Source organism: Lissotriton vulgaris, chromosome 7, assembly GCF_964263255.1.
Source record: "Lissotriton vulgaris chromosome 7, aLisVul1.2, whole genome shotgun sequence".
Classification (NCBI taxonomy): domain Eukaryota; kingdom Metazoa; phylum Chordata; class Amphibia; order Caudata; family Salamandridae; genus Lissotriton; species Lissotriton vulgaris.
The window spans coordinates 1,583,046,535-1,583,190,713 of record NC_141695.1 but is presented as its reverse complement, the minus strand read 5'-3'; positions in this window follow the sequence as shown (position 1 = coordinate 1,583,190,713).

Genomic DNA, 144,179 nt, shown 5'->3' with positions numbered 1-144,179 from the left:
TATAAATACCAGGACTCTCCGTGTACCCCTGGGGAGCGCGACAAAACCAGAAGCTGCGACCAGATAATGAGAAGCCGAAAATATGGCGGCTATCAGGATGTATCCGAATGCTAAAGAAAGCATTCTTTAAATCGATCACAGAGAATTATTTCGCGGTGGGAGGAATCATAGTGAGAATAGTAGAGATGTCACAAACCACAGGGTATTGGGGCACCACTATTTTATTAATCTCACGCAAATCAATCACAAAACAATAAGTATCAACATAATCAGGATCACTTCCAACAGAGGCCTTTTTTAAGATCAGTAAAATGGGGCTGTTGCATATATTAGCAGCTGTTTCTTCCACCACACCCTTTTTGATAAAATCTTGTATGATTGAGATTTTTTGGATGGTTTCCTGTTTCATGTCATGAAACAGGAAACCATCCAATAATATTTATATTAATGAACTACTTATATGATTGAAGACATGCATATGTTAAAATGTTCTAAATCTTTTTATCTTTTGTGTATAATTATGTACCAATTTTACTGAATATCATGTTATTAAATGTGTATCTTTATGTGTACAAGCAATAGTGTATTATCATTTCTTTAATGTGGATTGAGCTACTCTTCATGTGCTAGTTGGTTCCAATAATTTGCCTGGGTATTTTACTCACACATGCTATTTGCCCTGACCCAGGAAATTGATCCGTATCAGGGGGTCCTTGTTTGTTTCGCATATACCGGCAGGCATGGAGTCCTGAAGTCTGGTTTTAAAGGAGGAAAATGGGAAATTGGCATTAGCAAAAAGGAGAAAGAAAGAGGTGCCGTCTAGTGAGGTGCCTCGCTCCTGTGACGGTTCCCTGGTGACACAGGCCCGTCGCAGGATGATTTTAAAAACTGAGGATACCGGTGGAAGATAGACTCAATGTGAATCATTCTTGTTTTTTTTTCTAAAAGTGGAGAAAACTATTTAGTGCAGTTTGGAAACATCTATGATAGATAACTCTGTGGGATTTAATTACAATAAATGCTGTTATTTAGTCACTTGCAGTTGGCATGGTTGAGAGACTACCTATCTGTCATTGTAGAGGGCCGGGTTATACAATATACTAACGTTAGGCCGCTAATAGAAGCCTGTTAATTATAAACACTATGCAGTGTAAAAAAACGTAGGTGGTAAGGCTAAATGTGGACTAAGAGTGTTTTGACATGTTAGGGAGGCTGCATGCTTGTCATTATTCGCTACTAATAAAGTTATATCTCCCTCAAAAAAGCCTTTGAGTGTGTATTAGGGTAAAGGCTGGTTTTTGACTGGGTCAAAGTTAAATCAACGTTATAAATTGACCAGGCATGTGTTCATCAAATAATGCATAGAGTAAGTTGAGGCAGAATGGCATTGTTCTGGCCAATGTCAAAAACAGAAACGTTTAAGAAAGGATTCCTACAAACTAGAGGTATTGTGAACATATCTCTGAAACTAGAGTAAGGGTTGGTTGATGGCCTGAATAGGCACATCAGGTTTTGTTTGTATACTGTATCTCAATCGAAAGGGATGACCAGTAGGCGGAATCACTGTGCGAATGTGTGCCAGAGAATGGCATTGTTCAAGTCTGTTAGATGTGTCTGTAGACGGTGCACCCAGCATTGCTCGTTGTATGTTCTTGGTTGGGCTGGTCAATTTGCACACCGAGCAGGAGCCACAAGGGTACTGGCCTGTCATGGGGGTCATGTTCCAGGCTGAGGTGACTGATTCAATTCTTGGTATTCGCATTTGCATCAGGTATGGAATAGGATATCTTTAATGTTCCTTGTTCTTCTATTCGCAAATCTGGGCTTAGGCAAGTTGTAGGTGCCAGATTTAAGGATTCTCCAACTCTTGTTAACAAGCTTTTTGACTGTATTAGATGCTACCCTATAAGTTGTTATACAAGTGAGGGTGTCAATGGGGGTCTTGGGTGTTGTCTCTAGTAGAGAGTCTCTGGGCTGATTCCTTGCCCTTTTCTGACACTTTTGTGTGGTTCTAGGAGGATAATCTCTCTTTTGAAGTTTTTGACAAAGGTCAGAAGCTTGGTCCTTATAGTCCTCGAGTTTGCTGCAGTTCCTCTTAATATGTAGGAACTGTCTGTAAGGTAGGTTGTCTCTGAGTACCAATTTTACTGAATATCATGTTATTAAATTTGTATCTTTATGTGTACAAGCAATAGTGTATTATCATTTCTTTAATGTGGATTGAGCTACTCTTCATGTGCTAGTTGGTTCCAATAATTTGCCTGGGTATTTTACTCACACATGCTCCATGCCTGCCGGTCACACGAGGAGGCCGGACTTTGCCTTTTTCAAGGTTTGCAACTGTGGCGCTTTGTATGGGGGGGCCATTTTACACCCGGCCCACATCACAGGCGTCATAAAGAACCATCAACAAATATAGATAACAACAGGAGATAATACAACTGCCATACACGGGCCGGCATGGCCCTGCGAGGCACTTTTTAGAAAATATGATGCACCACACACGCTTTTCTTTTACAAGTGCTTTTACAGACTTCACGGTGTGTAACCACAATTGAACTTAAGCACTGCCTACCAGCCAGCACCAAACTACTGCTCTAGCATGCAAGTGATTATGCCATACGGACTTAAGTGACTAAGCAGCCAGCATCACATAATAGCTATTCACCATGCATATTAGTGAACCCTTGCGCGCCATGTCAGTTAAGGAGCCAATTTTTACGAACTAATGGGCATACACTGTTAACCTTGTATCATAATGAATATCTGAGCCATCCTTCCATCAGAACTGAGACTATACTAGTACCACATCTTCTCTTTTGCCTTCCTGTTTCCCATTTGTGTCTAGGACAATTTCCTTTGACCCTTCACCTGGTACTACACTACTTTCCACTTCCTACTGCTTTATTATGCAAAATGCTTTTGAAAGTTTGTATTGAAAATTTGTGTTATGTTTTATTTTCTTTAGTTACAGGTACCACTGACCTGTTACTGAGAAGAGCGACCCTATATGTTTATGTAGGTCCTGAAGAAAGTCCTCTGACCCCCCCTGGGCAAGATACGGGACTGAAACATGTCGGCCTTTTGACCTTCACAAGAATTACACGGTGCTATAGAACAGTAACATTTCTATAGAAGCACCACCTTGTTTTTAACTTTGCCACTTCTCCTCCTGAATAACGTTTCTTTAGGAGGGCTACTGCAGCAATTTCAACCCACTTCAGCCTTTTTGTTCACCTCCCCTTCTCTACTTTATCAATGGTCACTACTGTCAAAACCAGTGGTCCATTCTCCAGTTGGAGAAAAGCATTTTTATTAAAAAAAAACAAAAAAAACTATGATGATGCTTTGAAGTCTTTGAAGCGGAGAACCAAGATATACATCTCTTCGTTCCTCCACGTGATTGTGGGTTGTTAATGTTGGCTACCACACCTGACCCTGGGGTTACAGGTACAAGTGATCCATTCCCCCGATAATTGTTGGTAGTATAGTATGCCTATTTAGGAAGGTTTCTTAATAGAGCCCTGAAGTAGTCCATGAGGATGAAACTGATTGGCTATGGGTTTAAGCCCTTTATCAAGGAAGAAAATGACAAAAGAATTTTCAACAAACAAAGTCTTAAGTAAATTGTGTATTGCAAAGAATATGTATTGCATTTGCTGTTTATTTGTGAGAATCTTGCTGAACTTCTATTCAAATACAAGTGCCATGCTTTGTCTAGATTTAGGATGCTGACCCGCTATAGATTTACTCTAAGGGGAGTTTCCCTTGCTTGGTTGTAACCTGTAGCGAAGCTCCCTGGAAGGGGTACCTTTCCCTGAGTTAGCTGGAAGGCGAAGAGTGTTGCCTGAAATGTTGTGAAGGGTAAATAAAGTTCCCTGAACAATTGAATAAAAAAAAGGATTTGTGTAAAGCTAAAGTAGGCACCTCCAGCACTGATTCTAAGTGCTCCCAGTAATGGAACCGAGGATTCCCTCCTTTTGGGAAAGTTGTGCTTTACATATTGGGGCCTTGTGGTACTTGGCCTGTCTATTGTCCTTTGCACACATTGACAATGAGGAAACATACATACACTTATGTCAGAATTCTGGGATTGTACTGTGATACCGTACATTAGGAACTTTAATTTATGACTTTGCAATCCAAACTCTGATGGGTATTACAAGTTGTGCCCCTGTGGTGATCACAGGCGATGCCACTCCTTTTACAAGGGAGAAGGCTGCTACCTTTTTTTTTCAAATATCTGTCATTGATAAAATGCCTACTTCCCCTTCCTCAAGGAAGTAGTCTCATTTTCACTTTCAGTAGAAAAGGTTAAGGCCAAGAATCTCCATTTTGTGAGACCTTGCTGTGAATTTCCCCATCTGTATCAATGGTTTGTAACTAGCTAATATTCTAAGGTTAAAACACTGCACAGGCTAAAGACTGACACCAAGGGGAGCAAGGTAGGGTATTAAATGAGCAATCAGCAAATACCACAAGTCAGCAAGTCAAGCTGCCATCGCCTCAGCAAAGATGCAGCAAAGATACAGCCTATGAGCACAATAACTGTTATATCTCTTTTGACGGGAGGCAGTGAGAGGGACATTTCACTTGTGTGCAGAGGCATAGCTTCCATTGGTGCAGCAGGAGGTGCAGTAGTAAGGGGGGCCAGAGGCCCGAGGGGCCCACTAAACCCTGATGACTGCTGTATTTCTCACTTCAAACAGCTGTCAGGGGGGTCCATTTCCATTATTGTACTAGGGCCAATGAAACTGTACGCCTCTGATTGTGTGCACCCCTGACCCATCTGTAACTATTGAAGGTGGGAGCTGTTCAGTGATCGTAGAGGGGTTAGAAGGAGCAGAGGAGATTTATGTTACATCCAAAGATGAGAAGGAAAGCATTCATAAAAAGAAGAAGATTTAATCATAGGATAAGTACTACACTCAGATCCAACAGAGTGTTTCTCAGTCCAACTCCAGCCTCCAACTGAAGAGCTGAAGCCCAACATTCTATAAATGTTAAGTAACACAAAGACTTAAAAGATACATTCCTACATAACATACGTTGAATATCTTAAACACATAGAAAAGAAATATATACAAACATAGAATACAACACACCTTTCCTCCCATATTAACAATTCTAAAATTGAATGGAAACTAAGTAATATAATCAAGATATTTAGGTTTACATTTTAACTGGACTGAATAAGATAAATTAGAAGGTGGAGAAGCATCATTAACAAATTCATTACAATCCTCAATGTAATTTTCAGCATTTCTATCTGAAACCACACCATCATCTTGTAAAGTGTCTCCTTGGAAAGCAAAGTCACCATCTTGCAAAGACGGGCCCATTGCAGAACTAATTAAATCATCTTTTACCATAAAAAACATCAGCAGAATTTTGACACTTGTTATGTTTCGTATCTAGATTTCTCACTTTAGCAACATTTCTTTTACTCCAGCATTTTCCTCCTGAAACCTTGATAACATGTTTACTCACTCTAACTATTGTTGTCTCAGGTTAATATTTTGAACCTCTTTCTTTAAATAGTCTTTTAATCCTAACAGTATCCCCAACATTAAACAATTCGTCCTTTACATGTTTGTCTTGATCATATCTGATTTAATTTGAGAATGTTCAACATTCCTTTTAATTTGATCAAAACAGGGAATGCTCCTCTCAGATCTGGCTTTCCTGACAACCCACTCTGGAGATAATTCATTGAAAGACTGCCTCCCTCTCAGCATAGCTAACAAAGTTACTCCTGTCGTTGAGTGAGGAGTAATGTTGATCACATTTTCAGTGTTAGGATCCCTCATAAATTTAAGCGACACCCACTTGGAATAGTAGTCAACAACTGTTAAGATCAACCTATAACCTTGGTTCAATCCACCAATTTTTCCCAAGGATTTTTAGGAAAATTAACAGGACATAATGGGGAATTCACAGTGTGCAGGGATTTTTCAGCATGCGCACACTCAATGTAGTTGTTCAATAATGTGTCCATGCAGATATCCATACTAGGACTCCAGTAATGCAACCTTAACCTTTTCTTGGTACTCTTAATTCCACCATGACCTTTATGAGCTAGAGTAATAATTTTGTTTCTGATGGAGGTTGCAGGAATGAGAAAAGAACCTCTCATAATAAAGTTGCTTTCAACACTTAATTCCTCCTTAATTTTAGAAAAAGGAAGCAATTCACTGTGAATTTGTCCTACTCTGGGCCATCCATTAAAAATAAATTTTTGAAGAATATTTTGGCAATTATCTAATGATGAAGCTTGCAGCCAATTAGATTGTAAAATCGGTCCTTCAGTTAGTGTCAAACCCTCAATCAAGCTGACTACTACCTCTTTATCATCAATGGGAGTTTCAAAATCAGAATCATTTGAAGGGCACCTTGATAAAAAATCAGCTTTGAAGTTTTCGCCGCTCGGGATATGTCTCATTATGAAATTGTAATCATGCAGTTTTGAAAAAAGACGAATTAACCTTGGGCTAGCATTTCTTAAACCTTTATTATTCCAGATAAAAATTAATGGTTTATGGTCTGAAATAAGTACAAATTCTCTTCCCCAAACATAATTAGAAAAGTGTTTAACACCCCACACGCAAGCCAGTGCTTCTTTTTCTATGGTGCTATAATTTTTCTCTGATGAAGAAAGCTTGCGGGATGCAAAAGCAATACAATTTTCAACACCTTCAACCATTTGGCTAAGTACAGCACCTAATCCAGCATTACTGGCATCAACTGTAATATAAGAAGTAAAATTGTCATTGAATGGTTTGAGAGCAGGGGCACTTATTATCAAATTCTTTACTCTTTCAAATGAGTTCTTTTGTTCATTTCCCCATATAAACTTGACTTTGTTTCTTGTCAAGAGTCTAAGAGATTCACTAATAAGTGCAACATTTTGAACAAATCTGGAATAGAACTCGCTCAACCCCAAAAATGACCTCAATTGATCCTTGTTAGAAGGTTGTGCACATTCATGAATAGCCTTCAAGAGGTCTTGTTTAGGGCTAATACCACTTTGCAAAATAACATGACCTAAATATTACACATGATCTAATAGGAATTTACACTTTTATATTTTAACAGTCATACCATGTTTGCTCAAAATCCCTTAGACTTGATCTAACTTGGTGAGATGTCATTGAACAGTATTAGTAGAAATTAATATATCATCTCGGTAGGCTAAAACATCTTTCACATCACCAAAAAGTTGAGACATAAGTTTTTGAAAGACTGAGGCTGCTGAATCCAGACCAAAGGGTAGCCTCAAAAATCTGAAAGGACCAAAAGGGGTATTAAAAGCGGTTAGGTGTTTAGAATCATTATGAAACTCAAATTCATTGTGGAAAAAATCTTAGTACCTTTTAGTTGAGCTAGCATGTCTTGAATTTGTGGCAGAGGAAAACAATCAACATGTATATTCTTATTTAATGATCTTAAATCTATACACAACCGAGTTCATTACAATTTTTTTTAAGTGCGACAACTATGGTAGAAATCCATAATGATGAGTCAATTTGTGCAGTCATCCCATCAACACATAATTGATTGAGATGATCTTTGAGCTGGTCTCTAATACTTAAAGGGATGTGTCTGACCTTGTGAATTACCAGAATGGCATCAGGTTTTAACCTCATCGCTGCTAAGGAGATTTTCCTCCTGTGCTGGATGCTTTGAATTGAGTGTGGTCATGACGGAACGGTTCCGTCATCAGCACAGCTCAGCCGATGCTCATGACGGAACCGTTCCGTCATGAGCATCAAAGGGGTAAAATAATTTTATGTTGAAATCCTTTTAACAGAGCCCAATTTATCTGAAAATACAGCATGGTGTTTGTTAATGATTGTTTCTAATGAAGAGCATACCTATCTAACATACATTGAATATCTTAAACAAATAGCAAAGAAATACATACAAACAGAATACAACAACATGGCTGTCAAAGGGTGCAGTCCATGAATGCTGCTAGCAAAATCATTCTTGCGGGAGTCATGACAGTTGTGGAGTGGTGAGCCAAGATAATTCCTTGCACTTTCTGACACATGAGGCCCGATTCAGTGCAGCACATCCATAGATGGCTTGAGAAAGCACTGTTCAGAGATGGTGGGAAGGAGTGACGGAGTGAGATTACCGTCTTTCTGCAGCAGAGAGGCAGGCCCTTCAAAAGATACACTAGGAGACTGTTTTAGTTCAAAGTGCGCATTATAGAAATAAAAAATGTAACCCATTAAAACCTTCAAAAGACAACAACATACATTGATCCTGGGGCAAGATGATGCTTGCCGGTTTGGGTTACTTTACATACCTTCATGCTGGGGCCAAAAGAAACTGCCCTGGCCATGGTTCTTTACATGTTTGGAAATTTTGGACAATGCCTAGCCTTGGTAGTTTACATTGTGATGACTGCTCTGGCTAAGGTACCAAATGCATTACCACTATATCGAAAACATCGTAGTAGTCTGTTCCGTTTCTCAATGCTCCAGTGTGTAAAGTACCACGACCAAGATATATTTACATCACATGTAGGACATAACTTGTAAAACCAGACAAGTATTGTCCCAGTTTTTACTGGTTCAATAGAGGAATCAATATGTTTTTTTAAGTCTGGCTTGACATTGTAGCAGCCTGCTAGACATACATCCACCAGTTCTTTAAAGTATGCATATAGTGGGCTTTATCTTCACCCAGGACAACATTTCTCTTTCATTACATGCTAGTGACTGCTTAATGTATCTTTCACTTGCAATGAAGTACTTGTTTTTAAAGCCATAAGGACAGTTATACATCTCAACAGAACACTGAATTATCACATAATAAAGTCTTTATCTTGTGGATGCATTCTATGGAGAAATGAAACTATTATCAGCTTTATTTTTTCAGTGAATGTCGATGTATTCATGTTTTATTCAGGGCTGCAGCTGCAAGCCATTCAAACTGGCTTTGCCTCTTCTTGTTTGCATTCTGCAGTAATGTAGTAGACTAATCTGGTCTGATTATATTTACTTACATACTGTGGCATTAAATAAGCCTATTTGGTTAAGCTTCTTTTCATAATGATGCATTATTATGCATGAAGTATTAGTTTGCCAAGCGTAGAAAATGTGCATGCAATTGGCAGCACATTGACAACCTTACCATTAAGTTTGTCAGTGGTGTTTATGCCTTTTAAGATTATGTTAATAGTCACGCTTCAGCTGCCCATTCTGGTGACTAGTTACTGTAGTTTTAAAGGACACTCCCATGTCATTTTTTTGACTAGGTGGCTCCAGAATACAAATCGGAATAATAGGGGCATATTCCTTTTGTATCACACTTAACATAGTTGTAGGTGAATACTTATTCCGCTACTCGGGGTTTGAGGAGCCTTCTCACTGTATCTGTATTAACAAACGTACTCTAGGTATTCTACCAGGGCTGTATCTTCGGAGGAGGGTGTGTTTGGAGTGCTACAAACCCCCTAATACATTTATTTTCTGTTATAATGTTGGGTGCAGGGGCTTTCATTTGAGTATGGTGAGGTGTCTGTCGAACTTTACTAGGAACATTTACATACACATAAACAAAAAAAATTCCTTCCCTCTCTCTGTGTTGAAATTCCTATTTTTTTTAGCCATTTTTTAAAAACTATTATGCTTTCTCTCACTTACGACTCCTACCAATCCACACTCCTCTTTCTTTTCACTTCCCCTTAAGTCCCTCTCATGCACAATGCTTGCCACATAATGTATTTTAAAAAGACATGCAGGCATAATTGTTGAAAATCTGAAGCACACACTCACCCAATCGTATTGACTAACCTACAGGAAAAACACTTACAACATGAAGGGCGTGGAGGGCACAGGAACTTCTAGACCTCAGCTGGAGCAGTGCATGCAGAGTGAATGACTGCCTGCTTGGCCTCCTGAGGCGTGTATAGTAGAGGGCTTACAGAATTATAATATCACAGAGAAGGCTGACCACACTCTGGAATCAGGTGGTCTTTCCACTTCACTATCATCTTCTAGAACTGAGAACAAGCAGTGCACAGTGACCAGGATTCATTTGGCTGTGAACACTGTCCTGCTGTGATATTGGTTGTGCCTACTGGTAGGTATGTTACGTTATGTTATGGTGTTTATAACTATTTCTCATGCTGAGTCTCACCTTGAAGAGTACCCAGGTTCTCAATAAGGAGGGGGCTGTGCTGGTCAATATGGAGGTCCAGATAAGAGCCAATTCTTCAGTTTCTTGTGAAATTCAAGGACTGGTCGGAAAGGCAACAATGTGAACATGGCGTCCAGCTGAGGAGCCTGGTAGGAAGCTCTCAATCTCTCTAGGTTGCATGAGTGAAACTGGATAAAATTGTTTCTTTTCCCCGATCCCCGCTGGTATGACATGAAATGGAAATTAATTATGCACAGCAGCAACTTACCTTGTGGTGAAAAGGGCCAAATGGGGGAACAAGGCTGAGATCAATGTGAGGGGCACTGAATCACTGCAGCCCTACAAGCACTGTGTGGGCAGAAGCGGCTTCTGCCCTCCGCAGTAGATGATAAGCCGTGGCTCGGGTTTCCTTCCTGAGCAAGGTGGAAAGCAGTCTGGATAGCGCTGAGATAGGAGCTTGTACACCGCAGATCAGCAGTAAGATACTAGGGAAGGAGCTCAGACAGGGTAGTTTGTGCATAAATTCGGTAAGTGACATAGGTGGGGGAAATAAAGAAGCACAAGACACCGTTATTACAGAACCGATGGGAGGAGAAAAAAGGAGCAAAGAGTACACACCTGCAAAAGTGAAAGATAAGGACTGCAGGACAATAAGGGAGATATGTTTCTGTGTAAGGAATAGGAGTCAAGCAATTAATACAACTACTGGCACTGCATGAAAAAGTCCTATTTTAGTGCCCATAATTAACAATAAGAAGGGGAAGCAGGGTGTATAAACATAAAGTTTTGCGCCAATGTAAAAATTACCCCTCAATACTCTCCTTTTTCAAAGTTCAAGCCAAACAGCGCTCCCCCAGTCTATCTGTAGGAGAACAGAAAATAAGAGAAAAAGGACCAACTTTGACAGGGGAGAATGATTTAGGGTCGAAAGTCATCAGTAGCAATGCATACCAAGCCTTAGCTGTAGAACAGACAGATACCTCAGACTCATTCCCGGACCAGCAAGCGGGTGCGGAGATACAAGAAGAAATGCAGAAAGAGGGCCAAAGCTCCTAAGGTCAAAGGGAGCACACAAGCACGGGGAAACTGATTGAGTCCCTCATCTTGGAAATGAGGGTGAATTTCGCTACATCAGAAAGAAATCAAGTGAAAATACAAGCAACATGCACCCCTTGAGGGTAAAATCAATACCCTAATGGAGCGAGTATCATTGGTGGAAGCCTCTTTAGATAAGATGGGTATGGAGGTAGGGGCGAAGTCAAAATTTGGAACCCTTGAAAATCAGGCAAGGAGGAATAATCAGAGGATCTTGAATGTTCCAGAGGGGTTGGAATGGGAAAATATCAGGAGTTTTGTTATTGACCTTTTGATAAAAAGTATCCCCCGGGTGGAGCTATGGATCTTGGTGGAGGATATACAGGAGATCCATTTAGGATAGGAAAGCTGAGAAAAAAACCAAGAAGAATCTTAATTAACTTTAAAATCTATGTCTTGAAGGAGAACATTCTAAATGAAGCACTCAAAGTTGGCACTTACACCAAAGGTAAATGGGCTTTTTGAATTTAATCAGATATCTCCAAAGCCAACCAGGATAGGCAGTGGGAGCTATGGCAGCGTATGCAAGAGGTAAGGAACCTAGGAGTGACAGTTCAAATGTCTTTTCCAGCCTCGTTAAAAATAATGTGGAAAAATCAGATGCACAAAATAAGGGATCCTAAGGAGGTGGAGACTCTTATATATCAGATTAAAATGCAGCAAAGAGATTAAAGTGAAATGCCTAGAGAGTATCCAATCCTCGTCGCCAATTACTATGTTGAAATACAAGTCAGAGAACATAGATTTCTATGAGAAGATTTATTCCAGATAGAAAACAGCTTAACAACCACTAGAGGGAGACCAGGCAGGCACAACCAATCTCCATCTCGCCAATCCCCATAACATTCTCCATGACATGTAACAATTCTACAAGTGACCTAATATAGAATACCACAGTAGGGATCTCAAAATGGGCAAATAAGCTTACCCTAAAGAGAAAGGGAGGGTTCTCCTGGGGAGGGAGGGTGATCCAGGTAATTCAGAAGATCTATAAGATATATTTGTTCGGATGTGGGAGCATATGGGCGAACGAAAAAAACAACCTTGTCCAAATTGTGGAAATTTGAGAAATCTAAAACTCTAGGCATACAAGGGATTATCAGGGTCCTCAGGGTTATTTAAAAAGCCGAATGTCAGTTAGCATTTTAACATGGAACATGAATGGCCTTAAAGATAGAAGTCAAAGACAAAAGACCTGGATTATTTAAAACCGTTGAATAGCGAAATCATAATCCTGAAAGAAACACATCTCTTGAAGGTGGAATGGGGAGAGATAATGAAGAAGCAGATATCGGTGGACACCAATGGTGGCTCGCAGAGGTAACATTGTAAAAGGTAAAGGTAAATAAATAAATATCTGCCGTTGTATGTCGGACTCCACTACCCCGCACTCAGCCCGCCCCTGCCCTGCCTCACCTCACCACAGCGTTACCTTTGCAAGCCGTCACTGGTGGATACATATGTCTGTACTGACCAAGCATGTTGTATTAAGGGGGTGACTATTTTGTTCAAGAAGTCAGTCAAAGTGACAGTAGGAGAAAAGACCACTGACCCCAAAAGGAGATAGGTCTTAGAGAAAGTTAAAAGATTTGGCAAAATATATGTCTTGGCAGGGTACCATGGTCAAATCTAGAGCACCCCACCCCTTTGCAGTCTTTGTATAGCCATCCCTTGGACTTTTCAGCCCCTGTAATTCTGGGTGGAGATTTTAATCTGATAATAGATCCAAGGGAAGACAGATTACCCATAAATAAGTTATTTAACCTTCCCATAATGAGGGAATAGTTGAAACATTACATGTTAGAACTGGGATTGGTAGATCGCTAGAAATTGAAAGAGGTTAAGAAGAAATACATTTAAAAATTAAAAATATGGACATTGCTCTAGGATAGACTTTTTGTAGTAGATAAGGGCCTGTGCAAGAATGTCAGAAAGGTGAAACATTTACCGGCACACCTGTCTGACCATTCGGCAGCCAGAAACTAAATACTAATAGTTGAGATCTACCACACCCAAAGATGGACCCTGGATCGAACTCTGCTCTTAGATCAGCAGGTTAGGGAGGTATTGAAAGCAGAGACAAAAGTGTATTTCTCACTAAATAAAAAAAGGCGACTCCTATCCAGGTTACTTGGGATGCACATAAAGCTGTCATCAGAGGGAGACTAATTAGCTTAGTAGCTTTTAAACACAGAAATACTAGGAATAAACTTAACCAACTAGAAAGTGAACTACAACAGTTAGGCTGGCTAGTAGAGAGAACTGAACACTCCCAAGGAATAGATAATTTAGAAAAGGGAAAAAAGAAAACCGCCTAGTGCTTTAGAGCTTATAGTTAGAAACAAATGGGAGGCGAGCACGTTTTCACATTATGAATATGGGGAGGGATGTGGTAAAATGCTAGCCTGGAAACTTAAAACAGAACAAAACTGGAATACAATTTCAGCCATTCAGTTAGAGGATCAGATAAATCTCGGCATAGAAGACCCAGAGAATGAGAAAGCCTTTACTAAGTTCTTTCAGGAACTATATTTAGAAGATACTGTGGTCTCAGAAGATGAAATAGACTGCTACCTTGGAAAGATAGTAGTTCCAACCTTGTCACAAGAACAAGAAGATGAATTTAACTCAGAGGTAACAACCAAAGAGGTGACCAGTGTGATAGCAAAACTAAAAAAAGGGAAAGCAGCTGGCCCAGATGTGCTACCAAATTACATTTATATTTCCTCAAAAGAAGAGATGATGCTTTCCTTGATAGAGGTATTAAATGCTTCCTTTTTGAAAGGGCAATGCTTTCCAAAGTCATAGGAAGAAGCAACTATATATATAATATTGAAACCAGGAAATGACCTAAAACATTGTGAGTCCTAAAGACATATATCATTATTAAACTCTGATTATAAAAAATATATTGAAGCACTGGCTAGAAGGCTGGTAAAGGTTACTGGTCAACTGACACACCAAGACTAGAAAGGTTTTGCCAAGGGGAGACCAATGAAGGAGCAGTTGACACACAAGCTGGTGGGTTCCATAAATGTGGCTACTCAGGAGAGGATCCCACTGTCGTCGCTCACGTTTGATGCAGCAAATACACTCGATAGAGTCAGTTGACCCTTTCTGTTCAAAGTTAGTGTACAGTAATGTCGGAGGGAAGGTCTGAAACAGAAGCAAGGAGCCCTTATGGGTTGAATATTGTAGGGTTTTTATTGGTGGTAGTCAATAATCCCTTAATATTAGAGGGTATAAGTAGCTTAACAGAAAAGAGACAGTCTTGTTGGTATATCACAAAATAGTCCTGGGATGGTCTTCCAGTGTTCTCTTTAAGGGGTGTCAGGTGGTCCGGTACAAGCAGCTCAGGTGGAACATGTGGTTCTTGTCACTTCCGTTTGGTAGAGCTCCCCCAAAGTACCGAAAGCACTCCAATAAAGAAAAGAAATAGGGGTCACTGACCCTGTCTGGCATGTAAATCCTAAATAAATCCGTCACCCCACCACGTGTGAGGTAGGGTAAACAAGTGAAGGGGTTGTAGTTGGGTGCAGAAGAACAGAGATGTGCATCTGGGCATTTTAATAAGAATTCCAGGGAGGTTGTATAGATAAATGCAAAATTGGAGGAACAGGAACATGGCGTGTCAGTAAAAGCTCAGGGCAGGCTACAACAGCGAGGGAGATAATATGCTACCTCCCCATATTATCCCACCCCACTGGCATGTGTTCCCGCGGCACCCGTCACGTCTCTCCTGAGGTGTGGCGGCTCATCCGTATCCTCCAGGCTTCACCACTCCTCGGACCAGGTCTCGGGTTCTCCCGGGTCTTCAGTGGACTTTCCTCGTTGTCTCCTCGTTGCGATGTGGAATCCTCTGTTTCCTCTGCGTCTGCTCCGCTCTCCTTGGTTTCCTCAATGGGCGCGCCAATGATTTGTTCTTCCTGCTTGTTCTGCGTCTCTCGGCCTTGGCTGCTGATGCCCCATTGGTCATGTCGCATAGTCCCGTCACTTCCGGGAGGGGTGACTTCCGGGTCAAGTTCTTCGTGCTGTGGGGCGGGGAAAAGAGTCTTCATTATCTGGCAGTCTGTACCTTCGGCGTCATCTTCATCGTTATACGGACGGTAAGGAGTCCGGCAGGATGTGATGACATCGGGTGGGGCTTTGCCACCCTGATCCTCCTCACAGGTACAAACTTGGGGGAACATTTTCAGGAGCAATAGAACCGTTGTATAGAAAACCCAACAGCTAAAGTTTTGGTCAATGGCAATCTCACAGAAAAGTTATTCATCGAAAGAGGCACTCTGCAGGGATGCCCACTCTCCCCATTGCTTTTTAATCCGTATATTGAATAATTAGCCTAAGTTCTTGGATTTAACCATAATATTACCCCTTGAAGAACAAGGTTGGGAGAAGAAAGATGCTCTTTATACAGAGGACTAAGTGGCATAATAACAAGCGGCATCAAAAATTATCGCTGGCCGCGCCTAGCGCGAGTTTCCCTATCGCCGGCTATCGCTGGAATTCATCGCCAAGCTAGCGCTGCATTTACAATGCTTAGCGCATTGGCAATGAAAATTCCAGCGATAGCAGGAAAATGTCCCAACATGGCTGGAAAACCAGCGATGTTCCCTGCAAAACAGCGATGACCTTGCTGATATGACCCTGTGGTTGTAACCCCACATTCGAGCTCCCATGCAAAGTGTGCCTAACACTGGATTTTAGCAGACAATAAAATACAGCGTTAATTGCCGGTTAGCGGGATTTTGTTAATTGCTATGCCGGCCGATGCATTGTTGTAATTATCGCGAAGCTGCCTTCATGATATTTTCCCATGTAGTCTATTGAAGCACGCCTACTTTGCATCTCATTAACGATGCAATGCAAAGCGGATGCTAAATCACGGAAACATGTGCTAGCGTGTCCTTGCTAATATTGCGATAAAATTATCGCTGCTTTTGGGCTGAAACGGACGCTAAAGCGGCGATAATTTTATCTCCCCCTCTTGTTAATACCCCCTAAATACTTTTTACAAATAGCCTGTTAGTTTCATTCCCAACAATATCAGAAGTCTTGGACCAGTTTGGGAAAAAATCAGATTACCAAGTAAATCAACAAAAAACAGAAATTATGAAGTCGAACTCTCAAAGTAATAACCCCCTAGTAAAAGAAAGGATAAGATATATGGGTATTTTGGTAGTCAAGGACATTGACAAAATAGCTCACCTAAACTTTAACAAACTGGTGTCTGAACCTAGAAAGCTATTAAATGTGTGGGGGTCTTCCTTTCTCATTCATTGGGAGAGCTAATATCTTAAAGATGTCAGTCCTCCAAAACATTGTCTTTACTTTTAATACTATACCATTGGAATTCAGAAGAGAATGATTTTTTAAAAAACGCAAGGTGAACTGAGCAGCTTTATATGGGCCTCAGAGGGGATCAGACTAGTGTGAAAAAACTCAGAAGGAAAAAAGAGCATGGTGGAATTGCTAGTCTGGGCTTTTACCAGTATTGCAAAGCATTCCATTTTAAGAATATAAGATCACTACTTGAGGAACATTAAGTCTACCCCCCATTCCAGCAAGCAATGACACAGCTGGAAGGCAATTTCTTTCTATATAAATTTGGGCATCCAAAGTTCCTTAAAAAAGTGAAACTGAAGGTGCCACTGTCAGCTTGCAAGCTGTGGCATCAAATCAGAGGACTCTAAAAATATCATAGCATTCTGTCCGTCAATTGTTGTTTTTGCATTTGTCACCCCGAGTGGGATGGGTATGCTCAGACGTGAGTCCCATGCTCTCCACACCACTGGAGTCGAGCTATCCTGGCTGAAGACGGCTGATAGCCAGAAACCAGTCCTAGGATGCTTGATTCTGGTCCAGGAAAGACATGGCTTGGCAGTTCGGACTGGACTGTTCCCATGAGGCACAGGGTCAAGGCTGATTTGCATATGGCCATGTCTGAACTGGGGTGGTGTGGAGTGCAAAAAAACGATGGATTGAGTCCCAGATCTCTGTACTGGGGTGAATGTATGACATTGTTCTGCATTCTGTCCATCAATTGTTGTTTTTGCAGGTAGGATCCTTCTGCATAGTTACTCCCACTTTTTGCCTGGTACTATGCTGTTTTTTGACTAGTCTGAGTGGGATCCTGCTTATCAGGACCACAGTCTATCTGCTTTCCCCCTATATTGTTATGTTCAGTACTTAGGTACATCCCAGATTGGATACTGGGGTACCCTTGTCAGTCCCTAGTATGTGGTACCCATGTACCCAGGGCATAGGTACCCCAGAGGTTTCCCATGGTTTGCAGCATTTATTAGGTCACCGATGAGAGACCATTCAAAATGGAACTACAGGCCTGCCATTGCAGCCTGTGTAAGTTGGTGCATGCACCACTTACTAAAGTTATAGGTTTACTATATCTAAGGCTCACAAAACCTAAAACCTATATGCCACACCTGTAGCAGGCCTTCAAAAACTTAAGGTAGGGTGCATAGTTCTAAGTGAGAGGGTGCCCCTGCATGAGCAGGACACCCTTGTAGCCTATGGAGTCCATTCTCCTGGGTTGTCAGTGAAGTAGCCATTTACCATATAGAGGGGCACCGCGTAATCACGCGATGACCATCTCGAAAATGGCTCCAACAATCCTATCATGTTTTGTATCAAACATGTTGAAATCATACCACCACGTCATAAACGGTATGGGAGATATGATTCCAACTACTGAAAAAGTCCTCCATTAGGCTCTTATGCCCAGATGCATCAACGTTTTAATTTGCGATTCCTTATTTGCGAAAAATAAGGAATCGCAAATAAGGAATCGCAAATCGCTATGCATCATTTTATTCGCATTTTTTTTGCGATTCGTTAAAAATCGCAATTTTCACCGAATCGCAACAAATTTGCGATTCCTTAATTGCGAAATCGCATTTTGCGATTTCGCAAATTGCGATTTCACACACATGATGCATCTCATTGACTCAACTGCCTGAAAGCCAGTACAGCAATCAGGCGCAGCTGCTCCCTAGTTTGAAGGTGTGGTCTGGCAGTTTGCTGAGTGAGCCTTGTCTGGAGGTTGCTGCTGCAGTCTGTGGCTTTCTCCTGTGTTTGAAAATGGAAAATGAGAATGCAGTTGAAGAGGGTCCATCTAGAAAAAGAAAAATTAAGTTTTCAGATAAAGAATTGGAAATCCTCATTGAGGAGGTGACTGCAAGACAGGAGCAGCTTTTTGGTAAGCTGTCTCTTAAGGTCCCTGAGGCTGTGAAAAGGAACCTATGGATTGCCATACAATCAAAAGTAAATGCAGTTGGAGTGGCACATCGCGATATTACTAATCTCCAGAAAAGGTGGTATGACCTGCGCAGCGGTGCAAAAGAGAAGCTTGCAAAGAGATTGAAATCTTCTAAGCTTACTGGAGGTGGAACACCCAGCGATACACCCAGCACTCCCCTGGAAGAAATGGTGGAAGCCACACTTTTACCTGAGGCTGTAGTTGGAGTTACAAACATTGATACTTCAGAGATCCCAACTCCCACTGAAGGTAAGTGAATTGTATGTGGTACAAAAAGTGTGAATGGAGACCATTACTTTGAAAGTGCTGATGTGTGTTCAACATGTTTGAATGACTTTGAGAACAAATGTGACAGAGTCACATTCATCCTCCTAGTAATGTTAATGAACTCAAAGCAGTGCATTGTGGTAGTTGTAGTTCTTTAGACATTGTACACAAAGGATAACATTTGTGGTATACCAAAATTTATGTATGAAGCACATAGTAAAAATAAGACGACATTTCTTCAAGTGAAAACAGTTTTTAAACTTTTATTGCAAGGGTAGTGCAAACCATAAGTAATGTTTTATTTCTTTTAAATCATAGAGCAACTTCAAGATTTAATTGAGCAGGACTTAAGGGATTTGCACACCCAAGATGCAACTCAAAATGAAATGGAAAATGGTCCCAGTACTTCTACTGCCAATTCACAGCCAAGTGAAAGACAGAGGGTGCGACAACTGCTCCAGACAGATTCAGAAACAGAGCAGAATGTCAATGTAACTCCAAACCAGCCTCAAAGTACACCAGCAGTCACTAATACACCGATGAGCAGGCGAAGGAGACTGCAGCAGTTTAGTATGCTTCGAAGTGCTGTGCGTGAAAGTGGTCAGGATGGAGAGTGTACCTTCACTGGCAATCATGTAGAGGACAACATTTTAAAGGTCCAGCGTCTGCAAGGGAAAGACATTAGGATTATAAAAGGCAAAATGGGGCACATCAGCAAACAAATGGGTACTTTGGCAAGCAGTATGAATACAATGATAAATGTTATGAAAACTGGCCATGATTCCACTACAATGAAGCTTGACCGTATTGCAAACTCTTTGGAGACAATGTGCACTTTGATGCAGAAACATCAAAAGATCAGTGCTAAAAGGCAGGTCAAATTCCTGGACAACATGCAGGCCCATAACAGGGAGATGACTTCCCTTACAAATTGTACCCGTGCCCTCTGCAAGCAAACCCTGTCAACACAGGTACTCCTGATGAAAACTTTTAAACACATTCAAAAAGGTGTGGGGGCTACCTTAGAGCCATCTGATAAATCACAGCCCAAGGCATCCCCTGAAAAGCTAATGCCAATGGAGGAGCAGTTGAACAACAGTGCAGAAAGTGGCACATCTGAACATTGCTTGACAGGCACACGAAGAAGTATTAGGAAGCAGATTGATGCCACAAATGCCAACATGCACACTGGAAAAAGTCCTGGGAAGGCATTAGGAGTGCGTGGGCACAAAAAATGACATTTCAATCCATCTTGCAGGGTGTTGATGTTTATGATTTGACAGTAATTCACTGCTTTTCATTTGTACATGCCTGATTTTAAAGGCCTCATTTAAGTTGCTGATACTGTATTATTTCCTTAAACGTAGCTATTTCTTCTCATTTTCAATTAAATTTCACATTGCTTGCAATCAAATTACTTTTTCAGAGTATTTCTTACCTCATTTAGAAGTAATGCTGTGTGATGTCTGCTCTTCTCCTTCTGCCCTCTGCTGCCTCTGGTCCATGTGCTCTTGGTTGTGGTTGTGGAGGCTGAATTATATTTGGAGGTAACACATCGTCCTCATCAAGTTCAATTCCTCTTTCAGTTGCAAGATTATGTAGCATTGCACATGCTGCTACAATTTTACAACAAATGTCTGGTTGGTACTGCAATGCTCCTCCAGTTTTATGAAGAATTCTGAAGCGTGATTTCATCACTCCAAAGGTCCGCTCTATGACATTCCTTGTTGATATGTGCGCCTGGTTGTAGTGCTGCTCTTTCCTTGTACTTGGATTTAGGTATGGAGTTAGGATGTAAGACCTCACTGCATAGCCACTATCTCCTGCAATGAAAAGAAATGTAACTGTAATGTAAGCATACATGTGTCCAGTGCACTTATAAGTTTGTTGAGTGGAATGAAACAATTACCTAGTAGGTATCCATCTCCAAATTCACCAGCCAGCAGTCTAGCATGAATGGCACTATGTTTAAATATGAAGGAGTCATGGGCACTTCCTGGGTAACTAGCAACTAGGTCTGTAATTATGGTTTTAGCATTACAGACAGCTTGAATATTTAGAGAATGGAAGCATTTCCTATTGCGATAAATATATTCGTTTTCTGAGGGAGGACAGATGGGGACATGTGTTCCATCTACACAGCCAATTACATGAGGAAATTGTGCCATGTTGTAGAAATCCAGTTTTGTCTTCATTAAATCCTGCTGTGTGCTTGGAAATTTGATATGAAACCTTATTCTATGTAACATGGCATTTAAAAAGGCATTAAAAAATCTAGAAAGAGAACTCTGGGACACACCACCAGCAATGGCCACTACACCCTGAAATGACCCAGATGCAAGGAGGTGCAATGAACACAATACCTGCACATGGGTAGGTATGGCTTGTGTCCTGCGTGTTTGCCTCTGCAGGATTGGGTCCAATTCCTGGATTAAATCTAATATTAAATTGGCATTCAGCCTATATTTCTTATATATCTCAGCCTCAGTCTGCCCCAATAAGGTTATGCGCACTCTGAAGATTCTCTCCTCTATGAGCCTTCTCCTCCAACCTGCAGCTGCTCTCAGCCTCTGCCTGCGTTAAGTATGGGCGGAAAATCCGTTCCGCCCGCGGATTTTCGGTAAATTCGCAATCCGCGAGATTCGCGAATTTCCCGCAAAATCCGCAAATCCGCGAGCAGCGGATTTTATGGCTTGCTCGCACTGTTCGCGTGAGTTCGCGGCTTCCCAGTTCAACTTCGCGCCCCGCGAATAAGCGCTAAATTGCAGAAATACGATCTTAGCAAAACTGAAACTACTTACCAGGTTCAAAAGTTCAAGCTCATCATTAGTAGCCATTTCCTGTAGTGCTTCCTGAGGGGCCCCTCCAGAGTTCAGTTGCCTACTTGCAACTATTATGTGACCCTGCTCTGACCCTCAGGATAGTTACACATATGCCACAAAGGTCCTGAATTACAGCTAAGGGAGACAAGCAGGAGCCAGGCTGGAAGTTCAAATCCAGTGACACATTAATCAGCCCCTAATTCATTATTGTCAGTTGGGGCAGGGCAGGTGTTGTAACTAATTTTGCAACAATGAAAGCACTTAGCAAGTGCAAAAGATCACTAATCAGGAAGCACTAAGGAAGCAGGTGCCAGCTAAAAAAATATTCTGTGACACATTAATCAGCCCAAAATTAATTCAGGTCACTTGAGGCAGGGAAGGTGTGCTTTGCTTTGCCACAATAATGTACACTGGACAACCAGAGGGTGCTGTGATGAAACAGAGGGAGGCATGGGTGGGCCAGAGGGTGGCATGAGTAGTCAGAGAGTGGCAGTGGTGACAGAGGGTGGCAGTGATGAAGAAGAGTGTCCCAAACAGGCTGGACACGTAGAAACAACAAGTTCGCAAAACTTGCGACCCGACAGGTAAGTTCGCGTTTGCGAAATTGTACAAAAACCCTCGCGAACTGGCAGAAACCCGCGCGAACACAAAAAAAAAAATCCGCAAATTCGCGAGAATTCGCGGATTGCGAGTTCACAAATCCGCAAAATTCGCGAACGCGAGATTCGCAAAATTCGCCCATGCTTAGCCTGCGTGCCAAGAAGTAAAGTGCAGCCATCTTGAAAGACTGGGTCAAGGTCTGAGAGGTCCTTATATGCTGTACAAGTGATTGACAGATCCAGTTATACCACTTACTGAAATTAGCACCAGGTTCAACTTCTTCTTATTTTAGGAATTCCAAATTGCGAATTTCAACTTAATCGCTAATTGCTAATTTTGATGCATTGCATTTTTTCGCAATTTTTTAAGGAATCGCTATTTTTGCGAATTTTTTAGAGAATCGCAATAAATATAGCGATTCCAAAATTTGCGAAAAACGGAAAATAAATGATGCATTCCAAACACATGGATTGCATTCGCAAACGGCCGAATTTAGCGATTCGCACCGTTTGCAAATGCAATTTTCATTGATGCATCTGGGCATTAGTGTTCCCAGTACCAGCCTTCTAGTCCTGGACAGCAGACACTGGTTGCTGCTGACCACAGACACATTTCTGCCCTCCTGCTGCTGAGCCAAGTCCGAGCAGGGAAAGGCAGAACATTAGGCATCCTGTCACAAGTAGGTGTGACCACCTCCCAGACAGGATTTAGTGTTTTAGCACTGGGTATGTGCTCTTGCCAGCGTCCGAAATTCTGCATGAGGGGTACATTTGGTGTCCCTGTGCATTGCCCAGTTCAAACCAGTCCAGGGAGCCGTTGGCTCCCGCTCTGGTGTGAAACTGGAAGAAGGACATGGGAGGAACCTCCCCATGTCCAGACCCTCACCTGGGATGGTCCCCTGTATCTTTTTAACCCTTTCCCTGGGGTACTTAAGGGCTTACCTGGGTGTAGGTCCCTAGATTCATCATGGAATAAGATTCAGGAATAAAACCACTGCACTTCTACCATCTGGGCACTATGTACTTCGCTGGACTTCGTTTGAGCCTGACTTTGTCTCCCTTCCAGCCTGCTGCATTGTCTGTGCTTAAGCATCATACAGGAACCTTCCAAGACCTGTGAAGCACCAAGGATCACCAAAGTAATCTCCCATTGAGTGAAGGAGTCACTCCCCTGCATTCACAGGCACTGCATTTAGTTGACCGGTTTGCAGATCCCGAACTCCTCCAAACTCAAGTTTGAGGCCAGTAGTCCTTGAAGGGGTTGCAATAACCAAACCCCTGCGTACTGCGTCCCCTTTGCAGTTGTATAGGCTTGTTGACATCTTTGCAAGATCTTCAGGCTCCCAATAGCCCCAACCTCAAGCACCTCCAGTGACCAGATTCCTCAGCCACACCGCATCAGGTGCATTGTGGCCTGCATCTTTTTTTTTTTTATTATTGAAGTTTTAGATGAGCAAGTACAGTGCACAGGAGTTATAGCGGCGAGCAGATTCATATTGATCGAAAAAAAGAAAAACAAATTACAAACAAAAACTTTTGGCAAAGGCATACATTATAAATGCTAGTTATTTGATTGTATCTGCGATCAACAATAGATTATCATGCTTGGTATTCTAGACAGCATAAAGTTAATGTACAGTGTTATCTGAGGGCTCATCCGTTGACACATTCCGGAGATATTGTAATAATGGTTCCCATATATTTGCAGTTTGAGATGAGGAGGGGATTTCTTCTGCATAAAGAATCAGGCGGTCTCGACAGCTCACTAAGTCTTCAAGCCAGCTCGTAGTTGTTGGTGCTGCTGTGCTCTCCCATGTCATTGCCATTCGTCTTTTGCCCATTAAGAGGGCCACCTTCACCAGTTTGCCCACTACCCCTTAACAGCAGGGGCCAATCCCAGCAAGTACACATGAGGGGAGCATTGCAAGTGTACATTGACAATTGTGGATAATATTTGAATCACCCCCTCCCAAAACTGGGCAAGCTTGGGGTATACCCATGACAAGTGCCAGAAGTCAGCATCCGCTACTCTGCATCTCTTACAGAGGTCGTTATCCTGGAGCCCCTATTTAAATAACTTACTGGGGGTATAGTACACTTGATGTAGGTACTAGTAGTGTATTATACAGAGGTTACTCTTCGAGGTTAGGGCACGCGTAAGCTGGCAACAGTATTCCCAGTCTGGTAGTGTCAGAGGAGGGTCCAGGCGAGCATTCCAAGACTCCAGACTGCGATCTTGAAGTCGCGGTCGTTCTTCCCGAGTAGCACGGTACAGTTTGGTAAGGAGGAGGCGTTGCTAAGAAGCAGGTGTTGCAGGTTCCGCAGGGAAGGTGCGATAGTGAGTTAGTAGCGCTTTCTTTAGTCTGTGGAAGAGGAATGTGAATAGCAGTGTTTTATTCTGTACGTAACTAAAATCGTAGTTTGTTATAAAAAAAACTCCGAAAACAGGTCTTGCATTGTGACTATTCCTACTTGGTGGAAGGTGCGCATGGCTCCTGCCTCATGTGTCACTGACAAATCCGAACGGAACGCAACTGGTAAGAGAGGGGAGTATAATGGCAGCTACCCGGCCATCCGGCCTAGTGCTTGCCAGGCTTTTATAGTGGCATCAATCGTGTTGATTTCCGTGCAGGGGGTCTGTCTTTTGATGTGCGTTAGTATGGACCTTAGAGGGACAGGGTGGGCATCACTGTCCTCTATCACTACATGGGGAATACATTTGTGTGCACCCATCCAGTAGTGTTCATATTGTGCTTGAGCACGGTAATAACCTGGGGAGACCTGTGGAACGGGGCAGGATAGACAGAGACCTGACATGACATGCAGGGACTATATCTGAATGCCAGATTGATCCCAAAGCATGCAACTGAGACATGGGACTAACTATAGGACCATAAGCCCGATATATGTCTTTTTACCGAAACGTGACTCAATAACGAGAATACAGCAGCTCTAGCAGTGGCCTTTCCGGATGACTACGTAGTCACTAGACTGGATAGGCCCGGTAAATGAGGGGGGGTATAGCCATCGCCACTGGACCTCCTTATTACATCAGGTCGGTGGATAGAGTGTCATCTGCCAATATGGAGCTCTTAATATTCAGAGTAGATTGTGGCCAGGCCATAGAATGGACAGGTGCATTGGTATATCACCCGCCGGGGGGCAGTAAAAAGAAGTTCTGCACCGCATTACTAGACAGACTGGCACCTTATGTCCTGAATGCTCCCCGAAAAATGTTGATAGGGGACCTGAACCATCACCTAGAGCTGCCTTCTAATCCGGATTGCGCCAGCCTAATTGCAGCGATGGAATCTTCGGGGCTATCACTGAGAGTAACCAGCCCTACTCATAGTGCAGGCCACATGTTAGATGCCATCTTTTTCAATATATCGGACTTGGCAGTTGAGTCTCCTCAAGTACTTGGCTGGACCGACCATATCTCACAGAGTTTCTCAGTGTCGCCTGTTCATGCAGTACAGCGGGCGCAGGGTCAGAAGAGTCTTCGAAGACCCTTGGTGAAGGTAACCTCCTCTGCCTTTAGCTAGGCTTATCGGGACCCCTCGTTTGATCCGGACATAGACCCTGACTCGGCCAGGGAAAAACTGGAGGGAGAGATTCAGGTAGCCTTAGATACCATAGGCCCCTGAAAAGGGTCACTACTCAGGAGAGGGCAGCTCCTGCCCCATGGTATTCTGACACTCTTAGAAAGGAGAAGCCCAGGTGCAGGGTTCTGGAGAGGAGATGGAGGAAGTCAAGGGGTGAGCTAGACATATTATTATATCGGAAAGCACATAGAGCCTACCTGAGCAGCTGTAATACAGCAAGAAGGACACATCTGGGTGTACGCATTAGAGAGGGCAAAAACTCCTCCAGGGACCTATATAGGATCCTGAGGTAATTTACAAACCCCAGGGCGGATAATGCGGCACCCCCTCAGGAACTATGTGAAGATCTAGCCAGGTATTTTACCTAAAAGATTAACCCGATCTATCAGTCCGTTGATGCAGCGATAGAGGAATCGGCGGAAGGAGACCTATCTAGAGACCCCAGCAGGAAGAGGTTTCTTCCTTTGGGCTGGATTCTTTCGCCGACATAACTAAAGAGCAAGTAAGCGCCCTATAGCGCCCTATAAGGCCGCGTAAAATCGGGCTCGCCATCTGATCCTGTACCACCGGCGGTTATGTCAATACGTAGTCCGGTTTTAGCAGAGGCGCTTTCTAAAATATACAACATCTCGTTGGAGAGGGCTATGTTTACGAATACGTGGAAAAGCGCACAGATTAAGCCACTCCTAAAAAAGGCGTCAGCTGACCCGCTTGAGTTGCAGAACTACAGGCCAATTTCGCTACTCTCCTGTTGTTCGAAGGTTCTGTAGACCCTGGTGAACCAACAGCTTTCCTGCTATCTGGAACAAAATCATCGCCTGGATCCATCGCAGTCCGGATTCCGGGCATCACATAGCACTGAGGCCAAATTGTTAGAAGTGATGGATACCATTAGGATGACATTAGATAGAGGGACGCCAGTGATCCTAGTCCTCCTTGATCTGTCGGCAGCGTTCAATACTATTTCACATCGGACGCTGCTGGACAGACATGGGGGGGTTGGGGTGAAGGGCAGGGCTCTTGAGTGGATTCAAAGCTTTCTTTCGGGTCGTACGCAGAGCATCCAGCTGGGTTCATTTGTATCGCAGACCATGGGGTGGACAGGGGCGTTCCGCAGGGGTCTGTGCTGAGTCCTACCCTGTTTAATGCATACGTGACACCCCTGGTTGATATCATCAGAGGCTATGGCTTTGAGACCATCTCATGTGCGGACGACACTCAGCTAATTGTTCCCATTGGGAAAGACATTATGTCAACTCAGTGGAAATTCAGAAGCTGCATGTCCAGCATCCCCATCTGGATGAGGAGGAATTTTCTACAACTTAATTCCTCAAAAATGGAAATTCTGCTATTCGGGAAGGCAGTGGCAATCTGGTCTCCGTAGTGGTGGCCAGCCGAGCTGGGTGATGCCCCTCCACCCAGGAGTTGGGCTAAGAATTTGGGTATCAGGATAGATGATAAACTATCTATGGAGGAGCAGGTCAAGACAGTGTCAGCCACGTGTTTTGGCACAATGAGGATGCTCAGTAAGATCTTTCCCTGAATCCCTTTGTCAGCAAGGAAAACCCTTGTCTAGTCACTCCTGGTAAGTCGGCAGTATTATGGCAACGCGCTGCTGGTAGGTGCCAGGGAGGATCTACTATCACGGCTACAGGTGGTGCAGAATACTGCCGACTTCCTTGCCTCAAAAAGCCGGCACGGACCCCGTCGGCTCCTCTGTTAAACCTGCTACATTGGCTCCCGGTGAGGAAACAAGCTATCTTCAAGATGCTCTGTGTGGTTTACAAATCACTACAGGGGAAAGGCCCTGTCTATCTCAGTAATAAACTCAGGCGGTATCAACCGGCTCGGAATTTAGGATCTAGCAATGCCAACCTTTTGTGTATTCATAAGATACAGAGGGTAAGGAAGGGCGGCTGCGAGCCATTGAAACAAACTGCCACACAACATCAGGGCCTGCAGTGAGCTAATCAACTTCAAGAAACTTCTAAAGACATGTTTTTTTTAGAGGGGTATGCCCAATACTTACCTTCTCCTATAGCGCCAAGAGATCCCCTCTGGGATTATTCATTGTGCTTTATAAATCCACAAAGTAAAGTAAAGTAAAGTGCACAAATAATACAAATATAGATCAGGTATGCCGAAGCCCCCGTGTTTGCAGTCCATGATGGTCGTGTTTTCTCGGACACCCGAGGTTGTTTACCCCCCAGACCAATTTGAGAGCAGTGTGCGCAGAGTAGTAAAAACATGCTGGGTGAGTTGGATCGGTATGTTGCTAAAAAGATATTGGTATTGTGGCAGGATTACAATTTTAATTAATGCGCTTCGGTCAGCCAGGGATAGCGGGAGCTGCACCCATTTATCTAACTGTCACTCCAGCTTAGCACATGCAGAGCCATAATTTTCATGTATCACCCTGTCAGGGTCCCTATGTACCCATATCCCCAGGTATTTCACAGGGCCCAAATACCATTCCAGGGGATATTCTGGGTCGTGGGGTGTGGTGAACTCCATAAGTGGCACTATCACTGACTTGGACAAATGTATCTGTATCCCAGAGACTAGAGCAAAATGGATAAATTCACACAGTACGACCGACAAGAAAGTGCGGGGCTCACGTATAAATAGCAACATATCGTCTGCATACATATAGATGCTGACTAGGCGGTGGACGAACAGCACCGCTGCAGCCCGATGATGCAGGCTAGAGGCTCAAGAGTCAGTGCCTCCAATGTTCTCATTCAAGCGTAGCCAAAATCTCTGTGACGGTTTAGTACACACCAGACCGCGTATGCCTCCAGCTGAATCTACCAATACCCTATGGAACCTTCCGCCAGTTCAGGGTCACTACCCTTGTGGCTGCTGTTCCGTATGCCTCCAAACTGAAAAAACTCTTACAGTGGACATTGGCACAGCACGTCCCTGGATCTTGAAACATCACACCAATTGCAACAGCGAGAGGGTGATATACATGATTTCCTGCCCATGTTCCTTACGATACATAGGGATGACTACAAGAAAAGTGAGACTTAGGATAATGGAGCATAAGAGCACCATTAGATGCAATCGCCAGGCAACACGTCTCACTAACCATTTTTTTACCATGAGACACAACGTTGACGACTTAAAGTGGATTGTGATTGAGAAACCTTTCATTCTACCACACATCAGTGATGTTTCACACTACCTGTTCGTTAAGGAACAGAAATAGATCTTTAGGCTTAATTGCGCAACAGGAGGGCTGAATGACGAGATCCCATGGATCCAAATCTAATGAGTGGAACAGAATGAGTCAATGGACCTTAAAACTCATGGATTCAAATTTGACGAGAGTAACACACAGTGTAAGAATCCCCTACAGAATATGTTTATAACAATCCTTCTATGGTTTAAAAGCTATTGTTTCATATGCCTAGAGTGCTCTCTATACTGTCTGCACACCACGCTGCATATACTAGCTTCAATTGTCTGTCAGACTACAGTTTTACCAACAATTTTTCTGTCTGTCAAAGATGTGTGTTTCTCCATATGAATGCCGGTTAAGGGCTATAAAAAACACACAATTTCCCTCCGTGTTTTATAGTAAGATGATCTCCCGTACTGAGGAACTTTGGAGAATTAAGGGGCACATGCATCATTGTAGGAATTTGCATTTCCTAAATTGCGAAAATTAAGGAATCGCAATTTAGGAATTGCAAAATCCTATGCATCAAGAAATCCTCATTTTTTTTAGGATTTCTTAATTTTCGGAATTTGCGATTCCTTAATTGCAAATCGCAATTAAGGAATGGCATTACATTGATTCCTATGGGCCTAGAGGCCCATAGGAATCAATGCCGTTTTGCATTTCTATTTTTTGGAATTCGCAATTTGTTGAGGCATTGCAAGGGTGCAGAGGGGGGTCCAAAGGACCCCCCCCTGCACCCCTGAAATGTATTTTAAAGTGCATGTTTCACACACACATGTCCTAAGGACATGTGTGTCTGTAACATGACACTTTCCAAAATGCATTTTTGTGCTTTTTTAAAGAATTTCGCAAATTGACACAAGGGTCAACCTCGTGTTAATTTGCACTTCCTATTTCAAAATTTGCATTTTAATAAAAAATGGATGAATTGCATTTAAGGAATTGCACAAATGCGATTCCTTAAATGCATTTGCATTTTTAGGAAATGCAAAAAAAAGCGAATTTTGAAAAATTGTTTCATGCATCCCAAAAACGTATTTAGGAAGCGCAAACGGCCGAATATACTGATTCGCACCGTTTGCACTTCCTCAATAGGTTGATGCATGTGTCCCATAGCATATTACCGAGGGTACCTTCAGACGGGTTACATGATAAGATAGGCCCTTTTTCTGATCCTTTTTCTGATCCTCCCTACGCTCAGTCCCCGTTGTGGCAGCCGACTAGCCAGCTGTTGTAACCCATGCATTGTCTACATATGTCTCTGTACATGTTCACTTGTGACATAAGTTTTTATGTAAGACGATGCACACGATGTATCAAACGCACTCGAGGTGGTTTCTGAGCCGGCATGCTCACTAGGCTTCGCTCTTTTCTTAGCAGAATCAAATGCACTAACCGCTTATAGGATATACATCACACATAATCAGGTTTTAACTTGGGCTTGTTGTGCTCCCAGCAAATACATTAGAGCCGTCTCCATATTCAGTTTAGCGTACATGTCTAGACCGAGGCTCTCTGACTGGTTGGTGACCGAACTAAGGGTGGGCGTAAAATCCGTTTCGTGGGCGAATTTGCGGATTTTCCATGGTTTCGCGATCTGCGAATCTCGCGAAATCGCGGTAAAATCCGCGAATCAGCGGGGACAAATTTTCAGCCAAGCAAGGGTTACAGCAGCAGGTGCAAAAGTTGAACCTAATTTCTTTGTAACCTTTTACAAAAGGGTTACAAACAAATTAACTTCAACGTGGACACCTGCTGCTAATTGCTTCCTGGCGCCTCGTTATCTACTTGCAACAATTCTCTGACCCTGCTCTGACCCTTGAAGCAGGGTCAGAGAATAGTTACAAGTAGGCAACGAGGCACCTGTACAAGGAATTAAACCTCATCAGGAAGCACTTACAGATATAAAAAACAGGAAGAAGGGAGAGGATGGCAAATACACCCATTTTGAGTTGTCAGGAGGGGTTAAACTAAAAGAGAACTTTACAGCACAATTTTCACATGCATTTTGCTAAAAATAAAAAGCTGTATGTTCTGTAGGGGCAACTCAGGAATCTGGCCCTTCAGAGATCCGGACTCTCTTTCTTTCTCTCGTTCTCCCTCTCCCTCTCTCTTTCCCTCTCTTTCTCTATCTATCTATCTATCTATCTATCTATCTATCTATCTATCTATCTATCTATCTATCTATCTATCTATCTATCTATCTCTCTCTCCCTCTCCCATAAGCGACTGCATGGGTAACTTCGCTATGCAAGCGGTTCGCGAAGATGCAAAAAGCCCCACGAACACGCAAAAAACCCAGCGAACACGCAAAAAACCCCGCGAACATGCAAAAAAACAAAAATCCGCAAATTCGCGAATTTTGCAGATCGCGAATTTGCAAATCCGCAAATTCACGGATCGCGAATTCGCAAAATTCGCCCATGCTTAGACCGAACCAAGCCAGACTGCATTTTCGCGTCCTCGACCAATCAGCGGTCAGGATGCATTTTGTAGCCCCTTTTTGTACACATCCAGCACTATCGAGGTATGGCTCTCTGATTGGTTGGTGATCTAACCAACCCAGATTGCAAGTACGGGCCTTCAACCAATAAGCCGCCTTACAGCCCTTTGTTTACAATTAGCTCCGAAAAAAGTGCGCATCAGCTTCAGTTGCGTGCATATTCTCTTTTATTCTTCACGTTCAACTTGAATAAAGAGCTTTTTATGTTTTTATGCTAAATCTGAGCGGAGCACGCTAACTGCTGATAAATAGATGGCAGGCTGCCGGAGAGAAGGAATGTTTCATAACGTTAGACAGGCTTCTCGATTGGTTCACGATTTAACCAATCCCTACTGTGTATACACGGCCATATCCTGTCAGCAGCCGAGACGTATACTAGGACCCAGAGAGGCGCGTTTGTGGCAAAATCTACACGGTGGAGACACGGCAACTTGGTGTTTCCTATCTGGTCCGCCACAATGATATTTAAACAGTCCTCCCTGTCCGTCGTGTTACCTTCCCCTCGACTCAGAAGGGATTCGAGGTACCGACGGACAGTTGAGTGGTTCATAGCTCTTGGCTCATTGCCCCCTTTTCTTGGCATGCTTGTTCACTTCACTGGCATACCTTTCATTTATCTGTTTACTTTTTATTTATTTTCCTGTTCTTAAGCTTTACAACCTGAACTTTCTTAAGCTTACTGAACTTATTTAGTGGACTTGAGTAGACTTTATATGTAGTCTTCTCTGGCCCTGTCATTCAAGTTCTGGAGAGTCTGCATACAGAACTAAATACTAACTTACCATAAAACTGCTATCAGTAATTACAAATATACAAATTGTTTAAATTGCTTTATTGTCTCAACATCGTTCTGTCTGGCCAGCGAATACTAATGTCCTGTGACATTTACCTTAAAAACACTGAGTGGTAAAAGAAATAGATAGGTCCCCAGCATAATAAGCATTCTGTTGGTGTTTTTTCCTTTTCTCTATCTCTGACTAGAGTGGGGCCTCATTGTCCTGAGCCAGTGCCAGGCGAGGTGAGGCCATCTCCCAGCCCAAGTGCGGGTGAGTGATTAATTAATTAATCAGTTCATAGTAATAGAGTATTGTCTCTGTGGCTCTCTATGTCTCTTTTTCCACACTCGACTCTGTGTTAGTATTTACAGCACATATACTTGTTTTTGTGTATACACTGTTTTATGTTTTAGGAGCAGTTGGTTTCAAGAATACCGTGACTTCATCTCCAACCAACAGTAGGTTAATATCTTTGGCATGGTATGTACTTTGAATCTTACTACCACAGTTGCAGTAGTGTCTTATTAGGTCCTGAAGAAAGCCTCCTGAGGCTGAAACATGTCGACCGATTCATTCATCTATAAATGGTAATATATGCTTACATCCATTTACACTCTGCTTTTAATCTTGGCACCATGGTGACCGTCTGAATAAAGGGTTATTAGGCACCATGCTAGTCAATTTTATTTCACCACTCTTTCTATAGCACATTTGCTTTCAACACTGCAACTTTTCCTCACTTCCCACAGCCCTTCAGACACTACTACCCATTTTTCCCATCACTAGTGTACTATATACTAGTTGCTGTACTCACATTTTCTTCAAGGTGAGACACCTAGTAGACACCAGATTGATGTTTCTTAAACCCAGATGATGAAGTTCCGCCAACGGGTGGGCTGATGGGTTCACGTTTGATTTCCTCTCTCACTTTTACAGTCTATACCTTTACGCTTTAAGTACAAGCTAGACAGCAGAGGCCACCAATGACCTTAGCACCCCTTTTGTGTTTTTCATTAGTCTAATAGAGGTGGGGTGTTATCAGGTCTTTAATCTCACACCCCCTTCAGACCCTGTCCACTTTCTGTTTAATCCCAACAAAAGAGGCGACAGGGGACATCCCTGCCGCGTGCCCCTGGTGATGCGGGTAGGGTCTGATGTGCTGCCCTCTGTATGAACACGCGCCGTAGGGTTGGTATATAGTAATGTTATTGCACAAACATAGGGGGAAAGCCCATACGCCAAAGTATGGAAAACAAATAACTCCATTCAATAGAATCAAAAGCTTGGTGGCGTCAAGCATAACTGCTGCTGCCTGCAAACTCGGATCCAGTATATGAAAAGTAGTGAAAAGAGCACGCAAATTGTGTGATGTGGAGCGAGTGGGAATAAAGCCAGACTGGTTTAGTAGGACCAGACTCTGCATCAACTGCTGGAGCCTGGTGGCTAAGATTAATATTGGCTTCAGTATTTATGAGTGAGAGCGTCTGGTATGAATCGCAGCTATTGGGTGGTTTTTCTTTCTTGAATAATCTAATGGTCAAAGCTTCCCGCAGTGTGGGCGGCAGGAGTCAAAGGCCTCAGCATACATCTCCAACAGATAGGACGTTAGCTCCTCTGCGTACTCTTTGTAGAATTCACAGGGGAATTCATCAGGACCTCGGGCTTTATTGTTTGGGAGAGCATTAATGGCCATGCACACTTCCTCTATCGTAATCGGCTGACCAAAAAACTCCCGCTGGCCCTCCGACATCCAAGCTATGGCAATGTCGGAGAGGTAGGCATCCACATCATCAGGATCCATCACCCCTTATGAGGTGTATAAGGATTTGTATGCAAGTCTAAATTGTTCCAGAATCTCTGTGGTAGTGTAGTAGTCATGGCCTTTAGCGTATGTGATCTTGGAGATGACCTGTTGAGCCATGCAATCTTTGATTGTATGGGCTAGATGTCGTCCAGGTCGCCCACCCTCCCCAAACATGCAGGCAGCATGTCGCTGAGAAATGTATTTGACTTCTCTGTCAGCTAGCTCAGTGTACTCCATTGCAACCTCTTTAATGGTTGCTAAGGTTTGTGCGTAAGGTGAAGTCTCATAGTCATGTAGCGTGCCTTCAAGTTTACCTATCTGTCCCCGCAAATCTTGTAGGATTCCAGCAGAAGTGCTAATACACGTGGTACGAATAGTGGCTTTGAAGGCCTCCCAGAGAGACAACGCACTATCCACCGTACCCTTGTTGTTTGCAAAATATTGTGTAATTGCGTCACGGATGGAAGCCACATATAGAGGGTTAAGGAGAGGTGACCTGGTATACAACGTTTACCACGCATTTTTTTACCACGCACTACACTTACAACGCAGGCATTACCTTCGCATACCATTACAATGCATTGTGCTGGGGGGCGCTCTAGGATAGGGAATAAGTTTAATTTTATATCCAACACCTTCCCTAGTATCCACGGGGACTGGAGTTGGAATATAAAATTATACTTACCACTATCCAGCACCTCAAAGCGCCATGCGTTGTAACGGTATGCATTGTAAATACCGCGTTGTAATGGTATGCGTGGTAATAGTATGCGTGGTAACGTCATACATCCGGTGACCTGCATCATTTTGTGAGTTTCTTGAGGTCCTCTTGCGACTCATGTGCTTCCGACCTGGGGGGTCCATTTGAGGGTAACCTTTGTTTTCCTTGAGCTCCCCTGATTGCTTGGGGCCTTGCTGGACTCCCCTACTTGTGGTGAGTCTCCTGGACCTTGCTGGTCCCAACCATGCACCTTCTTGACTATCTGCATGGATTGCATTTGCCAAGGCTTGTTGTTGTTCCTGCCGGACACCGACCCCACAGCACGCGACATCCTTCGTGAGACACCTCCTATCTGGGTTCTGCTTGTCCTCTGCATCGCCTGGTCCTCGCGGCTGCAGAGTCAAGGTCATCGTCATTCCTGAAGCACCCGACATCGGAGGGCATCCATCTTCCAAGTCTCCTGGTCACTCCCAAGTGACATAGACTCTGTCCCCTCTGCTTTCTGGTATTCCTCTACAAGAATCCATGTTTGGATTCTTTTGGACACTTTCTCCTCTTTCAGCAGCGGCACTTTCCTGAAGTCCTCTATTGGGTTTGACAGCGGTTTCCAACGCCACTTCACACCTATGCACTCCGCTTCCCTGGGAAAGGTAACTTGGGTACCACGGTATCCACGGGTGGGGTAGCTGTCCAACCTACTGTCTTGCACTGGGTTTCTTTAGGATCCACTGGGAAGGGTCCCTAACCTTTAAAACGTCAACCAAAACGTGCACAGAGAATTGTATGAAGCATGCAGTTGTGTTCTCACACTGCACATGTTCACCGTGGGGTCCCTATCCACTTACCTTGGGTGGTTCTGTGGGTACCCAGTAATTCAATATTCTCTCGACATTGTCTTAACTCGAGTCGCAGTTCTCATACCACTTTTTTAGTATATGGTTTGGTCCCCCCTGGGGCCCCTGTGTATAAGTGATATTTACTGTGATTCATTTGCTAAAGTATTGTGTGCTTTGTGCCTATCTCCATGTGGTAGATACTGTCTGGGTTGAAGGGGTCCTGGCGCACTTCAGAGAGTTCATTTGAAGTCATCCGCCTACATCAAAGGCACTTTTGGGTATAAGTAATGAGGCTCAGACCCATGTATTCAAACACTTCGTGGGATTTGTAACTAGACTCTGTTGGCTCTACATCTTCACATTGTGAGAAAGACTGCTGTGCTTCCCAGAGGGACCGCAATTTTGCTAACTGCTTTGCTGTGTTGGCCTGCTACCTGCTGATTGCAGGACATCAGGAAGGACTACTACTTTGCAACCTCCCTTGATGTGCTAGCCTGCTGCTTGCTACATTCTTTTGTACCCCACCACAAATGTTCTCCAAGGCCTTGTTGGTCTACACCCTGTTGTTTGGGATCTCAGGGTAATCAAAGATCACCCTGCTTGCCCCAGCAATGAGGCTCTGCAGTTGGTATGACCAGCATTGGGGCACTGGCCCACTCAGAGAGGGCTGGTCCAATGTTTGCCTCTGAACCCAGTGTCTTCTAAGGATTTCTGTAATCAAGATGGTTTTTGTGGCCTTATTGTCTGTGTGCCAAGAGGAGTGCAGAAGCACTGGTGCTTTTGCCACGACTGAGCAGCCTGAGTTTCTCAACAGATGCCGCAGCGCCAAAGGAAGAATGCCAGCGTGGTCCTGCCTGTTGCCATTACAACCGTACTTTAACTGGGGTAATGCAGCAGCCATCTGCCCACCTGAGGGGGATGTCCATAGTGCATCAACTGCAGCCACTCAAGAGAGTAGTGTTGGATTGCTGGGATCTGGCCGCTATAGTATCCCCCTCGTGAGCCACAGGCCGCTAAGCCTGTCTTGAGGATCGCTGAGGCTGCCTGCTACTCTGGCGATTCCCCTGACATTGGACCTCCAAGGTCCCTCTTGCTGTCCTGCATGCTTGCATGCGGCTGAGCTGTATTTAGTATGTATGTGCCAAAACCTGGTTCCGGACTCTGGAAGCCCTGGGTAATTTCTTTTCTGGCTGAAGTCGTCCAGTGCTCCTTCACAGGCGGCTTCCTTTTGTGAAAAAAAGTTGTGTCCCGGGTGGCCTCACTAGAACTTGGGGGCATTGTTTGTTCTGCATCCTGGTGTGAGAACTCTGTGGAGGATCCTACGGGAGGTGTGGGACCACTTCCAGATACTAAACTTCTTTATGCAACTCCTATGGTAGGGATTTCGTTGAATTACCATGAAGAATCTGATAGGAACGAAGGTGCTTCTGTGCCCTGCTGTTACATGATGCAAAACCTGCATAGCTTGCAAAGTACTTATTTAATTGATGTAGCTTAGGTCTTGTTTTGCTCAGCATATAAAAAGCTATTTTTATAACCTGTGTGGAGTCTATTTTTTTTAATTTATTCATGTGTTACTATGTGTATTGCACAAACTACTCATTGCCTCTGTCTACTCTGTCCCAACCTTCCAGAGGGTGAGCACAGGTTATCTTTGGTGTGTATCTAGCTTACCCTAACTGCAATGGTGGGTGCTGCCTGGCTTGGATGCATACCTTAGCCAGGTAAAAAGAAAAATGTCTAACATTCCTCCGAATGCGTCAGTGCGAAAGTGGAGTGATCGAATTCCGAGGGATATATGGGTTAATGCAATTAACCATACCTCTCTGCTGGGAAACATTTGTGGCCCTTTATTCAATCACAGAATCTCTCCCACATCATTCTCCAGGGTTATTTGTCGTTCCAAAGAATATATCATGGTCTCTGCAAAGGTATGACGCAAATGATGGTGACACCTGCCCACCTTGATGGAGCTTTCTTGGCTGCTCCTCCCACCCCTTAAAGTCTTCTATGCCTTTCAAAGAATGAGCCAGTTCTTAATCCACCAATTAGTGAAAGTGCCTTGGATCCAGCCCATATCTCAGCAACACTTTTTACTCTACAAAGCACCCAAATTGACAACACCAACTTGGGAATGGGTTTGCACTTCACTGGAGAAAAACAAGTGCTTGAGGCTTCATGGTTAGATTGTATATAGTTTACAAACCCGCAATAATGAAACGTTTATTCAAAACACTTGCTTTCTAGGATTGTACTACTGAATCTCGATACCAACATATCGTGGTTCAAGAATATCTAGGAGAGAATATCGAGAGCCAAACTACTGAAAGGGAAGTGCACATAGGGAAGTGTAGATTTACTATTTCTAGCTCCACGTTTACGTATTTTGAAGGTAGATGTACCATGTAGCCCCGTATATGCGGGGTTTAGGTATAGAAAAATCTAGACTTACCCGTCAATATTTTTTATTTTCGATATTGTGTCCTCAATATTGCTTCAATTGATATTTTTGTTTTGCTTTTCAGGGGGCATACCCTTTCAAGCAGGTGGAAAATATAGATCCTACTCCTTTGTTCTTTATAGGTTGGCTAATTTGAATAGACCACCATTCCGTGTTGCGGTGGTTTGTTCTAATGGTTGGTATTGAGCCAGATGTTGTTTTTCCTTTCACATGTCTACTGATTTTGCAGGAGCTAGTCCTTTTCTCTACAGGAATATTAGTTCTGGCAGTGTGGTACCCTTTCTGCGCTCTCTAACACCAGTGGGGAGCCCTGCACAATCCCCCTATACCTCTTCCATTTTCCTGAACTCAGGTTGCCTTTACTTTGCGAAGGCCAGGAAAGCATGGAACGCATGGAAAGCATGGAACAAGCTTCACTGTATGCACACAGGAGGATTACATAGGTGTAGGTGAATGGAAACAGAAATAATGCTATGTCTTGGCTATAATGTGGAATGAATGATTTATGTGGCAAATTAAAAACAACCTATTAAAACAGCATAGATTGTAACCAGTCGTTCCTAAACTGTGGTTCTGGGACTCCTGGGGGGCCGAAAATCCCCCTCAGGTGGTTCGCGACTACTTAATTAGGTACTTAATATTAAAAGATTAATAAAGTGTATATAAATAAAGAAGCTAAATGTGCAATTGAACAATTTAAAACATACAGTAAAGGAAGTTGAAATTGGAGGCTACAAATTAAATTAGTATCTTAAATTGATTTGTGGGAGCATCGCAGGTGCATAAAACAGTATACAGTATGGAGGATGAGTAGCCTCAACTGAAGTTAGAAAAGCTCCAAAATTTCGATGAAAATGTAATTTAGTTTTTCTTATTTATTTGTTGATCAATATTTGTTTCTGTATTTTTTTGTGCGGTTCAAGTCATCGACTGGGATCCCCGGCTTCCAGTAATGGCTTGTGGGAGGGGGGGTGGGGGGGGGGGGGTTCACAGGTTCCTGTAATGATTAAGTGGGGGTCTCCAGAAGTCAAAATTTTGGGAACCGCTGATTTTCACAGTATCCTCCTCCTTGCAATGAGGCGGGTGTTGATAGAAATCTCCTGCAGAGGCCTTGTATCTCCTGCGTAAACACACAAAAAGGTGCATCAGGACTAAATTTATTTTAATGAATTGTATATTTTGCTGTTGTATTGAGATGATGTTTGTGTTTCTTGTACGTTCATTTCTATGCTGCAAGGCATTTATTTCTCTCCTGAGAGGAATAAAGCAAGCACATGGCCTGGGACTTACCACTACTTCTCCTCCCACCTCTGCCCTCTGTCATTGTCCAGTCGGTTTGCACTCTTGTGATGGAGTTTGGAGGGAGTCACACTCTGCAGAGACTTTTCACTGCCATGCCCAACACATAAAACACCAGGCCCACACCTTGGCTAATGCAGATAGCTTGGATAGGTTTCCTTAAATGTCTGGGCACAAATGCATTGCTGATGCTTTGGTATGATGTCTTTGTGAACTTTGGGGTGGGTTTTATTTTGCAAGATACTTCCTCTTATCAAATGTCATCTCATATAATCACACGTATTCTGGAACTTGCCTCTGCTCCTCCCCTATATTTGGGCTTTCCCTCCCATCTTGAGATGGCTGCTCCACCACTTAACACTCCAGAGATTCTTAACATCTACCAGCACTTCCAGCCTGTGTGCCTAAGTGAAGGGCAAAGCGGCTAGGGTGGCTTCCTGCTGCATTTTTGCAGTTAGGATCTTAAAGGGACTTGGGCCAGGACTTCTGCCCTATGTCAGATCCCTTGCGTGGTTCCTTGACCGTCGCACCCTCCTTCTCTCTAATTCAGTAGCTTAATTGAATTCCTTCTAGAAGACCCTTGATTGTGCCCACTCTGTTTGGTTTCCTTAATGCCACACAAGGATTACTTGGACTACCACTTCTCCTATGTGGACCTATCAGGCCATCCAAAATGGCAGATTGTATATTGCCCTGACGCTCCTAATTGGGCTCCACAGTGTTTATAGTAAGGTTGGTTTGTAATGGCGACTCATCGGCTCTTCTTGGAGTACTTAATGTAATATTCGTTGGCTGTATAACAGGCCTTTATGTGGTTCGGGCTTCTGTCACTCCAAGATAAATTCACAATGATATTTTAGGCTGCTTAACCCTACCTATAAATAAGTAAGGAAGACTTTTTTATGATTACTTAAAACCATTACATAAGTTCAAAACGGCAATCTAAAATACACAAATCGAACAAAAAGAAACCAATGTTTAAAAAAAAATGTATTCCTCTGCAGATCAGCTTCAGTTCATACAACCATTGGGTTAAGAGATGTACATAAAATCATCTAGGGGCCTATTATGGATCTAATGTGCAAAAAAAACAACATTGGCCATTAGTTTACCAGATGAGTGTGGCACTAGGGCCCCATGCTCGTGCAAAACTAGTGTAAGATTACATTGAACTAGTATAAGATTACATTAGCCCTGCCTATAGGGCTTGGATTTCTGCCACTCCTGGGTGGATTCCTTATGATATTACGTAATGCATTTATGTGCCTCCAGGGATTGTGTTAATGCTGGTTTTGAGGAACACCATATTGTATTTAAAGGTTGCTTGGCAACGCCTTTCTTGCTTTGAGTTGTTTTTTTTCATGGACACGCTCCATTTAGTATTCTCGTGATGCTTAACTCTGCCTTCAGGGCTTGAGCTCCTGTTGCTTCTAGGTGGTACCCATACATTTCCCCCGATGAATTAGAGTTTCGCACGGGTGGGGCTCTGTCACTCATGCGTGATTTGATACAGTTTATGACTTGAGGATGCTCCGAGCTACATCTGCATGTACTGTATGATAAAGACCACAATGGTGATGGTTTGTATACACTTGTATGAATGTGTCTCTTCTCGCTCTCTCTGCAACACTACCTGTCCCAAACATACTTAGAGCATGTCTCCAACCATCATTCCTCTCACCCAACACCTCCCATAAATACTGGCCTAGCACTCGTTACAACCGTACTCTCGGATAGGGTACCAAAACCCCTCATCCAAAATAGAGCACTATGTGCCCCCATCAAAAGTATGAAGTGCTATAAATGCTACAATGCAATACAACAGAGGAAGGATGCAAGCAAATCCTGTGGTGGCATATGCTATATGATAAACAATTTAACATGTACATAATGATTATGGTTATGATTATTAGCACCAGTAGTAGTAGCATGGGAAAATTGTGATGATTCTTCTTCTAATTATTATAATGACAGCGTGAATAATAACAACAGCAATACAAATATTGTAATAACAATAATAATAAGAGTAAACACAATAATAACAAAGGTAACATTAATAACAATAATAATAGTAAATGCAATAATAATAGATGTACTAATAATAATACTAATACTACTAATAGTAATAATAATAAAGACAATATTAATAATAAAGGTAATACTGATAATAATAGTAAATACAATAAGAATAAAGGTAATACTAATAACAACAACAACAACAATAATAATAATAATAATAATAACGATAGTAATATTATTATCATTATTATTATTAATAATAATAATAATAATAACCATAATAAATCTTAATAATAATAATAATAGTAATATTAAAGCCTTTAATAGTAGAACCAATAATAATAAAGGTAATAATAGATACAGTAATAATAGTAAATACACTAACAATGAAGGTAATAATAATAATAATAATACCAATACAAATAATAATAATAATAATAATAATGAAAATGATACCGTTATTGTTATTGTTGTTATTATTAATACCATTATTACAAAAAGAAGAAGAACGCACAGATGAGGCTAAATAGAGTACGGTGCAAGAGAGAGTGTTAATGTCATGATTTATTTTGTAACTTTAAACAAGGTCTCAGATTTTGTCATGAAGAATGATTTACCCTGGTACAGTGACGCGTAGTATCTTCCAGATGATAATTGGTTACAGATGTAGAATGGCTATCCTTCCTAACGTGCTGATTACAACTTTGAATAATACAAAATTGAGGTTGTGAAATGCACACGGTCGATGCAGTTTGTTGTAGAAGTTACCGGTCTGAGCCAGCTGAGATGAGTATATTCCCTTTCCCGCCATTTCAGTAAAGAAGGCATGTTGATCCTGATCTGTGCAGTCAAGTGTGGCAGCTTCATTAAACTTTCCCATTGTTGCAGGGTGCATGCCTGATCCCAGTGGCCTGTGATCTAAACTACACACAGAAATATTCTCTTTGAACAAAAACCCACTTCTCTTCGTCTGCTCTTGATTGAAGATGCTGTTCCAGCAATGGTGTGACTCACTTGAACTTTCTTTCTTTTTGATTTCCTCTTTTGGCTTTCATCTCCCCTGGAGAGCCAATGCTATTCGTTTAACTCTTTTAATCAATTTTGCATCACAGACTCCACGGGCGCAGGTGTGTGCGGGCAGAATGTCATTGGGACAGTACAGAGTGAGGAAGAAGTCAGAGCAAACAGAAGAGGAGAGGCTGGATTGTGGTGCAGGAGACACTGAGAGAGATTTAAGATAGGCAGTAGATGTATGCCATAGAAAAGGCACACATGGTGAAAGAGAGAATTGAGCCCCCAATGAGAACATCTTTGGGGACATCAGGAGCCAGTTGTGAGCTCCCTCTTCCTTTTCATCACCATTAGCTTCACCAGCAGCGCCTGCTGCACACAAAAGTGCTGGCCCACTGATTGATCACCAGGATTTAATTTGTCCTACGATGAGGTACTTGCCTTCATGTTGTCCAACTCACAACAGCCTAAAATCCTGGATAACCAATCAGAATTACAATTTACACAGGGAGCACTTGCACTTTGGCACTGATCAACAGTGGCAAAGTGCCCAGAGTACCTAAACCACCAAAAACGAAATAAATCTATCACACAGTCAAAATATTCAGAAGGAAGAGGCAAAAATAAAAAGGAAACCATGCCAAAAATGCCAGGTTTAACAGTGACCGATATCACCTACTCTATTTGCACTTTACAAATTTGAAACTGCAATTCAGCGAACCTCAGATTGTCATATTTGGTTTACTGATTAGTCCCTATTAAAATGCACTGTGTGTGTCCAGGGCCTGTAAATCAAATGCTACTAGTTGGTCTGCAGCACTGATTGTGCTATCCTCACCCGTAGACGTTCAGATGTATCTCAAACCTGCCACTGCAGTGTCTACAGGTGCAGTTGTTAACTGCCATGTCGACCTGCATGCGCACCCACGTGCCAGGCCCTAACCTTCCCTCTTCTTACATATAAGTCACCCCTAAGGTAGGCCCAAGGTACCCCTTGGGCAGGATGCAATGTATATTAAAGGTAGGACATGTACTGGTGTGTTTTACATGTCCTGATAGTGAAATACTGGGTATTATTATTTTTATTACTGCAAGGACTAGCTCTCCCATAGGCTATCATTGAAGCCGCTTGTGACATTTTATAAGAGTAACTTTCAATTGGGGACAGCTAGTGATTTGGAGTTTGGGCTCTCAGAACTCAGAATTTAAAAACACACTTCTTAGAAAAGGTGTTTTTAAATTGTGTGTTTGAAAATGTCACTTTTAGAAAACGGTTATTTTCTTGTTGAACCATCCTGTGTTCCTCTGCCTGCTTGTTTATTACCGTCTGGTTTTAGACGGACAAGGGCTGTTTGTGCATTCACTGCAGACACTCACACAAATGGAGCTGAGGTGTGCCCTGCATATGCTGATGAGCCATCTTGGGCTAGAGTGGTTGGAGGAGTTGTCACTAGTACCTGAATAGGCTGTGGCCACCCTGTACAATGTTGTCTCCACCCCCTGTAATGTGGTTGGACCAGGGAGGACAGAACTGGTTTTACAGAGCAAGAGAGACTTTCTAAACAAAGACTTCAAAGGGAAAAAACTGTATCAGTAATAGACCTAAAACCCCAGATCTTTAGATTACTTCTGAACTAAAAGGACCCTGCCAAGAAGAAGAGTTGAAGAGAGATGCCAGGAGGACTATTGTCCCCATGCTGTGTTTTGCTTTGTTGGGTTGGCCTGCTGTTGCTGCTTCTGTCTGTGAGCGGTGGAAAGGACTGCCGTTTTGTGGGATCCTGCTTAAGAAGATCTCCAAGGGCTTGAAATAGAGCTTGCCTCCTGTTACAAAGTCTCAGGCATACAAATACTTCACCTGCAGCATCCCTGAAATCCACTGCTGGGAGTGCAAACCTTCCTTATGGTTGCAAACCAAGTTCTGGACTCTTGGTGGTTGTACTGAATGATCACACAGTGGTGATAAAACCCATAGACAAAGGTGGTGGCATTGTCATCCTACCAAAAGCCATATACCATGCCAAATGAATAAAACTGCTAAAAATTGAAAAACACTATAAAAAACTGGATAAAAATCCTACACAAGATATTGTAAATGAAATTACATTTCTAATGAGAAAAGACTGGGAAATGGATGGGTCACTGAAAAAGAGTCTGTCTTTCTCATGGAGAAAGATCCTAAAACAACATACTTCTACAGCCTACCAAAAGTACACAAACACAAAGTTCCCCCTTCAGGATGCCCAATAGTGCCTGGCATAGGATCGGCATTGGCACCATGACAGAGATTCCAGAAATATTCCCACACATGCTTGCAACGAACCAGTGCACCACACACACCAGACACAGACACCCTCAGGAAGGGAGATGATTATTACATCTCCTCCTTTCCGAGCCGGACGTACATGCTGCTCTTCAAACATTGGAGCAGGAGCGGCACTGTATTGAGAGGAGTCAACACAATCACTCCATGTTACTGTTGGAGTATAATCCCGCCACCAGCAAAGACCAGGCTTTCAAGCTTGCTGACATCTCACATCAGGTGCCAGGCATTAAGAGGGGAACACACCTACCTGCGGGTCTTTAAAAAGAAAAGATCTTCCAACTGTGGGTCATCGTACCAGTCGGCTGTTCTAAGAGGCACGGTAGGATCACAGTGGGCTCTCTACCTTGACGAGTGAGTAGAGCAATATTTTAGCAAACAGGCTGACCAAAGAATATCTAATGGTGGCAAAGGAATTAAGGTCTTTCTGTCAAAAGTGACAATGCTAGTGTTTGTTTATCCCATTTTTCTTCACAAAAAAACCTTGCTGATGTATATTGCCCTAAACAACCAGAGTGTGACAACAGGAGATGCCCACTCCGAATAGACCATGCAGCAATTAGCACAGTAAAACCAGGTAAAAAACACCTTCTGTTTTCCCCACGATTGTTGTCTGTCAAATATGCATGTTGTGTTTTTTAATGTTTTTATATCATCTCTTCACATTTGGTTGTTGCCTAACCTTGATAGGGTTGTTTTTATACATGAAGCTCTGAATAGAGGACTAATAGGCTTCTCAGAGTATAACGTGGAGAACAATGCACATAGGAACTTTCTTCCTGTTATACATATATTTTATTGGTGTCTTACTGCTACCCTCTTTTATGTTATTTCCCAGGTAAAAAAATTCATTTGAGTGGTAAGTCCTCTCTACTTTTCACATCTATGTTTACTGGGTACCCTGCGCTAACCCCTTGTTGTGTAGGGACACCTAGACCTTGCACTGATGAATGCTTTGGACCGTTAGGCTAGTTTTAGGCAGAAACATGTTGGTATGATAATTTCTACTCAGTGACACATATAGGTCATTACACCGGCATATGCATCCTGATTTTACCCTTTGGTAACTTCTAATGAGCCTAAGATATCACCTTAATAAAGGAAACTTTATGGTTTATCCTAAATCTTTTTTAATTAAACGAAACCTGATCTAAGCATTATCTAGAAAAGATAAGTAATATCTAAGAACTCCCTCAGATCTGCCCTCTCCTGAGGTTGAGTCCACCGTGTTAGTGCCATCTTACCAGGATGGGATGACGTGGCAAATGATGAGGCATGTCACATTACTTGAGTGAGCCATCCTTGTCCAATTCTTGAAATTGCCTTGGTACAGGGATATAAGTAGGTAGCACCAGTGGAAAATAAGAATTGTTTAAAACTGAGCCTGTTCACTTTCGCCACAAGCCAACCCGGCATAGAGCGAAATCCCGGGGCATCACAACATCTTTGTAGTATGCTCCCTTGGAGGTTGTTTCTGCTGCGAATAATTATCAAGAATTGAAGAAACCTGCAAAAGCAATGCTTCGCCCTTCTTGTGACTGAATTTTACACTGCAGCACACTTGTGCAGGAGAAAATCCCAACGCACAGCCCGATTTGCTAAAAAAATCGACACAGCTCCTGTCAGTGGAACTGCTGCAATCCAAGTTCAATGCACCGATCTCCAAAGTCCAAGAAAACTGACTCCGACGCAGGCCCTGCTGTGCGGCTAAAAAAAGAAACAACGCATCATGGGACCGCAGTTGAAGAAATCGATGCAGCATTGATCTCCAGTGCATCCCGAATTTCAATGCATCATGCCGTACTCCACTCATCACTGACACAAGATCCGCACACCAGAACTGTCTTGAAACCGACACATCACTTGCCCATAGAGTCCAGATTTAAAGCATCACTTCTCCTGCGTGCAGCAAAACTGTGGCATTGCTCAGGAATTGACACATTGGTATGTTTTCAATGCTTTCCACCTATGCACCTAATTTGCCTCGTGGATTTTGGCACATTTGAGGTACTTTGTGTAAAAATCATACATCCATAGATTTCTACAGGCAGAAACTCTTTTAAAAGTCATATTTTGAGTTGTGTATTTTGGATTTTTGTCGTTTTGGTCTTGTTTTGTTTAGATAAAGATACCTTATTGTCCTAAACTGGTGTGCTGTACATTTGTAGTGTTTTCACTGTGTTACTGTGAGCGATATGTACAAATACTCTACACATTGCATCTGAAATAAGTCTGCCTGCTCGTGCCAAGCTACCAAGGGGGTGAGCAGGGATTCTTTAAGTTTGTGACTCCCTTATTCTGACTAGGACAGGGTGTATATCACTACCAACTAGAAACCCCCATTTCTAAAAGTCTCTCTAAGTTTATTTAGCATAAATAGACTGGAGACTGCCATATGGGGCAGCTGTGGCAGTGTAAAAAGATGGTCACAATCAAATAGTGAGTTTATTCACTTCATAATACAGTACATGATAAATGGACGGTATGGTTACTTGGCAGGATGGGTACTTTTCGCTAATTTGCTCTTCCATGTTTTACAATTAGTGGATTATAAGATTAGAGTGATTGAATCTCCCAGTTTTACTTATTTTGTAATAATTTATGGTGTGAAAAATTGCAACATCAGTTGCCTAGGCTACATTTGAAATGAAAGGATAAGGTAAGCACGTATATGGCTTGCAAAATTACCAATACAGGCTTGAGGAACCATAGATGAATGAAGGGAGGTTGAAGGAATATAGCAGGATCAGTCCATTGCACCACCTTCACAAGGTAAACAAAATAAAACATATAGAAGCCCAATTTCCTCAAATCTTAAGGGATGACACGCTGTATAAAATGTGTTTTTTGGAAATTAAGCATTGGCATCACCAACCGTGACTTCAGGGGTTAGATCCCATAAACTGATTACAGATGAATAATCTCCTTGGTCTTCTTTGCACTTACAACTTGTCACACAGCCACATATTTCTATTTCTATATGTTATTGTCAATACTGTTTGTGCTTTTTACCATAAAAGGGCCGAGTGTATGCATTGGGTTTGTTTGTGAGTGGGAAGCATATGCCAAGACGTTGGCCCCGTGCTCACTACACCATTGGATTCAAGCTAGACTGGCTGATATGGGGTAATGCCCCAAAACCGGTACCAGGGTGCTTGTTTCCGGTACTAAGAGGACATGGCTTGGCAGTTCGGGCTGGACTGTTCCCATGAGGAGCAGGGTCAAGACTGATTTGTATATGTATGGGTCCAAATTGGGATGGTGAGAAAAAGAACAATGGATTGAACCTAGATCCTTGTGACTGGGTGTGAATGTTTGCATTGTTTCAGAATTACGTCAATCATTTGTTCCTTTTGACTTTTAGAAAGGTGGCATGGCATTTTCTTACCTTAGCCATTTGGTGCCTCCAGATTGTCTTTGAACACATCTGGGGTAGCTGATAGTTGACAGTTGGGCTTTGAATATTCATCCTAGACAGCCAAGTACTGGACCTCAGACACCCCAACTTCAGTAAACATTTGGGGCTGTGAAGACTCTATCAGAAAGAAGTACTGCTGAATTATTTGACACTGCTGGACAGCAGTTTAGCTGAACTCCTGCTTTGCTATGCAGACCTGCTGCCTGCTGTCCTCTTGCCTGGGTGGGTAGGACGGGATTTGCATCACTTGAACTGAAAAGGGTGACTCTAATGGCTGATCTGATGTCCTCCTGATCTGAAGTCTGAAGGACATAAAAGACTTCCAACTAACTTGCTTCTGCCCCTGGACTCTGCCATGTGGTGCCATCCCAGTCCTGGACCCTTGGAAGTGGGCCTAAGGGACTTACCAGCAGAACCAATGCATCTTCTCTGCTGAGCAGCTCATCCTCGAGCCAAACTGATGCATCTCCTCGACTGAGCTGCGGTATCGCTTTGTTCACCCTGAGTTGGCAGGTTATGCCCAGACGAGGGTCCCTTGCTCACTCTGCCACTGGATTCAAGATAGCCTGGCTGATGAGGGTTATGAACCCAAAACCGGTCCCAGGATGCTTGTTTCCAGTCCAGGGAAGACATGGCTTGGCAGTTCGGGCTGGACTGTTCCCATGAGGCACAGGGTCTGACTGATTTGCATATGGCCATGTCTGAACTGGGGTGGTGGAGTGAGCTAAAGAATGATGATGTATTAAACCCAGATCAGTTGACTGGGGGTGAGTGTTTGATTTGCTCAAACGCTCCGTCCATCATCCCCTTTGGTATCGTTCCTTATGATAGCAGCATCAAGCAGCAAATTATTATAATTTGCTAATTGGCAAATCAGTTTGCATGGAGCATGTCAGCATCATGAATCATTTAAAATTCAAGTAATAGGCCATACTTTTATTCATAAATATTTTTTTCCCGGGATTTCAATATGATTCTATGTGAGTACAATCCAAGCCTCCAAAATTGTTTGATACCTGATGTGTTGTTGCATCTAACACATCACTGCATGAAATTCTTAGTTCAGGATCCACGAGAAACCACGCTACGAGAGTCCAGCAAATGCAGTGACTGTTCTTGAAAGCAAACAGTAGCACAGAAATGAAGGCTAGACATAAACCTCATCAATGGAGATACAACAGTTCAGATGCTGGTGCATGGTTCCACTTCCAACAGAATTTTACCCAACAATTGCAGCATTCCTTGCTTATCAATTCAGTATGGAACCATTACTTGCGATGCTTGCATAATGAACTGTACATTCTCTACTTCCACCCTTTCCATATTTTAGACCTGGTCTTAAGACAACATTAGCTGTCTTCCCAGCCTATATTTTCCAAACAATATCATACACAAATACATAAACATATACAGTCTCACATCAGCACTCTTGTATCATTGGTTTGTTGAGATATCACTAAAATGATGCTCCCTCCCACTACAGCACAAAGTATAGATCACCAGAACAGCCCAATCCAGCCATTGGATGATTTTACTCCAAGTGGTGTATTTTGCCCTGCTCATGTATACCTACCTGTTAAACAATTGCTAACAAATGCCCGGAGAACAGAACATTTGAGACCCTAGCACTTCCTAGTGGCTACTAATCCCTATGTATGGAGGGTTTCATTGACTAATTCCATAAATCTTCAAATGTTTTTTTTTTAATTTGCAATGTTAGTTCCTCACTATAAACTAGCTTTGGCATACTAATTTATCCTCCTAAAAATTAACACAATTCATTAGAGTAGCTAGAGTGTATATGCAAATTTCAAGGTTGAAATCACGCCTCCTCAGGTTTGCAATTAACATTAAAGGCACTTGTATTTGTCTTGAGAGGGACCACTAGCAACTACTTGTGGAACTGTAGTTTTAGGAAATAATGTTTCTGCTTTGCATTAGTCATCTACAGCTGAATTTGTTTCTTCCTCCTCCTGAGAAACACACCAGCCCCTCTAGCACACCATGCATGGAGGAGCACATCTGTCTCCTACTCCTCTCATTGGCCCTCCCACTGTAACTTGTCTACTGTCTTCTACTTCTCTCATTGTCACTGATGTCATGCAAATACAGGTTTCTGTCGGTTCTCCTCCTCCTTAACACGTTCTTTGAGCAGACTCACATATACAGTCACTGAGCAATGAAGAGCAGGAAAAATCAAGATAGAAAAAACACTACTGCACACACCCAAAATTACTTTATTAAAAGCACTTTTACTTATCAGTCAATGTTTGATCCTACTTCTGGTAATCAAGTCATTTGTTGAAATCTGTAATATAATTTCAAACCAGCTTTGGCAAATCAATGTATCCTATTAAAAACAAGCACATATCATTAAAATAGTAAAATAATGTATGCAAATATATATGTTAAAGCTACATTCATTATGCTTGCTGAAGGTCATTCTGTCTTTACAAACAGGATACCGAGGACGAGGGCTGCCCGTCGCTCTGATTTACAAAGGGAACATTGATTTTCAAGTTTTTAAAGGCGATTAATGAGCCTTTGAAGTCAATAGAAGGACCATGTGAGGAGGCAGATACCCCTTGGAGTCACCTTCTAATTTTTGCCAAAGAAATCCACATGGAGCCCCGTGCGCCTGACGCCGGAGGAATGGCTTTCCCGATTAATCCTTGAAGCACTTGAGTAGGACTACAGTGCCACATATAGATGACAGGGTGGAAGCCCCATAAAGGCTACACACAGATCTTCCAGTTAGTCCAGAGGAAGACCCCACCAAGACGGTTATAATATTGCACTTTTTTCAGGGGTCGAAACGTCGACGCTTTATTGTCAAATGTTGATGATCACCCAGGATACTAAACCAATAATCTGATTAATCACTTACTGGTCTGATATTTAATTTTTTTTCTTTCAAAAACTTCGCACTGTGTTTAAATATAATTTTTTTAGGTAGTATATGTCCATGTATGTTGTGGAATGTTTTGTGACATGTAAATATTTTAATCTTTGTGCACATCTAAGTCCTAAATGTTAGTTCAGAAGAATTGTTCTGTGTGTATGTAAATATATGTATTTTTAATAAGTTTACACTGATTTTTCAAAAAAACGGATACATATATATGGTGGAATATAAGGTAAGAGTTTTGCGCTTTTTGGTTTGGAAATAAGGTACATCTCACTTTCTCATTTGTTGACCTCTCTCATCCAATAGGAGAAACATAATTGAAAAAATGTGTTGAATTTTAAGAGTGGCAGAACCACTGTTTCACATATAGTATTAACCCCCTTGTTCTGCACTAGACTGGGCTACCCCATTGCTTTTTATCTAGGGTCATTTGAAGCAGTTGTATTTTGCAGCACAACAATTAAATTATTGTGGCAAATTGCTTTACTTATAATCATTCCTTTTCAGCCTTAAATCATTGGAAACTCTTTTAGAATAGTATTCCACTTTGAAATAGGGATATTTAAAGTGTCTGGGAGTATTTGTTTGCTACATTCTCATTTGTGTAAGCGTTCTGGATCATAGGTTAAGCCAAGCACAGGGTTGCTAATCATCCTGTTTTCTGTGACATTGATCTGACTTGTGGCTAGCTGATTCAAGCCACAGAGCCATTTGCTGTAGTACACCATATTTTGGAATGTAGCGAGATTGATTGAGGAAAATCGAAATTGCTTAGCGAAACATTCATTGACAAAGTGAGTAGGTATGGCTCTTGTATAAAATATGCATGAAGAGGTACACAACAAACGGGTACAAATGCACAGATAGATCATAACACAGGCCAACACCATCCATTTAAATTAAGTCCAGCTAACATCAAAGTGCACATGCACACTAAGCAATGTGAACCGGTAATGCCTCTCAGGGAAGCATTTAGTGTAGGGGGCACTGAGTAACCTACTTCAGGGGTGCACTGAGAGATATGCTGGATTGCAGCATCAGATGCTGTCTGCTGGGGAAGGAGGAGGAGCACTGATCGTTATGCATGAGAGGAGCACTACATTTTTTGCATCAGAGGAGGATGTACAGTTCAGGGTCACAGGGTAAGTACAATGATTGAACTTGATGATGTACAATGGGGGGCTGTGTTGCTGTGACCCAGGTTTGAGATTTTTTTCACCAGCAAAATATTGCATACTATGATTTTTAAGTCTGTGCTTATTACTGTAAAGAAAGATACATAATTCCTAAAAATGCTAATTTCTAATGGTAAAACAATAGAAGTTTCTGGTGTTGTCACAAATGACATGTCAAATTAAAACATGTCCAAAGAGCACATGGCAAGTTCCACTTCTCTGCTACACACATGGTCGAATAGATGAAAATAAAAAAAGTGTATTTTCTCTGTGTAATAATTTAAATTAAGTGTTTTTCTGAAAATATACATTCCCGTCTTAACAAAAAGTGTCTTTAAAATACCTACCACCACTTGTTGCTCCAACCTCTTTAGTCTACGTCCCCCATCATCGGTTGCTCTTTGTGTTTTTTTGGGTGAACTTAGGTCCCTTTTCTTTTTTGCTCTCCATCTCAGTTTTTGCTGGTCCTCTCACACAGATGTTTTTTGCGCTAAGATTTCTTTTATTGTGCATACCAGCATGCCAAAAGTACTTGATACTATACTGATTTCCTGCCAGTTGATGTTTTTAGGTTACCGCACATAGGCAGGTTAGCTCAATTTAAGCTGACTTCTTCTCAATAGGCCACCTTTGTTTCATTTACAATCTTGCCCTTAGTTCTTATTGGTCTGACTCCACACGTGTGCAGTGCATTCCCCTACTCTTCTGGGTTTTGTTTGTTATAGGTTTTTGTCCAAGTTCATACATTGTCTCTGCCTAATTTAATTTCTAATTTAAAACATTTATAAAGCGCAGCGTGCACCGAACGGTTTCTTGGCGCTAGTGGAGGGGATTGGCTACAGAGACGAAAGTGGAGCCCGGTATTAGAGCCGGGGGAGGAGATTACACAGGGAATGCCTGTTTAAAAAGAAACGTTTTTAGTTCCTTACGGAAGGATACATAGTGGGTAGACGCACGTAAGTGGTCTGGAAGGGAGTTCCAGAAAGTGGGGGCCAAGGTGGAAAAGTTGGATCCACCCCACTTTTTGCGTCTGAAGCGTGGGATTTGGAGAAGGGACTTGGAGGAGGAACGAAGTTGTCTAGAGGGAACGTATTCTTTTATTAGTGAGGAGATGAAAGCGGGTGCGGTGCCTTGACGAGCCTGGAAAACCATGCAGGCGGTTTTGAACAGAGAACGTTCCTTGATCGGGAGCCAATGAAGCTCCCTGAGGAGGGGTGTGGAGTGGTGGTAGCGTGGGAGACCAAAAACCAGCCGGGCGGCTTGGTTTTGGACCACCTGTTGCCTCCTTAGACTGTATGCTGGTATGCCGTTGTAGAGGGCGTTGGCGTAATCCAGTCATGATATGACTAAAGCGGCCATGATCATTTTGAGTGCCTGGGGGGAGAAGAAGCGAGCGACAGTCTGGATAGTTCGGAGGGTGAGGAAGCAGGAAGAGACGACGGAGCTGATTTGAGAGTGGAGGGTAAGCTGATTATTCATTTTAACCCCCAGTGTTTTGACCGTGGTAGAAGGAGTGGGGGCGGGACCAAGGGTGGGGGGCCAGAAGAGAGAGTTCCAGGGACTGGAAGGACCTCTGGTAAGAACCAACTCGGTTTTGTCCGGATTCAACTTGAGATGGTTGTGGTTCATCCAGTCCCTGATAAATGTCATGGTGTGCTGGAAGCTGGAGACAGAGAGGGGAGAAGAGGATAGGTCAAATATGAGCTGGAGGTCATCCGCGTAGTTAAACACGGTGACCTCCAGCTGTTGAAGAGCGAAGATGAGGGGGAAGATGTAAAGATTGAATAGTAAGGGGGACAAGGAAGAACCCTGGGGGACACCACACGTGACGGGGAGTGGGATGGTTGTGAAATCTCCGAGCCGGACCGCCTGAGTGCGGTCCCTCAGGAAGGAGGAAAGCCACACCAGGGCTGCTCCCTCAATTCCAGCCGCCTTGACACGGGACAGTAGGATGGTATGGTCTACCGTGTCAAATGCGGCCGAGAGATCGAGGAGTACCAGGGCCTGGTGTTTGTTATGATCCATGCCCTTCCTGAGGTTGTCCAGGACTGATACCACGACTGATTCAGTCGAGTGCCTAGGTCGAAAGCCAGCCTGGCGGGAAGCCAATCCCCCATTGGCCTCTACATGGGTGCTGAGTACCGTGGTGACATAGCGTTCCAGCACCTTGCCCAAGTAGGGCAGCAGGGAGATAGGGCGGTAGTTGGCTGAGATGGATGGGTCAGCGCCAGGCTTTTTTAGGATGCCTGTTCACTCTAGCCTTTTGCAGACACATGTTCCATTGCATGCTTCCAGCCACTTATTCACAACCCAAGGACTCGATCCTTAGGCTTTGCTCAAGCATCTTATTGACTTAATCTTCAACCCCCCAAGAAATAAAATACACAAGACTATCTGACGGCCAGTGGCTTAACCTGAACCCCAACCTCAAAGCAGTTAGTCAACTGTGGTAAGTGCACTGAGGAAATCCCAACTTCAGGGAGAAATCAGAATGCAAACAAAACAGTAAATCCCAACTTCAGGGAGAAATCAGCATGCAAACAGTTTTATGAGTGAATGTATTACAATTCATTATTGAATTAAAATTTGGGGTTCCAGATTGTATATGGTTTTATGGGTTCCTTCCCATTAAGCCCCTCATAGTGTACCTTCCTTGGCTGCTGCAGTCTGTGCTTGCGAGGACTCTGTTTGTTGGGACTCATCCAAGAGGTCAAGGCTTTGTGAATCCTTCCAGCTGCATCAGATTGACTGAAAAAGAGCCCTTTCCCCATGTTATGATAACAAAAGCCTATATAACAAAGCCTGAGGGTATTGATAACATTTTACTCATATTTTGCTCTTGGCAGTTCTCTCGCTGCCTCTCCTCCTCTCTCTCTCTCTCTCTCTCTCTCTCTCTCTCATCATTCTGTCTCTAGCTCCCTCCTCCTCACCTGCTGAAAACTGTGACTTCAAGAAATAGCACTTACCCTCTTTTTCCGCTCCTTTCTTTCATTCATTCCCCTGTGAAAGAGATCCACAAAGAAAAAAAATACACATTGTTGAAAATGTTGTCTTTTTCAGACTCGGACAGAAAAACACAAGGAAGAAAGAAAATGTTCAAACAAGACAAAGTGGCCCCAAAGTAGCCAGATCGGTATTAGTCGCACCAAACACATTAGTGCCACTTTACAGAGTTTGCCAATGATGCGCCATTTTCATGTTCTAGTCCTTCTTTCAACAACATTAGGACCAAAGCATGCAGCTCTTCCAAATCAATGCTCCTCAAACCTAATAGGCAGCAGGGTCTGCAGTTCTAATTTTAAGATGCACACATATTCACTGACGACATCAGACCTAACATACTGGAGCATTTTGCTATATTTGTATGGAGAACCTGTCTGCTCATTCTGAAAAAGAGGCCAGAGGCAGAGGCTTGTGCTCCTCAGGGCCTGTTAAAGAAGAAAAGTGTAGGGGAGCAAACATTAAAAATGTGCATCGCTGCTTGCTTTTTTTGTAGGTTTTCTCTCCCTCGTCTGGGCTCTCCTCTCTCTCCCCTCTCTCTTTTTCTCTCTCTGCCCTTCATTCTATCTCCATCCCGCTCCTCCTCCCCAGCTGAAAACCATGATTTCAAGAAATGGCTCTTACCCTCTTTTTCCTCTCCTCTTCTTCATTTGTTCACCTGTGAAATGGATCCAAATGAGAAACAAACACATTCCCGAAAATGTTGTCTTCTTCGGACATTTTTCCTTTCTGAAGTGCAGCTTTGGGAAAGAGAAACGAAAGAAAGAAAAAAAATGGTCAACCAATACAAAGTGGCTCTAAAATGGCCAGATTGATTTTATTAACACCCAAACACATGAGCGCCACTTTACAGAGTTTGCCAGTGAAGCACAACTTTTGTTCTCTTTTTTTCTTTCAACAGCACTGTATACACCTTTGTTCTGTGAGGTGCGTGCAGCTGAGAAGACATTCACTTCTGTAATTCCAAATGCAGCAGGAGGAAGGGGGCATTTATTATGGCTGTACAGCATCACATAGTGATGTATGCGAGTGCAGCCAACAGATGGCACTAGTTTTTTTCGTGTCTGATGGAGGCCATTTTTGCAGACAATAAAATAAATAAAGGGCTCATTAATGAGGCCTTGCGTCAGTTTTGTGCTTCCAATGCGTCACTTTTTGTGACGCATCGGCGGCGTAAAACATGCCTCCTGTTGCGCACTATTTACAAAGTGACGCATCTAAGCAGATGCGTCACTTGTAAACCCCTGCGCTAATTTATACGTGCGTCAAGTATAATGTATGCAGGGGGGGCGTTCCCCCTCAAAAAGCCTAGTAGAATTGACGCAGTGAAATCTATGAGATTTCACTGCGTCACTTCTAGGACACCGTTGCGTCAAAATCTTGCGCCTGCCTCACAGCAGGCGTAAGACTGACGCAGGCCCTTTCACATGGGGCTTGCCCCATTTGAAAGGACGCATTGCTGGAGTTGCGTCACTTTTGTGACACACTCCAGCAATGCGTCACTTTTGTACTTACAGATAAGTCAGAAATACTGACGTATCTGTAACTCTTTTCAACAAGATGCGTCATTCATTAAATATGACGCATCAGGTATGTCGCAAGGTGTGCGCACTGAGAAGTGACCCATCGCTGCGTCATTTCTCATAAATGAGTCCCAAAGTAGTTATCGCACTCCTCAGTTGATTTTGCAAATCACAAAATTGTGAAACGATGGAGGGTCTGCCTAGTAGGACTTGAGGAACTGCACCTTCATGAAAGAAATTGATGATTTTGTGTCTGACTCGAGAGGCACATCAAGTAATGCCTTGATGAATAGCAGCTCTTTTAAATAATTTTTAAGATTTTGTATCTGACTGAAGTGGGACCTCTAGTAATGGTTGAAAGAACTGAAGCTTCAAGGAAGAGCTTGAAGGAAGAGTTTCAATGCTTTTGAATAAGACTTGAGAGGGACACCTAGTAACAATTAGTTGTTCGGCATCTTTATTACATTAATTCAATGCTTTTGTCTTTCACTGGTGAAGGACCTCTAGCAATGACTTGTAAAGCTGCAGCTTCAGGAAAGAATCATATGGATTTTGTATCTGACTTGAGAGGGTCATCTAGTAATGACTTAATGAATTTAGTTTCTGATAAAGAATGTTAAAGATTTTACATCTGACTGAAGAGGGTCCTCTTGTAGCGACTTCAGCACCTGATGCTTCACGAAAGATTTTCAACGCTTTGGTGTAGGAAAACAGGACTTTGTCGCCATTTGGACTACTAGATGGTGGTTTTTGACTCTGACAGAGTACTGACCAAGGCTGGTAGCCAGGCTCCAGACTCCAGTGCCAGTGTTCTCTCCCTAAAAGTTACTTGTTTAATTGGCATCCCCAATCGACAGAGACCATACCTCATTTGTGATTCACTGATATGTGGTACTGTGGTACCCATAGAATGGGTAAAGGGGTACTCAGAGCCTGCAGCACTAGTTTTGCTACCCTGGTAAACAGATGAAAGCAGGCCTGCCATTACAAACCACAAGAAGAGTATTCACTGTTCCATTTCAACTTTATCCTCACTATATCTGACAGAGTCACACCACTGCTTTTAAGTATTTGCCAGTCACTCCTAGAGAAGGGCTCTCGAGCCAGGGTGCAGGGTACAGTATATTGGGAGTGTGGACATGTATGTGCAAACATGTATGTGTGGGTTTACCATTAAAGTACACTAAAAGTGATATTTGGGTGCATTGAATAACATAGGACTCACACCCTGGCATCATGGGGTTGCTAACTCCATTATGGTACTACCCGAATATGTCAAGTTTAGTGTTAAAGAGGACACTGTCTCTCCCCTGACATTTTTCCGGTACTACAGGAAGGCTGGCATGTACCCAGATGGCTACCTAGTGATTGTCCTCCTGGTTACCCTAGGTGACATATGCTTTGGCTAGAAGGCCTGGGTTTTACCTCCCCAGCTGCCATCAGGAGAGGTTTCTGATCTGCAAGGCAGTGTGAGCACTTGCAGGAGTCAGAACAAAGGCTTAGGCAGGAAGGAGGTCACACCTTCCTCCTCCAAAGTGGGCTAGTGAAGTGAAAAATCAGAGCTCTGAGCTTCAAAGGCTGCACAGTATCTGATTTGCATCTGGCTCCCCCCCCCGAGGAGGACATAGCTCTCCCCTTGCCCCAGGTAAACTTGGACCCCAGCAAGCCTGGAAATTAGAGCTGCAGAAGGTGTGCAGCTCTGGGAAGGCTGACCACACCTCTAGGGTGGGCATCCTGATCTGTACACCTAAACATGAAATCTGAAATATTTAAGAGGGCAACAGGACACAGCAAAAAAAGGATACTTTACACCTGAGGCAACAGACTTTGAACTAAGTGAACAACACTTGTCCTTAGCTAAAACGCAACACTCCCAAAGAGAGAGACAATTTGTGGAACCCATAAGCACCCCCAGTCTTCCCTGGACTAGCGGCACTAGTCCACTGCAAACTGCTGGTAGCCACACTTGCCAGATCCAAAGTTTCAGTAGCCATCGCCATCAGCCCTCTGAGAGATTGCCCAAATCCAGGTGGTCCAGTGCATCTTTGGAGTTGTAGTCTCGCCTGCCTCAATGTTTAAAGCCGATACATAACTCCCTCGGACTTAGTCAAGTTCCAGAAACTGTTCGCTATACCGCTGCCAAGGTTTCTTGGTCTCCAATCTGATAACTGACCGCACACTCGACGCTGCATCTACAGGGAACACTGTGCAACCAACAGCTGACATTAGCAGTTGTGTATCCTTTTTTTGATTACTGTTTCTTGCAGCACCATGTAAGAGGTCAAAACAGCATCACCATGGCTCCGTTTCAGCACCAAGGACAGCCAGAAGAACTCTACACCTGGACTCCATGGACTAGGTAAAAGGAATCTGACTGTTGTGGCCTGGACTATACCGCTATATCTAAACCAAGTAACCCGACCTGTAAATGACTGTTACTAGTTTTACATTCAGGATATCTTGTTTTTTTTGGTCTAAACAAGGAACCAACGTCAGACTCCATTTGCTGCACCTTCCTCTGTGTGATCCCCAGGTACTACTTCATGTATAAGTTGATTATCGGTGTGCACATTCAGCTCTTGCAACCGCCATTGTGGGATGTCACCTGCCAGGCAGGCAAACAAAACTGTAAGAACAATGGATCAGTGCACTCCCAAATCAGTACTGCTTCAATAAGGAAGCTTGATCAGTATCTTTGTTGCATCAATCTTTATTTATAACAATCCATTCGGTATGTAAAACACATCCGCCAACGAGTTTTGTTCAAGGATTGAACTTTGTCAGGGCAAAGTCATGGAAGGATTGATGAGTGACTGTCGCATGGAGAACGTGGGTACAACAGGCCCAAAATGTCAGTCACGGCGTAACAGCTTACCAATAAAAATATGTTTGAAAAATATATATATAGTGCAGGGGGCGGCACCTCCATGAGAATGGATGAGCGTCACCCCGCTAAAAAAATACGCTTGCTCAGCTGAAACGTAAAATGGTAATAAAGTTTATCATTACCATTTTATTTTTTAGCAACCCGTACTGAACGGCGTGTCAGGATGGGGTGAAGCAATTGCTGCTGAGTGGAAGCAGGGAGCTGTGCACTTATGTTTAAAGTGCGCATGTCCTGCCAGCCTGCCGGCCTTGCAACGGCGACCCAGACATGCACATTTTAAACTTGTCTAACTTAGCTGTCTTAGTCAGCTGGGTTAGAGGAAGCACAGGTTTCAGGCACTCTTAGGAGCACTAAGAGAGGCCACTGCCTCCAATCCTGACATTACTCCCACAGCATAAGAGCAGCAGCAGAATTGGATAGTGCCGTTTCCTGGGTCTGGAGCTATCAGGAGCGAAGACACCTGAGCGAAGAGGTCGTCATAAGGAAAGTCAGCAAGGTAAGTGACTTTTTTCACTTACTTTGCAAAAAGATAAAGAAGTTTATTGACATACATAATTTTGAATCATTAGTACATACCGGATTTGCCAAATTAATTTCTCCCTGGGAAAACAAACCATTGAAATAGCAAAACTGTCTATGCAAATGTACATATTAAAGCTAAGCTGAATACCAACATTTGACAGCTTAGTCCATGCGTGGATGGACTATTGATGTTGTTTTGCTGCAGCAGCAGGGGATTCTTCATTTGGATGAGTGGTTTTTCCACATAACCATGGTAACTACTCAGTGAGGCCAAGCATATCAGAAGCCAGCCTCCAAGCACAGAAGTACACTTAAAAATGCAGAGGCATATTTATTAAAAGATCATTCAAGGCTTGGAAGCAAGCAAAGTTGCTGTGCTGTGTTGCATGAATGGGAGAGAAATAAACAGCACCATAACTACTTAAATATGGCACTCTTCAGCTCCCGAGATACAAAAGAGAGGGGGGGGGGGGAGTTAGAGGGAGGTTGCTAGCTTCACCCTCCTAATCTAGTGTATGAGAAACAAAAATCCGAAATACTGGATAGAGAGCCTAGCTGGTAGAGCAGATTACTATCAGTGAGAGATGTACTCTTAAAAGGGAAAATGATACTTTTTCCTTTTAAGATTACATCTATCACTGATAGTAATCTGCTCTACCACCTAGGTTCTCTATCCGGTATTTCGGATTTTTGCTGCTCACTCTTCAGCTTTGCACTGGCACACTTGAGGAAGCTTAACGCCAATGCTGCCACCCTTTCACCATGGTACAGGGGTTCCTGCATAACAGGCAGGAATGTTTTTTTGCAGGAAAATTTGCTTACCTGCACAAAAACAACCATAAGAGACAATTTCCTCTTTCTATGTGAGACGAATGTATGACGCGTAGATAGAGGAAGTAACGAGGAGAAATAAACACACCCATTTGGCGGCTTTGTAAATCTTATTTACGCCTTTACATTGCAAGGCGTAGCCTTGCGCGATGCAAGGACAACACAAAAATGTAGTAAATCTGGGCCACAGTCTCTGGTAAGTGCTTTAAAGTGCCAGTAGGAGCCTGATTACAATCATGGTTATCATTGTCAACAAGGGCATCACATGACTGTGAAATCTGTCTTTGATGGCCTCCTGTATAGCTGAAAAGCATCAGCTGTCAGTGTGCTTTACTGCCGGTGGTGTCTGAGGAATGTTTATTTCTTTATTATCGGAACAGCACAACCTACCTGAGTTCAGCACACTTCATCTTGTTTAGCTGAGCGTGCTTCTCAGATAGAAGACAGTGGTTAGCTGCTCTGATGCCTTGGCGTGTTAAAATCAGAATTCGTCATATTTCCTGTACTAACAAGGTGATAACACTAAGCTTTTCCCAAATCGTACACCTTCGCCTTGTTTTATGGTTATATTTTTCTGATACAAACCTGTAGCTACCATAAGGAAACTGATATCGATCATGATGCCTTTCTTTTGCTCTGGGGTGATCAGACACTAACTTAATGAATGTATTTTCAAAAGCACTAGAATGTCTTAGATAGCGCTGCATACTTGTGCTGCTGCTTGCTCTCATATTAGTATGGATTTCTTGTAACTTTGCTTTGAAAAGTACCTAAATGTTTTTGGGGCATTTGCATTCTATTAATGTTGAGTTGAGATCGAACAAGCTGTCACAAATGGGCATAATGTTTGAGGTGGCATCAAGTCTCATTTTTTGGTTTACTTGTAACTTTAGTTTTTTTTCTTTTTTTTTGTGACTCATTTATATTTTTAGGGTGTGTGCCTGTAATTGTTGAAAACACATTGCTGCCCTTAGCATTTTTTCATTACCTTGGCCTACTGGAAGCCTGCTTGGCCTTTGTTTTATAAGGTAATTAAGCCTAAGCAGAACTTGTGGGGTTTTACTCTGAGAAATTCCACGAATTTACAAAAAAACTTCCACAAATTGGTGGAAATAGGCATGTTGCACTGTTGTTTAGCGTGGGGAGCTTGTTCCATACTGAAAAATCAGTGTGAATGGCACAACACAGCATGACAGAGGGTTCAGCTTCTTGAGCTGATTTTGCTGCAGCTCGAGTAGATTTATTTCTCGAATGGCAGCTTTCTGACCGCTAACGATCATGATTGATCGCTTTGGTGAAATCTTGCTAGGTGCCATTCTAGAAGCCGAGAATTACCCAGGGGACACTAATTCTCACACCTGTTTACCAGCTTAATTTTTTTGAAGCCTAATGCGAGAAAAATACTCCACCACGCAGCAGTTTTCAGAATTTGAGCGAAAGTCTGGGTTGCAAGTGTAAAGTGGAGTGGCCTAAATTTGGCCAATTCCACCTGCGAAGTAAAATATATTTCTCACCCCTAGTAGTAATGTCATTCTGCTTATAGAGATGGCCATTTTGAGCTTCAGTATATTTATTTTCTAAGTTTGCTTATACATTTTGTAACAAAATAAAAAGTGTTTATTGTCGTTCAACTGGACACCACTACTGCTTTATCGAGCACATTGGAGATAATGCTATGATGCCTCCCTAATTTTCAATTTTCTAATTATTTCTGCTGCCTTATGCTTCCCTTATGTTATGCTGCAGGTGAGCTATTCTGGTTGTACATGTATGTCTTCTAATATAGTGACTCACAAAAGTAACAAACTTCTGTATGGACACATACTTATTCTGCCATAATAATTGCAACGTTCTTATATTTAATCTTTCTGATTTTATAAATGCAAAAGGAAATATTGATGGACAGAATGCAGAACAATGTCATACATTCACCCCAGTACAGTAAAGCTGATAGCCAGAAACCGGTCCTAGGATGCTTCATTTCGGTCCAGGGAAGACATGGCTTGGCAGATCGGTCTAGACTGTTCCCATGAGGCACACGGTCAAGACTGATTTTCATATGGCCATGTCTGAACTGGGGTAGCTTGGTGAGCAAAATAACGATGGATTTAACCCAGATCTGTGACTGGGGCGAATGTTTTGCCATTGTGCAACATTCCGTCCATCATCTTGTGTGTTTTGCTGTTCACCCTATGTGGGAAGGGTATGCCCAGACGTGGGTCCCGTGCTCACCATGCCACTGGAGTCAAGCTATCCTAGCTGAAGACGGCTGATAGCCAGAAACTGGTCCTAGGATGCTTGATTTCAGTCCAGGGAAGACATGGCTTGGCAGTTCGGTCTGGGTTGTTCCCATGAGGCACAGGGTCAAGACTGATTTGCATATGGCCACGTCTGAACTAGGACGGCTTGGTGAGCAAAATAAGGATGGATTAAACCCAGATCTGTGACTGGGGGTGAATGTTTTGCCATTTGTGCAACATTCCGTCCATCATCTTGTGTGTTTTGCTGTTCACCCTATGTGGGAAGGGTATGCCCAGACGTGGGTCCCGTGCTCACTAGGCCACTGGAGTCAAGCTATCCTGGCTGATGAAGGCTGATAGCCAAAAACTGGTCCTAGGATGCTTGATTCCGGTCCAGGAAAGACATGGGTTGGCAGTTCGGTCTGGGCTGTTCCCATGAGACACAGGGTCAAGACTGATTTGCATATGGCCATGTCTGAACTGTGGTGGCTTGGTGAGCAAAATAACAATGGATTAAACCCAGATCTGTGACTGGGGGTGAATGTTTTGCCATTGTGCAACATTCCGTCCATCATCTTGTGTGTTTTTCTGACTTTATAAAGGCAGTTTTACCTTCATCTCCATTTCTTGAATTAATTTTCCTTCCTTTCCTGTTAGGATGAAACTCATTTGTAGGGTATGGTCTTTCTGTTTTGTCAAACTCATGTTTTTTCAAAGATACATACATATCAGACATAAGAAGCCTTTGAGTCATACATCTTCATGTATTCTTCTGTTCAGATGTCAATCCCATCATCACATACAACATGGGCAATGGGTCCTCCCACTTCTGCCTCTGGTCTCCTGCACTGAGAGGGACGCTTTTTACTTGTGCACGCTGTGCTCATCTTCTTAGAAATAGTCGAATTCAGAGCCAGTAGGTGTGGTTCAATCATCACATCTACATTTATTTAAGCTTCATGTTACCTCATTTAACTCTGGTAAACAGCACATACTAGGGCCAGAGCCTAATGCGCTTTCTACTGCTGTTTACCACTCAACTCTATTTTCATTATGCACTGGGCCTTGGCATCGGCGCTTCTCCTCCAGCAGTTTAAGGTTTTCATTGTGGCGCTACCTTCTAAGGCTCTTGCACTGTGCAATGAGAGAGCAGGCAGCTTTCTACTGATCAATAGTAGCAAATGTTCTGGTGTCAAGCATAGCACATTTATTATAAATATGCTTTAGTGGCTGCATCACTTTATGCTTTTAACACAAAACAACAGTTTTCATATTCTTTGTGCAGGTACTTTAGATATGCACAGTGGTTAATGTAGATGGCAGTGGCAGCTGGAAATTAGGCAGAGTGGGGGGCGGGCAAATGTGTGGTGGGTGTGTGCATGAAGGCAAGGTAAGTGGTGAGTGTAAATAAGAATAAATAACCACTTACCTTGCTTGCTGAATGATGTCTGATGTTATCCTCGCACCAGTCTATGTTTTGTTCTGTCTCCGCGGGCTCCAGCAAATTCCCCCAGCTAATCCTGGCGCTGATCTTATGCTTTTAACCAGCATTCAGCCTATCTCTCTATGCTCGGTTTTCACAGAAGGCATTTAGGAGTACTAACGTTAGGATTTTTTATCAGTTAAACTTAAGTTTTGGTCTTAAGTTAAATTTAGGGCAAACATACGTTTAACTGAGCCAAAATCGTAGTCATAAAGTTAGGATTTTGTCTCAAACTTAAGTTTGTCTTAAGGTTAACTGAAGCCGAAAATTTAACTGAGACAAAATCCTAGCTTTAGTACTCCTAAATGCCTTCTGCGAATATCGAAAGTCGTAAAGTTAGGATTTTGTCTCAGATTACTTTTGTGAATCAGGCCCATAGTTTTTTGGTGCAATCCTGGTTTACTCGCTTCAGTAAATATGGGATTGCATTAAAGTCCATGGGTGGATGCATGGAAAAGCCCATGCTCCACGCATGTAACTCCCCCGATGCAAAGTAATGCAAGGCGGCGCTATGTGTAACATTGTGTTCCTTTCTATTTACTAATACATGTAGCAATGCAAAGTGCCTTTGGTAGCTAAAGGTCAAAATGGATTTTGCACTGGGGCAATGCCATAAAAGTGATGCAACCCCAAAGCAAAACCTTAGTAAATCTGGGCCTAAGTCTCGTCAGGGGAATAGCTACCATTTGTGCAGCAGGTGCAGTGGCACGAGGGCCCATTGAACATGATAACTGAGATGTTTTACTGTCCCAATAACATTGAAATTGGTAATTTTCTGTGCCGTGCACAAGGTCCCTTGGCTTCCTTGCTACGGAACTGACAATCTTTGCACTTTTTCAACATCCCATTTTATATTGTGTGTAACACAAATGTAAAATAGCAACTTGCATATTCCTTGTGCTTTCAGTCACAGACTGAGATCGAGCAGCCCTGTTAATACAGATGTACCTATTCTCCACTACGCCAATCAGGATTCAAATCTGTCACTGGAGCATAGAGGAAGTGCGTAGAGCATAGAGGAGGCATGTTCTACCTGATCTGCGGTTGAGGATGTGTGCAGTATTCTGCAAGGAGCTTGGCAAGTGGAGTGCTGCAAGTCAGGAGCCACTGATGCCAGACCCCAGTGGCTTCCCGGTGGCTCCTTGAGAGGTGAGATGACAGATCAAAGCCAGTTGGAGAAGATGTTGGTGGAGTGGCGCAATCGAGTGGCAAGGAGCAGTCGAGCTTCGGCCCCAGCAAGGAGAGGCATTGCCTGCCCTCCACCCATGAAAGAGCCACTGGAGGAGGCAATGGGTTTGCATAGACCACAGAGGCAGCCATACTAGACCTCGGTGCAGTTGCACCCATCCGTTTGTAGTTGTTTTAATCGTGGAGCCTTGAGATTACTGCTCCTGCTGCTCTCTCCCTCCTTCCCAGTTCTGCGACTGCTGAGTTACACATATAGACATCTACAGTTATGACATTAACCAACTGAGCTATTATAAGGTAAAAGTGTGCATTTTCCCTTAATTATTTTAACCTGCAGTCATGTCTTATTTAAATTGTGTGTGTTACATCTTATATGTATTTACCTGAAGGTAAAAGGCAAACTCAGTAGTTAAAGATGACTGTGTTCTTTTGAGACATTACTCTGGCCCCACCACCACACTCATGGCCCCTGCCCCCTTGCATCCAAGGTATAGATCCCATAATAATTTGTATGCACTCGATCCATTGGTTATGTTGAATAAACACAGCATCTGTGAAGTCATGAAGTCCAGCTTCCCTTGTTCTCTGCCAGCAGTTTAGCTTTTTTGCAGCATGGTTAATGTATAACCTCAGTCTATTACCTGTGCTTGCTCTCACATCAGGACACAAGGGGGCAGATATAAAAAGATTTGACGCAACACAACACTGCAAGACAACCTGCTGCACTGCATCACATGGAAAGGGTAGGAATGCGCTATATCAACTAAGATATGGCTCATTCCTGTTCTCACTCTGAGCAGCGCACTGATTGCAGCCTAGCACCAAAGCAGGCCCCCTGCGCCATGGTGCAATGGTGCATGCACTACAGACAAGATTCTTTTTGTGCAGTAAGCGGCACAGTCTGACACAAAATCAATACTCTGAGGCATTCTCCTCTTTCTGTGCGTGCTGCAGAATGCAGAAAGGGAAAACAATGAGGAGAAATAAAGATATTTCTCCTTGTTACGCCTCTTCTGGGAAGGGGTAACATTTTGATGCATTCCCAGGTTTACTAGTGTGAATACATTTGGGAGTGCACCAAAAACCATGGGTGGATTCATTGGAACACCCATACTCCATCCATGTAACGCCTTCCCTGCACAGGGCAACACAAGCCACACTAGACTAGGAAATGGCATTTTGTGACACAGTGGGATGATGAAAGGAGTCCCGAACTCTTAAGCAGAATGGATAGCTCTTCTGACTCTATGAACCTCATTTACAAAACCATGATGCTGCACGGTGCTGCAAGCCATTTTGCTGTACCCAGCTGCTGTACACACGGAGGCGTCATATTAACAACAAAATGGCGCATCCATTGGCTTTTACCTTACACTGGCGCACAATTAGCCTCCAGGCGCCATCGCAGGCACCCTTGCGTCATGTTTCAAGGGTGTGTGTATTGCTGGGAGGAATGCTTTAGTACAGGAAAGGACACCTTTGCGCACTAAAACAATAATTGTTGCCATTTTCGTCTTCTATGTGTGCTGCAGAATGCAGCAAGCATAGAAAGAGGAAAAAATTAGGAGAAATGAAAGTATTTCTCCTCGTTGCACCACTGCTAAGTCTACCCTGGAGAGGCATAGGATTCTGACGCATTCCCTACTTTACAAAACGTTGTAAATCTGGGAATGTGTCAGGTTCCATAAATGTTGCATAGTAACACCCACAGCAACATCCATGGAACGTCCCTTTCAAGCAGAGTAATGTATGAAATGGGCTCATATTTACAAGGCAATGAAAAGTGAAACAGGCTGACTTTACGTGGCCTTGTAATTATGGGCAGGCACACTGCTCCGCCGGTGCTTAAAAAAACAAGGGACGCACCTGTAGCGCAATGGCCTTGTAAATGAGGCCCAACATCTCTTTGAGCTTCTGTGATTGATACTGCTCCGAGTGGTTCTGTGTCTCTTGAGTGTGCTGGCTTGTATGTATTTATTTGTACATGAATTTTTCAGTGCATGTGTTTAACTATCCATGTGTTTGTTTGGCATTTATGTCTGCGTAGTTATAGACCTGACTGGGTTTGTGTATCTATAATTTTGCTTTTCTATGTTTGTCTCAGTTTGTTTTTGACATATATATGAGAATGTGTGTATATTTTAATACAAGTATATCAACGTTTGTGAGATGTTTGTTTTGTTTTCTGTCTGTATGTGCTCGCTGCTGACATCTACAATGACTTGTGTGTACAGGCTTTGAATGCAAAACACAATTCAGAATTTCATCTTTGTGAAGTTAATAAATGGTAAGCTGCAAAATTAGCTAATAGTAACACCAGTTATTTAAGGGTCTAGAAATTGCAAAAATCCACATTTGTAAGTGCCATATATAAAGCATATTTCATCTTTTGGAAAAAATGTCTACTATGCAATTCAAACTTAATGCTACTGCACACACTTATGTGAACCAATAGAGTACATTTTCTAAAACACCAAGAAAACACCACTTTTACACATTCCAGAAATGTATGTTTAAAATGCTGTCTCACATTCCCAATCACACACTTCCTCCTTCCCCACTTACACCCCTCCCACACACTATGCCCTGATACACTGACATTGCTTTAGCCCTCACTGCATTTGTTCACTTATTCCTTTTAACACCTTCGATGCTCATGACAAGCTCATCTCATCATGAGCCATGGTGCTCATGTGCTCATGACGAGCTGAGATCGTCCTGACAGTTGGAACGCTCGCACGCTGGGCTAATTTCCCTGCTGTGCGAGTGTTCTAAAGAAACGGGTGTGGTCATGACGAGCTCAGCTCATCATGAGCACACGACCACCGTGGCTCATGACGAGCTGAGTTCGTTATGAGCACCAGGGCGCTGCGCGCACCCCCCCCTCCCTCAGCACAGCGGGGTATTTTGCCCTGCAGGGATGGTGTTATGCCACACTTGTACCTCCTTTAACCCTTCATCCACCGAATCAGCCATTCACCTATCCTTCCAAAAATGCACCAACTCATCCCTGCAATCTTACATTCACCCACTCATCCATCCATTCATTGACCACTAAGTCATTTATACATTCACTAATTATTCCATTTTCTCAGCAACGTCCACAAATCTGCGGGTTATTAAACATACATCTTTCCTTCTGAAAATGTCAGACCAACTTTCTTTGTCAGTGCTTTTGCTGAAGGCAAAGCATCCACCATCATGGGATGGTAAAAAGAGACAAAGTATTTATAAACGTTCATAGATGGCAGCTCAGGAGCGAGCTTGCATAGACACTCATCTTAGTATTGTATTTTTCCATACTTTATTAAGAATAAATAATGAGAAATTCAATTTTAGGATGGTTGCCAGTGTTTACTCAACATTGGGAAAGCCAATTGCTCTGAGGGATGCCTACAAAAGGCCAGACCTATTGGCTTTGTCAATGCTTATAGTTTGGAGTGCCACTTCATCTTTTGCAACCCATCTATCCTCCTGCGTTGCTTCTGCAGCTGAGAGCAGCTCTTCTCAATACTCCAAATGCCAGGGCAGTGAAAAGCTTGTCGCTTTTTCTCTCAACTTTGACAGAGAATCCTTGTCTTACTTTTCGAACCGTTGTTTACACTTCAAACATGTTGTTAACCTAAATCTAATACTTAGTGGCTCCAGGATATGTACATTTCTTTTATCGTTCCAAAGCGAATCTGCAAACACAGAACCAGTTTAACAAATACATTAAGTAAAAACAAACAGAACCTTAAACAACAAGATTCGCCTAAATTGTTAAAAAAACGAGTTATAGAGGCAATTGAGAAAGATAGATGCAATTGAGAAAAAGATAAATGCAATTGGGATAGATGCAATTGAGAAAGAATAGGTGCAATTGAGAAAGACATGTATAAACTACGTGAAAACAATCCTAGTCTGGTGGATATTCTATGGTTGAGGGACTTTAACAGTCACACGTGTGATGTGGTATCACAGATGATGATGGGGACTCGATCTGCCACTTCGTTCACAATGATTATGACACTCTTCTAAATAGACTACTACTGATCCATAATTTGGAGATAATAAATACAGTACAGGGGAGGAGCCAAGCTCGACAACGAGATGGCCGCACGTTAGCTCGGCTCCGCCGTCCTACCTGCCTAAATTCGAATATCCTATCGCTCATCCTGCCCAAAACGAACAACGACTTATATGCAAAGCTCTGCAGTCACTTACCATCCATCCTGGTGGGTCCGGTGCTCAGTGGATCCGCAGCAGCGTCCTCCCGGAAAGTGTGGCCTCTCCGGGGTTGAGACCGGGGCCTCGCCCTTAGTGAGTTGCTGGCGAGAGGGTGTCGGCGGCGGCTTTGGGTGGAGGATTGGGGCCGGCCGGAAGATGCCGATGTGCGAAGAGCTCGGAGGCAAATGAACGTGCCTGGGACTACTGTCCGGTACTCCGGAGGTGGTGTGCGGCAAGTTGTGGGTTGGGGACGCCGTGTTTGGTGGCTCCCTCCTTTGTTGCCGTCCAGCCGTACCGGACTCCTTCGCTCGGTGGCGGAGAGGGATCCTAGCGGAGCGGTGTCGCCGGCGGGTCCCCCTCTTTTGGTGGTCATAATTTTAGCGCCGTGGGTGCTGCTTGTGCGCTTGAGGGGGATCCCGCCGGGGTTCTACTGGTGAGCACACCCCTGGAGATGATTCCGAAGAGACGGCGCAATTGTCGCAAAATGGCGGCTGTTGCCATGTCCTGTGTAAAGTCCCGGGATGCCGATTCCTTGCCCTTGTGCTCCGCTTGGGCCTGCACTGGTGCGCTCGAACCCACGATTGGCGAAGTCCTGCAAGCGTTGAAGAATCGGAAATCGACCATGGCCCAGGACTCTTGTGTGCAGGACGACGTACTGGCCGCCATTGCCCCCGGGTCATCTCTTGAGGACGCGGATGGGCCCGGGGTGGTCGTTGATGGTTCCCCGCTTTCTGGTTGGGGAAGCGAGGATCCGATACGTGAGCGGGTAGAACCGCTGGTGATCATTGACACTGGTACACGCGGCTGCCATGAACAATTCCTGCATTGCCATCGGGAGAGGAGGTTCCTTTGGCTGCTTCCATTGATCGTCCAGCAACTTTTCCACAGCCTTTTCTTATCGCCATGTCCTATGCCCACTGGATCGACGCACATCGTGACGTTAGCTAAGAAAGGACTAGGATGAGCCCGGTTCTTACTTCGAAGGACTACTAATTGGTGAATGGAGTTATGGACTGCCCCAAATTGTGATACTTTGTTGATTCCTTCATATTTACGTATAAATGAACACTTTCTAGTTTCGTTTTGGGCCACGCTCATGGCGTGTGTGGGCGGGGGCCGCGACATTCGCTAAATGGTTCCTCTCCCCAGGCTTTCCTTTTTTCTTTCTTTCTTCTTCCGTTTCTCTATATTATCTTATTCTATATTTCGGGTTCATAATTAGGGTGACAGGCACACTGCTGGAGGGGTAGGCCGCAGCCTTCTGCAGGGGTTCAGGGTGGGACGGGTGGATTAGGGTCTATTAGATAGTTCTTTGTTTCTATGGCTCTTTTGTGTCCTTTTCTTGGATCTCCACGACTGTGCGTAACCCCGCGGGGTGAGTTACTGGGAGGGGAGGAATAGGTATTATATGTAATATGGTACCCATGGCTATGTTTATCCTGAATTAATCGCTCCACCCCCAAGCACGTTCGCTATTTGTATTATTGATCGCCATTACCACCGTGGGGCGAGTACAGTAACGTGGAGTCCCCCTACTTCCTTTTCTCTTTAGTATTTTTGTTTTCTTATTTCTTGGGTTGGGTTGTATAATGATTGCAACTTATTTGTTTCCCTGATGGTTTTTATTACTGCGGAAACGCTGTTCAGTTTGTCTCTGGGTACATGTGGTAGGGCGTGGATACTACCAATGAGGAACTGTAAGCGAACCTATGTTTTGCATGCTCTGGACCTTTCTGATTATTGCGTTTTGGCTGTACTGCAATGAAACAGTTGGTTTGTTCCCCGCCACGTACACCAGGTTGATACCTATACAACTGATCCTTTATTCCTTAATATATGAAATAAATTAACCTCCTTTGATCCTATGTCGAGTGGTTCCAGTTAGTTCATATCATTGACTTGCAGCGTTAGGTAATATTGTCTAACCACTCCGTGCCTTTAATTGATAATGGTGCTTTCCAGTTTTGTTCCTTGGCTGGCCCCCGGGTTGTAGGCCCGTATTTGTACGCATCCATTTTCTCAAATAAAGGTTTTCAAAAATTTTAAAAAATAAGTAAAAATACAGTACATAGCAATACAGTTCTATTAGAATATTCTTTTTTTGCCCGATCCTGTAAGTCTATGATAGATTTGATCCTGGCCTCTGAAAATGTAAGATCCCAGGTTTCTTCTATCAAGACAACAGTTTCTCCTTTTAGCGATCAGGCAGCAATTAGCTGGCAAATACCACGGGGAAGCAAGAACCCTAATTCAGGCAAACACGTTCCCAAACCTCTTATCGCAAGAAAAATTGAATTACCTTAAAGTGGGAGAAAGTCGATAGACCAAATTTTACTCATTGTATAGTTACTGTTATCGCACAGGAAATCACAACTTGTCTAGATCCACTTTCAGATCCAGAAGAACTAGCAATAGCCGTTGAGCGAAATTTAATAAAAATTAATGGTACACTATCACGTCCCCTTAGTGGCATGATCAGGAGTTCAATGCACTGGTTTAACGATCTCTGTACTAAAGCTCTAAAAAATCTTCATCCTTACATTTCACTTACAATATAGTAAGGGAGAATAGATTATGGAAGCTAAAAGAAGAGGCATGGGAAAATTAACCAAAGCAGCCACTCTAAAAACAAGCATTTGCAATGCAATCTGTCTCGCCTTTGCGACTTTGTAAGTATTTAGCCATGCAGCACCTTATACCAGATGCTGCGACATGTACTGTTCTTTAACATGAAAGCATGGACACTAATAGGCCTACCATCACACTGCTTTTAGGCAGATACATCTCTTTCAGACATTGAGCCCTACATTTGATTATCACCAGCTATGTACATACCAATCTTACTGTAAAAAAGAATTCATAATTCTTCCCAAGGTTGGGGATTGCATAAAGTAACACATTTACGGGTAAGGGGTTTAATTTTCTTCAATAAGTGGGGGAAGTAGTAGCGCAACATGGACACTTCCGAGTAGGGGGGGCGTGATAAGGGCTTGAAGTTGTGTTAGAATTCTACAAAAAATAATGACAATATTTTTCCTTTGGAGACAACAGTCTACATGAGAGGGGATTTGTAGGGTTGTAGAACATTTCAAATAACTAAAACAACATTAAAAATATAATTTTTAAATTCTACTGTGAAAATATGATAACAAATCTAACAACCAATGGAAACTTTGCTAATCGAGCTGTTGAAGGTGGTACGCAATTAATAAAAAAAACACAATTGCATTTAATTTGAGGCCATATTGTATGAACTTTACAGAACATACATCACTGATGCTTAAATTTGTTTATATAAAATTCTTCCAACCCTCTTAACTAGAGGTGGGACTGTCATGTTCTACAAATAGATGTCTAAAAATACGGTACTCCCCAGTTAAGCCCTTAAAACATCCCGTGACCAGAGTGCTGTTGGTTAAATGACACCAGCTTCAGCACTCACTCCTAAATCCTAGTCTGCTGCATTCTCCTTTTGGTGGTCCATCAATGCTCAAGATTACAGGACCAGAAAATTTTCCAAACTTACCACCAAACATGCTCGCACAACGCTAAATGCCCGAAGCTGAACACCAGCAGGAAAGAAATAAAACAAACCTGTGGGCACTACTAAAGAATGCTGTGCTTTTAAACATAGCAAATTAATATATACAAGTATACATTTGCGCCGGTCTTAAAGAATCCCCCGGGCACCACAAAGGCACACAGATGTGGATACCTGCTTTGTCCCCAGGGCACTAGAGAGTGCACAAAGAATACGGGAGCGCACAATGAGGTCAATGGAATGGTGGAGTGCACGCTCAATAAGAGCATGAAGCTTACACAGGCAGAGAGTGAAGCACTTGAGGCAGAGAAAAACAAGCATTTGCAATGCAATAGGACTCGCATTTACACGCGATCTATTGCATTGCATCACGGATAATGGAAGGGGGAAGCACAGACAATGGGAGTGTGGACGGGGGAGAAGGGGACGAGAAGGCACGGACAAAGTAGTGCTCACAGTCTAAATAACATGTACTGTACCGTGTAACACTCGAAGTAAAGGGGCCAGGAGCCATGGGAGGGTACAAATGATATACACAAATAGGAGCAAAGAGGGAAAAACAGAACCCCAGTCGCCCTCTAAAGGCAATTCCGCATAAACTCAAACGTGTACACCGTATTGCATGAGAGGTGTAGACAAGGCGCTTCATGTAAAACAGATCGATTCTGACATTGACTGTAAACAGAGGGAAACCCAAAGGAGGGGTTTGTTCCTCTTACTATTCACTAAACCTTACGGCCGGTAGGAGACACTGTGGCTGAGTAAGGTCTTTATGAATGGTGTGTTCAGCCTTGATGCAGTGGCAAGAAATCCGTAGCCCTGAAGAAATTGCCTAAAAAGTTGATAAGGCAATGTAACATGTTGGCTTGTGGTATTGGTGTGCATGTTTAGCAGCCAGCCCCGCTTTTTAAATTTGTTAGAGTGCACGAAGTAAAGAATAAAAGTGTTAGTAGCGTGCACACCTATGCATTTTAGAGACACTTTTTGAAACTCCTCTGTATTCTCACTTTTTCACTGCACTTTCTTTATATATTTTTTCTGTTGGACACATTCATTTCTGGGCTTGATGACCGCCAATGATGAGAACAGGGTTCATCTGGTGTCCCGGTGGTGGTTCGCCCGTGAGGGGTCATCTTGCCTATACTCACTTTTTTCACATTAGATTTACACTAGTGTCTTGTACATTCATACAGACTGTCTTATTGGGATGGAGGTTTTTTACATTGGCAAATAAACATGGTACTCTCTATCCCAACTGTGTGTAAGAAAGGGGAGATAATTGTAAAATTGCAATACAGTGTTCATGTTTGAGTTTATGCGGAATTGCCTTGAAGGACCCAGTCATTAGGGTACAAATGATGACATGGCCATAATAAAGAGGGACTAACAAGCCTCATAATCAATCAGAAGCCAGCATTTACAAAAAAAAATGACACAAGCCAATTAAACACATGGGCGAAGAGTGCGCAACGCTTCCACTCCATACTCCATTACTGCATGCCTCACAGAGCAAGCAGTGCATGTTCTCTACTGCTACTGGCTCGGCCTAAATAGTAGGGACTTCTGGCATTTAATTAATGCCCCTGTTTTAAGAGAAGAGTCTGATCCACCTACAGACCAACATGTGAAGGAGGATGACAGGGTGGTGATGGACAAACTCTTTGCTTAAAAATGGGGCATTAATTCAACACCAGAAAACCCTACTATTTTTTAGAAGACTTTCACTGTCAGCTTCCATAGGAGGGTTATCACTTATTTTTTAACTTAGATAAAATAAAAGTGGAACTGTACCAATGTAGTACCCTGAGGGCAGCAGGTCCCTACAAGGTTCCCATTGATTTCTTTTTAAACAACCAGGAGCTTTGGGCCCCGTTGCTCACAAATGTTCTCAATGGCGCTCCTAAAATGTTTCCACTTGACTCATGGAAAAAGTATATTATTATATCAATTTTTAAGAGGGATGAAGCGCTAGCAAAAAACTACAGCCCTATCTCGCTGTTAGACAGCACTGCATAATTAATGGGACGACTCCTGCTGAATATGCTAGACTTATAGGCAGAAGAGAATAACATATTAATCCAATCACAATAAGGGTTCAAAAAGTCGAAAGGGACAGTGGATCAATGCCTCAATATTTGCTGATAGGTAAATATACGCTGGCTAAAAAGAGTCAACTTTCTATGGCCTTTATGGACCTATCTGCAGCTTTTGACCGAGTGGCCCAGCTGAAGCTATGGTCCATTATGTCCAAAATGGGGATAGATAAAGCAATAATGCATTTTATCCATGAAATGTTTTCCTCAGCAGGGGCTAGCATACGTATGGGGAGAGATGGGGAGTGCTCCTGCTCAATCTCTTTAGCTCATGGTGTAAGGCAGGGCTGCATACTTGCTCCCTTCCTATTCTTCCTCTACACAAACGGTGTGGAGGTCAGCAATAGTGGGGACCACGAGCAACGTTCCTATTATTAATTCAGCACCAGTTCTTATAATCCTTGTTCACAGATGATATGGTCCTGCTGTCCCGAATGGGGAAGGCACTACAGAGTTTAATAGATACCTATGTTAGTTTCCTGGGAAATTTAGATCTGAAAGTCAATGAAACAAAGTCTTTCGTTCTTGTGGCTGGACCCAGATTGAAAATGTTAATTAGGTGGTATGCTGAAGGGAGGAAATTGGAAGTAGTCAAATCTTTCACTTATGCTAGAAAACCGTGCTCTTATGATGGAAAGAAGCTTTGGTGGCATCTTTAACTTCAGTAAGAAGTTAGGGAGCAAGCTTATAGAAACTATAAAAAAGATAAATGAAATGAAAACAATCACTGTTGCAACCTATGGTGCAGCATTGAGGGGAGTTATTCCAACCTGCAGACTTCAACAAATAGAGAATACATTTTGGAAGGGACTATTAGATGTCCCCTTCTCCTGTCCTGCTATTAACTGCTGCAAGAAATTCAATTTCCCCTTCATTTCTGACCAGATTATTGACACTCCCACTCTTCTTTGACGTTCGATATGGAGGAGCGACACTCAAAAGTTAACACAAGACATTTTAATAGACTGTTTAAAATTAGATAGTAAACAACAGTCCCATGCACACATACAGTATTAAAGTAAACAATGTAGAAGTAATTTGAAAGCAATTGGAACAATATTCAACGTTGGTATTGTGGTTTCTTTAATTGGTCATAACACAAAACAGCCAGCCGACACGCGTTTCGTCAGAGAAACAGTGTTCTCTGACTCTTCAGGGCCTAATGGTTGATTTCTGATTGAGTGGGAGCCGCCAGGACATGAGCACTATGTTGGAATCAAATTGTCAAGAAGCATGCACTCGTGTTTGACCAGGAGTAGCGCAGATTCAAGCGCACTCTAATACGACATTGATGCAGTTGGAAGGATCTTGTCCCATGTTTGACTGTACTGGTGGCATAAGCTTTGATATATTCATTGAAGATAACTTGTACAGTTTGTTAGCTCCAGTTAGAAACTATCAACGTGGATGCTGGTTTGGAATTATCACCATCATCTCGTTGATTGCATCTGTGGCCTTAATTCGCAGCTACTTAGATTCACTCTTGGCAGTACTCACTATTCGTATTCTGGCTTGCGCCCTACCGGGTTGGAATTATCACTGGTCCAGGAACGTTACTGACCTTGGAGTCAACAATTAAGCCCTGAAGAGTTGGAGACCACTGTTTCTCTGACAAAGAACGTGTCGGCTGGCTGTTTTGTGTTATGACCAATTAAAGAAACCAAGATACTAACGTTGATTATTGTTCTAATTGCTTTCGAATTACTTCTGCATTGTTTACATTAATACTGTATGTGTGCACAGGACTGTTGCTATATGTATTAGTGGTAGGATTTTCCTCCACAAATTAAGGGGTTATTAGGGTCTCTCCTTCCCTGTCAGCACCGTACCTTATTGTTTCATGTCCAACACACCAACGTCAATCAGCTGAGCGCCACCACTTCCTGTATATGAAAACCCTGTTCTCTTGTATCATAAAATTAGATAGTTGCAGCAGAATAAAATGGCTGCAATGTATCAAGAATGCCTTACACAACATTGGGCTTTCAAATCTATGTTATGACCCAACAACTTACTTTTCCATTTCTAGGGTAAAGTTGAAAAAACTCCTCATTGAAAAGCAGGTCGAGGAGAGATGGGAAATAAATCAACTTAAACCTAGGGTGAGACAATACCATATCATAATTATTTAGCGTTTGTGACTAATTAGTGCCTTAAACTTTTGTTGATAAGATTTTGCATGAATTATATTCCATTGATGCTTGGATACCCCACCAACACTCACTCATTGAATTACCTGATTCCTTGCTCTTGTGACTCCTCATCCACTCAATGTGATCTCCATCTGCTATTTTTTTGTCCATTATATAGAGAGGAGAGAAAAAGATTTATATGTCCTATCCTACGTAAATCAGGGCTGAGGCAATGTCTACAAGCACTCTTTCTCTTAAAACAACTTCCTGAACTGTATATTGTTATTGTGTGGCCAGGTTTTTACACAGTGTTTTAAAGTAACCCTGGGCAAAGGACTTCGCTCCTCCCATGGAGTGGGTGTAGTGTTGCCTACTTCGCGCTTCACAAAGTAGGCGTAGTAGGCAACACTATGCCAAATCCGTGGTGGCACGAAGTTGCCCACCATCCACCTCCCTCCCGTCCTCTTCTAGTACCATATTTTTACTATTAAAGACATTAAAATAAAAGTAAAAGCACTTACCTGGATGCTGCACCCCAGGGCTCCCTCATCCTTTTGATCCGCCGACTTCTTCAGAGGAATGCGCATGCGCGGGCACCCGCGCATGTGCATTCCTCACAAGAAATGTGAAGCGCTCACCCCACTTCGCGGAGCTTCGCGTAGCTCCTCTACGCACACTATGCCCACACTTACTTTAAAGACCAGCATAGGCAAATCATAAAGATAAATTTATACAATATATAATTGTGTATCTGCTTTTTAATTATTTTATAGATTTGATTGTAATTTTTAAGCACCTTTTAATGTATTTTTGATTTTATGTGATGATAGTACACTTTTTATGCTGTTTTTTAATAACTAGCGGAAAAAAAGTATTTTTGACTGACTGACTTTTGACTCACTAACTGACTGAGTTAGTCATAAATATGGATCTAACATAAAAATTTTGAACTAACCATTAACGACTGAACTTAAATCAAGGCCAAATTAATAACTACTGGTCAGCGATGTAAGAATTTGTGGCCTGATTGAGAGTTTAGCAGATGTGTTACACTGTCACAAACACAGCAGATGTCCTGGCAGATGTATTATTGGTGCATTTTAACAACAGCACTTCTTATAGTGGTACCTGAAATTCATTGTGTTTGATGTAATGTTCCTTCAACCAACCCCTAAATAAGACCCTTGGCCGTTTCCATCCCCTCAAGAGTTTCTTATACACTTTTGTGAATTGATAGAAATAGCAGTGATTGATTTGACTCGCAGCCGTGTGGAGGCAAACTTGAACCTGTTTCCCGTGTGGAAGGGAGATAGGCGTTCCTGAGTCTTGAGAGGAATTCAACGGGCGCATGAAGTTGGGGTCCTATTGACATTGCCACTTACTCGACAGAGGGTGCGGGACTGCGAGTCCCAGCAGGCGGAGCGCGATCACCACCAGGCGCACCTGCGACTCTTCCCGCCCCTCCCACCCGCAGCAGCAGATAACGGCTCGCGGCCAAAGCTACGTGGGAGCCGCTCGCACGTAGCAAAGCCAAAGGGTTAACCAATGATGGTCAAGTAGGCTCACCAGTAAAAGAGCTTAGAGCCCCCAGACCACGCTTGCCAGACCTTCCACCGGAAGCAAATTGCTTTATGGTTGTCCTAGCGGGAGCCCCCACTCTGGAAGTAGGGGAAGTTGAAACGTTTCACGCACTAAAAAGTAAAGTAGTCAGGTGGCACAATTGGAATAGACCTTTGCCGGCCCACCTTCATAACAAAATTATCATGGTGAGAAGGGTGCCCTGGCTGGGTAAAACCGTTAAGACCATAAATGGGGACTGTATAACTGTTAATTTAGAGACCCAAGAACCGTTTCCCATATCTGTGCGGGTTTTAATAGATCATTTGATTCCACCATCCAGACCCTTCCTGTGTCCTTTTTCTTTCCACCAAACCGTATGAACTATAGCACAGGAAGGGATGACTGGATTAGGGTTGAGCAGAGGGGTAGAAATAGAAGACATGAAGCAAGATCGGCTTACATGCCCTTGAATGCCCCCTTTTGTGACTACTACCGGTTCAGTTGTCTGGACGCAGTCGACTGACTACCCCCAGTTTCCCAGCCAACAATAGTGTCACGATCCCCCGCTTCTGACCTGAGTAAAGTATCAACGGTCGAAGTGGTTGAGCCTAACAGAAACACCCATGTAGAGTGTATGCCAGTAGGTGTTGACCCTTTGGAGCTACATCATCCAGTCCTCCATACTTCCATTAATCCCTTAGAGCATACACAGGATGTAGACCAACAGGACATACTCCACTCACTGGTCTCCTCTACCAACTATGAGGAGTCAGTACTAAACTCAGTACCCCCAAGTGATTGTGTGATCCCTGAGGCTACCCTCTGTGACCTTGGCTATAAAATAATGAGTTGTAATATTTCCGGCTGGCGTCAAAAGGAGTCGTCTCTTGGTTGGAGGGAATCCATTTCCAACTTTGACATCCTCTATCTACAAAAGACTTGGTCCACGGCCGAGATTCATTTTGATGGCTTTGTGTCCTACAACTGTCTAGCGCAAGAGTCCACTATGGGCAGGGCAAAAGGTGGCCTCATGATTCTACTGTCTGTTAACTTTCCTGTCCGTGTGAAGTCCCATTCTACCGTAGGATCACACTCGCAAATATTATGGCTGGAACAAAGTGGGGAATGTGATATTTTGTTAATTAATCACTATAAAAATATGTTTCATCCCACGAGCACTTGCGTTGTCAATGATCTTGAGACAGCTGTTATGAAAATTGGAAGGGATATCCATAATCCCTATGCCATCATTTGGGGAGGGATTTTAATATTCGTACTTGTCCCCACTCTTTTACAAATGTATGTGGATTTGACGGGGCTAATGGGGTGGACCGGGCTCATTTTATCCATTCCACTTATGGTGACTCCCTCAATTCTCTTATGCTTAATTGTGATTTGTTGATTCATCAACCTGCTGAAGATAGAGATGGTAACATTGTACCAACTTTTGTAGGGAGGAACTCAGCCTCTGTTATCGATCATTTGTTGGTCTCAGTCCACATTGCCCCTTATTGTGCTGTTCCCGAAATTGTTGATCTAGGCCTCAGTGACCATAATGCCATTACCATGTCGACACCCATCTGGGGGACTAAGTCTACACCTAAGCGTAAGATTGTTGATGAAATTATCCCTTGCAGGCAGAATGGTATTAGGATCAAGTGGTGCGGGGAAAACTCGGATAAGTTGCTGCGAAGAATAGTGGTAGCTGGCTCTGATGAGCTATTTCGCTGCCTTGATGACGATGCAGCTCCATCGTGCACTATCGATGAATTCGAAAAACTCGGCAATATTATTAAAAGGACCCTGACCATTTCCAATATCAAAACCAAGAGGGCAACTGTAGGTTGGTTTGACAGAGCCTGTACGAACTCCTTGCAAGAACTTAAGAGGGCACTCTCAAACCACCCTAGAGATAGGGAAGCCGTAAAACTTTTTAGGGCAACTTACAAACTCCAGCTGACCCGTAGAAAACAGGAGCTTAGGGAACAAGCGTGGGACAATTTGAATAAAGCGGCGGAGCTGCGAGATAGTAAGTTATTCTGGAGTACTGTTAACAGCCCATTCCTTCAAAAGGAGGATTTCCCAGTCTTAACAGCTAAGGTCAGCGAGGATAGCTGGGTCCAATATTTTACCGGAATCTTTGACCCGGCCAGGGAGAACCATGTTAGCCCAAGTGCTGACATTATCGAGTCAAAGTTACCCCTGGAGATTACATTACTGGAAGTTGATAATGCTATCCGTAACAGCAAGGGAGGGAAGGCCCCAGGACCGGATGGAGTTCCGGTCGACTTGTATAAATCTGAAATGTCGTTATGGAGTCCTCTCCTGACAAGGGTCTTTAATGCCTCCGTCATAGAATGTACACCCTCCACATGGGGTGAATCCATAATTTTGCCGATTTACAAGAAGGGAGATAGAGGAGAGGCTAAGAACTACCGCCCTATCGCCCTCCTTGATTCTTCGTTGAAAATTATGAGTAGGGTCCTATTACTACGTTTGGAGGAATGGGCCAAAGCTAACAGTATCCTTGCGGATTCGCAATTTGGTTTCCGCAAGGGTCTTGGCACTATTGAGCAGTGTATCAATTTAGACCTAATCATCGGGAAATACACTAAAGCTAAACAGGGCTCTTTATTCCTCTGCTTCGCAGATCTCTCTAGTGCCTTTGACCTGGTGGACCACACTCTTTTGTGGTCCACATTACTCGAAATGGGAGCCCTCGCTGCAATTATTTATTTTTTGGCCAGATTATATAATAAGCTTTCAGCGCAGATTCGCTTTGGCCAAGCGGGGGAATGTACAAAGAAGATCAAGGTCAAATCTGGTATTAGGCAAGGTTGTGTTTTAGCCCCGTTACTTTTTTCCTTTTTATAAATGCCTTGGACTTTGATCTGAAGAAGGTCCAAGCAGATACTCCCCAGGTAGAGGGCCAAGCAATTCCGGTACTGCTTTGCGCAGACAATACTGTCCTATTTTCGAGAACACCCATTGGTCTGCAAAGATTAATGAACCATTTCTATGATTTTATAAGGGGGAGGAAACAAAAAATTAATCATTCTAAAACTTTTATCATGACCTGCGGGAAAAAGATGAAACAGCCTAAACCGTTCCAGTTTAAGGATCATAGAATTGAAGTGGTGAACAGGTTTTGCTATCTAGGAATTACCTTCAGTAACAGTTGCTCGTGGGCCCTTGAGTTACTCAACATTAAGGCCAAGATGGCCAAGGGGTCCTCAGGAGTTTTTCGATTTGCCTCAAAATTGGGCAGTCGTCGTATACCTGACATGCCTCAGTTGCTCTTTACGGTTCGGGCGTATGGGGACACTGTCAACAGGGGGAATTGCAAGTTGCCAAAAATACATTCTTAAAGAGGCTTCTCTGTCGCCCAACTTCCGTTTCTACCGAACTGATTCATAATGAGGTGGGGCTGGAATATCTGACTGATCTAACTGGATTGAGGCCCCTCTTGGCCTGGAGGTCAATCTGGGCCAAGGATGAAACAGGCTTCTCCAGGCGAATAATACAAGATTGTCTTCGCTTGGATAAAGCCAGTCAGATTCCCTGGTTAAAATATGTTTTGACTACTTATAAAGATGTGTTTAATTTGGATGTTTTTAGTGACCCCGTAATTTCCACCAATATATCTAAACAGGAGGGCAAATGTGTCTTTTTGGGGGATAAATCCAAACTGCGTAAGGAACTCTGTAATCATTTTTCCACCCACATATTTTATATTTCTAACAATGTGGCAGGTTATGGCATCCCAAAGTACCTAAAAGTAATTACTAAGCAATCTCACCAGTTTGTTCTCACCAGGTTGAGATTAGGTATTGTCTATAACCTGGTGGCATTCCCCCGGATGAAAAAACATACGTCAACTCCCTGCCCGTGTGACGGAACTACTAAACAGAGCACGCTGCACTTTATGCTAATATGCCCTTTGTATCTGCATCTCCGTATTTTCTATCTTAAACCCCTTTTTTTTAGAAATACTCCATGTTCACAGGTACAACTGCTACGAGACTCTTATTTGTACTTGATGTACCGGATGTCTGTTTTTACACTGCGACCTTTATTCTAAAATCAATGTCCACTAGAAAAAGCCTAGAATTTTAATTGTGTCCTTTCTGTATTAATTGCTGCTATGTCCAGTCCATACTATTCCTTCTCCCCTGAACTGTCTTAAATCATGCATTATACTGTAATCGTTTTTTGACAATTTTATTGGTGCTGTATCCAATTTTCTGTGTCCTTTTATGTTTGTTTATTGAATAATCGAATAAAGCTTTCAAACTGAAACTGAACTGAAACTGACTGAAATAGTTCGGTTTTGTACATGTTATGAATTGGCTTGTGCCTATGGTAGGAACAAGGGAGGAAACACAAGGGCAATAATTACACTGAAAAGTGAGAAAGAAAGGGTACACCAATATCTCTTTGGGGAAAAGGCACCTGTCTGTTTGCAGGAGAACTTAAGAGCCCTGATGTGTTAAGCCCTTTTGAGGTTGCAAAAGCTGCAATTCACAAAATAACATTATGTGCAACCTGAAAAGTGTTTTTTGAACATAAATAGTTCTTTCATAAGTTAAAAAAATATTTTCATACAAAAGAAAGTTTTTTTTTGCTTCTTTCCTAATTGTAAATAGTAAGGAGCATGACGATGGCAGTTCATCTTATTTCTGATTGGGAGAAGAATGTACCAGTGGTTGCAGTCATAATTGTAGTAACAAACCATTGATGAGTTATTGACCACCTTGGGACACCTTTCCTTCTGTGAATCATGGGTGCTGACTCTAAGAGAGTAGGTAGTAAACCAGGGGACCATTGTCTGCTCCCCCTATGTTTTCACGAAAAGGGATGTATTTTTTAAGCAATACTGGCTCCTTTAAGGAACACAATCTGATTAAAAGAAAAGGTTGCTCATTTGGAAATTCAAACGCAGTCTTCTACTGATCCTTACGGGCCACCGTTCCGTTGTCTGTTGCAAACCAGAGGGTCTCAAATAGAAGCCTAACTGGTTAATATTCATTTGGGGTGTTGTTTTGTGACTCCATGCAAATGGAGATTTTGCTACGTGGCCTATTATGTTATAGGTTGTATTTAAAAATCTGAGACAAGTTGAAAATAGTGTGCATTTTTTCAAACATTATTTGCAACGTTTCTCATTGCGCATCAGGCCTTTATCTCAATGGACCAGGGCTTACCTTTCAGTAAATGGCATCTGAACCTTTTGCTTGTTTGCCCTGCAAGTCACAGCGCTTGGCGATATAACGAGTGCAAAACTGGCTCAGCACCTGTTTGTGTGTTTTATTTCTTATTTGTTGGTTACATCCTTAAGTTCGGAGCAACAACTCTTGAATCACCTGGTACTAATGCAATGTTCACCTCATACAGCCACGGAGCTCCAGATAATCCTGCTACAGGGGATGCAGACAATGGGGGGCAACGAGTGTAGGAATTTGAGGGTTACCTAGTGAATACCTCAAAGTCAGTCTGATGTTACAGGTTTCCGATGTAGCAGGTATCCTCTCCGGGAACTGTGTCTGCTTTCAAGTCAAAACACTTTGGGGCATATTACCAACGAGTAGCAATATTTATCACTAACTAGGCTTTGCAACATTTTTTTTATCGCTAAGCACGCCGGAAATTATCGCTGAGATAACTTGCTATTAGCAACGTTTATCTCAGAAGTGATAAAAATCCTCACGCTAACTGCCAAATGAGAGATTATCGCTGGAAAACCAACAATAAGTCTCTCGAAGTTTGGCGTTAGCTTGATGATAGGGGCTCACAAACTTAGCCATGATATCCACCTTCCATAGGATATCATGGCTAAGTCAGGAAAATACCATGGGGCATATTATCAAGGGGGTTTATCTCCGCTTTTTGGCTTTAAAAGCCAAGAAAGCGGAGATAAAATTATCTCCCTATTACCTAGCTGTCGCTAACACCAGTTAGCGACAGCTAGTAGGAGATAGCGACCATCTTGGGCCCTGCTTTGCATGTCAGTGATATTTATCACTAATGACATGCAAAGTGGGCGTGCCAAGATGTTAGCGACTGGAAACCGTCGCTAACATCGCTATCTCCTATTACCAACTTTTGGATATATTTGCGGTAAGCGCGAATATCTCCAAAAGCTAACACCTGCCCTGAGCAGTTCTTAGCCATGTTATCCAATGGAAGGTGGATAACATGGCTAAGAGCATTAGCTCGATAATGCATGAATATCGCTGACTTTTCAGCGATATTCATGCATTGCAGCCGATTTTTTTCGCATTTGCGATAAACCTTGGTAATACCAAGGTTTATCTGCGATAAAAATCGCCGCAGCTCAGCGGTAAATTTTTGTCTCTAACCAAGCAATAGCGATAATTATCGCTATTGCTTGGTAATATGCCCCCAGGTGTAAAAAAAGCAGCGCTAACCGTGGTTAGCGCTGCTTTTTTTGTCTCTAACAGGGTTAGCGTGAAGCTTGATAATACTCCTATTTTTTAGCTCTGGAACACCCACTTTGCATCTCATTAGAGATGCAAAGGGAAGCGTAGTGAAAAAGGGTGCTAACATGCAAATTTGCGTGTTAGCACCCTGCTGCTGATAGGGAGATCATTTTATCTCCACTTTCTTGGCTTTTAAAGCCAAAAAAGGAGAGATAAATCCCTTGATAATACGCCCCTCAATTTCCAAGAAATACATTCTTATAGAAAAATTACACACATTTCTCAATTCATAAAAAATATACATTTTATAAGTAGCCTAAAACAACTACATATGCTTACATCTTTCAGCCACCCATACTAAGAAATTATACATCTACAAGCATATGAACATTAAAATGTCTGTGTCTGCTTTCAATAACCTGAATGTATGTCTGTTGTGAAATCTGACGTTCCCCAAACTCCCTATTTAGCAATCTATTCAAGAAAAGAGGAAGCGTTGCTGAAGTTCAATGACCATAAAATTACCCAAATGCAATTCAGAAACCTTTAGTTAAAAGCCTCTAGATTTGACCATTCCTCAGCAATACAGAGCAGAATAGCAATGTCTCTCAGTGAAAGACTCGTGTTGTAGGAGAACACAGGCCCCTGGTACAGGAGCGAGGAGGCATGTGCTGCATGATATATGGGATGGTGATTGCTCTGTAATTTAGTGATTTTAATTAGATATTGGCTGCAGTTTTAATAGAATATAGATATCTTGCTTCAAGATAAAAACTTGCACTTATCTATTACAAGCAATCAGTTGAGAGGCCCACTTCTGTATTACGACGGAAACTTGATTGTAGTAGCAATCACAGAGCTATTCTAGAAGACTATTGCACTCATCCAAATTCAGTTCAATGAGCATCCCCACTTCAGCTCAGAGACTGGTGTCTGGTAGGATGTGTTTCCCTGACGAGAGAAATCTTGAACTGGGTCTGCAGCATGTTTAACATAAGTGGAACATGAAGTGTTTGAACGCACTATCTACTTTACTGGACTGAGAAGCAATGTCAATTATACTATAAGAAAATAATGAAAAAAGTACAAATGGAAAAAAGAATGCGGTTCATTAAACAATTGATCCGGGGCTCTGGTCTCTGAAAATCAGCACACATGTTTTTTTTCTTCTATTGGCCATGCAGAAGAAAATCCAATTTGCAAGGAAACGTGTGGGAAGCCTCCATTCTGCATCTGTACAGTCCTACAAAAATGTTGGTTTACCACATTTTCACCACTCAACAATATAGGGCCCATTATAAAAAATCAACGAAGGAACTCCATGATCAGAAACGTCTAGCAGAAACATCAATCTCTATACACTGATCATCTTTACAGCTATTACTCAAATTCACTGTGGCCCATCCATGGACAGCATATGATAATTGTGTTATATGTTCACTTACTGGAGGAGTGAAAAGGGTATTTAGACACAATACAAAATATTGCATCTAAAAACACACATTAACTGCTACATATAATATATATTGCAGTGAATATAAGGTATATACAAAGCATTTTAATATGATAGAAAGGATTTGACAATCCTGTTCCTCTCCCACATTTAACACACTGCACAGCCTAAAACTAGACAACATATAAAACAGATAAGCCTGGTAAATACATGTAATAAAAGGATGGGTGTTCATGCTGGGGGAAATGACTGTGCCATTTATTACCTAAAGCTATAATTACAGAACAGAATTGATAGAGAAGCGACAGAAGGCCCGGCCCAAAGTCCATTGTTAGAAACGCCAAGTACCCACATGTTCTCAAGGTGTTCAAGGTTCAAGTTTACCTTTACTGAATTTATAGTGTACATAGCACTCCTCAAAATGCACTTAAGACTTGAAGATAGGCCTTTGGCCATACATCTCAAAATAAAATTCTCAGAGCGGGCAAAATATCATGATCTATCACAACACCTAAAGTGTAGGTATCACAATTCACACAAGGTATCAAATTAATAGACAATTAGACCTTAGCAGCGCTCAAGTTTAAAGGAAATTAGAAAAAAACAGCATGACACTATGCGGGCCCTACAGAACACCACCATGTCTGCTAAACACTTGGAAAATCTCTAAATATGAATGGATTGAGCCGTTGTATTAAATGAAAGAGCATACTAACATTTTTTGGGGCTAAGAGACCATGCATTGCACTATTTCAAGGAACTCACTTTACACCAGCAGAAAGTGAACACGCATTTGCAATGCAATAGGTCTTTAATTTAAGAGGGTTTGAGCTACTGGCATTATAAAAGACAATGCCTTTTATTTATGTGTTTTTTTTAAAAACAGATAAAGGGCATTGTCATTTACAATGCCAATAGCTTGAACTCTCGCAAATGTGAGATTATTGCATTGCAAATGCATTAGGAGAGAGTTGGTCTTGCCTTTTCCTGCTACCAAGAGCTGGCTGGACAAAGCTCTTTAAGAAAATAGTGCTTGGAGCCTGTAATTAAAGCCTACCAAGCAACAACACACGTATCAAGGGATGTCCTCATGGGAGGTTACAAAATGGGAAAAGGTGGTACTAAGGATGGACTACTAAACCTATTGACTAATGAAAAGCCAAAGTTTACAATGGACAATGACACAACCAATGATAAAACTGGACGAAGAGTGGGCGGAGCTTCATGTCCATACCTTAATACAGCTCGCCTTGCAGAGCAGCGCATGCGCTGCTACGGCTTGACCTAAAAATAAAGAGAAAGTGGGTTGGGAAAATGATGCATGTTAGCAAACAAAATATAGGAACGATGCGTGACCAAACACCTCAGAAACACCAGAAAAGAGAAGTTGCAATCTTGCCTCATAAATCACTCTTCTCACGAAGTACTAGAAACGTGGTCAGATATCTTTAGCAGATATATATTCGTAATACTTTAATTGCAATCAGAACTAGTAATAGTGCGTTCGATCTATGCTGCTGTAGGGCACCAAACAGACTTTCTTACTACCCTATCTAAGCTAATAATCGCTTCTGTAAACTCAAAGGACTTCTAGGTGCAGCTTGGAATTCCACACTGGGCCCAATACCAGAAAACCATGGCAGGACAGATACTAGACGCTTCAGAGACCGACATATAGTACATGACCTAATGTAAGACTATTCATTAACTGATGCCTGGCTGTTACTGAACGGATGTGAAATAGACTACACACGCATGTCCTGTGCCCACGGCACACTCTTGAGATTAGACTTTTTTCTAATCTAATCTAATCCAAACTAATCTAATCAGATATTTAGTAATGACTTCCATACCATCAAATAGAACATTTGACAATGATCTGATAGACATACCACATGTCTGATAAATTTAAATATGTTTAAACTGCCCACTGAGCAATGGCCCATTATTAGTACCAGATATAGAGACCCGAAATACAATAAGTAAAAGATCTGTTTCTAAAATCTGTAAGGAAAGCAATGATTAATCTGTAAAGTTGGCACAAAATCACAAATGCTTATATTGGAGAGAAATTACCCAAAGATGTGTCAAGTAAAAAAAAAAAAAAACGAATTAGCGATAACGTACCAAGAAATCACTACTCAACTTCTAACCATCCAATGCAATACATTCCTGTTGGGCCTGGCCTTTTTTGCAGGGTTACTTCCAACCTTTTGACTACCTCTGCCTATTTTTTTGACCTTCTGTTAGTTGTCCTTAGGACTGTGGGCTCTTTACCACTGCTAATCAGTGCTAAAGTGCATGTGCTCTCTCCTCTAACCTAGGTATGATTGGTTTACACCGGTTTGGCCTTTTTAATTCACATGTAAGTCCCTTGTAAAGGTATCCCATATACCAAGGGCTTGTACATTAAATTCTTCTAGTGAGCCTGCAGCACAGCCTGTGCCACCTACTGACGTAGCCTTTAAAACTTGTCTCAGGCCTGCCACTGCAGGGCCTGTGTGTGCAGTTTACTTCCACTTTAACTTGTCATTTAAAACTACTTGCTAAGCCTAAAACTCCCTGTTTATTACACATAGGTCACCCCTAAGGTAGGATATACGTAGCCCTGTTGGCAGAGTGCTGTGTAGGTAAAAGGTAGGACATGTTCCTTTATATATGGCATGTCCTAGTAGTAACAAATAGCCTATATTGTTTCACACTGCTGTGAAGCCTACTCTTCCCATTAGCTAGCATTGAGAATTCCCTTATATATACTTACGGGTAATTCCTGATCTAAAAGAAGTGGTGTTGACATGTTTGGTATGTTTATAATAGTAGTGAGAAATCCTGTTTACTGGTTTAGTTGGATTTTGCATTACTATTTTAGAAATGTCACTTTTAGAAATTGGGCATTTTTCTGTGCTTATGACTCTTTGTGCTTTGTAGCCTGACTCCGATATATGTCTGAGCCAGGGTAACAGCTACACTTGTTCATACTTTCCAGACAGCAACAACACAGGAAGCACTGGGTGGGACAGGGGTTACATCATCATTCATCTGCATACTGATGGACTTCCTGGGCTCGGAGAGGGTTAGGGTGTTCACATTTTACAATTGTATAGGTTGTGTTTGCCCTCCTACAAAGGGCTGATTTACCCCAATAGATGTCTTGAGCCAGGGCTGAATTGAGACAGATTGTTGTGCACTTCTAAAGGTTTCCTTTGAAGTTCACCCTTGAGCAAAGACAATTTTGAGTATAAGTACAGGGGCTCGGACAACATCATTTTAGACACTGCATGGGATTTGCAACCAGGTGCTGCTGGGTCTACATGCTGCACATTGCAAGAGGACTCCTGTGCTGCCAGGAGAAACCGCCATTGGGGCAACATGCTTTGCTTTTTTGGCCTGCTGAATCTGGGCTGCAGGAGAGACAGCCACTTTACATCGGGCCTAATTGTGCTGGACTGTCTGTCTATCTTCCTTTTATGCCCCAAGTCCATTCAAAGGGCTTGTGGGCTCACCCCTCCCTGTCCTTGTGGGACTTCAGGGATTCTGTGACCCAGCCTAGAACTGGCTATGGGACTCTGAGCCTGGCCATTTTTAACACTCAAAAGCGAGTGCTGAGCGTTTAGCATGAAAGAACAGCGCTTTGAATAACCTCATAGCTCACAAATAACAGACATCCAGTGGAAGCTGGAGGATATGGAAAATCGGCTCAGGCGAAATAACCTCCGGATTCTGGGGGTACCAGAGGGAAGGGAAGGGTCCGATATAAGGGCCTATGTTACTAAACTGTTTGAGCAAGCATTCCCTGAGTTATCGAGCTGGGACTGGGCCACAGAAATTCAACGAACCCACCGCTTTCCGTTTAAAATCAAAAGGGGGGCGAAGGAGGATGAAAAACCAAGAGCAATTCTTATCTTTGTGAGCAACTTTTTGCTTAGGCAGGCGATTTCAGAGAAGGCAAGACCAGATGCTAAGAGGAATGTAGATGGGATATCCTTCTTTGTGCGTCCTGATTTCTGCCACGCAACAGTAGAGAGACGCTGGCGACTCAGACAATTGATAAAACCGTTCAATGAAAAGAAGATGCAGGCCTACCTGGTAAACCCAGCCCAACTTAAAATTATCAACGATGGGAGAACAATCTATTTTTCCTCAGAAATAAAGGCCAAAGAGTATCTGGAATCTCACGGGAAATAAAGTAATAGTCGGGTAGAAGTAAAGTAGTAGACCTTTAAAAATACTTTTTAAAAAAACTAAAAAAAAAAAAAACGACTGAACACTGATATATAAATGGAGAAGTATGGTTGGTAGGATGCAATGTAGAGGGGGGTAAGGGGAGTCAGAAATGGCAAACGATTGGTTCTGAAAGGGCTTCACTGTTCATACTGCGCTCATCACACGCACAGACCAGGTCTGAGCGCCTCTCGAGCAAGGGAGGGGGAGTGTTGGGGAAAGAGGGGGTTGGGGGAGTGCAGGAAGGGAGGGGGAGGGGTGGGAAGGGCAAAAACAAAAAAATGGAGATAAGGAGTTTTGAAGTGGAATATGTCAGAGCTAGCAGTTATTCGCAGGAAATAATGATAATCAAGATTCGACAGGGAATGTTAGATCAACCTTATGGAAAAAATGGCAAATACGACAAGCATTAACATTTGTACGGCTAATGTAGGCGGCCTGAACGACCAGAGGAAAAGACTTAATGTAGAGTACTTTGTAAAATTTAACAATATTGATATCCTTTGTATGCAGGAGACCCATCTCCCCTGGGCAAAACAAAATCTGATGAAATTGAGGGGGTATGAAATTCTATCTTGCTCCACACAAACATCAAACATCAGGGGGGTCGCTATATTGGCTAAATCCTATTTGGGGGGGCCAAACGTCATAAATCTGATAGCGGTGGTAGATGGGCGATTGCAGAACTCAACCTTGGGTACACCCTATGTGTAGTCTATGGGTCAAATCAAGATGACCCTGAAGTTTTTGATCTCCTTCTCGGAAATGAATAAGGTTGGCATCAGGAAACTCCCGAAATCAATATCCGACCACAACCCACTAAATATGACCTGTACAATTTCAAGTATGGAGAGGAAACAAAACAGCTGGTCGTTCAAGCGTAAGCTTCTGTTAGATATCAGATTTGTAGAACACATTAGAAAATGGGCAGAGGAATTTTTTGATGTCAATAGATACAGCACATCCAGAAATATGGTTTGGGAAGCCTTCAAAGCCTCTCTGAGGGGGGAAACAATTAGCTGCTCAGCTAGGCTCAGGAGGGAAGATAGGAGAGAGGTAGAGAAGCTGATGGATGAACTAGCAACGGTAGAAAAACAGCATATTAGGGAAATTAGTTTGGGGCAGGATGGTCATGGAAGCCTTACAAGAATTACCAATACCAAAGCTAACCTCCAGAAAATAGCTACGGAGAAGGAGGCTAGAAGCTATCAAGCAGCAAGGGCAAAACGGTATGAAACAGGGGAGCAGGCAGGAAGAGCCTTAGCCCTGCAGATAAGACAGGAGAGAACTAAAAACACAATTCCCTGTATACAGGACGAAGGCATAGAGTTTACAGAGCCTAAAGAGATACTGAGAGTATTTCATGGGTTCTACCAAAAATTATATGATGAAGAGGAGCAGACCAGAGAGCCAAGTCCGGGCTTTACAGACAGGGGTCCCAGAGTAAGTGTACAGGATCGGGAAGAATTGGAAAAAGATATACAGATAAACGAGGTAACGAAAGCCCTGCATGAGTTAGCCGCGGGTAAGGCCGCAGGTCCTGACGGGATACCCCTAGAAGTGTATGTGTGCTTAGAAAAACAGATTACCCCTATATTGCTTGACCTATTTAATGGGATTCTATATACAGAGAGAGTACCAGAATCATGGAAAGAGACAAAAATCATTATCTTTCATAAGAAGGGGAAACCCAAGGAATCACCAGGATCATACCGCCCCATATCGCTCATAAATGCTGACACAAAGCTATATTCAAAGATCTGGGCGAGTAGATTGGGGGGGGATGATTGGCAATCTCGTGTCTCCGTGGCAGCATGGGTTTGTGCCAGGGAGGGGCACCACAGACCATATTAGAAGGGCAACAGCATTGTTCGACGCTCAGGGTGCCGTGGGGGAGGAGATGGCCATGATTCTCCTCGACGTGGAGAAAGCCTTTGACCGCGTGGTCTGGGATTATCTCTGGGGTATATTGGTAGGCAGAGGGTTCGGTAACAATTTTTTGAGGGCAATTAAAGCCATGTATTGTGATCCAGTGGCTAGGGTCTCAGTCATGGGGCATCAATCTGATAAAATAATAATCAAGAGAGGGACGCGCCAGGGGTGCCCTTGCTCTCCAATTCTATTCTCTATGTATATAGACCCCCTTATACAAAGAATCCTGGCCTCAGGACAAATAAGCCCAGTGGTGGTCAATGGATTCACTACCAAATTATTGGCTTATGCAGATGATCTGGCAATAGCTACTGTGGACCCCCATCAAGCAATGCCGGAAATTGTACAATTGGCCAAAGAATTTGGCAATTGCTTTGGGTATAAGTTGAATGAGGGGAAAACCCAGATCATCTGTACCAAGAATATTAGGAAAAGTGATCATAGGTATGTAGAGTGTGCGACGTATCTTGGGGTTAAAATTAATTCATCAGTTGAGAAGATGGTTGAGGAGAACTATCTTCCGCTGCTGGGCTCAATTGAAACAGAGCTTAGAAGAATTGATGTCCTGCATCTATCCCTTATAGGTAGGGTGAATGCCCTAAAGATGACCATGTTTCCCAAAATATTATATCTTTTTAGGGCTATTCCCCTATTTATAGGGGAGACAATGATCAGAAAAATTGAATCCACGTTTGTCAGATTTGTGTGGCAGTACGGTAAAATCAGACGATCTATAAACTACCTATCTTTACCGGTAGATAGGGGCGGTCTGTCATTTCCGAACCTTAAATTTTACCATTTGGCATGCCTGTTCACACAAATGAATATATTGATTCAATCTGAACCCTTGCCAGCAGTAGGTTATAATGAAAATCAAGATCCTCCCTCCATCTATGAGCTATTGCTGGGTAGAAAAGCATATGGGTTATTACAGTGTGAAGTGGAACAGAGATTCTACAACAGGACGAGATATAGGATTATCGAAGGGGTTTGGTGGACGTGGAAATCCATAGGTAAAATTCTAGGAATCCCCAAAATAAATGCTAATACTAATCTGTGGAAATCAAGTCTATTCACCCATCTTGGACAGAATGAGAATAGTTTAATTTGGAGGGCACAAGGGATAAGATGCTTGGGCGATGTCATGTTGGGAGAGAATATATATAGCTTTATTGAAATACAGCGGAGGTTTGGGATCCCTGGGAATCACTGGCTGCTATATTGGCAAGTCGTTCAAACTATCTCAGCAATAAGACCAAAACTAGTGATGACACCAAACTGCCAACTGATTGAGTATATAAAAAGAGGGGGAAGGAAGATTGGTACAGCCTATAATTTTCAGGTGTCCGGGCTCCCAGATGATCTGGATAAAACTGAGGTGGCTTGGTCACATAAGTTAGGGGACCCAGACGTAGATATAGATCTGGCCTTACTTTTAAGCAGTAAAGTATTTCGAGCTTCAAACTTAAGGGCCCAACACTACAAGACGGTGTTTAACCTTTATTACACCCCCGCAAAATTGTTCGGGTGGGGGTTAAGGGAAGACGATAAGTGCCCAAGATGTAACACAGGCCCAGCAGATTTGATACATATGTTTTACAGCTGCTCTAGTCTGGCCCCAATCTGTGGTGAGATAACAACCTTTCTGAGGGGGCTGCTAGGTAACAATATCAACCTATCCCCCACACTGGTTCTTTTAGGAGCGGACTCTAAACTTAAGGTTGGGAAACACGCACAAGCATTGTTATTTATTGCCGCAGCAGTACTCCGTATGCTAATCTCTGCTGGGTGGAAAGATTCCAACGCCCCCACATTTCAGATGTGGATGTCTAGGCTGCTGGGTATCCACAATCTGGAAGCCTGCCTTTATGAATTAAAGGGTAGAAAGAAGCAGGAGTTTGGTAGGAATATTTGGGCACCGGTTAAGATCTGGAGAAACTCTGATTCATGAGATTTGTGGGGACTTAGCCCCTTTGTTCTCTTTTTAAGAATTATGACTGCATGTTATTAACTTTTGTAAAGCTCTGATTAATGTATTGCATATTATGACATTTTTTACATTCTATAATATATATTGTATCTATTTATCCGGATATGTATTTATTCTGTAATTGTAACTGCCTTATCTCTAATAAAAATAAATTGAAAAAAAAAAAAGGGATTTGCAACCAGGTGCTGCTGGCTCTACATGCTGCACATTGCAAGAGGACTCCTGTGCTGCCAGGAGAAACCGCCATTGGGGCAACATGCTTTGCTTTTTTGGCCTGCTGAATCTGGGCTGCACGAGAGACAGCCACTTTACATCGGGCCTAATTGTGCTGGACTGTCTGTCTATCTTCCTTTTATGCCCCAAGTCCATTCAAAGGGCTTTTGGGCTCACCCCTCCCTGTCCTTGTGGGACTTCAGGGATTCTGTGACCCAGCCTAGAACTGGCTATGGGACTCTGAGCCTGGCCATTTTTAACACTCAAAAGCGAGTGCTGAGCGTTTAGCATGAAAGAACAGCGCTTTGAATAACCTCACCAACAGCAGGTGCTTAGATCACCCCACTCCAGTAGAGGTCACCGAGCTACTCTTTGGCGGAGAGTGTTGCCGGTAAGACGCTGCCAGAGGACATGGCTGTTCAGTTTCTCCACCCCTCTTTGAGCCGGGCCACCTTGTGATCACATTGCATTACCAAGACAACCAAAGGAAACCTTGCACCGTCAGCACGGCACCAGGACCGCCGAGTTCCGAATGTAAACTTATGCAACATAGGCAGTGCAGGCATGAGTCAACTGGTTTCCTAGCTGTGGGAAATGCTACGAAGGCACCAGGTAGAAGTCTTGTGGCACCAGCATTGCTGGAGCCCCCCCTCCAGAGGGATCATGGGGTGGGGTAACGATGTCCAAAGGCAGCTGCCTTGGCATACTGAACGTGGGCAGGACCAGACTAGGGGGCATATGTATCAATATACCATTTTGCGAATCTCAAATTGAGAGATTTTGCGATTTGCAGTTTTAGATTCACAAAACGGGATGTATTTAAAAAAACGTTAATAATTAGCAATTTCTTAAACATCGCAAAAAATTCTCAGAATCATGATTTGCGATTCCTTAATTGTGAAATTCGCTAATTAAGAAATCGCAAAATCGGGAATCTGCAAAGCAGGTGCAGCTTGACATCACAACCAGGAAGTGGGAGTGATTTGCTGCACCTGTTTGTCTGAGCCATAGTTAGAGGCAGTCTGGAGAGTGTGAGGAGGCAGCACAGCACAGAAAGAACCCCAATGGAGTCCCAAGGGCAAGGAGAGTGAAAAGAGGAAGGCAAAGCATAAATTCTCTGACAAGGAGCAGGGGGTGCTCATAGAGGAGATGGTTTGCAGCCATGAGCTCCTTTTTGGGAAAAAGGCACTGAAAGTCCTTGAAGCAAGGAAAAGAAAGATTTGACTGGAAATGTAACCCCTTCGTTGCTAGGCCTTTTCCCCTCCTGTGCTAAGCCTTTTTTGGCTATTTGGGGTAGTGCGCGCTTAGACCCCTGTACATTTTTGACCACATAAGGTATCCACGCCAATTTTGGGTCCTGTTCTTCCAACATCATGGGGATTCTAAAGGTATCCAGGGTTTGTGGATTCTCTAGGAGGGGTCCCAGAAATTAAGCAAAATACAGTAAACAAATTTGTTTTTTTCAGAAAAATTGGAAAAATGGGCCGCAAATGAAAGCCTCTGGACTTTTTCCTGAAAATGTTATCAAAAAAGAGTTTGTGGGGCTGAAATCAAAATTTTCCCAGCATTTAGGGAACGGCAGTCTTTTGTCAGAGAACCAACATTTTTCACACAGTTTTGGCATTTTTCTGGGACATAGCCTATTTTTGCAATTTTTAATGCTTTCAACCTCCTTCCAGTTAATGGTAAAAATGAGTATGAAAACAATAATGAATCCTAAAAAGCTATACATTTTAGAAAATTAGACAAAATTATTAATTCAGAAAGGGGTCAGTTGTCTAAATCCATGAAGGTTTCTTTATAGAAACTAACAGTTAAATATTGGAAAAATTGAAAAATAGTTGAAGAAACCAGCCTTTTGTGTCAACGTTTTCACCTGTAACTTTTTGTAATTATGACAGCTCTTTGAAAGCAATATACAGTTGCATCCGCTGGACCTTCCTGGTTGTGGGGATGTATAGGACTTGTAGGTTCACCAAGAACCTGACGAACCCAAAGCCAAAAACTGAGCAGCAACTTGCAATCGTATTTTATTATGTATCGGGTATAGAGCAATTATTCTTGGAAAATGTATACATGGAAAAATCGGTATGAAAGACACCTATGTGTTTCTGAAATAGGTACAAATTATAGAGTATAGAAACAGTACATATTTGCACATTTTCAAAATTGGGAATACTCATACTAGCATGAGAGTTATTGGTCATTTTTCAAAATGACTTCTTTTTTACACAATGTCTTTCATTTGGAAGGGAGAATTGCATGAAAACTCAACAGGTAATAACAGTTGATTTACAATTCTGAATTACCCTAAGTCTCCTGATAAAAATGGTACTTCACTTGTGATGGTCGGCCTTGTGCCCGCAACAGGAAACGGTGCAAAACGCAACATGGTCACACCTCAATCTTGCAGTGAAAAATGACCCTTTTTTAGCAGATTGCCTACCTGTAGTTGTTGTACCCTAGCTCTGCCGGCACCTAAGGAAACCAAGCAAACCTATACATGTTTCAAAACTAGACACCCTGGGGAATCCAGGATGGGTGACTTGACTGCCTCCCACCAGGTTCTGTTACCCAGAATCCCTTGCAAATCTAAAACATTTACAAAAAAAACAAATTTTCTCCACATTTCTCTGATGGAAAGTTCTGGAATCTGCGCGTATCCACAAATTTCCTTTCACGCCGCGTTCCCCAAAGTCTTCAGAGAAAAAAGATACCCCACTTGTGTGGGTTGGCCTAGTGCCTGTGACAGGAAACGGTGCAAAACACAACGTGGTCACACCTCAATTTCGCAGTGAAAAATGATTTTATTTGGCAAAGTGCCTAGCTGTAGTTTTTGAACCCTAGCTCTACCTGCACCTAGGGAAAACTAGCAAATCTATACATTTTTGAAAACTAGACACCCAGGTAAATTCTATATGCAGTGAATTGACTGCCTCCCAACAGGTTCTGTTACCCAGAATCCCTTGCAAACCTAACAAATTGACAAAAAAACAATTTTTCTCCACATTTCTGTGGTGGAAAGTTCTGGAATCTTCGTGTATCCATTAATTTCCTTCCACCCAGCGTTCCACAAAGTCTTCTGAGAAAAATGGTACCCTTGTGGGGGTCTGCCTAGTGCCTGCAACAGGAAACAGCGCAAAAAGCTACGTGGTCCCACCTTAATTTCGCAGTGAAAAATGACCCTTTTTTGGCAAAATGCCTAGCTGTAGTTTTTTAACCCTAGCTCTGCCGGCACTTAGAGAAGCCTAACATACCTATACATTTTTTAAAACTAGACACCCAGGGGAATCCAGGATGGGGTGACTTGACTGCCTCCCATCAGGTTCTGTTACCCAGAATCCCTTGCAAACCAAAACATTGACAAAAAAAACACATTTTCTCCACATTTCAGTGGTGAAAAGTTCTGGAATCTAGGTGTATACACAAATTTCTTCCACCCTGCATTCCCCAAAGTCATCAGAGAAAAATTGTACCCAACTTGTGTGGGTAATCCTAGTTCCTGCGACAGAAAACAGCGCAAATTGCAACATGGTCACACCTCAATTTAGCAGTAAAAAATTGCCCTTTTTTGGCAAAGTGCCTAGCTGTAGTTTTTGAACCCTAGCTCTACCGGCACCTGGGAAACCTAGCAAATCTATACATTTTTTAAAACTAGACACTCAGGGAAATACAGAATGGGGTGAATTGACTGCCTTCCACCAGGTTCTGTTACCCAGAAACCCTTGCAAACCTAAAAAAAATTGTCCAAAAAAACATATTTCCTCCACATTTCTGTGGTGGAAAGTTCTGGAATCTGCGTGTATCCACAAATTTCCATCCACCATGCATTCCCCAAAGTATTCAGAGAAAAATGGTACCAAACTTGTGTGGGTCGGCCTAGTGCCTATGACAGGAAATGGAAAAAAACGCAATATAGTCATACCTCAATTTCACAGTGAAAAATGACCCTTTTCCGGCAAAGTGCATAGCTGTCGTATGCGAACGCTAGCTCTGCCGGCACCTAGGGAAACCTACCAAACCCACACATTTCTGGAAAGCAGACCACCTGGGGCTTCCAAGGAGGTATGGCTTGAGTGGATCCCCAACGCCCCCTTACCCAGAATCCGTTGCAACCCTCAATTTTAGCTGAAAAAATCTGTCTTTTCACACATTTTTGTGTGGGAAAGTGTGGCATCAACGGGCTCACACAGATGTCCTACCACCCAGCGTTTCCCCATGTCTCATGATAAAAATGGTGCCTCACTTGTGTGGGAGGCCCAATTACCCGCGACAGGCAAGTGCCCAAAACATTTTTCGATAGGCAATGTCGATGTTGCCTCAAAATGTTTTGGGCCCTTGCCTGTCGAGGGTACTTGGGCCTCCTACACAAGGCATCATTTATATCAGGAGACCTGGGGGAATGCTGGGTGGTAGAAAATTTGTGCGAGCCCAGTGATGCCACACTTTCCAACACAAACATGTATGAAAAAACTGATTTTTTCAGCTGAAATTGAAGTTTGCAAGGGATTCTAGGTAAGGGGACATCTAGCCTCTTTTGAAGCCCCTGGGTGTCTACTTTTCAAAAATGTGTTGGTTTGGTAGGTTTCCCTAGATGGCCATCATGCACGCGGCCAAAAACCCAGGTGACCCCCCTTGCAAAAGCAGGTGGTTTTGAAGTCGCCTCACTACGTTTTGGGCCCTTGCCTGTCGCGGGTACTAGGTTCTCCCACACAAGTGAGGCACCATTTTTATCGGGAGACCTGGCAGAAGGCTGGGTGGTAGGGAATTTGTGTGAGCCCAGTGATGCCACACTTTCCTACGCTCAAATGTGTGAAAAAACAGACTTTTTCAGATAAATTTAAGGTTTGCAAGGGATTCTGGGTAAGGGGACGTTGGGGGATCCACGCAAGACACCCTCCTTGGAAGCCCCCGGGTGTCTACTTTTAAAAAATGTGTGGGTTTGGTACGTTTCTCTAGATGGCCGTCGAGCATGGGGCCAAAAACCCAGGTGACCCCCTTGCAAAAGCAGGTGGTTTTGACATAGGCAATTTTTTTTAAGTCGCATCACTACGCTTTGGGTCCTTGCCTGTCGTGGGTACTTGGGCCTCCCACACAAGTGAGGCACCATTTTTATCGGGAGACCTGGGGAACACTGGGTGGTAGGAAATTTGTGTGAACCCGATGATGCCACACTTTCCCACACAAAAATGTGTGAAAAAACTGATTTTTTCAGCTAAAATTGAGGTTTGCAAGGGATTCTGGGTAAGGGGATGTTGGGGGAACCACGCAAGTCATAGCTACTTGGAAGCCCCAGGGTGTCTACTTTTCAGAAATGTGTGGTTTTGGTAGGTTTCCCTAGATGGCCGTCGAGCACCCAGCCAAAAACCCAGGTGACCCCCTTTCGCAAAAGCAGGTGGTTTTAACATAGGCAATTTTGAATACCCTCACTACGTTTTGGGCCCTTGCCAGTCGCGGGTACTTGGGCCTCCCACACAAGTGAGGCACCATTTTTATTGGGAGACATGGAGGAACCCTGGGTGGTAGGAAATTTGTGTGAGCCCGGTGATGCCACATTTTCCCACACAAAAATGTGTGAAAAAAACAGATTTTTTCAGTTAAAATCGAGGTTTGCAAGGGTTTCTGGGTAAGGGGACAATGGGGGATCCACACAAGCCATACCTCCTTGGAAGCCCCCGGGTGTCTACTTTTCAGAAATTTGTGGGTTTGGTAGGTTACCTTAAATGGCCGCTGAGCATGGGGCCAAAAACCTAGGTGACCCCCAAAGCAAAACCAGATAGTTTTGACAAAATTAATTGTTTAGTTCTGCAGCGTGACAATTTTGGCACAGTATTACAAGGAAAATGTGACAGACATTGTGAGTTTTGCAGGATATTATGGATAAAATAACTTCTTAAAATTCACATCACCATGTACTCCCATGGGTTTTCAACAATATCTACAATTGGTAAGTTATTCTTAGGTGGAATGTACACCTTGGCAGAGAGAATAAAAAGACAAAGATTCCTACACAGCCATCTATTCCTCAAACACACACACATACTGGTTGGATTTGGCATGAGGGCAAGTGATGGTTCAGTATATAACATTTTATTAACAAGAGATTTCACAAAAATGAAATGCACTGTCAATTAAATGGACAAAAAAAACGAACCAATGCCTCGCAGCTCGTGAGCTGTAAAGCCACTTCAAGGCACCAACCGCTTTACAGGCCATTCACACACCACCTTTCATACTTGATACACAGAAGACCATTCTCACCACCAGGCACGAAAGCAACACATCACAACATTCACAAAAAAGGGACAAGGGGCACCCTGCTTCAGAAAAACAAAAACAAAAATATTGCTGCACAGCCATCGATTCCTCACACACACACACACACACATACTTGTTGGATTTGGCACAAGGGTGAGTGATGGTTCAGTATATACAATTGTATTAGCAAGTGATTTCACAAAAATGAAATTCACTGTTAATAATTGAAAGGACGAGAAACTGAACCATTGACTCACAGCTCATGAGCCGTAAAGTCACGACAAGGCACCAACCTCTTTAGAAGCCATTCATACACCTCTCATATGTGTGACACATACAAAACATTCACACCGCCAGCAGCGGGCCCATCACATTACAGCACCTCCACCAGCAGACAGCGCCATTCAAGGGCCCATCACTTTCACAAGCCCACATTCCTGACACAGCTACTACACAAACTAATGGATTGCATGGAGTGGCGCTCAGCTAGCAGTGTGTCTAGTGACCAGCATCAAGTCACTACTCACACACAACCAGCCGAGCGCCAGTCCACGCACACAGCCAGCCAAGCACCAGTCCACGCACACCGCCAGCCAAGCGCCATGCCACGCACACCGCCAGCCAAGCAGCAGTCCACGCACACTGCCAGTCAAATACCAGTCCACGCACACCACCAGGCAAGTGCCAGACCACGCACAAAGCCAGCCAAGCGCCAGTCCACGCACACTGCCAGCCAAACGCCAGTCTATGCCCACCGCCAGCCAAGTGCCAGTACAAACACACTGCCATCCAAGCGCCAGTACAAACACACTGCCAGTCAAGAGTCAGTACAAACACACCACCAGCATAGTGCCAGTCCACGCACACCGCCAGCCAAGCACCAGTCCAGGCACACCACCAGCCAAGCACCAATCCAAACATACCGCCAGGCAAGCGCCAGACCACGCACCCCGCCAGCCGAGCACCAGTCCACACACACCGCCAGCCAAACGCCAGTCCACGCAAACCGCCAGTCAAACGCCAGTCCACGCAAACCAACATCACATTTAAGAATTTTTTTTAATATAAATAAGAAAACACAAACAAATTGCAAATTGATACACATCTACTAACAAAACAACTAAGACTAAATACACTACACAAATGCCAACTTTGAAACTGAACAAAAATGATTACACAATAGAGGCCAGGCAGTTCACTTTACCACTCATGGATGCTCCCAAAAATTATTTTGCATGTGGTACATTCTAAAACAAGCAGGCACGCAGAGCCCAGAGTTAGAAGGACACTCGGGGCAGTACATACGAACCTCCTTCCACAAACCTCTTCGCCAACAGACTCTACATCTCCGACTGGACGCCTCTGGGTAGCAGTGCGCTTTACAAGACACACACATTTACATTTACATTTACATCTCCGACTGGGAAAGTCTTTTGAGGAAGTAGGAGGAATGTGATCAGGAAAGTGGTGATCTTTCAGTCTAGCAACATCCTCCACCACTCCAACTCTAGGAACACTTGCCTGTTCCACTAAAACAAGGTTGCCTATTACAAACTCCTGAAACTTTACAAAAGTCATCTTTGACTGAGGACAATATTTCTGGAACACAACAAAAGCATTAAAGGTTGCCAAGTGGAAAGATGGATAGCCAACTTCTTGTACCAAATGTAAGCCTTACGAAGAGCAGCATACGGTTCCAATCTCTGATCTACTCTGTCAACACCACCCATGTGCCTATTATAGTCTAAAATGCACACAGGTTTGCGCGCTTCAGCAACCTCACCCAAACAGTCACCGGTTCAGTGCTTTCATCATGGATGGTTGTCAACATGTAGACATCTCTCCTGTCTGAAAACATCACAGCTAGAAGCTCCTCGCAACGCAATGCACTGTCCCTGGACAAGCTTTTGACAAACAAGTTATATTGGGAAACCTTTATGGTTACAGCGGACTGTGCCACAAGCAACAGTGTCCACTTTGGCCAATTTCCTGAACAACCGCACACCAGTGTAGAAGTTATCTACATATAAATGATGGCCTTTGTTAAATAATCCTCTACCAAGTTCCCACATAATTTTTTCAGTCACTCCAAAAGTGGACGGACAACCTGGATTCCTTACTGGTGTACACCCTGAAATTAGAGACATATCCAGTCCGACTGTTACACAGCATATACAGCATAATTCCATAACGTGCCTCTTACTAGGAATGTATTGCCTAAAAAACAAGCGCACCTTGAACAACACCAAAGATTCATCCACTGCAATTTCTTTCCCTGGAGCATAGATCTCAGAAAATCGATGAACAAAGTGATCAATGACAGGCCTAATCTTGAAAAGACGGTCACAATCAGGGTGATCTCGTGGGAAAGCTAAACCATTATCGACAAAATGCACCATCCGAAGCAGAAGCAAATACCTATCACGACTCATGACTGCCAGAAATATAGCAGTTGCCATCAAGGGACTAGTAGACCAATATGAAGCCATTGATGGCTTCCTTAGCAAGCCCATCAAAAAAGTTAAACCCAAAACCTTCTTCATCTCTTCCAGATTTGTGGGAGTCCACCGAGTAGCTCTAGAGTGGGGCTTAAGGCTGGCACTGTTCTCCCTCAAAAACTGTTCAGCATACAAATTAGTCTGCTCAATAATCTCTTCCAACAACACATCATCCATAAACAACAGAAAAAAATCAATCAGCAAAAAGTTTTCAGTGTTCACCTTACACCCTGCAACACCAGTAAAGTCTGGCAATGCCGGCTGCACCATGTCTAGGGCAACCCAGAGGTCAGCTCTTTCAACGGGAAGCCTTGCAGCCCCAGGCTGCAGCCCAGCTGCCTCTTGACACATTATACCAACGGGAAGTCTTGCAGCCCCAAGCCCACTAGAGCCAGGGAATTGTTTTTTTTTTTAAATTGGAAGTGACCAGTCGCTTCCAGGGATCATTTTTATTTTAGTATACTCTGACCCCCAGGGGCAGATCGGTTTCTTTATTTGGCCTTTCTGCCCCAGGGGAGGGCAGAAAACCCCACTCGACACCAGGGAGTGTTTCCTACCCCCAGATGCCTCAAGGCACAACAGATTCAGAGCAAATAACCATCATGGCCAGGAAGCGCTCACATGGGCCCCCACTGCCTCCATTGGAGGATGACTTAGATGCCACAGGGGAGGCGGGTGAGCACAGAAAGGCAAGGCAGGGTGTGTCACACATCCGTAGGCATGAAACCCCACAAATCAGTGTGGCAACAATGGAAATACGCAGGTCAAGGCCCAGGAGCAGCACTGCGCTCCATTAATAGGCAGCTGAGCACACTCAACAGGAATCAGCGCTACATGGAGGAGTGTATCATGGCCATGGCATGTGCCATACGTGACCTCTGTGACACACTGAAGCAAAACCAAGACGCCAGGGACAGGGCTGCCCAACGTGCCAATGCACGGCTTCATAACTACACAAAGGTGGTATACCGACTGTGCACCACCACCAGAAACTTGACCCGTCGCAGCATTACCATGTAGGTGGAAATGTCCCACTGCTGCCAGAACATTGCAAGAGGGCTTAAACAGGTCACCAGTGCAGTGAAGCAAATGCAAACTGACAACTCAGGTGGTACCACACTCATCGCCTTTGGGGAGAGTGAAGAAACCTCAAGTAGGAGTAGCAACACACCTACATTGCCTGAAGCAAGATGCTGCAGTGGCAGACAGGGTGCAGTACCAAGGCACCCAATGGAGGGCACCTGGTGACCGACCAACATCAATCAGTCACCAGAGGAGGTGAACTGTACAGTGATACATTTGTGTCAATGGGTGATACAAACCAGCAATACAGATTGAACACTTTCTTGGGAAGTATCTGCACTGTGTGTATAACATGTGTTGGGTACAGCAACAGTTAATGTTTGTGAAGTGTGATTTTGCATTCATCACACCCCCAGCAGCAACTAAATATGTCTACAGAAACCGTAAATGCTACCATTCCCTGAATGTACAGATTGTGTGCAATGCTAAGTATATCATCAATGACATTGTACCAAAATACCCTGGCAGTACACACGACTCTTTCATCTTTAGACATAGTGGGATACACAGACGTCTGAGTGCTGGAGAGTTTGGAGAGGGATACCTGCTAGGTAAATGCATGGCACACATCCATCCATCCACTACATCTCCTGAGGGGGGGTACATTGACTTACCTATTGTTTCTATCCCTGCAGGTGACAGTGCCTATGCAGTGAGGGACTTCATCCTGACCCCGTACCTGGATCCAGCCAATGCAAGGGAGAGGAGATACAACAGGGCACACAGATCTACGAGCTGCGTCATAAAGCGTACATTTGGAATCCTAAAGAGCCGGTTCCGGTGCCTGCATAAGAGTGGAGGAGCACTGCAATACAGTCCTGAGACATGCTGTAAAATCGGGCAAGCTACGCAATGCTCCATAACATGGCTATGAGGAAAGGCACCACAATTGATGTGACCAATACAGACACATCGGATGACGATTGCTCACCTCCCCCTGGCTGGGCAGCACCAGGAGTTGGGGCAGCAGCCGGATGTCAGAGATGGACTGAGATCACAAAAGGTAAGTAATGATGACAATGAGCCAAAATGATGTTTGAAATCTGTGATGTGTTTATTTCCGCAAAAAACAACGTTTGCAATAAAAAAATCACAATTCGAGATGTATGAGGCACAATCGCAAACATAGCAATTTCTTATGTTGCGAAAAAGTAAAATCTGCGAATATCCCTGCAAATTCCTAATTTGCGATTTTCTCAGTTAGAAATCACAATTTAAGAAATCACAATTTGATCAAATTCGCAAATTAAGAAATCGCAATTACCACCAAGTGCATGCAGGTGGTGACAAGGTGCAAGGTACTTAAACCAGCCCACACTGCAACTGAACCTTTCACAATGGCAGCACATTATGTGATAGCCAGGAGGCTGCGTATTCAGGCTCTTGCACAGAGGAGAATGAGACAGGAACGTATCTTCAGGCTACGCATCACTCTGTTCCAGCAGACTGGAGAGGAGATCCATGAGAAGTACAGGCTGCACCCACAAACCATCTTGGACCTGATTGAAGAGCTGAAACACTATTTGGAACATCCAACATGCAGGACCCAAACAATTCTTACCCATGTGCAGGTCCTGTGCTCACTGCACCTCCTTGCCTCAGGGAGTTTTCAAGGGGTCATAGCAGAGATTGGCGGGGTGTCACAGAGTGCCCTGTCACGCTTTTTCAATGGCTTTCTAGATGCAATGCTACAGAGACATTCTTATCATATATACTTTCCCAGTACCCACCAGGCATTACAGCAAACCAAACTTGACTTTTACCAGATTGCACGTTTCCCCCACATCATAGGCTGCATTGATGGGACCCATGTGGCCATCACACCCCCAGCTTGCTTGGCAGTTCGGGCTGGACTGTTCCCATGAGGCACAGGGTCAAGACTGATTTGCATATATCTATGTCTGAACTGGGGTGGCGAAGTGAGTTAAAAAACGATGATGGATTCAACCTAGATCTGTGACTGGGGGTGAGTGTCTGAAAAGTTTGAGCGCTCCATCCATCATTTCGTGTTTGACTTGGTTAGAAAATCTAACAGAACATCCTCATTTTACAGTCTTTGTTGTTTTAGATGTATTTATGTGGTAAAATGAATGTGCCTTGTTGATTGTTAATAATATTGTTTGATTTTATTGATTAAGGTTGCTTATATTTTGATTTCATTGGTTAGCTTAGTTATAGTTAGAATTTTTTTTAGCAGTTATGTCCTCTATGGTAAACCGTAATTTATGTTTCATTTATAAATCTTGACATATATTTACCTACTGGCAGTTCATTTTTTAACTTGCCTATATCTTTGGTGCCGGTAGACGAATCTTCATGACCATTTCACAAAAAAGCGTGCAGATAATTCATGCTGTGCATGAAAAGTTTCAGGGCGATCCGTTAAGCGTGGGCCGAGACAAAGGGGGTTTCAAAAAAGTTCATTCCCCATGTTAATTCCCCTAGGAGCTCTGAACACTACTACAAACTGAACTGCTAACCGGAATCACACCACATTTGACAGAAAGATAGACTTATTTTACCTAGATCACACTTTCAAATATTTGGTGTAAATCCATTCAGTAGTTGGTGAGAAATTTAAGGAAATCCAAATTTGTATATTTGTGATTGAGGCTAATTCACAAACAAAACTAGCTCATGCAGGGAAATGCAGAGCTCTGAGTGGCTGCCAACACTTCAACTAAGAAGTGTTGTCAGTTGAGTACAACAAAAAACATTAAGAAAAAGAGAAGGAACAGGGTAGTAATACCCTGTCCCAACCAAGCCCTTGTCCTGGGGTCCCCCAGAGACCCCGCTAGGACCAAAATGCATTTTTATAAAAAACGTTCGCTGTGAAATTGCAACAAAGTTGCAGTTACATTTTTTAAAAAGAAGCACTGTCTCCTGTGCTTCTTTCCATCTAAACCCTTGGGTGGGCCAGGTACCGAGCACGTGACTGCATCTCCAGACGATAACGTGCTACTTATTGTCTACAACTTTTAAAAGAATGCTCTGTTTCTGTGTTATGAGCAAGAGGTGTAGCTAGGACAGCTGGTTAACCAGTGGTATTCAAGTGCTGGCAATCAACAGTGCTGTTTTATTTCACAACATGTGCTGCACACCTGTGTGTCACAACAGTGCAAAAGAAAATGAATAGACAACACAGTGACGACGCATTAGGAAATGGATGTGATATGCAATTTATTGCACAATACCAAGGCCCTACTGTCATATAGCTAATTATTTTCTATATACTGTGTTAAGTTAGCGTGAGCTTATTAAATGTTTAAATGCCATTTTACCTTTCTGCCTTATTTTGCACACAACACATAATTGTTGTTTTAGCTTTCAACCCAGAAGAGCTTCGCGATTTACTTGAGAAATAATAAGTTATTGCTCTGATATCAGTTTTGCTCGGTACACTGTCTGCACAGTGAGTGCTGAATGCTGCAAGGATAACTTGACACGATGTTGTTGTGAGGTCTGATCTTCGCACCTCCATAGACATAACACACATGCTGCTGCCAAAATCTGACTCTAGGCAGGTTTTATATTGTTGTGCTGAACATACACGTAACACTTGATGGTGCTTCGCAAGCAGAGAGCTGGTGGAAGATGATGCGATCCTCTGCCACTGAGATTTTGAGGTATGGCCCCGCCCTGCTAAAATCCAAATGAGACCTTCATAGATATAAAATACTATGCTAAATAGGGAGGGTGTGAATTAGGGGTTGTTAATTCCTATTCATTTCAGCATCTTAGTATGCTGTCACCATTCGCCTTTTATGGACTAATAACTATGCTGATAACTTTGTTGCTTATAATATGTTTGCTAGTATTATACAAGATACTGTGTTTGAGAACCATGCATTAGTAAATAAATATTTCAAACATGCACGTGTCCTGATTTACTCCATGTTCTGGTTTGCAATAATTATATAACAAAAGAGTGTTCATGTGTTCCACGATACCTGAGGTAATCTAAGTTCATGTTCTGGTCTGTCTAAACATTGGGAGTTTGTTATGACCAATGAGACACTGTAGCTAGCTCGGTAAGGGGATTTTGGGTACTGAGGTGAGTTTTGGGTCATCCTAATTCACCGAGGTTCCAGGTCTCTATCCACAGTTCTGTAGGAGAACAGAATTCCCGCTACATGGCGCACAACGTTGTTGGCCTTATATCATGACACTCGAGTAGTATATCATTAATTCCTTAATCCCTTCACTGCTGTTTCTGGAAAACAGTGGTGTCGGACAAACCTACCTGTTTTGAAATAGGTCTTATCAAGCTTGATTCTTACTAAAAGGTTTCCTTGAATTACAACCCAGTTGTGCTACAAAGTTTACTTTGTTTTTCGTATTTCCTGTGCTGTCATGGCTGCCGTGGACATTCCGCAGCATAGTCGCATTGCGGTGGGAGATCATTTGCGGATGTACTATGTGCCTTTGGAAGGCATGGCTGTGATCATGGTGGTAAGTGCGGAACATGCTTATCCTTACGAACTGTTTTATTCATGGGTGACATTTCCGGCGGTGGACGCTAATTCTGGTGTGTTCCACACGTACACTCCCACAGCTGTACCTAATGAGTATACTCCGTACAGGGCACATGAAGTTCCTATAGACGTTTGGCAGCATGGAGTTTGGTTTGGTGGCGCCCTACCCCATTCTTTAACCGCTCCGAGGTTAGGTCATTTGTCCATTCCAGGCGCTAGTTGGCCTGTTTTGGCTGGATTTACTCCTCATCCTCTACACAGCAATTGTAACGTGGCTGAACTCCGACGACTACATGTAGTCGCGATTGCCGTGATTAGAGCCTTAGTGCATTACATGGGCCGTAATCTTCCGGGTGGAGCCCCGGGGGGTGCGGCGCTTCCGGCCGGACAGGGTGGTTTGAAACTCAGTCCCGTCATGGTCAATGCTGTAATGGGCAAGAAGCCCCAGGATAAGGATGATTTTCCTTTCTGGCTTGCCGAGAAATTTGACCAGCTGGAAGCTGTATTTCCTAATACGACTCCAGGTGAAAAACACCGGATTCTTACGCTTAGTTTACCGGAAGATTTGGCCCCAGAACTCGTTGACTGTGAGACCTGGGGTAAGACTTTTGCAGCGGTCTATGCGAGGTGCTACGGCACCCCGTCTATGTCCGTGCTGTCTTTGGTCCTTAAACGTGTTCAAGATCATCACGGACCGGAGTCTGCGGTTGAGTTGGGTATGCGCCTGTGTGGCACCTTTGATGTGGTTTGCGATCTGATCCTTGCAAATGTCAAGGGGGGTGCAGTGAAGTTTCAGGTTGCTAACGCGTTGGCGGCGCTTCCCGAGGCCGAGAAACCCCGACAGTTGGCAAAGATTATTGTGGCGGCTTATAAAACCCGTGGGTCGCAATGCCAAGGGTCTTAAGCCTTTTTCTGTTAAGGAGAAAAGGCAGCCCCAGGGACAAACTTCGGAAACGGAAGTTCAGCCCAAATCCCAAAAACAAAATTGGCCTAAAAAGCAGAATCAGGGAAAGCAAAAGCAACAACAACAAACCCAGAATTCTCGTCCTGCGTCTCTGTTGCCTGCGCAGTCGGAACATGTTTTTGACATGCGCGATCGCGCGACGATTAAAACTCCTGATCGGTTTCAGGATTCTGACCAACGCTCTCTTCGTTCCTTTCAGGACTCATCGGCTCCGACAACCGGTGGTGGAGGGGGCGGCAGGGGTCGGGGTGGCCAGCAAGGACGTGACCAGCCCCGCCTGAGAAACGGTGCAGAAAAGCAGGAAGGCTTTACGCCTAAGAGACCGCAGTTTGCCAAGAAGAAAGTCGCAAGCTTAACAGCGCATCGATATGCCACAGATTGTGAGAACGCGGCTTCGGAATCTGACGTGGGCTCTGACCTTGCTGGACAGCGCGGCGGAGATTACCATAGTGAGAGAGGCCCTCTGCCACTACTGAAGGTGACAGCGACTGATACTTACGTTGTGATTGAAACAGCTGATTCAAGAGTTGCTCCCCCTGATAGACTTTTTGAAATTGTCCTGTTAATCGAGGGTGACAAACAGCGAACCATTAAAGGGGTATTTTGGTAAAATCTTTCGTCTACATATGACATTTTGCTTTCGGAGGCTGACTGGCCCCCACCTTTTGTGCTCGCAGCTCCGCGAGGGGAGGAGGTAATCCTCCCCAGTTTCGCGAACACAGTCTCAAAAGAGGATGCGCTGCACTTTGCAGAAGAGTGGGCTCTGGCTCTAGCGCCGGTTGTGTACCGCAATCAATGTGGTTGGGATAAATTGTCCCCATGCCATGAGATTTCTTTACGGTCTCAGCCACAACCTCAACCTCAATATCCCATATGGTGTGAAGCAAAGGCTTCCGTCGCTGCTATCCTTGAACAATTAAAATATCAAGGTGTAATTGAAACATGTGTGTCACCAATGAATAACCCTCTTTTTACTGTAAACAAGCCAGACGGTTCATATCGTTTGGTATTGGATTACCGGCATTTAAACTCGCATTGCCGTAACTGTGCAGTACAGAATACCCACGGCTCTGCTCTAGTGAATAGTCTTGTGCGTAAGCGGTTTAAAACAACGCTTGACATTTCCAACGGTTTTTATGCCCAACGATTGGATACTCTAAGTTCCCAATTCACATCCTTTTCTTGCGGCGGTTTCTAAAAACAGTTTCGGCATTTGCCTATGGGCTATAGGAATAGTCCTGGGATTTTCACTGCCCGCATTGTCTCCCTATTGGAGGGAATCGACACAGATGCTTGTTCGTATGTGGATGACATATATCTCACGGACGACGAACTTAGGGAGCATCTGTGTCGGGTCAACGGGAATATTTGTACCTTTGCCGCCTTAGGTTACAAATTCAACTTTGCAAAATCGCACATTGCAGAGTACACAGTGTTGTTTCTGGGCTACGAGCTCAACAATGAGGGAAAGGGATCGGCTCCTCACTTCCTGGAGAAATGCGCACAATTGCGCGCTCCGACAACACTGAAAAAATTAAAATCTTTACTGGACTTCTTGAATTTCGGGAGGACGTACATACCAGAATATGCCCAGCGTATCAAGCCGTTGTATGCTTTGATACAACCATCTTTTTCCAAATCATGCTGGCTGCCAGAGCATTCGGCTATTCTGCAGTCTTTGCAAGCTGATCTGCTCGCTTCTAAATTCTTACTGACACGTGATTACCAGACCAACCTGGTGATAAGAATTATCCCTGGGACGGTGGGTTTCACGTACCTGACTTTTAATGAAGGAGACACAGTACCTATTGCTTACAAGTCACACTTGTACACTTCGGCTGAATTGTGCTTTTCCACTGTGGAGAAGGTTTTGATGGCTGTGCAGATAGTAATTCTTAAGGAATGTGCCCTGTCACAGAGAAAGCGCATGTTGCTTGCTACCCCGTATCCTACCTTGGAGGCAGTCACGAAAGCCAGTGTACCAAATTCTAAAGCTTTGCCCCCTCGGTGGATTCAATGGGCTGCATCCTTGACATCCCAGGATGTCACGTTTATTTTTGACGCCTCATTACGGTCGCAGGAGTACTTACAGTATGAATTCGTTCATCCGGCTCCTTTAGCAATGCGACCCCTGGAGGATTTCCATTGCATCATTTAAACTGATGGTTCGGCACAGGTTGCGCATGGCTCTAAACATGCCTACGTTTCCGCATGCGCCATTGTGGTCGGTGCCATGGTGAAGGATGAGTTCAAGTCCAGTGTCGTGCACACGCAGACACTAGGGGACTGCACTGCACAATTAGCGGAGCTTCCTGCTCTGATACTTGCCTTTGAGTAAGCAGATCCTTGTGTGACGACTCTAATAGTAAGTGATTCTTACTACTGTGTCCAGTCTTACAATGAGAACTTGTTCTTTTGGATTCAGAATGACTTTTGTGATTCCATGGGTAGCACAATAAAACATAAAATGATCTGGGTCCGAGTGGCGGAGCTTAAAGAGCGGTTGCCACTTGTGTTTGTGATTCATACTCTCAGCCATCAGCGTGTAGGAGTCCACGCTGTTGGTAACTCGCTTGCTGATGAGGCAACAAAATCAGCAGTATCAAAATATTTAGTTGCAGCACTTACACGGTCCAAAAGTAAAATAGATGATGACATCTTGGCGGAAGTTCCTGCCACTGAGAAGGTAGGTAAATATCCTGCGGGGTTCCCTTCGAAGTACACATACCACTTAAGTCCCGATAAGGTTCCTTATGTGAAAATTCCTGATGTTGGGGAACGGTTGATTCCCAACTCGGATCGCAGACTTTGATTACAGCGGCGCATGAAGGCGTGGCGTCTGCGCATGCGGGCATCTCAGCCACTGTAACTCAGCTACAACAGAGGTTCTGGTGGCGGGGACTGTACAAACAGACGCACGAATATGTCCTTCAATGTGACATTTGCCAGCAGATCAAGCCTTCGACTGCTGCGCGTCCGCCTCAGACACAGTTGTACATATCTAATAAACCACTGGGTTGTGTTTATTTAGATCACTGCGGTCCTTTTTCTTCTGATACTGCGTATAAATACATCTTAGTAGCAGTTGATTCATGCACACGCTTTGTGTGGGTATGGCCCCATCGCAGCGCTGATTCACGGACTGTCATAAGAGATTTGCGTGTCTTTGTAGAGATTATTGCCTGTGGTACCTTCCATTTGGATCAGGGTCCGGCTTTTGCCTCTAAGGCGTATAAGGATGCTATTATTTTCGTTGGGGGTCAAAGTCAAGTTTTCGTCTCCATACAGACCTGAGGGTAATAGTGTAGTGGAGCAGATGAACCGTGACTTAAAGCAATCTTTGACAGCTCGAGTTATAGGCACTGGCAGAAACTGGTTGGCCCACCTTGATGGCGTGCAGCGTGCTCTAAACAATCTCCCTAGAAGTTCTCTGGGTGGGCGGACCCGGTACAAAATGCTCTTTGGTATCAAAATGTATGTCCCTGACCTCGACGGTCTAGACTGCGTAGCTCAAGCCACGGCCTTTGACGTAGATGAACATTGTGCTGTTTTACAGGATCTACAAAATACCAGAGACAGTCTTGCAAAGGAACATTTGCCCTCCACATCGGATGATGCGTTGCTTATCCCGGTAGTTGGCTGGCTACCCAAGGTTGGAGAACTGGTTCGAGAGAAGATCGATAACAAGAAAGAATTTGGTCCTTCCTATCGAGCGCTGGTTCCCGTTCTTGGAGTGAAGGGCACAAGAACAGTCATTTTATCACTACTTCCAGGTCGTAAGGAAAACAGGTTTATCTTAATTGACAATGTCAAGATACAGAGGGTGGCCGATTCTTCATAGTAGGACACCGGCAGTCTCCTGTACTTCGATTGTGAGAAATTCTGTAATGGCCACTACTTCTAATGCTGAGCCAGAGGTGGCCCTCGAGATGCCTGCAGTTTCCAATCCTTTTTTAAATACTTATCACGTTAATAACATTGATGACATAGACTATGCCTATCCTGCTGATTTGTCGATGCCTGATTTACAGACACGTTTGAAAAACATTTTTTGATCCCTCCATGGACGTATATTTGTCTGGTGCTTTTTTCAGTGTATCTTTTTATGTCAATTGGTTTTGTGTTTTATTTTTTCCGTCTGATCGATGGACACTATGTCGAGGAGAGAACATGCATTCGGCATCTTAATGGAACTTTGGCCCCCCTTGCCTCGTCCCATTCTGCTCACAGACTGAAGAGAGACTTGAATTTTGTAAACATCACTGCTTGGCCGGTTCTTGATGGGATTGGGTGGGATGCAGTGAAATTTCAAATTCATGGCCCAACTGAATTGGTTAATGTCCCTAATGTACTCAGAGTGAACATGGGGGATGTGGTGAAACAAAACATACGTTCTGATGATTGGGATGTTCAGGCGGTAGAATCATTATTTTCTGATTTGCAATTTTATGCTGCCTTTGATGCTGAAGATTTGTATTTAGAATCTGCTAATTATGGTGATTTATTTTGCTTTTAACATTTTGGTAACCATTTCCTGCATAAAACAAGTTCCAGAAGGGGTACTGTAAATTACACACAGTGGGAACATTGCCCAGCACCATAACAAGGCAGCTCCAGTACATTTTTGAAAAAGTACACTTATTTTACCGACATTAATCAATCAAGTCCTGAGTCCTTTTATTTTAAGATGACACAAAAGTCCATGTCCAAAGTTAGACTTACCGATACTAAATTGTTGTATTCAAAGTCCTTTCTAGACAGATTAGCTGCAGAGGGCTACGAGCTATAGAAGGAAACCATTGACCTTAAATTGGTTTGGGGTTCTAAAAGTTGGCAGGTACATGGTACTGAGTCTTTGCACCGTGCATGTCTCATCCCAAATCATATGTTGTTTTTAAATTCTACCATTTTTCAAACAACATGCTTTGGATTGGCTACTTCAAAAAAATTAAATACCCCTTCTATTCCTGATTTAGAAGAATATTCCGGTTGGGATAATTTCACACAGTTTTCCATTCGTGAATTGCAAACGTTACTGCGCAATTCATCCTTCAATGTATCCAGTTTGGATCCAAGGGGTTGGCTGATGTGGCACAGAAGCTCTGATTTTTGCCAACGTCGCTTTTTGGATTTAACTGAAGGTTTTACACAATTCAGGCCTGATCCACGTTTTGAAACTGAACATACTGTCACCACTTACTCAGTTGGCAAATTATGTCTGAATTGGCTACAACATTCTACATTATCTGCTGTTAAATTACATCTATCCAAGCTAACTGATGATGTGGATTTAAATGATTTCATAAAAGCCCCGGCTAATGGTAGATCTAAAAGATGGATTTATGCAATTTACAATGAAATCTGGAAAACTTCACAGGTTGAGGCTGCTAAGCGCCTAAGGGCAATAGATCAAGCTAATTTAGAAAAGGTGCTTGCAGTTGTCGATAACAGTATTAACATGCTTTGTTCTCATTTATACGTTGAATAATATTGTATCTTCTGTTGTTGACATTGTACATGATGAAGTGTCTGTTTTGTACCATGGTCAAAATCAATTGCGTTCTATTATGCAATTTGCATGGACCCTGCAGACGCTTAAGGCTGGTCGTGTGCCTTGGAGTTACATGAACGTTTCCTCTCTTTTTGCCCCTTTTAATTTAACTGAAAAACAACGCATGCTTTCATTGCGTGATGCTTCATTTTCCATGTTACACATTGAGAGGTTGGAATCTTTACCGTTCTCTGTAGCTGAAGCTACTGCTGCAAAGTGGCTTATCCACGGATTAATCACATTACCATTTGCCTTGTACAAGTTTACTAATTGTATGCGTTACATAGCTATTAGGAGATATGAACCATTAGGGAACTCATTCCTCCACGAGGCGTGGTCTCTTCCATTCACTTATAGATGCTTGAAAGACGAGAAAGAAGTGTATCTTAATGGAGAAGAATGCACAGAGTCCCCTGACCATTCATTCATATGCAGGCACATCCAGTTACATGGTTCCTGTAATCAGGACCGCCCTAATTTGGCCTGTTTTTTAAAAGGGACTCCAGTTCCTGCAATAGTTCCCACATTCACGTTACTTGCGAATGGTAGTTATTTACTGTTGAATAACGAGGAGTGTTGCGGTTTAATTAAAGGTGTCGCTTATGTGGTAACTGTATCAGAACATGTCGTCTGTTGCAAAAACGTTCTGTATCCCCCTACGCATGGGAGTTCAGCTGTATCCATCTGTCCGCGCATCCCAACCTTGAAAGCAGAGTTCAATGGTATGAGTAGAATAGGGGCCCTTTTGTCTCAAAAAGAAGTGGCCCTGAGTTCGGCCTGTGAAACATTCGTCCTTCACATAGCTAACATGCGCACAGAGGTGCAGGCCCTTTTAAATACTGATTTACCGTTACATTTCAGCAAGCTGGTTCATCAAATCTTTAATGCCTCCTCCACTTCTGGCCTGGCTCACTTTTTTAAATTAGTTAGCAGTGGTCTCGTGACTTCATTCAAGAAGATATTTGGAATCATCCCTAGCTTTTTCCATTCTATATTTTCAAGTCTGTTTGGTGGCTGCCCGGTTATACTGGCATTAACTGCAGGCGTTTTGGTGATATTTTGTTCTATTAAACATGGATGCCCGTCCTACGCTGGAAGCCGCAGAGCCCTTCCTACTGCTGTTTCGCAACTGGATGCTTGATTACTATGGCACCCTGCTGCTTGCGACTTTGAGCACGGCATTTGGATTATCGTTTCGATTTTACTATTTCACATGTGTCCAGCCTGTGTTTCATTGCCTGAGCTGTGATTTCGAATGGGCCCTTGATTTGTGTCTCTGCTTGACGGTATCTCCTGACGTCGATTTTAATCATTTAATGAGCCCCGTAGTTGCTCACGAGTTGGTTTGTTCTGGCGAATGAATTATGGCCTTGGCAGCGATGCATGGACTAATGGGTCATTGGGACACACTCGCAGTGGCGCATGAGTTCTTGGCACAGAGCGTTCTTGAAAACCCACAGAGTTGTCCTCTGATGATGCTAGAGTATCCAGTGCTAGAGGAGCACGTATGTTCTTTTCCGCTGATTAATTGGATGGCTGAATTGTTTTCGGATGATGACAGTGATCTCATGTTGGAAGCTGTTGCTGCATATTTTGCATATACAGTCCTATCCTGAGATGCCTCGGAGACTTTTTAATATTTAGGCACATACTACCTTATATTTTTGATGGTACATTTTTATTGAACTCAATTCTTTTTATACGCCCCTGGCCTATTGACATTATATTTTAGGGCCTTGTGTTGGAGAGTTTGGTCCATTTATTTTGGCCACTATAGGCCTTCATGTATGCCTTTTCAGATTAGCTTAGCTCATTAATATTGAACTTTGCTTTCATGTTATGCCCCTGTTCTAGTTTTACCTTGCCTTAGTTTTGTCCATGCTCGAATCATTGGTGGGGTGTCATATAGCTAATTCTTTTCTATATACTGTGTTAAGTTAGCATGAGCTTATTAAATGTTTAAACGCCATTTTACCTTTCTGCCTTATTTTGCATACGACACATAATTGTTGTTTTAGCTTTCAACCCAGAAGAGCTTCGTGATTTACTTGAGAAATAATATGTTATTGCTCTGATATCAGTTTTGCTCGGTACACTGTCTGCACAGTGAGTGCTTAATGCTGCAAGGATAACTTGACACGATGTTGTGAGGTCTGATCTTCGCACCTCCATAGACATAACACACATGCTGCTGCCAAAATCTGACTCTAGGCGGGTTTTATATTGTTGTGCTGAACATACACGTAACACACTTGATGGTGCTTCGCATGCAGAGAGCTGGTGGAAGATGATGTGATCCTCTGCCACTGAGATTTTGAGGTATGGGCCCATCCTGCTAAAACCCAAATGAGACCTTCATAGATATAAAATACTATGCTAAATAGGGAGGGTGTGAATTAGGGGTTGTTAATTCCTATTCATTTCAGCATCTTAGTATGCTGTCACCATTCGCCTTTTATGGACTAATAACTATGCTGATAACTTTGTTGCTTATAATATGTTTGCTAGTATTATACAAGATACTGCATTTGAGAACCATGCATTAGTAAATAAATATTTCAAACATGCATGTGTCCTGATTTACTCCATGTTCTGGTTTGCAATGATTATATAACGAATGAGTGTTCATGTGTTCCACGATACCTGAGGTAATGTAAGTTCATGTTCTGGTCTGTCTAAACATTGGGAGTTTGTTATGACCAATGAGACACTGTAGCTAGCTCGGTAAGGGGATTTTGGGTACTGAGGTGAGTGTTGGGTCATCCTAATTCACCGAGGTTCCAGGTCTCTATGCACAGTTCTGTAGGAGAACGGAATTCCCGCTACACTACATGGGATGGCAGTTCTATGTGCTCAGCACCTGACAATGACAGACTAGGGGGACACAGTCAATACACTACAGGCGCTAGGGTCACTAGCCCGTTTTGACCTCAACTGTGCCTGGAGACCCAATTTCCCAGCAGGATACGTGCTATGAGGTGCAGCTGCAGAACGGAGCCCCAAGGAGTGGGCCCATTACCCTAGCAATAAAAGCACCTCTGCTATCCCGCCATGTGGGACAATACGCTACTGTTATTGGATTCACTAGCCCCTTTTGAACTCACCTGTGTTTGAGGATCCCAATTCCGACCAGGGTACTCGCCAGGAGGCGCAAGTTCAGAGCAGAGCCCATGGGGGCAAGGCTATCACACCGGCACTAAAAGCGCATCTGCTATCCACTCTCAATCAGAAGAGGAGGCAAAGAATTAAACAGCCATTAATAAAAAATGTAAGCTTTAGTGACAGATGCTCCAATCTCTCAGATTTTTGTTTACACCACAGTTACTTCTAGGTACCCTTCTGATCTGGGATGCTCAGTGGAGGACAGACAGCATGTACCCATATAAGGAGGACTAGGGATGTCACATCTGCCAGTTCATCACGGATCACCTCAATTTATTGACTCCATTCCTTCCCCTGAAGGTTGTTATGGAAGAGAATGGATAAGAAATGATGCAGACCAAGTGCACCCCACGTCCCATACCTCGTTGAAAACTGGAGACCTTCCTCATGCCTCCTCCATAATCCCCTCTGTCGTCACAATAGTGCGGGCATGCAAAGGACCTGAGAGCAACAGTCATGTATAGAGGGTGTGAGGGGAGGTCGATGAGAGAGGAGATGGGTGGCCTCACAAGAAGGCCGGCGAGGCGACAACCAACAGGGTGCTGGTGGCACGCATTTGTGATGAAGTATTCTTGTTTGGTGGAGATTTACCTCTATGTCGTCTTTTTGTCTTCTCTATTGGAGACTTCATATTACCGCAGATTTATGGATAAAGATGCACCAGGAACAATTATGTTGCTGAAACGCTCATAAGGTCACTGGAGTCATTTGCTCATGGTCCATCACACAGTTGTAAGGTAAAATACTCACTGGCCATTTAACCAATGAGGTAGTTCTTAGTATTTAGCCTGAAGCAATTACTCCAGTTAGGTAGACATTTTGTTGAAACACCCACTCAAGCACCCATTCTGCAGCTCTCACATTGATTCAGAGATCAATACAGGTACTAACATACACTGATCAATCCACACACCCACAAAACCTCATACTCACCCACGTATAAACCCATAGGCCTACTAACACACCCATTCACAGAACAATACAGAGACACACATAGCCACTAATTGACCTACACAACCACTTACACAACTACTCTCAAAGCTTGGTTAGGAATTAGTAATTCAAGAAACGTATTAATTAACTGAAAATAAAACTAAGGTTTCAGGGTCGTTGTAGTTAGGAGATAGAATTAAAAAACCTCAGAAATTCACTGAAAAAAACCCAAAGGTTACTGGAATGTTAAAGTTAGGCTCAGATTTCACTCCAGTGAAATTCAGCAGTTATAGTTACATGAGGTATGCATAACTTATGCCACCGCAAAACACTGCTTATGACCTTACATATTACATCACTCATGATATGGTCAGTGACCACTCTGATGACATCACTGATGACATCTCATATTACTTCAGTGATGACATCATTTATATATACATATATATTTATAAATGTAAATCAAGAGTAAAGCACACACTCAGATACAAAATAGAATGAAGTGAATTGGATTTATTCCTTTATAAATCCCATTCATTATGTGTTTTGACTGACAGACAATCCTGAAAACACCAGGTTACAAACAGTTGAGTCTCATTACATAGTAAAGCATTTCATAAACATAGACAGAGGGCTGTGCGACTAAATATTAGTCAGAAAAATATACACAGTGGCGGCCATCTTGGTGTAGAAAACAACCACAGTGTAGTGACTGTCCTAACAGTATGAAAAGGAAAGACGTTCTAGTTAGAGGACGCATTGGTGTGAGTTTGATGGTATCCGGTGCCTGTGTATAACTAAGACAAACCCACCTCTTCCAATGGCACAAATGTCTGGCACATGTATATCAGTGTAGGTTAACAAAGCTGCTGAATACGGCACATGGTGGTATATTAGCGGAGTCTACCTCAGTAGACGGAGATGACTGTCTGGGAAGGATTTTCTATGAAGGTTGAGGGGTCACGTGCCCGTTTCCTGGTGAGGTTGCCTCTAGTAAATTTAGGCAGCATGTCAAGAAGGGGTTAGAGTGGGCACAGAAATGTCACAGGCCCAGATGCGATCCCCAGGGGAGTAAATAGAAAGGAACCAAATGGATTGTTATTTATAGAGAATCTTTCCCAGAGAGTTGTCCACATCTACTGAGGCAGACTCCGCTAATACGGCACAACCTACAGGGATTTTTTCCTTGAGGTCATTGTAAAGCATGCTGCAATAGTCTTATGAAGAAGGAGTATTCCACTCCCAAGGGTAATTCTAACAGTGATATCTTACAGTTCTTGACAGGTAGCTCTTCATATGTTGTATACATCATGGAATGTCTATGTAATTTGAGGTAAGTGGGGAGCACCACATTTATGGTTAACAAAAAGGATCCTCAAAAACATGAGGGACATCACTGATAAAGTCTAACACTACCCCAACACAACCCCATTGCTAGACATTTTCAAACACTCCATTTATCTGATAGCTCCAAATTGAAATACTTTGTAGTGGAACAGGCATCCCCTGATCCCTGAAGAGGGAACAGGTACTTACACTTAGAAAAAGGGAGTCCAGGTACAGTGTGGACCTCTAAACCAAGAACCCTGGGCAGCATAACACGGACGAAGAACTTGCTATACACTTTCATGAGGATTAGGGCATTTCCTTTTTTTCCCCTCCCCCTGTAGCCAACACACACACATTCAGTGAATATTAATTTCTTCTTTGTCCCTCTATCTTTCCTCTTTTCTTTCCCTCTCCTCATTCTCCCATGGGAAGACTTTGCAAAGGCAGTGAAGTTCATGTTTTTTAATCTTGTTTATTTTTTGTGTGTTTTGTAGGAGGAAAGGAAGGGTTCCACTAGAGTATATTGGTGACTATCACAAGGATTCCCTACCCTTTTTTTCATGGAGTGAGCACTGGGTAATCTTCGCATAAGAGATAAGAAGCATCTCACTTTCTCTGTATTTATATTCATTTTGCTTTGTTTTTATATTTTGTTGGGTACCCCACATTTGCATTTGATTGATAACTTTTGTTCACCTGGGTAACCTGAATTTACCCACTTGGGTCTCAACACAACTTCTGCACGCTCCCTCCTGCACCACGCTTGCACCACAGACTCACAGAAGTTGGTGCACTTTCCTGTCCACTGATATAACCCCACTTAGGTTCCTAGACAATTGCGTACTGCCATACCACACATGCACCATGACAAGCCACTTGTGTTTCCTTCTCCTTCCATTTACTACCCTGGGGATCGCATCAATGCCCATGTCATTTTTGCACCCACTCTACTATCTTCCTGACTAGCTCCCTACTCTGTGGCTGTTTTCTACACCAGTATAGCCGCCACTCTATATACATTTCTGACTACGATTTTGTCACACAGCCCTCTGTGTTTAAGAATTGCTTTACAATGTAATGAGGCACACCTGTTTGTATCCTCGTGTGATCAAAACACATAACAAACTAAATTTAGGAAGGATAACATCCATTTTCACTTTATCATATATTGTATCTGAGTGTGTGCTTTATTCTGAATTTTTGTGATGTTTTAAATTACTAGCACACTCTGCTGGCAGGCACACCAACCCCACAAGGGTCAAAGATTTCGGGAAGAAGCTTTTTGGAGTTGATATATATTTCAAATTTGAAGAAATGTAGAAGCATGTGTGACAAAAACTGTATTACACTTAAAGAAATGTTGCACGGAAAGTTTTACAATGTTGTAAATGGATAAAAACGATTTGGTCATGTTTCTAAACGAGTACAACTTGTTTTTAAAGCGGTGATGGTTGGAGACTGGGGTCTCCTTTAAAGAGGACGTCTCTACAGCCCTATGGAAGGCTACAGCCAAAAAGCGTAGGCTATGTTGTATTGCTGGATGCACTTGGTGTAATTCAATGAAATAAAATACCAGAATAGGCAACCCTTCACACGCACTGTATTGTTGAACTGATCAAGTGGCTTTGAGAAGCAGTTTGGAGGAAAAAAAATAAAAATATATATATATATATATATATATATATATATATATATATATATATATATATATATATATATATATATATATATATATATATATATATATATATATATATATATATATTTACACACACATATTGGCTATACTTTTTTGCTACCTTTATTTAGTTATATATTTTTTGGGTTGAATTGTAATTATTTGGTGATGTAATATGTTTATTTTTAATTTAAAAATGTTTATAAAATGTTTTATGTTTATTTTAAATTATTGTTTTACATAAAATGTGTTTCATTAAATATTTATAAGTGATATTGAAATTATGTTGGTGATATTGCTGTCAATATTGTGTGAATTGGTTTTTTTGACATAGGAAATGTTCTTTCAAAGGTGAGAATACTTGTGTTTCCGATATTCGCTTTTTCAAAATAATTAAAAATTGATATTTTTAACAACAATATTTCTGTTCTCGCCATTTGTGGTTTTATTATTAAGTATAAGAAGGCAATATTTATGTTATCAATATTTATTTTCCAAAATTTTTGTGTTTAGATATTTTATGGATCAATATTATGTCAGGAATCCTATTTCAGATTTTTTTTTAGAGTTGATCATGGGAAGCAATGGAAAGGTAATTGTGTTACTGGATCGGAGAAAGGATGAGAAAAAACGTTTTGTCTTCTCTTCACTTCTCTTCTCTTTTCTTCTTCTCCTATTTTCCTTTCTTTCCTTTTTCTTTTTACAAATGTTTATACTGAACTAAAACACTATGTGCCAATTTCTAGGTTAATGCATATGATGAGACAATGGCTGATGCAGATTGAAGATATAGTTAAATGAAAGTCGATAAAGAATTGAAATACAGGATGTTAAATCCGAAGATCAGTGAACATTAATGCATCATCCGGGAAAGTGACATATAAAAACAAGCTTTGGTAAAGCTAACTATTCTGTTGTTCTTTGCCAGCCTATGGGCTTTGCCAATGCTTGGTTTTTTTGCATTGTTTTTGGTAAACTTTATTTCTGGTTGAGCTGTTTGGGCCTCACCATTATTAAAAAATAAAAACATTGACATAAAACAGAAACATTTTTGGTCTGAAAAAATGTATTTTACCCGGCACTGAAAGAAAGCATCATGTGAGATGGCATGCTCATTGTGAAAGAGCAGAATGCACTAACATGAGTTCAAACTTTGTCCCATGCTGTTTGCTGTAGTTGGTGGGAGTAAAAAGTGAATGACACAGCAAGAGACCAATGGATGGAAAGAGCTGTCTGAGCACACCTGCAAAGAAGCATATTATTTATATACTTTAGGCAACTGAAACACAAGATGTGTTTTTCTGGTATGCCTGACATCATCAACGCTTAATTGGCTGTCCCAATCTCTATAACAAAATAGAGCCTGACATGAATGACTTGTTCTAAATATAGTTTACAAAATTACTCTACCAGATTTCAATTATTAGCTCCAACAGGCCGATATTTAGAACACTATAGTTTATTCTGACGATATTTAGGTGGCAGTATTCTGATATCATATCACTTAAAGTGTTACACAGTAGGTGTATGGGCACATAGCATTTTTTGAGCCTAGTGTCGGTGCATTTACGTTTTGGAGTTGCCAAATATTAAGGCTACCTAATTTTTATTCCACGTCATGTCTCTTTTTTCAGAATCCTACACTTAGTCCCTCATTATGATGTTGGGTGGAATCACCTCCACCAGACATCGCATCGGTCATTGGACCGATCGACACCCGGCCAACAGTCTGGACCGCCACATTAGGATGCAACTAAACCAGAAATGGGCGAATTTTGCGGATCTCGCGTTCGCGGATTTTGCGGATTTGCGAACTCGCAATCCGCTAAATCCGCGAATTCTCGCGAATTTGCGGATTTTTTTTTTTTATGTTCGCACGGGTTTCTGCAAGTTTGCGAGGGTTTTGTACAATTTCGCAAATTGCGAAATTGTACAAAACGCGTGCAAACTTGCAGCAACCCGTGCAAACACAATAATATGAAGAGAAAGAAGCTCCTGGTCACAGGAACAGCATGGGGATTGCGCTCATGAAAGTCAAGGATGCAAAGGCCTCTACCCAGCATCACAGCTGACTTTCCACGGTAGATTTGGGAAGAGGCACACCTGTCCAGCCTCGAAGACGCTCACGATTGTTTTTGGGCTAATGAATGAGTCACTGAATTTGAGCATCAACTAGTTTGAGCGACCATGTGTGTGTTACTATGCAATCGCCCCGAAGGGCGCAGGGGTCCCTTGAGTGAGCTGTCCATCATAGTGGGTGAATGGCGGGAAGACGGTGCAAACCGCGAGTGTGTGCGCGGGGCCAAACGTGCGGGGCTTCCATGCGAGTTCACATGCCTCTTGTGTGCATAAAAGGTCAGAGAAAGATCAGTTCAGCAGCCTGGCCTGTTGTAACTATTTTACGATGGCGCCGGCAAGCTGCCAGCGCCATCCTAAAATAGTTACTAAGTTAGCTTCAACAGGAAGCTCTAATAGATAAAATCGAGCACCTGCTTTATTTTATCTATTAGAGCTTCCTGTTGAAGCTAACTTAGTAACTATTTTAGGATGGCACTGGCAGCTTGCCGGCACCATCCTAAAATAGTTACAACAGGCCAGGCTTCAAGTTTTGAACTTTTGCCCCCGGAAAAATCCGCCGCTCGCGGATTTGCGGATTTTCGGTAAATTCGCGGGAGTTCGCGGATTGCGAATTTACCGAAAATAATCCGCGAGCGTAACGGATTTTCCGCCCATGCTTAAACTAAACACTGTTCGATCATAATCCTACATATTACTATGGGAGCATGCAGTCCGGCTGTAAACCGACCAAAATGCATGTGCCCATAGTAAAATGGGAAATGCATTTATCCCTGCACCCTATGGCAGTCACCTCAAGGTGCCTGCCCCAAGGTGCAGGGATCAACAGGGGGCAAATAGGTACTCTCTCGGCTTCCAACAGGAGGTTGTGTACCAAATGGGGCCTTGCTAGGGTCCCCCAAAGACTCTTTCCGACATGATTTCCATGTCGGACAGACCAACATGAAACCATGTCAGAGACCGTCATCGTAATCTCAAGGGTGAAAAGGATCACTCTTGAGATTGCTTGCCGCATTCCAACTGGCAGACGGGCTCTCCGGGCCCATCGGAATCCAGCTGGAATGACCGGTCGGATTCTTTCCGGCCGACTCCATCAAAATTAGACTGTCAGAAAGGAATATGACCGGCCTACTATGAAGTGGCTCAGAAGGCTCCGACTGTCAGAGCCTTCCGAGCTCCATCGTAATCAGCACCTTAATCTCTCTTTTTCAGGTTTAGCCTAGCCCTTGCTTTCTCAGTTGTCGCTCTTTACATATTTTTCTCTTACCTCTCTTAGGCCCTTTCTTGCCTTTCTCACTCTTGTATTTGATCAAAGTCTGATGCTGAAAATTAAATCATGTTTCCAAAAATACATGTATATGTCAACCACTGGTCACCACCACCATTTGAGACAAAATAAGACCCGAATAAACCCTGTACATCTCCTTTTGTCCTTTTCTAATGTCTCAAATTGCCCATTTTAAATTTTCTGTGCTAGACAATAGGGGAATATTTTATCCCTAATCTTGATCTGAGTTAAATATTTTTATAGCTTGTTCATCTTCCATCCGCAGACCTACATTGTGTCACTCAACTGAAAAATTTATACCTTCAGGAGCTTTTTTTGGATCCTCTGCAGGTTGACAGCAAAATGATGTCCACAAACAATGATTTAAACACCTTCAACACAGGTCGTTTCATGCTCCATGTACAGAGAACAATCAATGTCCTTGGCATATGTAGAAAATTCCCCACCCCTCACCCACTCAGATACCACTATATTTTCCCATAACTTCCTTTCCCGGCATTTAGTCTTTTTGGGTTTACTGCCTCATTATACCTTCCAGCAATTCTGGGAGGTGATCGTACACCCAGTTTGTAATTATACCACTGTGATTGGTTTTTAAAGGGTGATCAATTTGTTCAATGTTCTGACTTTCAAACCTTGACATGGGGGCTGGAATAGAAATTGAACATTTACCTCACTTCAGAGTTTGCAAACTCAGATGATTTTAAACAGTTTACTCTCTTGATTATCCAACAACTATGCTGTGAGCAATGAAAAAATGAAAAGGAGCATATGGTAAAATATAATACATTTATCAATTATAAACAATCCCTTCAGATCCATGCAGTACACACCGAATTACCACAGCTAGACATACGGCATTTCGTAAACGAACAGAGAGTATGACAGCCCTGATGAATTCATGTTTGGACAAAACGCGTTGGCTGGGCTGATGCATTTGATTAAAAATGAAAATATGATTATTTGAAGAAAAGAGATTTTAAGACTCTGCGTGGATCTGATAAACACTGTTTATAATTGATAAATGTATTACATTTTACCATATGCTCCTTTTCATTATTTCATCATTAGAAGAGAAATCTTACCTCATACAGTGTGACTTCTAAAGCAGTGGGGTTACGGAAAGTTGAGCATTCCAAATCTAAAAATACTTGAGAACTAATATGCTCCTAAATTAAAGCCCTATGCTGTGAGCAGTCAGCACCTAAATTAAAGACTGATTGAGGGGTAAATCCAAGGTGCAACCAAGTGTGGATTGCTGCAGGAAGGGAATATCACCCTTAGATTGAAGTGGATTAGGCAGCCTAGTCACAAAGGGGTTGGAGGGTGTTCATGATTACTTGTCATGTGCTGGAGTGCTCAGAAGTCCCAGGAGGGACTCACATAGGGTTCGCGGTTCACTGGTGGGGAAAGGTAAGCCTCATTTGCTGGAGTATGTGGAAATCCTGGACAAGGGAAACCTTTTTCAATTGCCAAAGACAAACCAAGATGAGTGACCTAGAAAAAAACTAGAACACAGAAAACGGTCTGCTGATGCATTAAGGAGCTCCGTGGGCCAGTGGGGGTATAGGTTTAGAGTTATAAGAATATGATGATGTTGTAATAAAAAGTGCCAAAAAGGGTGATGGCAATTAAGTGCTGTAAATTCATGAGTGGAGAATCAGAAATGGGAAAGTATGTGCCCAAAAACTTCCTAGACAGGTGACGTGCTTGCTTTCCATTAGGTTTCAAAGGTTAGGTTACCACTTAAGTGGGCTTCAATTCATCAGCGCTATAGGAAAGCATCCTTTTTATATGGTTATTTCTCCATGTTTTGCTCAAATGCTGATGGTTATGACTCTGAAAGTGCACTGGAGCCTGCTGACCAGGCACCAGCGCCAGTGTATTCTCCCTAAAAATTGATATGTGTGAATTGGTAACCCAAATTGGCAAGGACTTTAATCCCCTTAGAAGTCCGTAGTCTATTGTACCAGTGGTACCTAGGTTGTGGGTGTTAAAGGGGTCACCAGGGTCTGAAGCACTGTTTATGGGACTCTGAGTGACCCAAATAAACTATTGACAGTATTCAGCAATTTCAGACTGCAGGAGCAGTGTAAACTGCTCACACTAGACTTTGCCCTCGCAAAGTAAATGCATTATTTTATATGTGTGCCAGTCACCCTTAAGGAAGGTCTTCTGAGCACAGGAGGCAGGGTGCATTATATTAAAAGTGTGGACATGTAAGTGCAAGCCTATATGTACCTATATTAGCCTTTGTAATAGGCGGTCCATTGGATAACATGGCAAACCAGAGGTTATGGTACCGCCAAAATATGTCATGTTTGGTTTCAAACAATGTGCCTGATCACTCCTGACATGATTCACGTATCGACGGCGATGTGGCATGCACCCAGGTGGCTACAATAGACGTCGCTGACCTGGTTGCCTAAAACTTAACTGTGCTCAGTCTGCCACCAAGACAGGAATCTGACCCCCTGCCAGGAAGTGTTGAGTCTTCGAGGAGTCAGAATCAATGGCAAAGATGGGAAGGAGGTCACACCTCCCTCTCTGACATGATGGATAGAGAAGTAGCACACCATGGTGATGAGCTTGAAATCCTTAACTGCCTGTGATATGCAAACAGGCTGCCTCTAAAAATAGGAAATAGCCTTCTCACTTCCTACAGGCACATTTGCACCCAGGAAGCTGGGAAAGTTAGTTATTCAGAGGTGTATACCCCCAGAAGGCTAGCCACACCTCTAGGGTGGGCTATCTGTGTTGTACAGCTGAAGAAGACGTCAATCATTTTCAAAAGCCTTACATCATATTCAAAAGTGGTAGAATAGAAGGTTCTGGGAGAAGAATGCCAATAAACAGAAATTTAGGGGCATATTTACAAGCCCTGTGCTCCAATTTTTGTGATGTTCTGGTGGCGCACCGGGCTTAGCCATATCTACAAGGTCACTTAAAACCACCCTGCATGGTTTTTCAAGGCCTTGGAGATATCGAGTAAGGTGAGGCAGCACAATTCACTGCCTTTCTTTTCTCTACGTGAAAGAGACATTCCATGGGTGTTGCTGTGGGTGTTCCCCCTCAAAACCCATGTAATTTGACATGCCCAAGATTTACAACATCTCGTAAACCTGGTGCAGTGCTAAAACCTTGCGCCTCCCTGTTTACATTTCTCCTCTTTTCCTCCCTTTTCTACCTGTGCTGCATTCTGCAGCACACATAGAACTAGTAAAATACCTCTTGTGATTGTTTTTGTGCAGGAAGGTGTCCCTTCCTGCACAAAGACAAACATGCCAACAACACAGACACACTTGCACCATGGTGTAAGGGCACCTGCGTTGTGACACAGCTGCTAATTGCGCGCTAGCGTTGGCTGAAAGGACAAGAATGCACTGTATCTTGTAATTATGATGTATTCCTGTCCTTTCGCATTGGCGTAGTGCAGCACAGGAAATTGACTTGCAGGGCTGCCCCATGCCAATTATTTGTACATGTGCCCCTGAGTTTTGGCTTCAATTCTTCCACTTCAAACTTTCAAAATTAGTGCTTCAAGGACAGAAATGTTCACATTTGCTGATATACAAAGTCTCTCAATATTAAAAGGAAGAGAACTGTACTGCTGATACTGTTCAGTAAATAAGATGACGTAATGCACCAGAAATATATAAACGTATCTCAGTGTCATCTAAAAGTGAATCTGAAGTTAATGCCATCCAGTACTTGAAGTAATAATTTGTACTTCACTTTTTCTTTTGCTGTTCTGCTCACTGGCATGCCAGGTGAAACGAGGATGGGAATCAGACCTACACAAAATTACAAACTAAATTGAAATCGAATTTGAAATTAAGTAAATATCAGGGTACATATTAACTTTGATGAAATTCGGCGTTTGCTGCATGTCAGGATTCAAGGTAGGAGTATAAAGCAAGATTCTGAACACCCACGTTTATCGAAAACTCAGAACACTGCAATGATAACATTATGACATTCTCACTCTCTTCCTAAAGGTCATGGGATTTTTTACGTTATTGCGAATAAAGGTTAAATTACCCGCTAAGAGTTGGTTTTGAAAGAGAAACCTCACACAAAACTTACCTTTCAAAAAGGAAAACTCTGACACAAAAAAGTATTGGGTGGAAACTTCCCTTTCAAGTGCAAAATATAGGATAATTACAGACTTTATTATCTTTATTAAGTTCATATAGACTTAACTTTGCGGGCAAAATTTTAATTTTGCGTAGCCCTAATGAAAATGTTAGGTATTGAAGTAAATGTGTACAGCAATGAATTTCCAAAGAATCTCCAAAATTAAATAGGAAACATGATCTCCTCCACTGTTAGCTGCATTGTTTTCTGAATATATTCGCCAGTTAAGAAACCAGAAATAAATATTTGAATTTGTAGAAGTGAACAGTGCATACGTGTACGAAAAAATAATATTTGTATTTATAGGCATTCTAGGAAATGTGTCTTTTATGTTAGTACTACTGAGATGTTTCATAAATTTGGCCTTGAATATGAGTTAGGGGGAATTCCACGAAGAGATTCCCAGTGGCTGGAATTCCACGTATTTCCAGTCAGACCACTTGGAATGGGGAGTAACTGTGCACACGTGGACATGATGTGCTGCGTCTCACTGAATATTCAACATTCCAAGGATCTTAACTACACCTACAGAGCAGGTGGTAATGCAGCATTATGCAGCTTCAGTTGATTTCCATCAACGATTACACTTCCCTTAACCTTTTGTAGCTCTGGGTGTTTGTTATCTCTTGGGTACAACTAACCACGTCAGTCACAGTCCTGTAGACCTTTACTTTGGGTCACTTCATCATTAGTATCACTGCCGTGGTTCTCTGATTTCCTGATATTGCTTCAGTCCCTGTTGTGCTTTAGTGGTGCTCAGTTATGACGAGCATTCAAGTTGCATCAGTCGTTGGAAGAGGTAGGGAAGGAATGCTGCTCCCCGATGATTATATGTAATAGCCCGTCAATTACAGCATGACAGAGCCCAGCTCTAGCAAGGCCCTACTATCTGTCGGTCTGTCACAATTCGCACCTTCTCCTAAGATATCCTTGTTAGTGTACGCCTGACAGAATATTGACATGCCTTTTAAAAGGTTTTCTCTGATCGCTCACACCAGCAAGCAGTAGTTTGTTAATGCAATTTTCAATTATGTTTTGTGCTTTGGATAATTGGGGAAGAATACACACACAGTAGGTAACGACATGACATTCAAAGTGACTGTAGACCTATCTTGTAGATGTACAAATTGTATTCAATAGGTTTCAGCATCATATACATCCTTAGGTACACAGATGGTTCAAATGTGTTAATACAGTGAAAAGACGGGAGAGTAGGTTTGTCAGGATTATATTTCAGAGGTGGGAAAACTTGGAGAGGAGTTTACACTATGTTATTAGTGGCAGGCTGGTGGCACTGAGGAATGGTCAGTGATAAGCCAGGATCTAATGCATCGCGTAGTAAAGTACTATATTCGCCTGGAACACCTCTCAGAGGGTGATAGGGCTTGTAAAAAGTTATTCTCCAGACACATTTGCTCATGAAAATCTGGCAGGCCTAGGTAAATATCATTCATTTGCCAAGTATTAGATATGAAAAGGTGATAGTCTCTTCCCAAGCACAAATATACATCTCACTCCACTCCGGCATACTGCATCATGTGATGAAATGTAGCCTTCTTTTTTTTTATTATTTATTTATTTATTTTGGTTTGGAACTCCTACGGAGGCCCACAAAAACACACCAACAATTTAAAAGACAAACATTGCATACAGTACAAAATTCCTTCCTTATACATTACTATAACATTATATTAAACATAGTGAATAATGTGCAAATAATGCTATAATACGTAAAACAATCACATAACCGACCAATAAAAATTCTTATATGCATACTAAGAAATGTGCAAATGATGCTATGAATACATGAAACAATTAAATAGCCAACCAATTAGTATTAAATCGGAACCAGAGTACTACTGTTAAACAAAATTTTAATAAATGGGCAAAAATGCTCTAAAAAATTGGTATATCTTAAAATAAACCATTTCATTCGGGGATGGGGGGACACAAGACCAGAGAAAATGTAGCATTCGAAAATAGACCTTTAAAAAAACTGTTCCTAAATTAGATATTCCTGTCCAAGAAAAGAAGGTCGAGTTGAAACGTTTTCTGCCTCGAAACTTTATTAGGTTGCTCAAACTCCGGGTGAATTGGCGTTTTGTTTATATGTCAAGCCAGGGACTTCGTATTTGTGCAATGTGACTGCATGGATTTGATGAGTGTGTTTAATGTCGTGGGATGTGTAGGATCTGTGTTGTATGTGTGCTTTGGAGCTCAGCGATGTTACGGATTTTAAATAGTAATGACTGAACCAAAATAAATGCGATTGTATCTGCCGTAGGCTGTGTGATTATTTTTGCCCTGAGGGAAGGGATGTGATATCTGGGTGTGATTTAATTGTTGCGTTAAATAAAATTATTGGATTCACGCTTTGTACATGTGAAGAGTGGATTCTATATTAAACCTCGGGTTGTGCATGGCCTTTCTTGTTGGTGCTGAAAAAACTAGCCCCCACATGCATCAAGCACTTTTTCATTCGCAAACGGTGCGATTCCTTAAAATCGGCCGTTTGCGAATGCAAAAGTGCTTTTTGGGATGCATGAAGCAATTTTAGAATTTGCAACATTGTTGCGAGTTCTAAAATTGCGGGTGCTTTTAAGAAGTCGCAGATGTGCGACTTCTTAAAAGCAATGCAACATCACTTTGACAAGTGAAAATTCGCACTTAGGGTTCCAAATTTACCGAGTGGTTGAACCACTCGGTAAATTTGGAAAAAGTGTTTAAAATGCTTTAAATGTTTTTTTTTCAACATTCATGTTACGGACACACATGTCCTTAGGACATGTGTGTGTGCAACATGATGCGAAAAATACATTTCAGGGGTGCATGGGGGGGTCCGTTGGACCCCCCCCTGCACCCATGAAATTTTCTAAGTGCCACTCGCAATTTGCATTGACTCCTATGGGCCTTTTGGCCCATAGGAATCAATGGAAATTGCGAAAATTAACTTAAGAATTCGGTATTTCTTTGGGATTCGGTAAAAAATGCGATTTTTACCGAATCACAAAGAAATACCGAAAAAAATGATGCATAGCATTTTGCATTTCCTAAATAGCGATTCCTTAATTTTCGCTATTTAAGAAATGCAAAATCCTAGATTGATGCATGTGGGGGTAGATCTAACGGACTTCGGCAAGTAATATTTTACATTTATTGTACTTTTTTTTAGATTTTGTGATATTGTGCAATCATGCATTTTCAACAGGAAATTTTTGCTTTTAGAATTCTTTGCTTTTAGCATCACCCCCTTTTGTGCATTTCATGCTAATGTTTCTATAGGTCATACGTAAAAGGTTAACTAAATCTCATAATCTTTCAGTATCAATCTTTTGAATGTCAGATTATGGCAGTGTTTTAGTGTGAATATTATAGCTGCAAATCCTTACCCATAAATAGTACTTCTTTTCTGTATTTATCGATACAGAAACTCAAATTTAAATTCACTTATATTTTTGTTTTAACATTAATTGACCAATCGTCCATTAAATATACCAGTAAATCAACCCTCCTGCAATCTACTCGCATTTATATGCATACGTGCATTGTGGCATAGGTATAAGTGTATTGTGTAAAGTATATTCATTTAGATTTGCATTTCTTTTTTTGTTTGCTTCTTTCAACAGTTGCTATTTATTTTAAGGCTTATTTTCCTCAAAGATTATATGGATTGATGCACTTTATTAGTTATCCTCCATTAGTTTCAATTCATTGATAAATGCCATTGTGTTAAATGTAAGTCATTTTGTACTCATTCCTTAAGATATTCAATTTGAATATGTTTTTCTCGTGCTACAAAGAAATTATTAAAATTAATCAATTTCCAAAAACATTATTGTATTTTATATCTTAAATCTGCAATTAAGTCTACTTTTGTATCATCATAAGACTCAAAACTAGTCACAGAGTCATTTTAAATATCCCAATAGCGAAAGAAATCATAGTTTCATTTGTACACACAGTACTGATATCCACCTGTTAACAGTACCACAATGTAATATCGACGTTAGCTGCACAAATTGCAGCATTTGTTTGTAACTAGACTAGTGTCTCATCTTCAGCCTTAAGGAAACAGTAATATTTAGGCACTCCATTGAAAATCACTTCTGAATATGGCGTGCAAAATACCCAGATATTGACTCTTTAATAAAAGCAACTAATTAAGGGCAAGATATTACAACAATGTGTTTTATCAGGAATTCTAACATCTGCATTTGGAAAGGGGCGACCACTCGGTCCCCCCGAACGTATGGTGGAGTACCCCGATCCCCCCGGGAAGCCATTTTGGGCGGGAGGCGCGTCTCGGCTGGTATGCCCAAAGCGGCGTAGCCGGGGCGCGCTTTTTCCCGCCCAAGAGTGGGTTGTCCTAGACACTGAAGCCGTCAGCCACGCCCCCGGAGGCGGGAGGAGGCGGGTTTACGCCCGCCCAAAGAAGAATAAAAAGAGGGATAGTACAAGGAAGCATCCTCTTGTTCCTGTGCTCTGAAGCTGCACCTCCTCGCTGCACGTGAGCTCGAGACGGAACGAAGAGCCAATTTTGAAATTTGTAATTTCTCTCTTTTCTCTTCTAGCACTACAAATCTAGTCTAGGACCTTCCACCTACGTGGGGAAAATGCCGGGCAAAAGAGTCGCAAAGAAGGTCAGCACCGACCAAATGCTCCGGATGTTGGTGAAAGACATGGCAGAGATGAAGAGGAAAATGGCGGCCAGGGACGGTGCGGGAAGGCCAAAAAGATCCAGCCCGGTGGAGGTCCCGGCCGGGAGAAGGAAGAGGGCCAGGAATGGGGCAAATGAGGACGAGGTCCCAGTTCCGGAGGCTCCCCCGGCGAGCCCTCCCAGATCAGCGGAGACTCCCGCGCCGGCTCCCGTCGAGGGCCAGCCGATCCCCGTGGTGGTTACCCCAGTGAACGAGGGGGACATGCCCCCGGAGTTGGCCGCCCAGCTGGCGGCATGGTTGGGTAATAGCAGCGGGGGTTCCGTGGCTCCAGGGGACACGGCCGAGGAGGCCAAGCAATTAATGAGGCAGTTGCGGCAGGCACGGGAGGCCGCAAAACCACCTTGTCCTTTTGTTTCCCCGCAGGCTCCAGTAGGTCAACCCGCAGCGGGCACGAGTTCGGCAGCAACTGTGGTTACAGCTTCTAGCTCAGGTAAGCAGCTAATGCCGATTGCGGGGAAGGGGTCTGTACCCTCGAGAAGGGAGAAATTGGCTCAGCATATTCCGATGGAAATCAAAGAACGGATATGGGCTGAGAAATATGTAAACATGTTTTCCTTGCTAACTGATCATTACGAGATTGAGCATGTGAAAGTTCAGAAAGAGCTTATGCACCCGAGTGTTTGGCGCGCCAAAATGGCCGCTTTTAGAGTCGATGAGACGATAGGTAATTGGGGCAGAGCATTTGGCATATTCACTTCAATTATGGGGGAACGGAGGCCTGAACTGTTGGCCGAGTTACCCGTGTACCAGACATTATTATGGAGTTTTCTCAGACATATGCGGGCAATGAGTGGTTTTGCTATGATAATATTTTTCGCAAGGCCAAGGAGTTCGACACGTGCCTGACGTGGGATTGTTACGACTCCATTTCTTGGCAAAAAATGGAGAACTCAGGCATGTTAAAGGCGCCATTGTTGGGGGGGAACGGGGGTGAGTTTTCCCGCCATTCATCAGGGGCGCCCTTTCGGGCGGGGGCAAGCAATGAGCATCACACAAGGTCGAATGGCAATACAGGTAAGAAAGGGGTATGCTGGAATTTTAACAGGGGAAAGTGTACGAGGCCCCAGGGGTCATGCAAGTTTAGGCACGACTGTGGGGGGTGTGGACAGTCCTCGCATCCCGAGACCATGTGCAGAGCCAAAATGGGTGATAACGGAAGTAGGGGAAGCGCCAAACAGGTCTGACATAGTCCGAGGGGCGCCTTTACCTACACCAGTTGATACCATGGCAATGATTCCTTGGCTCAGTGAATACCCGGATCATGTCTCCGCTGGGGTGTTGCGAGACGGTTTTTCGTATGGTTTCCGCATCCCGGTGGGGAATTTTCAGGGTAAAGCGCATTGTAGGAACCAACTATCGGTCCTGCAGAATACGGCGGTGGTGCAAGCGAAGATTGGGAAAGAGGTGACCCGGGGTCGGGTTGCGGGACCATTCGACATGCCACCAGTTCCTAATTTTGTTTGTTCACCCTTGGGAGTGGTCCCCAAGAAGGACCTGGGTGAGTTTAGACTGATACATAACTTGTCAGCTCCGAGAGGTCTGTCAGTTAATGATGCGATAGACCCGGAGGTGTGTTCGGTGCGGTACGCATCCTTCGATGATGCCGTCGCCATGTTGAATCGCCTGGGGCCCGGAGCGCTGATGGCCAAATCAGACATCGAGTCAGCGTTCCGGTTGCTCCCGGTACACCCAGACGATCAGCGTCTCCTGGGCTTTATGTTTCAAGGGCGCTATTACATGGATACTCACAGTACTGATATCCACCTGTTAACAGTACCACAATGTAATATCGACGTTAGCTGCACAAATTGCAGCATTTGTTTGTAACTAGACTAGTGTCTCATCTTCAGCCTTAAGGAAACAGTAATATTTAGGCACTCCATTGAAAATCACTTCTGAATATGGCGTGCAAAATACCCAGATATTGACTCTTTAATAAAAGCAACTAATTAAGGGCAAGATATTACAACAATGTGTTTTATCGGGAATTCTAACATCTGCATTTAGCTTTCATAGTGTAAAAGCCATTGTTATAATTCATTTTAAAAATTTTAAAGGCTTTGATCCTGTAGGAAGCCTTCTTCAATTGGTCTCCTGTGGAACCTTGTTCATGAGCACATAGGACTTTTTGTGGGTATCATACCTAAACTGCCCAAACAAGCCTGATGCATCGTTCGAGCTATTCGAAACATTGCATATATTAAAATATTTTTCGACAACATTTATTTAGACATTGAACACTGGTCCACATGAATAGCACCTAGACTTCCTAAGTGCAGTCTCTTCTGACGGATACATCTAACACAGATTCCTCACCTATAGAAAATATGCAGATGTCAGGCTAGATCCGGAAACATTTCCAGCAATGCTCCGCTGTGACCGTTTAAAAGTGCCATGTGTTTTCACAATGACTCTTTACCACCTCAGCAGTGCCAAAGCAGAGCCACCAAAAGGGTGCCTCCTCTGAGCGCTGACATCAATTAATTTCTTGCTGCGCTCAGATCAAGTTAAGGTCCGATTGGCACAAAATGAAGGGTTTAAGTGGAACAATATGTTGGAGTCTTTTTAGGAAACGAGTCACAATAGGTGACTTGAAAAAGGATGGCTGAAATGGTAAGCCGAAATGCGTATCAGACAAGGGTGCAGAAAGTGGATCAATATACTTTTCAGCACAACGAGTCGCAAACTTGTCTCAATGGCAGGAGCATACAGTCTTGTTGCTGGACACCTGTCTGCCATTATAACTTCACTAGCTTCAAAGGAAAGATCAAAAACTGTAAATTGCTACCGCTCAATCTCCAATCTCCACGCATGAAGGCAGAGCATGCTCAGGTTTAGGTGCAGAACCCTGCCCTGCTGCTGTGAGAGGAGGTCTTCCAGACGAGGTAATCTGACTGGAGGACCTGTGCTCAAACTCAGGAGTTTGGGATGCCACACTCTCAGTGCTGAATCCGGAGCGATAAGAATGACACGGACCTGGAGTATCTTGATGTTCTTAGGAAGGGGATTAAATGTACTGGAAACAGTGTATGAAATGTAACAAAATGATAGAACATAAAATGTGAATATAATATGAGTTTAGTAGTTCTGAGGATTCTAACTCAATTAGGAGAGGGTGTTCTACTTATTATTACTTTGATTTTGCTTGCAATATTTTTCCTTTCTTTTGTGTTCAGAAGGTAAGTTGCAGGAGCTGATCTCCTTGTTCTGTTACATGCTGCAGCTACAGCACTGTGCATTTTGAGGGAAAGGAAGTGTAGCAGAATTTAGGCCTGATCAACCTCAAAGCAAAGTTTGAGTCTTAAATCTCCAAACATATTGCCTCATGTCAGTTACCTTCTAAAAACATCACTTGGCTTGTAGACTTCAATATTTGATGGAGGAGTGAAAAATGCAAACTCTTCAACTCCCGAAGCTCCTTAATTTAACTGCATGAGCTACAGCAGCATTCATCTCTTCCCAGTCATAACAAAGGCTGCATCTCTGATTTCTTTGTGCAAAGGCTGCTTCGATGTTTAATGCGGTCTGATTGAGTTCAATTATCTGATCATTACTATTTACCCTTTCTAATCATTTTCCCATATCCACCTACTGCCTAAAAAACAAATCAACATCACAAAATATGGAAAAGATTGTTCAGAAAAGTCACTGTTTTAATTATTTTTGAAATTTTTTGACCTCCAAAAGATTGCAATCTCGCCCCCAAAATGATAATATCAACACTAACAATTAAATAATCTCCATAACAGAAGGCATAACTGAGAAAGTGAAATTTCTCTAGTATAGTAATATCGCTCCCCATATAAGTAAGTAGGAGCTCTGTTGAACAGGGCTAAATGCGACCCAATGTGGAGACGAGGGCCTGTAGTGGCTTCTGTGTTCTCTCAAATGTGCGCATACCATTGGGAGAACACAGAAGCCACTACAGGCACTCGTCTCCACATTGATCCAACTTTAGCCCTATTCAACATACTTATGTGAGGAGCGATATTACGATACTAGAGAAATTGAGCCATAGGTCACAGAGAGAGAAGATATATCAGTTCTGGATATACTTAGTCCCTGAGGCTCCAATGACTCTTGTGGCACTGTAATGCAATATGCTTCTAATTGATCTGCCTTGTTTCATAATACATATGATCCTTGAAAAAATCCTCCTAAGATGAAACACATATCAGCTGCTCTTTTTTGCCTGATACTGACGGGCTAGTCTGGCTGATGAGGGGTGTTACCAAGAAACTGGTCCCAGAATGCTTGTTTTCGGTCCAGGGAAGACATGGCTTGGCAGTTTGGGCTGGACTGTTACCATGAGGCACAGGATCAATACTGATTTACATATAGCTTTGTCTGAACTAGGATGGCAAAGTGAGCTAAAGAACGATGATGGATACAACCAAGATCTGTGACTGGGGGTGAGTATCTGAACATTTCAGAAATCCATCCATCATTTACTTGTGTTTGCATGTCAACAAACCTTGGATGTTCTGAAAATAATACATTAAATCTGATACATTGACATTATAACTTGTAGGGGGAAGGTAGAGGGATCTTTCTTGGGGCCAGATTTAAAAAATATATATATATTTGAGTTTCTGTGATCCCATGCATGTCCGGCAGGAGCCAATTCTGGCCCCTTGACTTGTTCAGGAGTCCCACAGGAGTGCAGGGGCTGCACTGCCTCACAAGAGGAGAATTACTGTTTTTAAAGCCGCATGGCCATAGTGTCTGAGATGGGTTGGCACAATCTTGCGAAGGTTGTGTGAGTTCGTGGAACCCCACTCGTGACCTAAAGTAACTATTACTCTCACACGTTATGTTATGTTATATTATATATGCTTAAATAGCGCACGGCTGCCCCAGCCAAGGGGCGTCCCGGCGCTAGCTGTTCGTATCCAGAGGACACTGCTGCTGATGTAAACTGCAGGTGAAATAACATAACTAACGGAAGAGGTGAGTTTTGTTGGCTTTTCTGAAGGATAGGAGATCCTTCAGCCCACGAATCTGGGCTGGAAGTTCATTCCAGAGCTTAGCTGCTAGGTATCTAAATGAGCAATTGCCCATCCGAGCTAATTTTATGCGAGGTACAGTGGCCAGGTTCTGTCCCTCCGACCGTAATGTGCATCGAGGAACATAAGATGAGAGGAGTGGGCATAGCCTGGGGGGGAGGCAGATTTCAGGATTTTGAAAGTGAGGCATAGAGTTTTAAAATGAATCCTCTTTTCTACCGGAAGCCAGTGTAGATTCATGAGGGTATTTGTAACAGACTTGTGGTGGGGGAGGCCTGTCAGAGCTCTCGCAGCGGCATTTTGGACTCGCTGCATTCTGGCTTTCTCTGCTACGTTAGTTCCTAGCAGCAGGGAGCTAGCGTAGTCCAGCCGCGAGAGAATGGCTGATTGTACCACCAATTGGCGGGTATGGTGATCAAAATATTTTAAGATAGGCCTTAGGTTACGTAAAATCCCGAAGCATGTGGCCGCCACTTTTTTCGTATGATGGGTAAAGTTCAAGGCAGAGTCCGAAGATGTTCAATGACACTCAGGAGGGCTGTTTCGGTGCTGTGCCCGGCCCGGAAGCCATGTTGGGAACTGTCTAGAATGGAGTTAGACACCAGAAAGTTGGTCAAGGTGGAATTAACATGGGCTTCCGCCACTTTGGCTGGCCAAGGAAGTAGAGAAATGGGCCTGACATTTTCAGGTAGGTTAGTGTCAAGCGTGGGTTTCTTTATGATGGGGATACCCATGCTTGTTTCCAGCTGGCGGGAATACTGGCCGTAAGAAAAGACAGTTTTAAAATGTCTCTAGGGGGGCCAAGTATTGTCTCGCCAGGTTCTCAGAATTGTTCATGACGCACAGTGCTGTGACTGCAGATGTTGCTGTAATCTTATCAATCATGTCATAGAAAATGAAATGTCATTGGTATCATTGGTGATGGAATATGAAGGGTAATTTGCTATGTAAATTGTAGTTACTGTAGGGCATGAGTTAAAGTTACTTGAGAATATATATATATATAATCTGCTGATAAGAGTTTCTCTGACAGCGTTGCCTGACCCGAATCACTCTGAGTTTGAATAAGGTTAATTCGTCATGGACAAGACGAAAGAAATACTGAAGCAATTTAGTACTGTTGGCTTCTTCCCCTTCGTTCTTACCCACTGTTTCTTGACTCAAGAATAGATTTGACTCCTCCCTATCCATGTGCTCCCAAAAATTAAAATCTCCTGGGCGATAAACTATCACCTATGGACACTTAAATGTTTTCTTTAAAGGGATTTATTTTGCTTGAACTGTGAAAGCATGGTATTGAATCTGTGCATGTCTGGTTTATGTTTTAGTGAAATGTAAATGTATTGTCTGCATGTATTTGTTAAACTGATGACAAACCTGAACATTAAAATATGGAGTAATGGGAATCAATATATTCAGAGTGAAAGGGGAATTCAGAATACCTTGTGAACAAAGCCATCAAGTCAGCTTGACTTGACCTAATGACAAAATGTACCTTGACTTGATTTAAACAGGAGGCCATCTGCAATAAATGGATCTCTCCAAGGATTCGTTTCAACAAACTGAGAATGCACAAATTAATGTCTTGAAGTATACACATCATCTTGGTTCAGTATGCCACAAATCATGTTTCATTGCAAAAGCATGATTTCAATTTCCTTTTATAACAACCACATTTGTAAGTAATTGAAAGTGACACTTTTTACACTTCTCGGATGGAAAGACGTGTACAGCTGAAATCTCCAGTTAGTATGTACTGCTGTCATTGTCAACATAAATATTATTTCGTGAAAATGTAAATAATTTTTTTCAGACAAAGTAGTTTTCATATATGGTAGGTTTCTCATACAGTTGTATCCATGCCACACCTAACAATATTTGAATGATTCATTTGTCACTCTTTGCACAACCAATGCCTTTCATTTTCATAACACAGTACTAAGAATCCTGTTATGTTGTTAATGTTAGGGAAATTTATTGAGCGCACTGTCACCATGAGTTTCCTGGCGCTGATAGGACACTGAGGTTGAGCAAGAGGAGTTTAGTGGGGATGTGGAAAGAGCAGAGTTTTTAAAGATTTCCTAAAAGATAGGAGGGAGCAAGAGGTCTTGAGTGAGAGTGGAAGAGAATTCCATAGCTTGGGGGCCAGGTGAGAGAAGCTGCGACCACCAGATTTAGTGAGTTTAAACCGGGGGATAACTAGAAGCTGAAGGTGGGTGGACCTCAAGGTGCAGGGAGGACAGTAAGGGGTGATCAGAGACTTCAGGAAAGCAGGGGAGGGACCAGTTAAGGCTTTGAAGACCAGGCAACAGACCTTAAAGGCTATTCTTTCACTGACTGGCAGCCAGTGTAGTTGATGTAATAAAGGTTTGGCCGACTGCCATCTAGGGATTTTAAATGCCAGTCTGGCCGCCTGATTCTGAATGATCTGTAACCTAGCCAGCTGGGATTTGGGGAGGCCATGGTATAGGGCGTTAGAGAAGTCCAAACGGGACATCACCAAAACTATTAAAACTTGTAGCAGGGCTTCGGAAGTCAGAAGGTGGGCAACTTTCCGTATCCTGTATAGCTGGAACATACTGGAGGATGTTACAGCACTCACCTGGGCCTTGAGGATGAGCTCAGAGTCAATAATGACCCCGAGACTCTTTACACTGCCAGCGGGAGAGGGAGGTGGACCAAGCTCAGTTATACATGAAGGCCACCTATAATCTTTTAACTAAAAAGCTAAAAATGAGAAGAAATTAAGCCATAAGAGTTGCATAATTTGTGCATGGTATCACAACAATTACTTGGGTAATTATCATCTGTGGTAAATGTAGGCTCATTTGTCAATGATCTTCATTTTTCTTCAGGCAACTAAAAAACATCATCTAGCCCTATTAGTTTCCATCAGTAGGCCTCGGTCAGTCATTGAACCTTAAAACATGCAGCAGCCTACAAAAATGAATGTTCATGAGGAGGTGATATATAGGTGGAAGAAACCAGTGCACAGGAAGGCTTTAATCTGTTATGCAAACCTGAGGACCCACTACCTGGATAAAACAGTAAAGACCCAGTTAGACTCCTTGTTGGTAAGCTGAAAAATCACTGTCCTGGTGGCAGGGAAGAATGGACAGGACTGGTTCAAGTGCAGAGGTATCTGTAGCTGATTAAGTGGAGTCAGCAATGCAAAGCACCAAGGCAAAGCGAGATACTGGTACTTCAGAAGTTGATTGAGGTAGCAAGGCATCCGAAATAATTTAAGAATGATATCAAAATAGGTGAAGTGGATTTATAACGTGTCAAAAAAATACTTATGATGGCAACTA